Raw genomic sequence first — 112158 nt, 5'->3', positions numbered from 1 at the left:
CTCAATCTTGACTGCTAGCTTGGCTAGGCATAGATTTCTAGGTTCAAATTTGTTTTCCCACAGAACTTGGAAGGTGTGCTCCACTAATTCATTAAAGACTTTGAAACTGTGAAACAGAATACATATACAGAAAGGTGCCTAAACACAAATGTACATCTTGTTTGTTTGTTTGTTTTTTTATACTGCAGGTTCTTATTAGTCATCAATTTTACACACATCAGTGTATACTTGTCAATCTCAATCCCCCAATTCAGCACACCACCATCCCCACCCCACCGCGGTTTTCCCCCCTTGGTGTCCATACGTTTGTTCTCTACATCTGTGTCTCAACTTCTGCCCTGCAAACCGGTTCATCTGTACCATTTTTCTAGGTTCCACATATATGCGTTAATATACGATATTTGTTTTTCTCTTTCTGACTTACTTCACTCTGTATGACAGTCTTTAGATCCATCCACGTCTCAACAAATGACTCAATTTCGTTCCTTTTTATGGCTGAGTAATATTCCATTGTATATATGTACCACAACTTCTTTATCCATTCGTCTGTCGATGGGCATTTAGGTTGCTTCTATGACCTGGCTATTGTAAATAGTGCTGCAATGAACATTGGGGTGCATGTGTCTTTTTGAATTATGGTTTTCTCTGGGTATATGCCCAGTAGTGGGATTGCTGGATCATATGGTAATTCTATTTTTAGTTTTTTAAGGAACCTCCATACTGTTCTCCATAGTGGCTGTATCAATTTACATTCCCACCAACAGTGCAAGAGGGTTCCCTTTTCTCCACACTCTCTCCAGCATTTGTTGTTTGTAGATTTTCTGATGAAGCCCATTCTAACCAGTGTGAGGTGATACCTCATTGTAGTTTTGATTTGCATTTCTCTAATAATTAGTGATGTTGAGCATCTTTTCATGTGCTTCTTGGCCACCTGTATGTCTTCTTTGGAGAAATGTCTATTTAGGTCTTCTGCCCATTTTTGGATTGGGTTGTCTGTTTCTTTAATATTGAGCTGCATGAGCTGTTTATATATTTTGGAGATTAATCCTTTGCCCGTTGATTCGTTTGCAAATATTTTCTCCCATTCTGAGGGTTGTCTTTTCATCTTGTTTATGGTTTCCTTTGCTGTGCAAAAGCTTTGAAGTTTCATTAGATCTCATTTGTTTAGTTTTGTTTTTATTTCCATTACTCTAGGAGGTGGATCAAAAAAGATCTTGCTGTGATTTATGTCAAAGAGTGTTCTTCCTATGTTTTCCTCTAAGAGTTTTATAGTGTCCAGTCTTACATTTAGGTCTCTAATCCATTTTGAGTTTATTTTTGTGTATGGTGTTAGGGAGTATTCTAATTTCATTCTTTTATATGTAGCTGTCCAGTTTTCCCAGCACCACTTATTGAAGAGATAGTCTTCTCTCCATTGTATATCTTTGCCTCCTTTGTCATAGATTAGTTGACCATAGGTGTGTGGGTTTATCTCTGGGCTTTCTATCTTGTTCCATTGATCTATGTTTCTCTTTTTGTGCCAGTACCATATTGTCTTGATTACTGTAGCTTTGTAGTATAGTCTGAAGTCAGGGAGTCTGATTCCTCCAGCTCCGTTTTTTTCCTTCAGGACTGCTTTGGCTATTCGGGGTCTTTTGTGTCTCCATACAAATTTTAAGATGATTTGTTCTAGTTCTGTAAAAAATGCCATTGGTAATTTAATAGGGATTGCATTGAATCTGTAGATTGCTTTGGGTAGTATAGTCATTTTCACAATATTGATTCTTCCAATCCAAGAACATGGTATATCTCTCCATCTGTTGGTATCACTTTTAATTTCTTTCATCAGTGTCTTATAGTTTACTGCATACAGGTCTTTTGTCTCCCTAGGTAGGTTTATTCCTAGGTATTTTATTCTTTTTGTTGCAATGGTAAATGGGAGTGTTTCCTTAATTTCCCTTTCAGATTTTTCATCATTAGTCTATAGGAATGCAAGAGATCTCTGTGCATTAATTTTGTATCCTGCAACTTTACCAAATTCATTGATCAGCTCTAGTAGTTTTCTGGTGGCATCTTTAGGATTCTCTATGTATAGTATCATGTCATCTGCAAACAGTGACAGTTTCACTTCTTCTTTTCCAATTTGTATTCCTTTTATTTCCTTTTCTTCTCTGATTGCCGTGGCTAGGATTTCCAAAGCTATGTTGAATAATAGTGGTGAGAGTGGACACCTTTGTCTCATTCCTGATCTTAGAGGAAATGCTTTCAGCTTTTCACCATTGAGAATGATGTTTGCTGTGGGTTTGTCGTATATGGCCTTTATTATGTTGAGGTAGGTTCCCTCTATGCCCACTTTCTGGAGAGTTTTTATCATAAATGGGTGCTGAATTTTGTCAAAAGCTTTTTCTGCATCTATTGAGATGATCATATGGTGTTTATTCTTCAATTTGTTAATATGATGTATCAAATTGATTGATTTGCATATATTGAAGAATCCTTGCATGCCTGGGATACATCCCACTTGATCATGGTGTATGATCCTTTTAATGTGTTGTTGGATTCTGTTTGCTTGTATTTTGTTGAGGATTTTTGAATCTATATTCATCAGTGATATTGGTCTGTAATTTTCATTTTTTGTAGTATCTTTGTCTGGTTTTGGTATCAGGGTGATGGTGGCCTCATAGAATGAGTTTGGGAGTGTTCCTTCCTCTGCAATTTTTTGGAGGAGTTTGAGAAGGATGGGTGTTAGCTCTTCTCTAAATGTTTGATAGAATTCACCTGTGAAGCCATCTGGTCCTGGACTTTTGTTTGTTGGAAGATTTTTAATCACAGTTTCAATTTCATTACTTGTGATTGGTCTGTTCATATTTTCTGTTTCTTCCTGGTTCAGTCTTGGAAGGTTATACCTTTCTAAGAATTTGTCCATTTCTTCCAGGTTGTCCATTTTATTGGCATAGAGTTGCTTGTAGTAGTCTCTTAGGATGCTTTGTATTCCTGCGGTGTCTGTTGTAACTTCTCCTTTTTCATTTCTTATTTTATTGATTTGAGTCCTCTCCCTCTTTTTCTTGATGAGTCTGGCTAATGGTTTATCAATTTTGTTTATCTTCTCAAAGAACCAGCTTTTAGTTTTATTGATCTTTGCCATTGTTTTCTTTGTTTCTATTTCATTTATTTCTGATCTGATCTTTATGATTTCTTTCCTTCTGCTAACTTTGGGTTTTGTTTGTTCTTCTTTCTCTAGTTCCTTTAGGTGTAAGGTTAGATTATTTACTTGAGATTTTTCTTGTTTCTTGACATAGGCTGGTATAGCTATAAACTTCCCTCTTAGAACTGCTTTTGCTGCATCCCATAGGTTTTGGATCGTCACATTTTCATTGCCATTTGTCTCTAGGCATTTTTTGATTTCCTCTTTGATTTCTTCAGTGATCTCTTGGTTATTTAGTAACGTATTGTTTAGCCTCCATGTGTTTGTGTTTTTTACGTTTTTTCCCTGTAATTCATTTCTAATCTCATAGCGTTGTGGTCAGAAAAGATGCTTGATACAATTTCAATTTTCTTAAATTTACTGAGGCTTGATTTGTGACCCAAGATGTGATCTATCCTGGAGAATGTTCCGTGTGCACTTGAGAAGAAAGTGTAATCTGCTGTTTTTGGATGGAATGTCCTATAAATATCAATTAAATCTATCTGGTCTATTGTGTCATTTAAAGCTTCTGTTTCCTTATTTATTTTCATTTTGGATGATCTGTCCATTGGTGTAAGTGAGGTGTTAAAGTCCCCCACTATTGTTGTGTTACTGTCGATTTCCTCTTTTATAGCTATTAGCAGTTGCCTTATGTATTGAGGTGCTCCTATGTTGGGTGCATATATATTTATAATTGTTAGATCTTCTTCTTGGATTGATCCCTTGATCATTATATAGTGTCCTTCCTTGTCTCTTGTAACATTCTTTATTTTAAAGTCTATTTTATCTGATATGAGTATAGCTACTCCAGCTTTCTTTTGATTTCTATTTGCATGGAATATAGTTTTCCATCTCCTCACTTTCAGTCTGTATGTGTCCCTAGGTCTGAAGTGGGTCTCTTGTAGGCAGCATATATATGGGTCTTGTTTTTGTATCCATTCAGCAAGCCTGTGTCTTTTGGTTGGAGCATTTAATCCATTCACGTTTAAGGTAATTATCGATATGTATGTTCCTATGACCATTTTCTTAATTGTTTTGGGTTTGTTTTTGTAGGTCCTTTTCTTCTCTTGTATTTCCCACTTAGAGAAGTTCCTTTAGCATTTGTTGTAGAGCTGGTTTGGTGGTGCTGAATTCTCTTAGCTTTTGCTTGTCTGTAAAGCTTTTGATTTCTCCATCGAATCTGAATGAGATCCTTGCCAGGTAGAGTAATCTTGGTTGTAGGTTCTTCCCTTTCATCACTTTAAGTATATCATGCCACTCCCTTCTGGCTTGTAGAGTTTCTGCTGAGAAATCAGCTGTTAACCTTATGGGAGTTCCCTTGTATGTTATTTGTCATTTTTCCCTTGCTGCTTTCAATAATTTTTCTTTGTCTTTAATTTTTGCCAGTTTGATTACTATGTGTCTCGGCGTGTTTCTCCTTGGGTTTATCCTGTATGGGACTCTCTGCGCTTCCTGGACTTGGGTGGTTAGTTCCTTTCCCATGTTAGGGAAGTTTTTGACTATAATCTCTTCAAATATTTTCTCGGGTCCTTTCTCTCTCTCTTCTCCTTCTGGGACCCCTATAATGCGAATGTTGTTGTGTTTAATGTTCTTCCAGAGGTCTCTTAGGCTGTCTTCATTTCTTTTCATTCTTTTTTCTTTATTCTGTTCCACAGCAGTGAATTCCACCATTCTGTCTTCCAGGTCACTTATCCGTTCTTCTGCCTCAGTTATTCTGCTATTGATTCTTTCTAGTGTAGTTTTCATTTCAGTTATTTTATTGTTCATCTCTGTTTGTTTGTTCTTTAATTCTTCTAGGTCTTTGTTAAACATTTCTTGCATCTTCTCGATCTTTGCCTCCATTCTTTTTCCGAGGTCCTGGATCATCTTCACTATCATCATTCTGAATTCTTTTTCTGGAAGGTTGCCTATCTCCATTTAGTTGTTTTTCTGGGGTTTTATCTTGTTCCTTCATCTGGTACCTAGCCCTCTGCCTTTTCATCTTGTCTATCTTTCTGTGAATGTGTTTTTTTTTTTTTCCACAGGCTGCAGGATTGTAGTTCTTCTTGCTTCTGCTGTCTGCCCTCTGGTGGATGAGGCTATCTAAGTGGCTTGATGGGAGCGACTGGTGGTGGGTAGAGCTGACTGTTGCTCTGACAAATGAATATCTTAATGAATTTTTTTATACATTTATTTATTTTATTTTTGCCTGCATTGGGTCTTCATTGCTGCATGCAGGCTTTCTCTAGTTGCAGCGAGCGGGGGCTACTCTTCGTTGCAGTGTGCGGGCTTCTCATTGGGGTGGCTTCTCTTGTTGCGGAGCACAGGCTCTAGGTGTGCGGGCTTCAGTAGTTGTGGCACGTGGGCTCTAGAGCGCAGGCTCAGTAGTTGTGGCTCACGGGCTCAGTTGCTCTGTGGCATGTGGGATCTTCCTGGACCAGGGCTCAAATCCGTTTCCCCTGCATTGGCAGGAGGATTCTTAACCACTGCGCCACCATTAAGCCCCTATCTTAATGAATTGTTATGAAGTAAGTACCCATATAACCACCATCCAGGCCATAAAATAAAATTTTGCCAAAACCCTAGAAGTCTATACCAACGTTCTCACCTCCCAGCTTATACTCCCCTTCCTGATCACAATGCTGCCTTTCCCTCCTAGAGGGATCCATAATTCTGACTTCTGTGTACATGACTTGCTTTCTTTCAAAAAATAATGTTATCGGGAACTCCCTAGCAGTTCAGTGGTTAGGACCCAGTGCTTTCACTGCCTTGGGCCCAGGTTCAATTCCTGGTCGGGGAACGAAGAGCCTACAAGACGTGTGGCAAAAAAAAAAAAAAAAAAATTTATCATTTAAGTATGCATCCCAAAACGCAGTCTAGTTTTGCTTATTTTAAGCTTCATATAAATAGAAGAATATAGGGGCTTCCCTGGTGGCGCAGTGGTTGAGAATCTGCCTGCTAATGCAGGGGACACGGGTTCGAGCCCTGGTCTGGGAGGATCCCACATGCCGCGGAGCAACTAGGCCCGTGAGCCACAACTGCTGAGCCTGCGCATCTGGAGCCTGTGCTCCGCAACAAGAGAGGCCCGCGCACCGCGATGAAGAGTGGCCCCCGCTTGCCGCAACTAGAGAAAGCCCTCGCACAGAAACGAAGACCCAACACAGCCAAAAATAAATAAATAAATAGAAGAATATAGTATATATTATATCTGACCTCATTTGCTCAACATTATATTTTGAAATTCATGTTGTTGCATGAGGCTGCAGCTCATTCATTTTCATTGCTGTATTCCATCAGATGAATCTAATACAATGTATTTAGCCCTCTACTGCTGATGCATATTTACGTTATTTCCAGTTTTTGCTACTGTGTATAATGCTGCTATAAAATATCCTTGTCTTGGAGATTTGTAGAAGAATTTTTTATGGGTTACTAGTATAGCATTGTTAAAATCTCCCACCAGCATTGCAAATTTCTCTTTGAAGAAAAGGTCTGACAACTTTTGCTTTACACATATGGAGGTAGTTATTTGGTACATACACATTTAGAACTGTTCATTCTTCCTGATGACTTGAACCTTTTGTCAGCATGAAGTGGCTGTCTCTAATGCTTTTTGACCTAAATTCTGTTTTTCTGTTTTTTGTTTTGGCTGCGTTGGGTCTTCATTGCTGCACCCGGGCTTTCTCTAGTTGCGGCGAGCGGGGGCTACTCTTCATTGCGGCACGTGGGCTTCTCATTGCGGTGGCTTCTCTTGTTGTGGAGCACGGGTTCTAGGCACGCAGGCTCAGTAGTTGTGGCTCGCGGGCTATAGAGCTCAGGCTCAGTAGTTGTGGCGCATGGGCTTAGTTGCTCCGCTGCATGTGGGATCTTCCCGGACCAGCGCTCGAACTCATGTCCCCTGCATTGGCAGGCAGATTCTCAACCACTGCGCCACTAGGGAGGCCCCTAAATTCTGTTTTGTATGATGTTACTAAAGCGAGACCAGCTTTCTTTCTTTCTCCCTTTCTTTTTTCTTTCGGCCATGCCATGGGGCTTGTGGGATCCTACTTCTCCAACCAGGGATCAATCCCGGGCCCATTGCAGTGAAAGCACTGAGTCTCAACCACTGGACTGTCAGGGAATTCCCCTCTTTCATTTTTTTAATTGTGGTAAAATATACATAATGTAAAATTTGCACTTTAGCCATTTTAAAATGTACAACTCAGTGGCATAAAGTACATTCACAATCACCACTATCTCATTTCAGAACTTTTTCATCATTCCAAACAGAAACTCTATACCCATTAAACAACAACTGCCCCTCCCCCTTTCCCCTCAGTCTCTGGTAACCACTATTTTACCTTGTCTTTATGAATTTGTGTGTTCTAGGTACCTCACACAAGTGAAATCATACAACCTTTGTCCTTTGGTGCCTGGCTTATTTCACTTGTTTTTGGAGCTTTAAACAAACTTGCTATAAGTCATCACCTTCATATAAATGCACTAAGCAGAGATTTTTAAAAAAACAAAAAACACTCGCTGAGCATAAGGCCCTGTGGTAAAGCAGAGATAAATAAACCACTGTCCCTACAGCAGAGGGCATGGTGGATTGTGAGATGAGTGGCGTGTGGTCTTCCTTTTGCTTGACCTCAGCTGCTGTAAAGAGAAGTCTGTGTATGACGTTTAGATGCCACTGAAGTTGCATCCCTAAGCGTGCGGGGTCAGAGTGGTTTTCACTTGATGGAGGTAAATCCCGAGTCCACTACCCCGGTGTAGCTGCTTGCTCCGGCCTCACGGTGGCGCATTTCCAAAGCAGGAAGGGTGCTCCTACCAGGGGAGGAAACAAACCCCTTCCCAAGTGCGGTGGCCGTCATCAGGGTGCTGCAAGAGCTTTCTTCCTCTCATGATGCCACCTCCGTCGTCCCTACACAACCCTCACCCCACAGTCCCCCTTTAAGAGCCTTCCATTACAGTCACTGCCTTTCACCTGCGGTCTTAACAGCTCCCCCCGCCATCCTCACCATCACAGCCCACCAGGGCTGTCCTTTGAGCCTTCAGTTTCATTTCTGGATTGTTCTTCTTTTGCTCCTCCCTCTGCCCCATGAGAATCGGTTTCCACGTTGGAATGCAAATTTCTTGGCAAAATCCTGCTGAACTTTTTTTGTTTGCCCCACTCCTAAGCTCTTAAGATGAGACACTTATTGTCACAAATACCAACTTGGAAATACAGTCAGCAGCTTCGAGATGTGGGTCTCATTACTGACATGTATTGTTTACTCATTCATTCCACAAGCATTGTGTCAGCTAAGTGCCAGGGAGCTGGCAGCACAGAACCAACAAGATAAAATCCTAAGGTTCGAGGTATGTGCTCTCCAGGGGTAAATAACAAGTAAACTGTTATAAAACAATGTGGTAAGGGCTGTAAGAGAGAATAAGTGGCAGTGAGCAGGAAGTGCTGAAGACGGGGAGGTGGGGCTGGTGGATGGTCAGCTTAGGCTTCCATGGGAAGTGAGGATGGAGATGAGTCATCCAGAGACTTCTGGAGTTTACCAGATGGAAGAGGGCAGCAAGGTCATATCAGGCTGCAAAAATAGCCCCTGAAAACAACATTATTTCCTCATGCCTGTCTGGAGTTCAAGAGGTCAGGACAAACCACGTGTGGGGAGCTCCCTGCTTGCCTTGGCTTGCCAACTGGGTCTGGCAGGGGTGTTTAGTTTTATTAGTGATGATAAATGTGGCTGATCTATCTTGCCCGTATTGTTGCTCTCTCTCGGTATTTTTCATCTCTTGCGCACTACCAGTTGCCCCGCCGTCCACTCTAGCCTCCAGTTTACATTACTGAGAAATGGTCTGGTACAGAAAATCGCTGTGGTCCCTGTCGGAACAGCTTTCTCACCAGTTGGGCTCAGTGGGAACTGGCCAGTCGGCCATGGTTGCCATTGGGATAGGTGCCTGCCCACCCTTGTCCAAGTAGCTGTGTCCAGGGTTGGGATCTTGTGGTACAAACCATGGCCAGTTGTCCCAGAGGAAGCAGCCCCAACTGGTTTATTAGCAAGTTGCTGAGGGCAGGACAGTTGTCCCCTGCTTCTTCAAAGGCAAGGTTTCCCAGTCTCGGCACCATTGACATTTTGGGCTGTGTAATTCTTTGTCGTGGGGGACTGACCTGTGCATTGTAGGATGTTTAGCAACATCCCTTCCCCCTCTCACTGAGTTAGGATAAGCAAAAATGTCTCCTGGGAGAAAACTCATCCCTGGTTGAGAACCACTGTTCTAAGGGGATAGGAGGCTTCAGGATTGGTCCTTCCAGGTGGATGTAGTCAGTGGTCAGGACTGTGAGAATGAAGGCTACTGCGTATATACCTGCCTCTGCAGGGCTGGCTCAGAGGCTGAGAGGGGCAGCTCCTGCTGTGGGCAGGGGTTTGAATGGAGCATTGGTGGGTTCAGATGTGAACAGCTATGCTCAAAGTGGGGCAACCAAGACAGAGTATCGTGTGTGTGCGTGCATGTGTGTGTGTGTGTGTGTGTAGCTGCATGGATTTGAATGAGCATGTGCTTTGGTTTAGTCTTTGTGCACATATTTCTGAGAAGGTGCAGTTCTCAGTGTGGGTGTACGTATATGCATGAGGACATAGATATCTGTGTGTTTCAAGGTTGGACTGTACATAGTCCACACTGCCCCTCCTCCTGTGTTATCAAGATAAATTAGTGTCATATATGACACTTAATTGGTACTCTCAGAATGCTAAGATTCAGCTCTACTGAAGCTGAAATGACACTTGGTTCGGAGTGGTTTTTCCTATTGTGTAGACCTGTCTATCTCTAGACATATGTAATGTGTAATGAATGGGTGATAACCCCAACGGTCTCCAATGACATCATGCTTCAGCACCAGAATCCAGGGTGGACTGAACTCAGGGTCCAAGAAGCACAGCCAAGCCCATTCTGAGCTCATCTGTGTTCTCTAGTCTCAGCCCTTTGACCAACTGGTTGTACAACAAACCACTTAACCTTTCATTTCTTTAATTTCCCTTCTCGTAAAGTGGAGTTAATTAATATCCTTCTTAGGGGACTCTCTTGAGAACACCTTACACCATCATAAAGACTTAAAAAAATAGTGCTACATAAATGTTGAGTGAAAATAAATTGTTCTTCCTCATTATATAAGCTCTTACCTTAAAAAGTCAGCTGACATTTATTTATGTACTCTGTGTTCCTGCTACTTTATCTAAATATTTGTCTTTCTTACTTGGTTAGCTATGTGGATTGGGTCTGTATCTTCATTTGGTATAGTGGCCATTGTGGCCACTAGTGACTCAATTGTCATTCATGTTCATGATGTTTTTGACAGTGATGATTCTGGCCTGCCTAATTCCCCAGATCATCAATCAATTTGAAATGAGTTCTTGGACACTTTCAAGAGAGAAGAGCTTGTATTCTTTCAACCAACCAACCAATCAACCAACCACATGTGAAAAGCAGAAAGATACGTGGGTCAAGACTCTGGCCCTGAAAACACGATAGTAAGGGACAAGGCACAGACTTGGAGGAGAGAGACCCATGGATGCTCTTGCCAGGTGACTTTCCTGCTCTTTTAAATTAATATTATTTTTTTTCCCTCCAACTCTATTGAGGTACAATTGACAGATAAAATTGCTTATATTTAAAGTGTACAACATGATGATTTAATATATGCATACTTTGTGAAATGATTACCACAATGAACACATCCATCACCTTATGTAGCCACCGTGTGTGTGTGTGTGTGTGTGTGTGTGTGTGTGTGTGTGTGTGTGTGGTGAAAATGTTTAAGATCTATTCTGTTAGCAAATTTCAAGTAGTCATTGTGGGTTTTCTTTCTTTTCTTTTCTTTTGTTTTTTGGCCACACTGCATGGCTTACGGAATCTTAGTTCCCCAAACAGGGATTGAACCCGTGCCCTTGGCAGCAAAAGCTCAGAGTCCTAACCACTGGACCACCAGGGAATTTCCTCAAGTGTTCAATATAGTATAGTTAGTTATAGTCATCATGCTATACATTATATTGCCAGAACTTATTCATCTTACTGAGGCTTGTATCCCTTGACCAGCATCTCACCATTTCCCCCATCTCTAGCCCCTGGTAACCACCATTCTACTCTCTGTTTCTATGGGATTGGCTTTTTTTTCTTTTGATTCCACATATAACTAAGATCATACAGTATTTGTCTTTTTCTGTGAAGCTTATTTCACCTAGCATAATGTCCTCTAGGTTCATCCGTGTTTTTTGCAAATGGTAAGATTTCCTTCTTTCTCATGGCTGAATACTATTCCATTATACTCTATCCATGTATCTATCTATCTATCTATCTCATTTTCTATATCCATTCCCTTTCTTGGCTATTGTGAATAATGCTGCAATGAAAATGAGAGTACAAATATCTCTACAACGTACTGATTTCATTCCCTTTGGATAAATATCCAGAAGTGAAATTGCTGGATCATACAGTTCTCTTTTTAAGTTTTTTGAGGAAACTCCATACTGTTTTCCATGGTGGCTGCACCAGCTTACACTCCCACCAACATTGCACAAGGGTTCCCTTTTCTCCACATCCTTGCCAACACTGGTTATCTCTTGTCTTTCCGATGATAGCTATTCTAACAGGTGAGGGGTGATATCTTATTGTAACTTTGATTTGCATTTCCCTGATGATTATTGATGTTGAGCACCTTTTCACGTACCCATTGGTCATTTGTTCGTGGCTTTTTTCAATAGTAAGTACTACTGCACGATCTGCAGTTGGTTGAATATGTGGAGGCAGAACCTCGGATATGGAGGAACCTCAGATAAGGAGGAACCTCGGATATGAGGGCCAAGTATAAGTTATACGTGTATTTTCGACTATGCGGAGGGTCAGTGCCCCTAACACCTGCATTGTTCAGGGGTCAACTGTAGTTATTTATTTATTTATTTATTTATTTATTTATTTTGGCCGTGCTGCGCGGCATGCAGGATCTTAGTTCCCCAACCAGGGATCGGAACCTGCGCCCCCTGTAGTGGAAGTGTGGAGTCTTAACCACTGGACCACCAGGGAAGTCCCCTGTAGTTATTTTTAATACTTTTGTTCTTTAACCTTTATACTAGAATTAAATGATTAACACACCACTATGTTACAGTATTAAAGTATTCTGAATTTGATTATATACTTACTTTTATTTTATATTTTCATATTCCTAAGTAGCATCCTTTCATTTCAGCTTTAGGAATACCTTTCAGCATTTCTTGTAAGGCAGGTCTATTGGCAATGAATGCCTTTGGCTTTTGTGTGCCTGGCAAAGGCTTTATCTTTCCTTTGCTGCTAAAGGACAAACAGCTTTGCTGGGTAAAGTGTTCTTGGTTGGCAGTTTTTTCTTTCAGCACTTTTATGTATCATCCCACTCTCTCCTGGACTGCAAAATTTCTGCTGATAGCCTGTTGAGGGTTCCTTTGTATGTGAGAATTTGTTTTTTCTCTTGCTGCTTTAAAAATTCTCTCTTTGATTTTAGACAGTTATATTGCAATGTGTCTTGGAGAAGATCTCTTTGGGCTGAATCTGTTTGGGGACCTATGAGCTTCATAAACTTGGATGTCCAAATCTCTCCCTAGATTTGGGAAGTTCTCAGCCATTATTTATTTAAATAAGCTTTCTGCTCCTTTCTCCCTTTCTTCTCCTTTGAGGACTCCAGTAACACATTGTTTTGTCTGATGGTATCCTATAATTCACATAGACTTTCTTCATTTTCATTCCCTGTGATAGCTTCTTTGCTTTCTGGAACAACAAAGTATCCCAGGATCAACCTGTATATTTCTGCCCCCAACATGGAATTAATGATTTTCTTTAAAGAGTCCTGGCTCCTTGTATTGATAGAAAGGAATGTTGTTTAGGGATCACCTCCTGGGTGTCAGGGATGCATGTGGTTATTAAACCCAGCAATAATGCATCACATCAAGGATGAATAGAATGTACAGAGCCAGACAATAAACTGAAAGTTCATACTGATATTTCCAATTTAGTTTTCAGATTATAGAATTTTCCCTCACTTCTTTGATTTTATATTTGTATTTCTTTTCTCTTACACTGAAAATCTTGATTCTGAATGAATTTACTATAATTGATTATTTGCTTATTCTAACTTATACACATTACTGAGTAATAAAAATATTTCCAAGTAATATCTCTAAATACATGTTTTTAAGAATGTTTGTAAAACATACCAATATTACTTAGTAACAATAAGACTATGAAATTCAAGATTTCTCTGTTGATTCTTTCTTTCCCTTAGGGTATATCCCTTTGGTAAACAGAACTGTGTTTTAAAGTCACTTGAAATAATTTTTGTTTGGTTGTGCTACCCACTTGATATACAGTTAAGTTCATTTGTCTCAGTATGGTTTCAATTTTAGGAACTACTCTTCAGATATTAGATTTTACTTTTCAATTATATTAAAGGTTCCCATGGTTTCAAAGTCAAAACTATAAAACAAGGTGTATTTAAAGAAGCTTAGCTTCCCTATCTTTCCCCTCTACTCTGTTCCTCCTTATAAGTGACCACTTGTCTTAGTTTTGGGTTTTCCTTCCACTGTTTCAGAAAATATAAGCAAATGCATAAAAATATCCACCTCTTGTTATTACTCTAAAGGTAGCATACTATAAACACTTTTTCCCACTTAGTATTTTCTGCCCACTAGCCCATAGTGTTTTATCCTAGTGATCCTCCTCATGACTCAGTGCACAGTTCTCTATGGTGTGAATATATCATGGTTTATTCAATCATTCTCTATTAATGTACATCTGGTTCCCTCATTCTTAATCCTGAGCACATAACCATCTGAGGAAAATCCATAACAAGGAAAATAAAACAAAAAACAGAAACAGAAAAAGGAACCTGGAGAACAGAGCCTACGTAGAGAAAACAAAAACTACTATATCTGCAGGGAAATTAGAAAAGTTATGTAACCATGGAAAAGAGAACAGGGAACTCCAATGAAGGAATGCTTACAGAATAAGAAAGAGCTCTTGGAAAAATCAAAGTGTGGAGTCAGAAATTAAAAAAAAAAAACAAAACCAAAAACTTCATTAAGAAGGATCAGAAGATAAATTTGAGGAAAGCTCTCAGCAATTAGAGCAAAAAACCAAAAAACCAAAATCCCATAAAGATGGAAAATAGGAGAGAAGTGATTTGAAAATCAGGGGACTACATCATAGAGATCAGTCCTGGAAGTCCAATATTTGAATAATAGGATTTCCTAAAAGAGAGAATAGGGAAAATGGAGGAGAAGAAATAACAAGATTATTTAAGATAATTTCCAAGAACCAAAGAGATTGAGTTTCAAGACTGAAAGAACTCACTCAGTATACAGTGGATGGATGAATAGGCTTGCATTACAGAATATCATTGTACAACTTCAAAACATTGGGGAGAAAAAGAAGATTTTTTTAGGCTTCTTAAAATTAAAAAAAAAAGAGGTCACATAAGATGAGTAATTGAATATTTTCAGAATTTGCAACAGCAGAAGTGGAAGCTAGTGGTCATTGGAGTAATAGCTTTGAAGTCCTGAAGGAAAATGATATCCAACCTAGAATTTTATACCCAGCCAAACTATATTGAGGGTGAAGGTTTTCAGACAAGCACAATCTAAAAAAAAAATTACCCGATGATGCATAAAACTGGAAAAAAAAAAACCCCAATAACAAGAAGTAGAGTGTTATTTAGAGACACAAACACAGCCATCAAAACGATCAGCTAACAGAGGTAAAAGTGGTTGCCCCTGGGACTAGATCATGTGGGAGGGGGGGAATGCTCTTTTAACTGTGAGAATGAGTAATTTTGATAAAAATATAAAAATAGCAGATAAAAAATATGAGAGAGAGAAGAAACAATTTTTTTTTAAAAAGATGACTTTTGAGAACTGTTCTAAGTTGATGTGACTGTTTTGAAGACTATGATAAAAGATACAGAGGAAGAAGTATGACTCTGAGATGTTTATGGAAACTGGTTAAAGCATCAAAGTTTAGAGGCACCTTTTAAACCATCTGCACTCACCAATCTCCTGGCTTGCCCTCCTTGATGTAAGAACCTGACTAGGCCTTCTGGAAAAAGAGACTCCTTGCAGTTGGCAAAAAAAAAAAAAAGAGAGAGAGAGAGAGAGACATGCTGGAAAAGGTGGCATGGGCCTTTCCTAAATACAGAACTGGGAGATGTTGGGAAAAACATTGAAGAAAGGATATGTCAACTTTCTTAAAAGTGAAAGGACCAGTGATGCCAGGGAAATGCCAAGTAGCTACAATGATTTGGAGACTAACAGTGTTTCCCAAATTTATTTCATGTTATAATCACCAGGGGAGCCTTTAAAAATCCTGAGGCCCATATCATACCCCATACCAATTAAATCAGATTAAGATTAAGTAGGAGTAGGGGCCAGACCTAAGTATTTTTTTTCTTTTTTTTTGGCCATGCCGGGGGACTTGCAGGATCTTAGTTCCCCCACCTGGGCCCTCAGCAGTGAAAGCATGGAGTCCTAATCACTGGACCACCAGAGAATTCCCCGACATCAGTATTTTTTGAAAGACCCTCAGGTGATTCCTGTGTGCAGTCAAGTTTGGGAACCACTAGGGTAGAGTGTGTGTATGAGGAGGATAAGACTGGAAGGATAGGGTAAAATTGTGAAGGGTCTCAAATGCCCAGCTACTAGAGGGCAATGGAGGTGCCACTGAAAGCTTTTGAACTGGAAGTGATTCAGTGTGGTATATGGGGAGATTAATGCATAGAAGAAGTGGGAGGAGGTGAGTTCCAGAAGCACGGAGAACACTGGCTAGAGTGATAGTCTAGTTCTTAAGTCAGAGGAAGCAGCGCAGAGAAGTACGCAGGCTGTGTGCGTTTGGTGTGTCCACGGGTCACCGAGTGCTCCCTGCCTCATTGGAAACTACTGTTCCTCTCTCTCAAGCTCCACGGGGCCCGTCTGGTGTAGTGGTCCGCCAGATGGGTGGGAGAACCACTAGGAGGCAGTCTCGGCCACAGCCCCGCCCAAGAGAGGGCGGCGGGCTCCGCTCTCTGATTGGGCCAGATCCCCGGCGTGGAGGAAAGTGATCCCCGTCCCAGGGAAGTTGAGGACCAAGCAGGGGCGGTGGGTAGGAGGCTGTGCAGCTTTTTGCGCCAACAACCGAAGGGGCAATGACAACCTGAGGTCGTCCTAACTGCCCCCCAACTCCTTAGGTCGTCACTGCCCTTCCAGGAGGTTCCTTGCTATTCCCGTCTGCGGTGAGAGGTTCACTCCTCTGCCGGCGCTGTGAACAAGCCAGTGAGCGTCTAGAAGTCGGCGACCTCGCTGGGCTCTTCCCACCCGAATCCCCAGCACCCCTACAATGGAGAGCCGAGCGCACAGTAAGTACTCCATATGCAAGGAAAGACTCAACGGAGGCAAACAGGAAGTGGGAGCTGCTGGGCACGAGGGGCGTCGACCCCGGGCTTGTCCCCATAGCTTCTCTGTTGTCGGGGACGGGAGGCCAGGGGCAGAGGCGGGCCAAGGCCGTGGGCTGACCATTTCCTCAGTCCCCCCGACAATCGCGGCGATCTAGCTAGGGCGAGAAGTCACGGTGACCGAAACCTGTCGGAGGGGTGCTGTATGCTCGCCCGGTCCCTCGTGGTGACCGGCTCGAAGCACTCGTTTTCCAAAGGCGGCCGAGAGCCACCCTATTGGAGCGCTCGCCCGCAGTATGGGATACATCGAAACGCCTCTTTTGAACACACGGTGACAAAGACCCCCTCCCACCCAGCGGCGACGTGCACGTGACAGTTTTCGGGCCGTCGCAACTACGTGGGAACATGGAATAGGTCTGCGGCTGCACACAGCCGGGCGCCGGGGTCCCCGCACCCACACCCCGCTCGTCAGGGCCCGGGGGCCGAGCCACTGCGGGCAGGGGACCCCCACCCCCACCCCCGCCGCGCCTGTCCCCCGGGAAGCGGCTCCCGAGGCGGCGGCGGCGGCCATGTGGGACGCGCTGGCAACCAGGTGCGTAGCGGCGCGGGAAGTGCGGGGGTCGCCTCCGGCCTTCCGGGCCCCGCGCCTCTTCCCGGAAGGAGGCGGACCCGCGCTGGGGCTGGCTACCGCCGAGACGGCGGCCGTGCGGGCTGCCCTCGCGCTCATCCAGGTGCAGACTCCGGCCTGTTGCGCGGGGTTGGGCGCGGGGGGCGGCTACGGCCTTCCAGGCGAAGGGGGACCGGGCGCGCGCTGCGACAGGACTGCGGCGGCGTGCGGCCTGCCTCGTCCCCACCCGGGCACCGAAGCTGAGGCTCCAGGGCCCACCTCCCGCCTCCTTCCGGGGACCCCGGGGCCGCGAATGAAAAGACCAGGGAACGCGCCCCCGGGGCACGCCTCGGGCTGGCAGGCGCCTGGGCGCGGGGCAGGATTTGTGGGGAACTTGGGAGAGTGCTGGCCCCTTCCCGGCCGGAGGAGGTTGGCGATTCCAGCTCCAGGCAGGCCTCTCCCCCAGCCTGCTGGATCGTGAGCTGGGCTTGCCCGAAAGGGGCTTCACGGCCCACCGTCCTCGGCTAAACGAGTGGGGGGAGGGGATTGCAGTAGGGGCTCGGGGCTCAGAAGCAGAGTCCCCAGAAGCCCAAGCTTCTGCTTCTGAGCGTTTGCAAACGCGGGCTCCCGGAGCCTGAGAGGCGCAGTCCGCCCCCTTGCCGCGCGCCCACTAGGAGCCCCGAGCATTTGCAACCCGGACGAAATTGTGCCTTTCTGCAGCCCCGCTCCCAGCTGGGGGCGTTTCTGGGAGGCTGCAAGCTTTGGTGCTTCCTAGGGAAAATTTTTCGGGAGATGTGCAATTTGAAAAAAACCCAAAAGTTTAAAGAGGAGAGAGAATGGGGGGCTCTGAAGTCCCTAGTCCCCAGCCCAGTTGCCTGTGGTCCAATCAGTCCATACTCGGGAAGAAAGCAGGGAGCCAAGGGCCTTTCGTTCCCAGCACCCAAGGTTCTGCCCCTTGCCTGGTGCTGAGCCTCCAAGGTGGCAGACACCTTTCTGAAGAAAGGCTGTTACCCGGATGGCTTGGTCTTTTGTAGTTCACACTGTTTTGTGCTTTATAGGAAGTACTACCTTGTAGGAGAGTCAGAAGTTTGTTTCAACTGTTTTGTAGTCAACTCTGTTTTGTAGAATTGCAGGATGGATGCTTGAGTTCTAAGTACCCTGTGCCGGCCCTTGCATCCTCCACAGGGCATGGAGGTGGGATGGGTGTGTGTGGCATTCGTCCCTAGGGTCAGATCCCTCTGCTTCAGGCCTATGATCTTTTCAGTCTTTTCCTGATCAAGATCCACAATAGAGAAGCACACCCACCCACATACATCTATCAGTACAAAACTGCAAGAAGAGCTTCACAGGATATTTATTTTCTCTACAGGGAGAGGCACAGTGATATTTTCTATTCTATTTTCTGTTTTTTAAGAAAGCTAGTCATAATCCCTTAACTTGATTTGATGACTGACTAACCAATTCTAGGTGGCAAGCTTTCTTTGGGGTACCCCCAGAGGGTCTGAGGAGAGAGCATCAGCATTTCCCTGGGAACTAACTTTGGAAGGGATAAGCTGGTTGATGAGGAGACATGAAGGAGGCTGAGATTCAAACTTGAGTAAGGAAATTCCTACTTGAGTAAGGAGAGTACTATAGGTTGTGGCTGCAAAGGCGAGTTGAAGGGTACTTCTGGTTACTCTGGCTCCATGTGCCTGGCCCCGCCAAGCTGGCCGCCTGCCATAAACACAGTGAGAGAGTCTTGTGTGAGTGCTGGGAAGGTAGGGGAGTAATGGCTTCTTGCCATTATGTCTTTTTTCTTTTCTTTTTGAGGAAGAAGGAAGGTGAGTGCTGAAAGGCTGCCACAAGCTCTGGATTCATAAATTCGAAAGGGAACTCTGTTAAGTCTCTGCACAGAATTTCACAGCAGGGTCAGGAGCAGGACTGTGAATATTTTATAGATGAAGAGGCTAAGGCCCATCACCTGGTAGTCATTATAGCTAATTAGTAGTAGATCTGGGGTTAGACCAAAAAGAGACTTTGTCTTTGTGGAATTCTTAAACTTCTCTTTGCTGCCCAGTTCTGTTTTCCTGCACTTGCTACCGAAGTCCCATGGCTATGCTGTGTACCCTCTTATTATTTTATTTTTGCTTCTTGGGATGAAGATTCTGTTAGCAGCCAAAGTAGAGCCTGCAAACCCCATGTTTGGGTGGGGAAGGTAAGTGACCCTGAGGATGCTTTTAAAAACTGAAGTGGGGTTGGGTTGTGGGCCTCTGGTCATTGTCATGGTGTGGCATTGCTTTTATTGACCTCGAGGAACAAGCTCTCCTCTGCCTTTCCAGATGAAGAAGTGGAGCTGACAAATCAGTGCCCTGCCTCTGGGTTTCCAGTCAGTGACACAGCTGACCGTGGCTCCTTTTGTAGTAAGTTTCCTTGAAGTGTAGCCTGAGGTTCTTAAGGCCAAGAAATCTTTGTTATGAGAAATCTTTACAAGAAAGAAGACTTTGGGGGAAATGGACAGTCTCTTTAGCAAAGATGACACTTTACGTTACTGCTGAGATTGATGGTGTGGACAGTGGCAAGGGTGGGGAGAAAATTTGGGTTTAAACTTTATTTTTCTATTTTTTATTTTTGGCCGTGACGCATGGCTTGCGGGGTCCTAGTTCCCCAACCAGGGATTGAACCCGCACCCTCAGCAATGAAAGTGTGGCGTCCTAACCACTGGACTGGCAGGGAATTCCCTGTTTGTTTGTTTTTTAATATTTATTTATTTATTTGGTTGTGCCAGGTCTTAGTTGCAGCACGGAGCTCCTTAGTTGGGGCATGCAAACTCTTAGTTGTGGCATGCATGTGGGATCTAGTTCCCTGAGGGATCGAACCCGGGCCCCCTGCATTGGGAGCACGGAGTCTTAACCCCTGTACCACCAGGGGAGTCCCTCCCTGGATTTAAACTTTAAAAAAAAGGTATTGAACCAGGTAAACAGACATCTTGTGAACCCCAGAATCTCACAGTGCCCAAACCAAGAACAGTGTTCTTCCTTTGGTTAGTGAGGTCGTCCATTCTGCCTGATCAGACATTTTTTTTGTCTCAAATTTCCTAAGTAAGCATTGCCTTGTTTCCTTGATTTTGTGGAAAACCTGGAAGTGTGAATGAGCCTTACCTGTGACCCCCTGACCCAGCTTACCTGATCTACTCCATCTTCTGCCTGGGCGTTGAACGTCAGCATCAGTGCCCACCTGCACCCCCGTGGCACATTTGTCTGAGCTTCCATGAGCCTGGCGAGCTGGTGGGACCTCCTGTGTGTCTGTTGGAGACAAGCCACGTCTGGGTTTAGCTATGTCTGTGTTTGAAGTTCCGATGACATCTAGATTGAGATGTTTTTATCTTTTAAGCACTGAGTTCTCCCATCAATGGGGGCAGCACTTGGAAAGTGGGCAGGATTGCTAGCCTTAGAAAATGGTGATGACCTTTTGAAGGTGTAGGGGCAGAAAAATGTTCCCTTCTTCTCTTTTATGTTCTTTGGCTGGTTCTAATAATTAAATTGACATAAGAGATTAACAGGAAAAAAAAACAAATTTAATTTCCTGCATATGGGAGCCCCATAAAAATATGAGACTCAAAGAAGTGACCAATACAGGAAGCTTTTATACCTTTTAGGCAAAGAAACAATACATTTGTGAAGCATTGACAAGACAAAGGGCCTTGGGGTAATAAATTGGTGAAAAAGTAACAAGGTTTGTTTATACAGCCCTCTTGGCCCTAAATTCCCTGTCTCTGGTGACAAGGATGCCTTCTACCCTCCTGGTACAGGGAGGGTGCCTTTCACATGGGAAATTTATTTTCTGCTTCCAGGGGGACAAACACTGGCTGTTTGTCAAGTACCTTTAATTCAAAATAATCACTATGCCAGAGGGGCATATTATTGGGTGGCATATTCAGAAGAAACCATGCCATTTTGGGGGAAACTGCACAACAACAGAAAATATAGAGAATTATGTGCTCTACTGAGCAGGTGGATTTACTGTGGAAAATACTCGGATCACAGCCTTGAACTGGGATGACCTTCGTGTCCACCTGCGGCCCCTGGGGCTGCCTCCTTTGGTCACCCTCGGGCCAGCTCATCCTCCGCCATCAGAGTCCACTCCACCTGGAGGCTCCCAAATGGGTGACTTCCAAGGCTTATTGGCGTCTGGGGTCTGAACTTACTGTCCAGGTACTAAGGGTCCCCGTAATCTGGCCTCAGACTTTCTCTCTAATATACCCTTTCTTCTCCCGTCAGTATCTCACCTATTTTTGCTTTTCTGTTTTCCAAGGCAGTTTCTCTCCTCATACACCTGAGGGCCCGTACTGGCCGATGGAGGGTGTAAACACCCAAGACGTAGGCGCTGCTAACGGGGTCAGAACAGAGGCAGTGCCAGGCAGCCGTGTGAGAAGGGGTGAGTGGACCTGCAGACAAGCCCTCCAGGAGGGTTCCCAGATCCTGAATCCTTCCCAGGACGAAGTCTGGGAGGTCAGCTTTGAGCTGTGCCCGGACAGGTGGAGGGCACTTCCAGCAGGCAGACTGAGGGGCTCCAGGAGCGAGAGGGGACATTGCAGGTAAAAGGGGCAGCTTCTTATGAAGAATAATGGCGAGCACTGTTTCCTTACATACAGACTCGAGGTAATAAGACCTTGAGAGCGTGTTTGGAGGTTCTGACTGAGGAGCGCAGCCGCTTTTAAACCCTGACTGAAAAGTGGTCCTCCTCTATGGGGGAAGGGCGTCGTCTTCCCCGGGGCATGCGCAGGAGGCCGTGAGGGAGGAGCCGCGGCAGATGCCGTTTAAGGGTACAATCTTTTTTTTTTTTTTAAAGGATTTTTTTTTTTTTTTTCATAGCTACTTTATTTTTTTAGCTGCGTTGGGTCTTTGTTTTCGTGAGAGGGCTTTCTCTAGTTGCGGCAAGCGGGGGCCACTCTTCATCATGGTGCAGGGGCCACTCTTCATCGCGGTGCGCGGGCCTCTCCCTATCGCGGCCTCTCTTGTTGCGGAGCACAGGCTCCAGACGCGCAGGCTCAGCAGTTGTGGCTCACGGGCCCAATTGCTCCGTGGCATGTGGGATCTTCCCAGATCAGGGCTCGAACCCGTGTCCCCTGCATTAGCTGGCAGATTCTCAACCACTGCGCCACCAGGGAAGCCCTAAGGGTACAATCTTAAAACTACTGGTTTTGGAGACCTAATGCACAGCCTAATGATTATAGTCAACAGTATTGTATATAAATCTAAAAGTTGCCAAGAGACTGGATCTTAGTTGTTCTCACCACAAAAAAGAAATTATACTTGTGTGTCATAATAGAGGTATTAGCTAATGCTATGGTGGTAGTCATATTGAAATAGATAAATATCGGGAATTCCCTGGGGGTCCAGTGGTTAGGGCTCCATGCTTTCACTGCGGAGGGCGTGGGTTTGATCCCTGGTCCGGGAACTAAGGTCCCACAAGCTGTGAGGAGGGGCCAAAAAAAAAAAGATAAATATCAAATCACAGTGTACACCTTAAACTTACAAAAGGTTATATGTCAGTTACATCTAAATAAATTTTTTTTAAAAAAGAATAGTGGTGAGCAAAAGGCCTTATATGCACCAATATAATAATAATAATAATAATGATAATAATAGTAGTTGACTCTGTGCCAGGCTCTATATTAAGTGTATTTCATATATTATTTTATTTAATCCTCATAAAAATATTATAAGCAATCTCCATTGTACAGGTTTATCTGCACCAGAATGTAAGCTTTATGAGGGCAGCAGAGGTTTGGGTCAGTCCTGCTTATTGCCATGTCCCAGCATCCAGCAGAGTGCCTGGCACACAGGAGGTGCTCAATACTTGTTGCCTGGCGGAGGAAAGAGGGAGTCCAGTCATGTAGGTGATACTGTCCCTGTTTTGCACTGAGGAAACTGAGGCCCAGGGTTAAGGGAATTGGCTACGTGACACCAGGCCTGGGAGAGGCCCAGTGGAACTGGATCCCAGGTTTCTGGACTTTCTCTTCTGTGAGGAGGAGAGAGACACTCCTATCCTCCCCGTGGTGCTGGCCCCGGCCCTGTGACACGCTGTGCAAAGGCATGTGACAGGGAGAGAGCCAGATGAATTCGGGATAATGTGGTTACAATATGGAGAAGGCTGGAAAGGGAAGTTGAAAGGGGTGTGTGTGTGTGTGTGTGTGTGTGTGTGTAACAGCTTTGTATTTTATTTAGAAGGCTGGGAGAGTGGATGACCACATCTTTTCAGCCTGGCCCAAGTTCGTATTTTTTTCAAGGCCAAGTGCAAAGCCCTGTGTTTCAGGAAACTGTCAGCTGGTGTTAGAACTTGGGCTAGACCTCAGGTCCCCCCATCACTGCTAAGGGATCTCCCTTCGAGGGGGTGCCCTTCAGGGACACCTGTAGACTCTTATTTATGCGGAGCTCCTGGGCACCTCTAGATCCTTCCCATGCCCCAGTGGATGGTGTGTCAGGCTCTCCGCTGGGTTTGTCTTGCCTTTCAGACTGAGGGGAAAGCAGGTTGCTGTGGTCTTAGGGGTGGGAGGTGGGACAGAGGCCATTAATCTGCATCTAAAGTATTACAGAGGGGCTTGGGGAGGGATGCGGAGGTGAGCCTGACTGGGTTGCTGTTATCCAACTTGAGTTCTCCTCTGAATGAGAAAGCACCTTTGTTCATGGGCTGTCACGGGGGCGGGGTGGGGGTGGGGCTTATGCCCTTGTAGGGGCTGCTCCAACTTCACAACCTTCTGTAGCTCCCAGGTGCTCTGAGGGAGAGCGGGAAGCCTAAATGAAGGGATTGTGGCAGTAGTTGGGCAGCCTGGATTTAGCACAGATACTGAGTCAAGACTTACGAGCAGCCTGAGCTGCCCGATGTGTAACTTCCTCATTTATCTTGGGGCAGAGTGTGGAATGCCAGCTTTTCATGGTCGCTTTTTTGCAGGTTTGATTTTAATTTTCAAGGCCACCCTTCCTGTTTCCCCCAGTCCGCCTGACTGCTTGTTCACCTCATCTCTCTGGGGTATTGGGAACACAGATTTTGGTATCAGACTTGGCTTTGTGCCTTGTTTGGAGAAGTCCCTTTTTTTTTTTGTCCTTTTTAAAATAAATTTATTTATTTTATTTTTGGCTGCGTTGGGTCTTTGCTGCTGCGCTCGGGCTTTCTCTAGCTGCAGCAAGCGGGGGCTACTCTTCGTTGTGGTGCGCGGGCTTCTCCTTGCGGTGGCTTCTCTTGTTGCAGAGCATGGGCTCTAGGTGCGCGGGCTTCAGTAGTTATGGCTCACGGGCTCAGTAGTTGTGGTGCATGGGCCTAGTTGCTCTGTGGCATGTGGGATCATCCCGGACCAGGGCTCGAACCCGTGTCCCCTGCATTGGCAGGCAGATTCTTAACCCCTGTGCCACTAGGGAAGCCCCCCCACCCCTTTTCTTTGATTAAACCTGTTTTCTGATCTGTAAAATTGGGATCATAATTATACTTCCCTCACTGGCATTGTCAGAGACATTTGATGAGAAAATGTCTGAGAAGGGCTTAGCACAGGGCCTGGCACGTAGTAAGTGCTCCGTGAATGTTACCTGTTATCACACAGCTGCCTGGGACTACTCTCATGCGAACTGAGCAGTGCAAAAAGGCCAATCTGTGACACACATGGAGGAGAAATTGTGCCCACCCCTAGCCACCAGCTGGGAGGGGGGGCCTCCTTATGGCCTTCGTCTTTGGAGGTCAAGTGATTGAGACTCCACTTCAGAGCCAGGAGTTGAGATGCATCCATCTTGGCCCTTCAGCGATATTTCTTGAGCATCTTCCAGGGACCCGGTGGTTTTAGGTACTTGGAACATCTGCCTCTCAGGGTCCAAACCATCTGCACTCTATCCAAGACTAAAATGTGCTGGAAAGCTCTTAGCTCTTCCTTCCTTGAGAATGAATTTCTTTAGTCTGAGTTTACATTCTTCCTCCTATTTATTTATTTATTTATTGGAGTTAAAATACTCCTTCTCTTGTGAAATTATGGGGACAGCAGATGGTACACCTTTATTTATTTCTTTATAAAGATGGTACACTTAAAAAAATGTTCTGATTTGGCAAATTAAGGAGTTGGCAACCTTATTTAGATTCCCTTCGATTTCTTTTCTGTGTGTGCAAATGTTACTGTTTGTCAGTTCCAAAAGTCTACCAATGATCTACAGGGTTATTCTTTGCTTTTAGCATTTCTGAATCTCTGGGACTATCATTTCACAGGTGATACGTGGCCCTGTTTGCTGACTGTGAATTTTCAACAGGTGCTTATAAATTTGGGTAAACATCTTTCTCCTTTGTTTTCCCCAAATTGCCAACAGCTTTGGCAGTTTTATTTTGGTTGGAGTCATCCAGTTGTTTCTGGTTTGTACTTTGTGTGGTTGGCTTTTATTAAATTTGTGTCCTTCTCCGAGGGAACAATTGACGTTTCTTGGCTTTCCCAGAGATGGCCAGAAAGCCAAACCACCAGTGAAATCGGCTAGTTTAAATGAAACCCCCCAAACCTTTCTTCCGCTCCCATTTCTCCCGCTTAATCATCTGTTTCTGATAGGTAAAGAAAGCCAGAGAATCATTTATTCAGGCAACAACTCTGAGTCCTCGGTTGCAGAAATAATAAAACTTAGTAAAACTTAGTTTCTGCCTTAAGGGTTCAGGCTACTGGGGAAAGGCAGAAAAACAGTGTCCAGCATGGAGCTTTTGAGACCTAGCACAAGGCCTGCAATATCGAGGTTATGGGGGAAATACATGTTGAAAGAATGATTAGATCCTAACTCAGAGCGTTAAGTGGTTATAAAAGCTACACACAGGGCCTGACAGAGGCGTTCAGAGCAGCAGTGGTGACTTCAGCTGGGGTGAGCATAGCCCTTGACAGGTTTGCAGGGATGTAGAGTGTAGGGGAGAAGGTGTCTGGGGAGAAGGGCCACAGAGTCTGAAAGTCCTTTGGAACTTTCATGGAACTTGTGCTTGAGAGGAGGTGGAGGTGGAGGAGGCCTCATTCATGATCCTGGAGGCTTTTTTAACCTGGGCACAGCACATGATCTGATGGATCTGGGGACTGTCTTGCTGATGGCGACGAGGAGGCTGAGCAGGAACTGGGTGAGTGCGGAGCAGGGAGAGCTAATTACAAGGCCGGTATTGTAGCAATGCAGGCTGATGGGGACGATGTCTCTGGAGGGTGTGTCTGAACCCAGCTTGGGGACACCTGTTCCGGGGCCTGCATGCCTCTTTAGGGGAGACAAAGCTGAGGGTGAGGTGGGGAAAAAGTGACTCGCTGTAGGGCACTTTGGGTGTTCATGCTTGGAGGCACAAATTGATTTTGGCCCAAGTCTTTGTTATGCAAACTAGGAATGGCACACAGGATTCATCTGGGGCATGAAAGTGTGGCCACCTAGAATGAATGTTGCCAAAAGGATTCTGAGGCCTCCTCAGGCCCTGTGGGCATGAGTACTGTGACCAGAGGCATCAGGTGGGAGGGGCAGGACCCCGGATAGGGACCCTTGCCTAACGCGAAGTCGTAGAGAGGGGTGAAATAGGCAAGCCATTCTCACTTCCTTCCTTTCTAGTGAATGAAAGAAAAAACTCCAAGGACTTAGGCCAAAGGTGGAAAGTTCTGGAAGGCTGCTGCTGTCTTTGGCAACCAGGGAAGGTACAAGGCAGCTGCTGGGCCTCAGAGGCAGGGGAATGTGGACTTGTGGGGCCCCAGAAGGCCCTCCTTCTCCCTCTCCTCTCTCCAGGTATAGGAACTGTCATCTCTCTCCCAGAGTGGTTTCTTCTCTGGGTTGGGGGTAAGGCCACATACACCCCTCTGGAGCCTCCTACCCGAGCGGCCACCACCAGAGCAACTTTTCCCAAAGTTCCAGTCCAAAACCTCCCCAGAAGGGGGACTCTCTGGCCTGGAGGTCTGGCACCCAGAGCCCACTCGAGGCCCTGGGCCTGCCTCCACAAACTTGGGCCCATCCTTTCAAAGGAGCAGTCCCAGTAGAGAAAGATTTGGGGCCATTTTCAGATGTTAACACCGCTGATCCCTCCCACCCTTCATTCAAGGCCTTTCTCAGCTGCTTAACTGGTAATTTCAGGGAACCCTGTGAAAACCGGCAAATCCTAGGGCTATGGTTTTGCCCCCCCTCCCCTCAGGGCTATGTATATATGCTTGTGTGTGTGTGTTTATATATATATATATTTTTTTTTTAATTGGAGTATAATTGATTTACAATGTTGTGTTAGTTTCTGCTGTACAGCAAAGTGAATCAGTTATACATATATATATATATCCACTCCTTTTTAGATTCTTTTCCCATATAGGTTATTCCAGAGTGTTGGGTCGAGTTCCCTGTGCTATACAGTAGGTCCTTATTATCAATACTTACCTGTTTTAAGCCAGGACATGGAAGCAACCTAAGTGTCCATCGACAGATGAATGGATAAAGAAGATGTGGCACATATATACAATGGAATATTACTCAGCCCTAAAAAGAAACGAAATTGAGTTATTTGTAGTGAGGTGGATGGACCTAGAGACTGTCATACAGAGTGAAGTAAGTCAGAAAGAGAAAAACAAATAGCATGTGCTAACACATATATATGGAATCTAAAAAAAAAAAAAAATGGTTCTGAAGAACCTAGGGGCAGGACAGGAATAAAGACGCAGACGTAGAGAATGGAGTTGAGGACACGTGGAGGGGGAAGGGTAAGCTGGGACGAAGTGAGAGAGTGGCATGGACATATATACACTACCAAATGTAAAATAGATAGCTAGTGGGAAGCAGCTGCATAGCACAGGGAGATCAACTCGGTGCTTTGTGTCTACCTAGAGGGGTGGGATAGGGAGGGCGGGAGGGAGACGAAAGAGGAGATATGGGGATATATGTATATATATGTATAGCTGATTCACTTTGTTATACAGCAGAAACGAACACACCATTGTAAAGCAGTTATACTGCAATAAAGATGTTAAAAAAATAGTTTTCTATTTTATATTCAGTAGTGTGTATATGTCAATCTCAATCTTCCAATTTATCCCTTCCCCCCTTCCCCCCTGGTAACCACAAGATTGTTTTCTACATCTGTAGCTCTGTTTCTGTTTTGCAAATAAGTTCATTTGTACTGTTTTTTTAGATTCCACATATCAGCGCTATCATACGATATTTGTCCTCCTCTGTCTGACTTACTTCACTCTGTATGACCCCAGGGCTATGTTTTTAACAAAATATTTTCTTTTTGCTGGGTAAACAAAGCAAAGGTTCTGTAAATGCTTCAGGGATCACCATGGCCTGTACTGCTAACCTGAACCTTCCTGAACTGGGAGCAAGACCAGGTTCTGGTCCTGGCTTTCCTGCCCACCCACAGGCGGTGTGGCCCAGGGTGCTGGGTGGGGGCAGGAGTCAGCCCGGGTCTCACCCCTGGTGCTCACCCCAGTGTGACTGTGGTCAGGCCCCCGAATCTCTGAGCCTGGGATTCCTTGCTCTGGAAAGTTTAGTCCAATCATCTCACTTTCTGAAATCCTTTCTCTTTATATAATTCTGGGAGTATATTCAGAGAGGTGTTGTATTATGTTCCTAGGTCTGCAGGAAGAAATTGTGCAACCACAAACTGGGTGACTTGACAGAAAGGTATTCTCTCCTCGTTCAGGAGCATCTTCCCCATTTTTTTCAGATTTGCTCCTCAGAGATCACCACTCGTATTCATTTCTTAAGTGTCTTTCCAGAAATTCTCCCAATAGATCAAGTCAACATATACACGTCCACAAATCTATCCTCACTCTCTCCAAGTTGTTCTACAAATTGTTCTCCAGCTGGCTTTATTCACCTTCATTGCATATCTTGGCATCTCCTCCTCTTCCTTTAGATCAGCCTTATATTTTTAACAACTATAGTGTTCTCTACTGAGCTGTACATTCTTTATATAAACGTCTCCACTTGTTGGACTTTTGGATTTGTATCCTTTTTGCCTTGACAAAGAATGAGGCAATTAACATCCTCATGTACTTGAATGAAATAGGTCTGTAGAACAAGTTCCGAGCGGCTGTGTGAGAAGTTTGTGCATTTCTGAAGACAGATGCTGCACCACTTAATCTTGCCATTAGCTGTATGTGAGAGTAATTCTCCACCAATAATCTTGCTACTTAGGGTGTTATTAAACTATTTTCAGGGCTTTTTGATGTACAGAAATTTTAAATTTTTAATGAATTCATGGCTATCACTATATGGTTTCTGCTTTTGGTATCATTAGAATGGCCTTCTCAAATGTGAAGATTGCATACAATTTTTTCATTGCATTAAAACCTTTTCGAATTTATGTAATTCAAGAATCAAAAAATACAGAAAGGTTACAATGAAAAGGCAGGATTAGGTCTCCCCGCTCCTTCCTCCATCCCATACCCCAATAAAGGTAAATAATTTTATTTCTGGTGCATCCTTCCAGAATTTCTTTATGCATATATAAGCAATTGCAAATATATATTCTTTTTTTTTTTTAAATGTGTACTCACAATTTTTTTTAAAATTTATTAATTTATTTATTTATTTTTGGCTGTGTTGGGTCTTTGTTTCTGTACGAGGGCTTTCTCTAGTTGTGGCAAGCGGGGGCCACTCTTCATCGCGGTGCGCGGGCCTCTCACTATCGCAGCCTCGCTTGTTGCAGAGCACAGGCTCCAGACGCGCAGGCTCAGTAGTAGTGGCTCACGGGCCTAGTTGCTCCGCGGCATGTGGGATCTTCCCAGACCAGGGCTCGAACCCATGTCCCCTGCATTGGCAGGCGGATTCTCAACCACTGCACCACCAGGGAAGCCCCAAATATATATTCTTATTCAGCCCTCCCCTCTGTCTTTTAAAAATTTTGCAGAAAATGGAGCATAATGTACACACCATTCTGCATTTGCTTTGTGCAAATATATTTTGCAGATTATCCCAGATGAGTAAATACAAAGCATCTTCTTTCTTTTTTTAAAAAAACTTGTGTAATACTTCACTGTGGGGGGGGGGCTACGCTATAATTTATTAAACCAGTCCTCTGTTGATGGGCATTCAAGCTGGTCCCAGTCTTTTATTATTGTAAACAATTTGACAGTGAATAACGTTGTACATCTACCATTTCCTGTGTGTGCAATCGGTTTGTAACATTGATTCCCAGAAGTGGAACTGCTGGGTCAAAGGCCCTATGTATGTTGCACTTGATTAGATCTGACCAAGTTTCCTCCTGGAGCGGTTGAAGATAATCTAAAATTTGTAGCTGTGGTTTCTTTCTCTCAATGCTTTTTAAAAAAAAATGAGATATTTGCATCTAATAAAAGGCACAGATTTTAAGGGCACTGTTCAATGAGCTTTAAGCAATGTATATACCTGTGTGACCACCATCCCAATCACAGTAGAGAACATTCCCATCCCCCAGAAAGTGCACTCACACCCCCTTTCCAGTCAGTCGTCCTCCCTCCTTCCCTAGGCAACCACTCTTCTGCTTTCTTAGATATGCCAGTTCTAGAGCATCAGCCAAATGGAGTCACAGTATATAGTCTTCTGAGTCTGGCTTCTCTTGCTTAACATAATGTTTTTGAGGTTCTTTACGTGCTGCGTGTGCCAGCAGTTTCTTTTTATTGCTGTGGTGTCTTTCATTTTTTAACCTTTTTTTTTTAAACATTTTTAAAAATTTTATTTATTTTATTTATTTTTGGCTGCGTTGGGTGTTCGTTACCGCGCGAGCGCTTTCTCTAGTTGTGGCAAGCGGGGGCTACTCTTCGTTGCGGTACGTGGGCTTCTCATTGCGGTGGCTTCTCTTGTTGTGGAGCACAGGCTGTAGGTGCGCGGGCTTCAGTAGTTGTGGCACACGGGCTCAGTAGTTGTGGCTCATGGGCTCTAGAGTGCAGGCTCAGTAGTTGTGGTGCATGGGCTCAGTAGTTGTGGCTCGCCGGCTCTGGAGCGCAGGCTCAGTAGTTGTGGTACACGGGCTTAGTTGCTCCGCAGCATGTGGATCTTCCCGGACCAGGGCTCGAACCCGTGTCCCCTGCATTGGCAGGCAGACTCTCAACCACTGCACCACTAGGGAAGCCCCTGCCATGGTGTCTTTTTAACACTAGCATTTTTTTCATTGACTTAAACGAATTTTCGTATATGATGTATTAGTTTTCTACGGCTACCATATTAAATGTCCATGAACAGTGGCTGAAAATCATGCAGATTAATTACCTCACAGTCTGTAGGTGAGACATCTGGGTTTGTGCAGCAGGTTTTACAAAGCTGAAATCAAGGTATTGGCTGGCCGGGCTCTTACAGGGAGGGTCTGCCAAGAATCCTCTTCTTTTTTTTTTTTTAAATATTTATTTATTTATTTATTTGGTTGCACCGGGTCTTAGTTGTGGCAGGTGGGCTCCTTAGTGTCAGCACATGGGCTCCTTAGTTGCAGCTTGCTGGCTCCTTAGTTGCGGCAGGCAGGCTCCTTAGTTGCGGCTCACCGGCTCCTTAGTTGTAGCACATGGGCTCCTTAGTTGCCACAGGCGGACTCCTTAGTTACGGTTCCAGGGCTCCTTAGTTGTGGCATACATGTGGGATCTAGTTCCCTGACCAGGGATCGAACCCGGGCCCCCTGTGTTGGGAGCGCAGAGCCTTATCCACTGTACCACCAGGGAAGTCCCCAGGAATCCTCTTCTAAGCTCAGTCGTGTTGTCGGCAGCATCCAGTTCCTTGCAGCTGTAGGACCAAGGTTCCTGTTTCCTGTCACCCAGGAGCCTCTCTCTGTTTCCAAGGCCACCTGCATTCCTCCCCACGATGCCTCCCCTCCATCTTCGAGGCACGAAGTGATGGGGCTAGTCTTTCTCGGGTTTCACATCTGCTGCTGCATCTCTCTTGCCTTCCTCTTCCCCAGCATCTTTCTGACTCCAGCCAGAGAAGGTTTTCTGCTTTAGAGGATTCATGTAATTAGATTGGGCTCACCCAATCCAGGATAATAGCCTTGTTTTACAGTCTGTAATCTTGATTACACCTACAAAGGCCCTTTTGCCACACAATGCATTGACAGGTTTTGGAGATTGGGGCATTGACATCCTTGGGGAAGGGGGTGTGTGTGTGTGTGTGTCTATTATTCGGCCTATCAAATAGTATGAATTAGAAATTTAACTTCTTTTCCAGATATTTCACCAGTTGTGCCAACGGATTCATTCTTTCCCTATTTTAAAAGCTACCTTTTTCACACATGGAATTCTTTTATAGTGTATGTTTATTTCTGGATATTCTGTTTTGTTCCACTGATCTGCTTGCTTTCACGTTAGTATCAAACTTTAAAAATTAGTTGTTTTATGAATACATTTTAAAATGTTAGAGAAGGTTTTTCTCTCGATACTTTTCTTTTTGTTAAGAATATCTTGGCTATTCTGTCTTGTGTATTCTGAGATGAAATTGAGAATTCTTGCATTAATTTCTTTAAATATCCTGTTTTTTAATTGGAATTTTGTTGAAAATACATTAATTAATTTAGAGAGGATTTGATATTTTATAATAGTGAATTTCTCCAGACAGAATAATGAGTATTAAAAGTTAAAATTCAAGACTGTTTTTTTGAGTAAAGTTTTATTTGTTTTTTTCCATATCAGTTTTGCAATTTTAAGAGTGCTAGTGGCTATTTCATAAGGAGATTTTTTTTTTAAGTTTCTATGAGAATTTTATGTGTAATATATACTTACTTTTTTTAGTTAAAATTTTTCTTATTACTCTGTTTTTTCTTTGAAAATCTGTGTCTGTTGCCTCAGGCTGGACAGATACAAGGTTTTTGTTTCTGCTTATTTGGGTTTTTTTTTTTTTTTTTTTGTCCTGTGTTAATTTAAGCCTGCAAACATCAAATTGTAAAGCAGTGTAAATATAACTGACTTCCCAGGAGTCCTGCTTCTGCTTTTCTCCACATAGTGACATGTTCCATTTGTAATCGAGAATTTAACAAAAAACATGCTTTGAAGTACTGGTTAGTTGCAGGACAGGAGTGAGTCAATCTGAGGTGAATCGAGTCTTAATATGAATATCAGGGGAAACAGGACTTTCAATTGGCAGTATTAACAGGTCTGAACAGTAGGGATCAAACTTGAATAGTGGACTAAAACTATTCTGTCCCCCTCAGACAGAAACCAAGCTGCTTCATGAAATCACGTCAGAACCTTTCCTTCTTTACGCTTGCTTGGCAAGGTCAGTAACAGCTTAATTGACTTGTATCTTGCTTTTGCACGTCTTTGCTCTGTTTAAGGGAATAAGTAGGATGGAAACTTGAGGTTGTGTATGTATGGGGAAGCTATGGAACAGTGAGCTAGTTTCTAGTTGTACTACTGCGGTCACTAAACGGAGGATATATGGCAACCTGTGACCCCACGTTCTATGCCGAAATGTGGTGCAGAAGTAATTCCATGAGAACTTAGCTCCTGATGGCAGATATTATTCATCCCAATGTGTTAGATGTTGTGTGGGATAGAAAGACAGCACGGTGCTCAGAGGTGGGAATAAGATAGTGCAAGGAGCGTGGAAATTGCACCCCTTCCCCCAAGAGAAAAAGAAAGAAAAACAAAGAAAACAAATTGGAGTCCCTAGAATGAGTTCTGACTTTCGATATTTATCCTGGACTGTCTGTACCCGCCTTCCTGTGGGGAGCAGGAAGGAGTCGGTTTTAAGAATTGCTGTCTCTGGCCTCAGTCTGGAATTGTCTCTACACCCAGCTTTCCAGAGTTGATCTTGGATCATCCACTAATTTGGGGGTGTTTTGAAGGGATTTTAATTTTTAAAACAACCACCACCACCAAAAACCAAAAAAAGTAAACACATTTGCTGTTAGGATGTCAAGTCATACCCAGATAAGGGATAGGAGAAAAGTGTCTCTCTGCCACTTTCAGCTGCTCCGAGCCCACCCCAGTTTTCAGTTTTGCTCCTACAAGTCAGTTATAGAAAACTTCATGTGTGTATACACAATGGAACTATAATGGAAAAGAATTGAAAAAACAAGAAGAGATATATACATATATATGTGTAACCGAATCACTTTACTGTACACCTGAAACTAATACAACATTGTAAATCAACTATCCTTCGATAACCAAAACAAAATAAACACACACACACACACACACACACACCCCACACAAAACTACAACAACCTGCATCTGCTTTGTTTCAAGCTTGCTTGTTTCAGAACCTCCCCAGTGCATTTGCATTTTTCTTGCATCTACTTCCTCCGTTGTTGCCAGGCAGCCCTGGCCACCTCCCAACAACTGGACCTTGAATCCAGTTCCACGTAGTGAAACTGAGCAAAAGACAACTCTACCCCTGTGAAACTGCCTTTACGTTCTAATCTTTTAGCTTTAGCTCCGCTGACAAAACTGAAAGTATGGGGTATGATCGCTCCGTGCCAGCAAGTGTCCCACTCTGAGGGGTCTGACTGCCTGCTGACCATTTAGCCTCTGCCTTGGCTCTTCAGAGTGGAGTCGAGCTCCCAAAGTCAGCCCACCTACGTTTGGATTCCAGCTCTACCACTGTCCCTGGGACTATGGCAAGGCGCTTACCTCTCCTTGCCTCAGTTTCCCCATATTGTGTCAAATGGGGACACAGTCAAGCCTACCTCCTGGGGCTTCTTGTAAGAATGAAATGACGTGATGTTGTAAAGCATGTAGCAGGTGCTAACTACATATTCGTTCTCAAGGGTATTGGCATTATGGTAAATTATTACCACTTGTATTTAACGGTTTCATCCTATAAATAGACTGCTCACTTGTTAAAAAGAAGACTCAGTAGCTGAGCCCTAAGTATTCGAAGGCAGAGATATAAAGCATTCTCCCCTGCAATGAGGATGTAACTGTAAATAAATCCTACTGAGAAACAAAAAGCCTTCCCTGTGGTTGGCAATCTCCCTTTCCCCTGTCACGTGATTGCACCAAGAAAAAATAGAGATGTAAGTGGATGAATACATTTGATGTCTACTCACATAACGTTAAGAGCTCACTCTTGGTTTCTAGAGGAGTATGAAAAAAATTTCTGATGTGAATAGTTTTTATTGTATTTGTAAATACAGTGGAAAGGTTTTGTGTTTGAATTCTTCAATTAAGCCCTTAAAGAGTCTCATTTTAATAACATTTATGGTCTGATTATGAAGGTGGCACATTCTTGGGCAACTGGAAATTCAGAAAAGCACGAAGAGGAAGATTAAAACCCTGCCTAATCCCTATGGTGTGGCTGTTAACATTCTGGCGTGTTTTCAATACATTAGATGTGTTTAAAATTTAATTTGGGATTATACGCCTTTTTATGTAGCCCATATCTTTCATTTACTAACTTAGCCTATCATTAAGTGTTCTTTTACAACATGACTTTAAAAATAACTGTGTGGTGTTCTACCATGTGGATCTTGTACAACTAATTCAAATCCGTTATACATTATGGAATATTTAGGGTTATTTCTGGTTTTTCACTGTGGCGAACATCCATGAGGCTAAAAATATATCAGCAATGTAGTATATTTACCCTGTAAGCAGGATACGACCGCTCCCACCATTTGGGGTCATTCTTTTAAGTATTTCCCAGTGGTACCTTGTCATTTTAATTCTTCATTTCTTTGCTTACTAGTGACGGTGGACCTGGGTATCCACTCTCCATGTATTTAGCAATTACTTGTATTCCTTTGTGAATTTTCTGTTTAGGGCCTTACGCATTTTGGTCAGGGTTGTTGGTCCTTTCTTGCAGTGAAAAGGTATTTATAAAAGAGGGGTATCGGGAATTCCCTGGCAGTCCAGTGGTTAAGACTCAGCGCTTTCACTGCCGTGGGCCTGGGTTCAATCCCTGGTCAGGGAACTAAGATCCCACAAGCTGAGTGGTGTGGCCAAAAAAAAAGGGGTGGGGTATTAACCCTTTGTCAGTTGTTACAGCCATTTCCTTTTTCTAGCTGTCCAAAAATGGCCAGTTTAAAATTATTTATTGGACACACTGGCCTGCAATATTTGAAAGAGAAACATGTTTTTATTCTCTATTCAATCAATTCTTTAAATTTTTTTCATGTTCTACTCTGTCATCTCTGTATAAATGTGAGCCATAAAATTGAGAGATTATTTAATGCAAAGTCTAGGTGGAATTTCGTATTCTGACTTGTTTAGCGATCACATGCCTCATTCTGGTACAGCTCTGCCTGAGGAACACAGGAATGCAGTTCAGAAGCCCAATAAGCTCATATGGGTTTAAAATAAGCCCCCACTTCTATCTGCTTGAGTCTGCTTTCCCAGCCCCAAAACCCCTCAACAAGATTTGAAATAAGAACAATAAGAATTATTCTCTATCCAAGAATTGTGCTGGTCGAGAAGGCCTTTTTTAATTGTATGACCCCACAGGTGCAGGGCCTATGCAGCCACCTGAAGTGTCCTCATTTTTAAGACCCTCCCTACTGCCTTGCCTTTGCTGCTGCCGTCTTGGGAGGAGAAAATTCTAAGGGACATCTCTTCTGACCCCTACCTTTTTTTTGGCCACAGCGCGCGGCGTGCAGGATCTTAGTTCCTCCAATAGGGATCGAACCTGCGCCCCCTGCAGTGGAAGCACATAGTCTTAACCACTGGACTGTAAGAATGAAATGACGTGATGGAAGTCCCTGACCCCCACCTGTTCCCTGCCTCGTTGGCAGCTGCTTCTCAGGGCTCTCCAAGGCCTCTCCTCTCCACTACCTTGGTTCAACAAACACTTGCTGAGGCCCATCAGGTGGGCAGGGCTCCAGGCCCTTCTCTCCAACCACCCAGGCCACACCAGAGAGAATCAGTAACAGCCTGTCTGAGTCTGGCATTCAAATTCATTACACCACAAATATTTAAGTACCCGTTCTGTGTTAGGCCATAGCATTACAAAATAAATAAAACAAGAGTCATGAAAGAGGCAGGTGCTTCCTGGGGGACGCAGACAGGTAAGCAGGCAGTGGCAGTCTCAGAGACAAATACTCTGAGGCTTATTTTACTAGTGTTTTTAGGAAGAGAGGAGGGTGGGAGAGGCAGTGGTGGTGGCCCCGTGTCCTAGCCCCTTGAGGCCTTTAGGACTGTACCTCCCCTCCCCTTTCCCTCCTTCTAAGAGAGTGGAAGGACTGTCAACTCCTTGTATGAGTAGGTGATGCAGGACAGGGTCAAGGGCAGAAACTTGGAATTGGAGTCAGAATCAGGGAACGCCATTAGCAGATCCTTAGGCAAGTGACTTGAACCTCTTTGAGCCTCAGTTTCCTCATCTGAACAGTGAGGACAGAGCCTCCTTCTGGGCTGCTGTGATGGGTAAATCAGATAGTAATACTAGTGGCGGTTATGGGAAGAGCTGCCACTAGCTGCCAGCTTTATGTCGTCTTGTGCATGGAAGCAGCCTCCTTGCTCAGAGCCTAGCTGGTCATTAACACAGAATAAATGGAATCATTCTGGCTGCTGCTCCTGAGGTCAGAAGAGAACTGAGGAAGAAACCGTCTCATCAGAGCAGACACCCAGTCTGGTTCCCGGGTGGTGAGGGGTGTGGTCAGGGTGTAGCCTAGGCCGGTGGGAGGGGCCAGGATGAACAACCTGCCTCCCCAGACTCAGCGATGCAGATGTGGAGGGGAAGGAGGCCTGTTCAGGCGGGCAGCCAGCCTTTCCTCCGTCTCCTCACAGGATGGACCCCACAGCTTACGCTGAGCTGTTGAAAGAATCTGGCAACCAGGTTTTTAAGAATGGGAACTTCTCTTTGGCCATCAGAAAGTACGATGAAGCCATCCAGATTCTCCTGCACTTATACCGGTGGGGGTAAGTGTTTGGATTTTCTCCCTGCCTTTTGTTTGTTGTTGTTGTTTTTTTAAGTAAACAGGGACTCACGCTCTTACTCTTGTTTTTTTCTCATTTGTTATCACACCACCTAGTTTCTGTTTCCTTTCTCCTTCCACTTTCTATTTGTCTTCTTTGCAGTGTTAGCTCAGAGACTAGAGGAATTCAGGAAACAGAAAGTGAAACTCAGGGGACTGTTGATGAACATTACAAACTTCCGCTTCTGTCTGGTTCCAGGATCAGAGTTCCTGGGATGACTGAAGCCCCCAAGCCCCTCACTTGTCATCCATTTCATCTTGTTTATCCATGCCATCAACCCCCTGGCCACAGGGCACACCACCAGGAACTAAGCCTCACCTCTTCCCCTGCCCCTTCAACTTCTAGCAGTCCTGTTCCTGAACATTTCAGGATCACGACTGCTTACAGGCAGGACCCCAAAGAGCTTTTGTTGATGTAGTTTGTAACTATCAATAAAGCCCGTATTAGAACTCAAAACTGAGAAACATTTAAAATATGTATTTATTCATCGTTTTAAAAATAGCAGTAATAAACCCATGACATGTTAACATAAGCAACATTTTAATGAGAAATAACTATTTTTCAAAATGAAAAATTTGGTGAGAAGAGTTTTACATTTTATATTTTCGCAAGTCTCTTTAATGTCTGTCTCAATGGAAGATATCTGTCTTCTCACATCTGCTTCTGCATTTAGTCTGTTGTGATGCCACACGCCAGGTAGCCTCTGGAAGATTCCCTATCCACGTGTGAGAGAATGAGTGTGAAAAAGGCACACACTGTCTTGGTATTAATTGTATTAGTTTTCTGTTGCTGCTTTAACCAATGACCACCAATTTAGTGGCTTAAAACAATACACATTTATTATCTTACACTTCTGGAGGTCAGAGGTCCGAAAGGAGTCTTACGAGGCTAAAATTAAGGTGTCACCAGGGCTGGTTCCTTGTGGAGGAGACTCCATTTCCTTGCCTCTTTTACCCTCGAATGGCTGCCTGTATCCTTGGCTTGTGGTCCCTTCCTGCATCCTCAAAGCACATCATTCCAGTGTCTGCTTCTGTCGTCACATCACCTTCTCCTCTGCTGTGGCCGGCTCCCTCAGTCTCCCTCTTATAAGGACCTTTGTGATTGTATCATAATCCAGGATAATCTCCTCCTCTCAAGATCCTTAAATTAATCCCATTTCCAGAGTTCTTTTTGCCATAAAAGAAAACATTATTTGACATATATACACTAATATGTATTAAATGGATAATTAATAACCTGCTGTATAAAAAAATAAAATTCTAAAATTCAAAACAAAAAAAAACATCCTTTGGAAACCGTTATTCAACCAACTACAATTGTGAAGATATTTTGACCTTGGGAACTACTTGAAATGGTCTTGGGGACCCCCAGAGGTTTCCAGATCGTACTCTGGGGACAGCTGTAGTAGAGGAAGCAGAGGTTGGCATTTGTAGGGTGTATGCAGCCTAAACGTGTACCGAGAAGTGGCACTGAGTTGAATTCCCGACACGTGGCTCCCACCTCCTCCCTCCTTGGTGTCTACACTCCAGCTGGACTTGAATTGACTGTAATTGGCCTGAGCCTGTGTAGTTCTGTCATTCTGCCCCCTCTTGGTTCAGGTCAGAGCTTTGTCAGAGCTGGGCCTAGAGCTCCTCATTCGGGGGAAAACATTGACCTTTCTTGAAAAGGTAATGTTGTGTCGTGGTTGTGGCCAAAGACTGACCACACTGTGAGTACTCAGATCTCAGCGCCACCACTTACCAGCTGTGTGACCACTAACGGGACACCTGCCTGCACCCTCACATGCTGCCTGTCATGGGACCTTCCTGACACAGTTCCCCGTGCCCATCACTGCCTTCCTGCTGCTGCCAGCTGACATAGGGGTTTAGGGACTTGTGGTTAACTGAGCAGGTGCTCTCAGGAGAAGGGGACTGAGGGAAGCAGGATAGGGCAGGGATGGTGTCTCCGCTGGAGTCAGCTGCAGCCTGATCCCCTGGGGAGCTCTGGAGCCGGAGTTGTACTGCAGAGCTTCCCACTTTGGGACAAGGAGGCTGACCTTTTAATTCCCACGTCAGTCAGTCACCGGTCGTAGGCTGTCTGGCCCCAGGAGTTGTCCTAGGGAGTGGGGCTGGATTAGTCAGCTCAGGCTGCAGTACCAAACTACCACTGACAGGGTGGAATAACAACAGAAATTTATTCCTCACAGTTATGGAGGCTGGGAAGTCCAAGGTCCAGGTGCCGGCCAGTTCAGTTCCTGGTAAGTGCCCCCTTCCTGGTTTGCAGCCAGCCACATTCTCACTGCATCCTCGCATGGTGGAAAGAGAGAACGGAAACCCTCTGCTGTCTCTTATAAGGGCACTAATCCTATCGTGAGGGACCCACTCTCCTGACTTCATCCAAACCTAATCACCTCCCCAAAGGCACTCTCTCCAAATACCATCACTATGGGGGCTGGGGCCTCAACGTATGAATTTGTGGGGGGAGGGACACAGTCCCTAACGGGGGTGTAACTTTCTGGGGAGAGGGCAGCTCCCATTAGGCTGAGGATAAATCTCTGGAGAACGGGGCGTCAGGAGACCCTAGCTGTAGCCAACACTCATTCCTGCTGGGGTTGGCTGCACTGGCCAGGGTGTCTGGGCTGGACACATGGCGTCTACTACACTGTGGCCACGGCTCCATTGTCAGTTACCCTCTGACAGCCCCACTGCTTCTTCTGTGCTTCTGGGTCCTCATCCTTCACTGAGAGGGAGTGATGGGCAGTGAGAGGAGCCGGATACACCAAGCACTGCGGGTAGGGACATAGTAGAGGAGATTTTTGCTTTGCTTTATTTTCATGGGTATCTGTATTACCTAACTTTTCTATTTGTATTATTTTTACAGTTAAAGTATTCAATAAAAAAAAAAAGAAGCATAAGCCTTGCTTTCCCACCTCGTGTGTCTTGAATTCAACAGCACTTGGGCTTCTGTTGACCTATTATGGTATATTTTGTGTTTTGCTTCTTGCAGCCTGGTTTCAGCACTAACCTTGCATCTGTGTGACCCCCTAGACCCAGGCAGGAGGGGCCCTGCCCTGCCAGGCTTTACAGGCCTGCTTTGGCCGTCCTCCAGCTGTACCCTCCCCACAGGTGGGAGTCTGGGGCCAGGGGCTTTACCCAGCCAGAGCCCTTGCCTCCTCTTTCGTCCACACTGTGGGTACCAGGCCCCTGGAATTCCTGTCCATGGACCCTGCTCCTAGGGCCTACACAGGCCTCTTACCCGCAGTCCATTCTTTGGAGCGCTGTCCAAGGTCAGGAGTGTGGACAGAGCTTGGGATTGTGTCTTCTGCAGTGCAGGATGAAGGCTGAGATGGAAAGAGAAGAGGGAGTGGGCAGGGGTGCCAGCTTAGCCCACCCTGCCCTGACAGTGCCTGTGTTCTAAATTTGAAGCTTGCCTTTCAGTTATTATAAAGTAGAAGGCTAAAAGATATTTTATTGAACATCTGTAAGCTTGAGGTATGGCCTTCAAATACTTAGACTAGCACTGTCCAATAGGACTTTCTGTGATGATGCAAATGTTCTATAGTAGAGAATTTGGCTATTGAGTACTTAACAGGTGGCTAATACAACTAAGGTACTGAATTTTAAATTTTATTTAATTTTAATTAATTTTAATTTAAATGGCTACACATGGCCTGTGGCTACTGTATCGGACAGGGGTTAGCCACATGGTGTGAGGGCCTCCTTTTGCACTCTGGCCCCGGGTCCTGCACGCATTTGGGTGGCCCTGCCTAGGTAGTAGAACAGTGTTCATCCTGCATCTTTCGCAGGGCCCGTGGGGACAGTGTGGTCATGTGTTCTGATGAGCTCTGCCTCCGTGCATGTGGGGTGGCTCCCACGGAGTCTATTCTCTGCGAGGGCTCGGTGGGAACGCCCATCCTCTGCGTCCTTTCGTAGCATCTTCTCCAATGGTCTCTAAAGGATAAAAAGACCTGTGGAGATCAGTAGGAGGTAGACCCAAGGTGTTGAGAACATTTGTCACGAAAAGATAGGAACAGGATTTGGGAGTGAGGAAGGGAGACTGGGGCATAGCAAACATCCCAGGCTTTCCAGGCTATGAGGGTCAGGTGTCATAGGCATCATTGGGACACTTCCTGCTGAAACCCTATCACGATGGCAGCAACCAACACCAGAATGGTGGCCTTCAAGGTTCTGTATTTGCAGGATGAAAGAACTATTTACCGACCACCAGTTGGTCCTTTCTCACAGGGTTTCCTCCAGGGACTTGGCTGTGCTGCTGTGCAACAAATCCAATGCGTTTTACAGCCTCGGGAAATGGAACGAGGCCTACGTGGCCGCCAAGGAGTGTCTCCAGTGGGATCCAACCTACGTGAAGGTATGGTGACCGCCAGACACTGCGGCTGCTGCCTCTTCCTCTTAATCTGCCTCCTTCCCTTCCTTCTTTTTAAAATGGAAATGCTAGGAGTGCTTCTCATTCAACTCTCTTTGCACTTAAGACAGATGTGCACAGAGCATGCGTGCTGTATCTGGAGAAGAGCAAGAAGGATGGTGGCCAAGTGTTGAAAGGCATTTGCAGGGGAGAGCGGAGCCGGGCCTTTTGGCAGATGGAGTCCAGTGGAGATCCTGGTGGAGCTCATTTTGTTCTGATGTAGTTGCACCAATATTCGTAGTCTGTTCATGTTCTTTGCAGTTTGCAAGTTTCACTATCTTCTTTGTGGCCATAAGAATTCTCCGGGAGAGGGGATTTATAGCAATCTTTATTTCTTGGAGTTTCTGCTTCTAATCAGAGAAGGGAGGCTCCAGGAAGGCTCCTTTCTTTCTTTCTTTCTTTCTTTCTTTCTTTCTTTCTTTCTTTCTTTCTTTCTTATTTATTTATTTGGTTGTGCTGGGTCTTTAGTTGCAGCAGGCGGGCTCCTTAGTTGCGGCACGTGGGCTCCTTAGTTGTGGCAGGTGGGCTCCTTAGTTGTGGCACGTGAACTCTTAGTTGTGGCATGCGAACTCTTAGTTGTGGCATGCATGTGGGATCTAGTTACCTAACCAGGGATCGAACCCCAGCCCCCTGCATTGGGAGTGTGTAGTCTTAACCACTGTGCCACCAGGGAAGTCCCAGGAAGGCTTCTTTCTGCATCTGTTGAATCTCAGATGCCTTCAGCTCAAAAGAATCCTTATGCCAAAGTGTCACATTTTGGGGTGATGTATTCTGATCCCCTTCCCCTCCCTCCAAAATAAAAGGTGAAACTTAGAACTGAGGAAGGCAAAGAAATGGGAAATTCTGTACCAGCTTGCTTGGTTGGGGGGGGGAAAAAAAAAACACCTTTTTTTCTTTCCTTTTTCTGATTGTTATCTACTGTTTTAGACTTTTAAATGACGGTGGAAACAAATCAGTAAATAATCAGAGATTTGGTATTAAGTGGAATTTCAGGTGCTTGCTTTTTTATGAACCCAGTTGGTGAACACCTTGTGTTATCTTAGACAGAAAATTGCTTTGGTAGCTCTTGATACTGATTCATTTTGATGGTTAAAGTGGGGAAAGCAGTACTAATCATTTTGTTCCTTCTCAAGAGTTTGACAGTTTGTATACAGGCAAAACTGACCATTTTCTTGTATTAATCATTGTAATTTTCCTCTCTCTCCAGAAACCAAAAAAATTTTTTGGCCTCTGGTGTATGTTGCCTATAATGTGGGGCTGGGTAAACCTCAGTGCTTGCCATTACCATTGGAAATTGTGTTTACTTTGATTGAAAGGAGCAGGGAACAACTCCTGTGCTGACATGACATCTCATTCTTTTCCAGAACACTGTATTCGTAGGATTGGTTTCATTCCTCCCTTCTTGGCCAGGCTGCGATTTAAGGCATGAATACATAAACCGCACATGTCATTGGAACCAGGCCCGCTCCCTCTCTCTGGGTCCTATGTTAGATGCTGTACATGTCACGGACTCGAAAGGGATTATTTTCTTGCCAGTTAAAAAATGGCAGGAGCAATGTGGAAATCCTGTATCCAGAGCTTGTTAGAAATCTGTATGTACCTAGAAGTCAGACTCCTGCAGTCTGTTTCCTCACAGCCTCAATCTTGCCTTCAGCAGCAGGTCAGAAGAGATGCGGGTGTGTTACGGTTTTGCTTTTCTTCATTGCAGGGATACTACCGAGCTGGTTATTCCTTGCTGCAGTTGCTCAAGCCTTATGAAGCTGCTCACATGTTTTTCAAGGGTCTGCGACTCGTGCAAGTCAACCAGGACCAGACCCAGTTTGCTGATTTCTTGGTGGGGGTCTTCACCACGATGGGCAGTAAGTCAGGACTGGGGGAGGCCCGCCCTCTTTCTTTCTTTTAAAGTGCTTGTGATTTCTTTGAAAGCCTCCTGGGGACTCAGATTTCTGGGGAGATAATTACAGGGTGTTTTTCTTTTTTTTTTTTTTTTTTTGGGTGTTTTTCTTTGTGGCTTATTTATGTAGCTTGAATGAAACTGGTTTTTACACTAGAAAGCACATGGGAAGCTTTGTTGACTGGGGCCTTTGTGAAAACAACTGGGTCTTTTTGCACAAATCACTTAAAGCTGTCCCAATTTTCCAGTTTTGTTTCAGACTTATTAAGTTTTCTGTGTTGCTAGCCATAGGGATTTCCCTACTTATACTACGTGTTTTACGTGATTTTTGCATGTATCTCTCCAGTGTGTCAAGAAAATGTTCCTGTTTGCTATGAAAACAATCTGAAAAGGCTGAGGGAGGGGCCTGTGGAAGCTGACAGTCTACGAGGGACACACCGGGTTGGGCGGAGGGTGGCGGTTTGCATCACTTATTGGGTTATTAGTCTGAAGACCTGACCCGTGAGACGGCTTTGTCAGTGGCCTGGAATTGGCAAAAATAGACAGTTATGAAACACAATGTAATATGCTCCCTGCCAGGGACCAAGGAGCTCTTTCCCTGGTTATCACAGCGCAGTCTAAAGTTCTGCCAGTGGTCAGGCTGTTGTTTCCAAATACTGTGTTTGGTCAAATTTAAGATTGCACTAATTCAAGATGCGCCACTAATTTATGTTCTGCCGGTGAGACAGCGTTGATAGCAGCACACGCCCCGATTCTAGAGATGGTAGAATGTGAACAACGGCACATGTTAGAATTGCTGGAGAATGCTCTCAGCTTCAAAATGGGGAAATTACTGCTGATGATACACTCAACTGATATAGATCCAGCTCTTCCCATTGCAATTGTGGGGAAGCAACTTTTGTGGTCTGTGGATGGGATCCTACAGATTTTTGGCAAGTTCGGCACAGAGAAGGGGAGAGAGCAGTGTCAGGCAGTGGGTGGGAAGTGGTTAGAGGTGGGCTCAGCTGTGTCTCCCGGCAGAGAAATAAGTGTCCAGACAGGTGCTAATGGGTCGCAGCTTTCCCGTCAGCCTTTTGCTGACAGTGACTAAAGCCTGCTTCCCTTTCCTCTGAACCTGATGGCTTGACCCATTCCCTACACTTCTTCATTGTCCTCTGTGTCTTTTAAAAGCCACTGTTCTGTCAGAAGCCAGGCTAGAGTTATGGGAATTCCAGACAACTGTCTCTTGGTGACTGCCCCTCTAAGAAATCTGGATCCTGAGGGGGGCAGTTAACAGGATTTCTTAGGGTAGTGCATCCCAGACTTTTCTACTAGAGTATACCTGTTTGGAGGATGAATGTTATGCCCATGGCCCAATTTCTAAATTTTGAAAAATGTATTTATGAAAATTGTGTATCCTTTTTATACAATATATGTTTGTTTTGCTATTTATTCAGTTTTGGAAATTGATAATCCTAAAAGAGGTGCCATGTTATTCTGGCCCCTGACCTGTCGCCTTGGATGTTCTCATCCACGAGTTTGCAGGGTCATGAAATGCAAAAGGCCACTAGCTTGAAAGAGTGCAAATTGACTCAAAGAGCTGCTCGACCTGGGTTCCCGTCTTGGTTTTGTCACGAACTAGCTGCACGATAAGCCACGAAGCTTGATCTCATTTCTCATAGTTTCTCACTGTTGGATGAAAATGATATTTGTCACCTTTCTTAAAGGAAGTGAGTTTTATAACTTCCCTTAAGCACCCATTTCCTCCTCCATATATGGAGGTAATAGGCACTGCCTTATTGGTTTGTTTGAGGGATTAGTATAACACCCATCACTGGGCTTGGCAAATAGAGAAGCTAAGTGAGTGTTAGGTCACATTATGCTGCCTTAGGGGACTGACTTTCACTCAAACTTAAAATGATTACCACTTCAATTATATAGGATTTTATATACTTTGAAAAGGCCCTTCTTTTTTTATTTAAAGTTTTAAAAATTTTTATACAGTTTTTAAAGGTTACTTTCCATTTACAGTTATTACAAAATATTGGCTATATTCCCTATGTTGTACAATACTTCCTTGAGTCTATCTTATACCCAGTAGTTTGTACCTCCCACTCCCCCACCCGTATATGGCCCCTCCTTTTTTTTTTTTTTTTTTTTTTTTTTTTGGCTGTGCCACGCAGCTTGCAGGACCTTAGTTCCCTGACCAGGGACCGAACCCTTGCCCCGTGCAGTGAAAGCATGGAGTCCTAACCCCTGGACCACCAGGGAATTCCCAGTTCTCTTTTCTTTTTGATATCTTAAATTTATCATTTGTCTATGTGTGGTCTTAATTGGACTACCTTTTCCTAGATGTTCTAGACTTTCCCCAAGTTAAAATTTCTAAATTCTGGAACTTTCTTTCAGGTGACCCTGTTGTTTTGCAAAGCTTCTTGCCCTGCTTTGATTATATTTTCACTACTGGATTCTCAACTGAAGTGTGGCAATCTGTAATAGAAAAGTTGGCAAAGAAAGGATTATTGCATGTAAGTGAAAGGAGATGGCTCTCTTGTGGGGAAAGTACATTCTTGCTTAAATGATTTCTTTCTGCTGGCACTGGGGGATTATAATTTAGTACTTGCTTATCTTGATGCCAAAGTAACTTTTAAACTTTAACCTCATTAAAGATGGAAAGTCACTGAGATATATTAGTTCGCCAGTTTCCATTTTTTAAGCTAGGAAAAGTTTGTGGCAGCCTCACTCTTTGCTGTGTCTCCACTGTCATCAAAGAAGTGTAAAGTCCAGATACTAATGGTGATGTGGAATGAGGGAAATAAACAATTGCCTATTCGTCTTCATAATCCTCTTTATACGGCATTTGCTAGCCAGGGCCTGATAACGTGCCTGTGCTTCTCAGAGGGTTGCTGTATGACTTCAAGGGACTGTTACCCTCAGGTAGCAGCAAGGCTGTAGGACCTGAATCCAGAGCCAGGAATCCATAGGATGGAGGAGCCCAGTGGACTGTGGAAACTGGGCTTCAGTGCCACACAGGTGCCTCCGTGAACCCAAATCCTCCCCAGTCTAGTCTGGGCTAATTCCTTCCTCTCTGAGCCTCATTTCCTCATTTGGAAGTTGCAGGATATAAACCTATTCCCTCCCGGTTGAGGTGAGGATTAGAAATAGTGGACCAAAAGCACCTGATAATAATGTTCATTGAGGGTTTACAGTGTGCCAGACACTGAGCCAAAGGGGTTTTATAACACCTGGCACCTGTATGCTCAGTGCCCAATGAGTAGTAGCTGTCATTGACGGCAGCTTATAAGCGCTCTTGAGAATGGGCTGGCCCAGGCTGGGAGTTTGGTTAGAAAGGGCCTGCAGGCTTTTTAAAGCCAGGCAGTCCAGAAAAGTCACCAAAAGCCAGGGCAGCCTGTAAGGACTCTGGACCCAGGAAGGCTGGATGACTGTAGGATACAGGATTCTTCGGTTTTTGAGAAGGTCACGGGTGCTATTGGGAATCTAATGAAATCGATGAGACTCTCTTTGCACACACACATACACACAATTACGAGTGTAGCTTCAGGGAGTTCATGGGAACCCCCTAAAGTCTGGCCACAGGCTCCCAGAAGCACATCCCCATATTACAGTCTCGAGAACGTGGCAGTGAGGGGGCGGAAAGCAGGCTGCACTCTTGGGGAACCAGGAATCAGAAATCCGGGGCCCTGTTAACAAGAAATCTGGGATCTTCTCTTTTCCGATAAGATGAGTAAACTAAGAGATCTTTCTAGCTTTATTTTAAAAAGTGCTAAAATTCTGTGATTCCAAGTGTTAGGGTAGATCTGTTAGTGGGAGGCCCTAGGCCTCATTAACAGGAAAATAGTTCCATTTACAGCCCCCAGGAAAGAACCTTTTACGTCCCCTCTTCCCCACGTGGGATGAGCGTGACTAGAGCTCCGTAGTCTATGTGCAGAGGGAGGGAGTGGGAGCCCAGTAGCTCCTGACGGGCTATCACCCAGCCACGGAGGCCCAGCAGCCACGGAGGCCCAGGAATCCAGCCCAAGCGGTGGTCTCGTATCCTACCAGCAGTGGAGCCTAGGCCATTTTCAAACACTGCAGACGGAGGCACCTTATAAAAGCCAGGTCAGCCATCAGGATTGTCAGAGCCCTGAACCTGTCATCTGGGAGAGTCTGGGCAGTGGGGTCTGTTTAGGGTGAGCAGTTAAGAGTGGGCATCAAACTGAAAGAAGCTGGAAGCAAGATGTAGCCATAGACTGAGTTCCTGTGGTGCCACGCCCACCGGCAAGAGCATACGTCAGGGACGTGGATTCTGAGACTGGGTCTCCAGTCATGGCCATGCCAAGCCTAGAACTCCTGGACCAGCTGGCGTACCTGGATGATCCCAGTAGGGGCCTCTCAGGATTTGCTCTCTGTGTGACCTAGGGAAAGTTGCTTAACTTCTCTGGGATTCAGTTTAGGGTCAGTGGTTTAACAACGGACTTTCTGAGAAAAAAAAAAAAAAGTCCTGATCTGCGGCATTTGCCACTTCCTGTAGCGTAAATTCTCTCGATTTCAATGGCCAACTTCAAGCTGCTAAGTCGACTGGAGGACTCAGATTTGGGAAGAGATGTGCACAGTGAGCTCTCACTTATAGGAGCTGCCCCAGCACACCACTCGATAGGGTCTCATGGACCCCAAATAGCAGTAATGTGCTAAAGAATTAATTGGGATGGGCTATTTCAAAAGGATTTGATTCTTCTACTTGCTAAGCTTTAAGAACTTTGCAGGAAATTACTTGTTTACCTCCCTGTCCCTGTACTGTCCCAATGCTGCCTGCCATCGGCTGCTCCTGTCCTCAGCAGGCTTTGAGGAAAGGTGGAGAGAGCTTAGCTCTCAGCACCAACAGGAAGTTTGCCAGACAGAGACACTTGGGTTATCATGGCTCAGGCTGAAGAGCTTGGCAGGTGACTTAAAAAAAGAGACAGGGCTAGAGGGTGTCTTGTTCTGTGTTTTTGTTTCTGCGTTTTAAAGCTCAAGATTACTTTTGTTCTAATAACCCATGTGGAGACCATTATTGTTCCAGCTTTTTCTGTTTCTCCCCTTTCATCAGTCATTTCTACTTCTGTCAGCGAGAAAAGACCGGCTACCGAGAAATCTCCGTGTCCCAAATTTATCACTGAAAAGTCTCTTTGAGGTAAGGTGGCTTCTTGACACATACGGTTTCAAGTCAGGCCACTTCCAGCCTGTGGTGTTTGGGACCTTCCCCTTCAGCTACCTCACTGCAAATTTGTTATTTATGGTAATCTGAGGCTGGGGCCACAGCTAATCAGGGGTTTACTGATTCTAAACTTTATGGGTGGGGGGGTGGGAGAAGGGGAAATTGGATGAGGGCGGTCAAAAGGTAACGACTTCCAGTTATATGATAAATAAGTCCCAGGGATGTCATGTACAACATGATGAATATAAGGAACACGGCTGTATGTTCTGTATGAAAGTTGTTGAGAGAGCAAATCCTGAGCCCTCTCATCACAAAAAGAATTTTTCTTCTTTTAATTTAATGTTGTATCTATGTGAGATGGTGGATGTTAACTAAACTTGTGGTCATCATTTCACGATGTAGGTAAGCCAAATCCTTCTGCTGTACACCTTAAATATATACAGTGCTGTATGTCAAATTATATCTCAATAAAACTGGAAGAAAAAGAACCCCAAACTTGATGGGAAAGGAGTTTGAAGTTTCATATTGATATGGCAACTGCCGTAATTCTGCCTGTGTTTTTTTTTTTTTTCCAGAAATACGTCTTCATTGGACTTTATGAGAAAATGGAACAGGTGCCCAGGCTAGTCCAGTGGCTCATCTCCATGGGTGCAAGCGTCGAGACCATAGGACCGTACCCGCTGCACGCCCTCATGCGCCTCTGCATCCAGGCCCGTGAGTTCTCTCCTGGTGGTACGCCCACCACACTGCCCTCCAGCTCGGACTTCAGGGACTGCACTTAGCTCAAGTGAAACCAGAGTGTGGACTATTCAGATGATTTGAATAGTTCACGATTTGATCATTCAGATGAATGAAGGCAGCAGGGAAACAGCATCATTTTTCTTTCTCCCAGGACCTCATAGCTAGAGGCCCACACTGAAAGGATTCTGTGTTCTCAGACAGATCCTGGCAGCAGAGTGGAGCCCTGGGATTCAAGGACGGGACTTGGGACAGACAGCCTTTGCTGGACAGAGCTCTCAGGGGAGCTGTGGAGGGAGTCTCCTCCCGGTGGCAAAGGCAGCCATGGTCTTTTTCCAAGTTCATTTCCTCTCGACTAGAGGACCAGCTACTGTGGGGAGTGGGAGGGGGGAAACCCCAAGGGAAACACTGGCTATTGCTGATACAGTTTGCTTGTGGTTCTTTTAAAGGAATCCTATTTTCATATATGTATATATAATTTTTCTTTTTTTAGTCTTCACCACCTGGCTATAGGATTTGAATTTTAAAATATTTTTATCGTTAAAACACACACACATATAATATCCACATTTACACTTTAGATAGAAGTCTGTTTTTCTTTTCTAAGCATATGTAGCTTCACTGTTGGACACTGACCCACACTATCTTAGAGCCAGAAGGAGCCAAGAGAACTTGTCTACACTGTCTTCCTCTTCTAGGCTGTAGCATCTCCTCAGGATGGGAGGGGGGGTGGCCAGTGGCTTGAAGACCTGAGCCCCCATCTCTGCTTCAGCCAGATTTGCCCTGTTGTTATACATTTCATCTGTTGGAGAATCCATAAAAGGTTTCACTCTTATACAGTGGATAAAACATGTAAAAGTATGAAGTCTGATTAAAAGCACTCTGATCCAATCCTCCCAGTTTCAAATTAGGTGTGCCTCTGGGTATGAAAGTCACAATTCCTCTCTGTGTCTACTTTTTAAGTTTGCTCCTGCGGTTAGAGGCAGGTGTGGATGAGATCAAGTCTTCAAGTTTATCCCCGATTCGTCTCTCAGAGGAAAACTGACATGGTGACAAATGGTGTCGACAGAGTTGGCAGAATTATGTGGCTTTCCAGGACCTACAAGGAAGGAGTCTGGGGAAAGAATTTGAAATCTTCGTCCTATTGATAGTAATGTAGTGGGGTAATGATTGTTGCCCTGCCCAGGTCCTCTTTACGACCAGTGCCCCCAGCCCCACCTGCTGCACCACAGCTGCCTCCTTTGCCAGGGAGCTGCTCTTTGCCAATAGGCACCATCTCCCTCTCTGGAGGCGGTTCTGTAGCTCTGGATTGATTGACACCGGGGTACAAAAGGTGAGCCCCTGCCTCAAGGTGGGTCAGCACTGTAGTGTAGTTCCTGCTCCACAGCTCCCCGTGGGATCAGGCTGAAGCCGACTCAGCTGAGGCCACATCTCTGCTTGCCTTCATCCCCTGCCCTGCCCTGCTTCCCTCCCCGTCTTTCTCCCTCTGTCAATAAATCACACGTACAAGAATCCCTGTCTCAGGCTCTGCTTCTAGGGAATCTGACTTAAGTTTCCTATGAATAACTTTATATGACTCATCCTTCCAGTGCACAAACTCTGTGTCCCCACACCTGTTTGTGGCAAGTGACAATGTGTGTTGGATGCCCCTTGGGTTCCCTCAGTGTGGTGCACAGTGATTTGCTTTGCAGCTTTTCTGTGTGTTGAAAATGACATCAGTAACTCATTCCTTTAGGGGAAAACCATCTGTTCAGGTGGTTAATGGACCACAAGCCCGAGTGGAGGGGTCGCATCAACCAGAAGGACAACGATGGCTGTACCGTCCTGCACGTGGTTGCCGCCCACTCCCCAGGGTACCTCACCAAGCGTAAGTGGCAGCTCCGTTCGGAGCTGTGCTGTGGGTGGCGTGACTTCGGGCGCTAGGGAACCCACACAACTGACCGCTTTACCCGTGCCATCCCGGGACAGGCTTTAATAGTCAAAAATATCAAATTATGCATTCCTTTTTTTTTTGGATCATATGTTCAGTTTGCTTTTCAGAAAGAAGTTTACTCTAATATATTTTATCCTTGAAAGTCTTATCCAGTGATACTCTTCTTGAGCAAAAGTACTTATGTAGCTTTAAATTTTAAAAAACTTTCTGTGATTTAAGACTCTAAGCATTAATTTTTTTCTGGATTTAATTATTACAAAATTATTATTACTACAGAGATCACCAAAGCAACATAAATATATTAAATTTTCTATAAGTAATTGTTAAAAAAAATAATTTTGGAGGGAGGTGAGAGAAGGATGTGTCATGGTGCCTTTTAAAAGGGGCTTGGCAGCTACTTAATTTTCCCTTAGGTTGATACTCTGGAGGTCAGGAGCTTTCACCTCCTTTGGGGCAATACTTTGGTAAATGCATGGGGTCTCTATACTATGTAACAAATCACCGTAAACTTAGTGGCTTAAAATGACACTCTAACTCTGTAGGTTAGTAGTCTGACGTGATCTGACTGAGTTTTCTGCTCAGTGTCTCTTGAGACTGTAATCAAGGTATTGGCTGAGGCTGCATTCTCATCTGGAGTTCCAGGCCTTCCTTCAAGCTCACATGATTGTGGCAGAATCCGGTTCCTTGTAGGTGTAGGACAGAGGTCCCGTTTTCTTGCTGGCTGTCAGCTTCTACAGATCGCACACATTCTTTGTCCTGTGGCCTCCTCTGTCTTCAAAGCCAGCAGGGGAAGACTTATTGCGCATCAGATTCCTCATACTTTGAATCTCTGCCCTCTCCTGTCTCTGACCTCTAAACCTTTGACCTTTAGGGCTCATGTGATCAGGCCAGGATAATCTCCCTATCTTAAGGTCCACTGCTTTGGGACCTTAAATACATTTGCAAAGTCTCATCATAGCAGAGTTTAGATTAGTATTAAATGGATAACTGGGAGAAGGTGTGTGTACACCAGGGGTTGGGAATCTCAGGGCCTGTCTAAGAATTCTGCCTATCACAGTGAGGTACTTGATGGGTAAGAAGTATGACTTTTTAATTTTGTCTTATTTTTGTAAAATGGGAGAAGAGCAGTTGTGACTGGGGAGATGGGGAAGGAGAACATCACCAGCAGGACGATACCTGGAGTAGAGGTGCTTTGTTAAGGTGGTGAATTTTAGGAAAGCACGGGTACGGAAGCTGGGAATTGGGCATTGATTCCTTTAACCCTCTGTGCTCACATAAGTCTTGGTACCTCCAGGGATACACCTGTTACATTCTGAAATCTGTTGCACCTGTGATCACAGAGACACCTTGATGCTTGGCAAATAGATATGTCAAAGCAGCAAATGGAGCTGGCAGCCAGAGGTGGGGCTGCAAGGGTTGAAACAGTGACAAGAAGACCCTGATGCAAAAGCAATTGCCACTTCTTCTCTTGTCTCCAGACAGGCTTTTTTTCTGGAAGTATATTCTGTTTCCTCTCTAGGGAATAAAGAAATCTGAAGTCACAGCTTGCTGTCATCCTTACAGCTGTAACTGTTGCCTAGTAACCAGATTCCCCCTCTCCTTGCTTGTTGCCAAGGAGAGGGGAGAAAGGTAGAGGGGAGTGCACTTCTGAACCTCTTAAAAGCTATTGTCCTTCACACTCCACACAGGTCTCCTTGCTCTGGGGACTTGGCTGAATTGCCCAAGGCCAGCAGTTCAGTTTCTATAAGCAGAGGGACACTGGTCCCCTTGCCCCGGGCTGTTCAGGCCGGGAACTGGGAGGAAGTGCACTCATGGGGATGTCTCCTTACAGAAGCAACCATGACAAACCGCCCCCCCCCGCTTCTCACTTTGGCCTGCTCTAGGACAAACAGACGATGTGCAGATGCTCCTGAGCTTTGGGGCAGACCCCACTCTGCTGGATGGACAGTCCCAGTCCGCCGTGGATGTCCTGAAGAGGAGCAAGAAGTTCAAAGCCATTGAGAAAATCAACAGTCACTTGGAAAAGCTGGCAGCATGTTCTAAGGACCTCTCAGGTACAGTTTCCAGGGAATTAACTCTTTAGAGGGGGCAAAACTGGTACAAATCAGTTTATCTTTTCTTGGTACATGAAGATGGAAGTGAGCACCCCCACACACACAATCTTTGGAAAACTTGTTTGCTGTTTTTGAAAGATAGAATGAGACAACTCTTACTGTGAGAGTGTCTACCACTTTCTGGAAACTTGGCAAGTCTACCTTTGGGCAGTAAGGGTGATTTTTTTTTTCCATGCGTGCACACAGTAAGAAAGAAAAAATTCAGACAGACCATGAGATAACAAAAATCAAGCCCACTTTTCAGAAACAACCATAGCTAACAATTAAAACTACACTTATAGCTCTATTTTTTGAGCTGTCAGTTTGGGACAGCATATATGGACTAACTGCTGTATAAGGTAAAGTGCAACAAGTCAGCCCTCATTGTTGAATTTTGTCTAGTAAAGTTATTTGTGTCATTTACATCCTATTCCTTAACTCTGGGTTTTCTGTGCTTCATCTATAGATTGATTCTGAACATTGAAAACCATTAAATCACATTTACATGGTAGTATGATTTCTACAAATAGTAGCATAGTTGGACCCATAAAAAAGAATCACCAAATGCCCTGAAAACTTTGCTGTTTAAATGTGATACTCTTTAAGCATCCTGGCTTGATGAAACATATACATACACATTATTGTATATGTGTGTGTATATATGTATGTACACACATATATTTTTAGACTTTATTTAGACTTTAGTTTAGACTGTAGCCCCAGCACATATATATTATGCTTCTTTTAGTTCTTGTGCTCATATGTGGCTCTTGTGGCTCACGCTGTCTGTCTAGATTTTTCTCTTACTCTGCTAAGTACCAACCCCAGTAAGTTTTTCACGGAGGAGATATGCATAGTAGACTCGTGGTGTTTTTGAAAATGTCTTTATCCTTAGATTGAGAATTGGTCTGCATATAGGCATTGTATTTTATCGATCCTCAGTTGCACTTTCCCCCCACATTTTGCCATCTTTGAAACTGGAATGTGTTTCACAATCAGTGACGTGTCACAGTTTAATGGCAGCGTTTTCTGGTGTGTCTGACAATCTGGGATCTCTTAGATTTATGAAATACTCTGTAAAACCTCGTTCCTTACAACTTTGTATTCTAGCCTCCGTTACTGATTAGAAGTGATGTCAGTTTCATTTATTTTCCCTTTTAGAATTTTCTGTCCTTAGAGTTGTGGAATTTCCCTGGGATGTGTCTAGATGTGGGTCCTTAGGCATTCTTCTTGCCTGGCACCTGCTGGCCTCTTTCAATCTAACTTTTTTTAGCTCAGAGAAATTATTTTCTATCATTTTGTTCCCTTCCAGCATCTCTTTGCCACCACTTTTACGTGGATGAGCTTCCTGAATTTATAACATGTCTCTCTACTTTCCCTAATGTTTTCTAGCTCCTTGTTTTCTTTCGAGATCTTTAACTAGAACTTTAGCGTTTCCTTTTATAATTCAGCTTGCCTATTGCATTTTTTAATTTGGAAACTCAGTTTTCATTTCTAAGAACTCTTCCTGGTTCTCTGATTGTTTCTTATCTGTGACAACTTGTGCTTGATTGACATTTGCCACTTCTTCTTGAATGGCCTCTAAGAATGGTGAGAATTTTTTTAAAGACCGTTGTCCTCTCTTCTGTGAGTTATTTATGTTTTTTGGGGGCTTAGTTGATCCCTCTTCTTGCTTCTCTTTTGTGCTGTTGCTTTTCCTATTTTATCTTCTGATCTTTGGATGGTTTGTATTTATGAATGAACAACTAGACTTATTAATACTTAATAGATGGTTAGTGCGCATTTATTGAAGTTATTTGGATGTGTTTCTCCAGAAACACTCCCCCGCTGGAATGGGTGAGTAGGCAGCAGGTTGTAGGCAGCACGTGGGGTGTGTGTGTGGTGGGGAGAGTGGGAGGCACCCTGCCAGGCTGGGGATCGTGGCAATTTTCAGGGTCAGGAAAGTTTTATGTGAGGGAGATTGGAGCTGCTTTTCCTTTAACACTGCCCCCTGTTTCCCCATCTATGTTTTAATTTTTATTCATTTATTTAAAATATCTCCTGTTGTTTCTGTGAGAACATGGGAATAAATGTATTTGCAGAGTCCTGTTTTTCTGGGATGTTCTTTTAAAGCTGTGATATGTCATGTTTAGTTTTTAAATGACTTCTCTTTTAAGGAATTGTAATTGTAATTCTGTGAGGTGGTGTAATTAATAAATTATTGTGAGAGGCCTCCTGAGAGCTTATACCTGTAACCTCAGTTTCAGGATGGTTTTCTACTGTTTGAGAAATTGAAACTAACCAAACAGATTTCTCTGCCAATGAATTTCAAGGTTTTAAAATAAACTTTTAGAGAAGGACCACCAGTGAATGGTAGAAAATGGCTGATGTGCTTGCAAATTTATTGTTCATTAATTCTAATCTTAATTCTTAGAATGCTGTAGACTTTAGCATGTCATGCACTTTTGTTTTTGTTTTTAAAGTGTTGATTTTTTTCAGTTTCCTGGTATAATAGAATCTTAAATAGCTGCTGATTCTGCCTTTCTCACTAGCTGCTGGGGGAAGCCAGAGCCCACGGGGAGTGGGCAGGATGGGGGTGTGAACCTGAGTGGTCCTGGTTACCTGTCTTTCCCGGCCTCTCACAGCCACCACTAGATGGCAGCATGTCCACCTTCTCCAGCAGCTGATGCCCGACTGTCCTCAGGACCAACGAGATTGGAGTCTTTGTTTTTCTCGCAGTTGTTTGTGATTTTCTCTGATTCACTAGTGCGTGGCCTTTCAGAGTGAGAACGAATCCAGGCCTCTGAAGCCTTTCTCTCTGGTCCTCCTCTGGGCGCCAGCTGCTTTCTGCTCTGTGAAGGCGCCTCTAGCTCTTCACTAAGAGGACGCGGACCTTCTCTGTGTGTCTGTTTCCCGCATAAACGCAGCCTGTGACTCAGAGGCCATGGTGTGTCATCCTCAAATCCCTCAGCATCACACAATGCCCTGTTTTCAGTAAATGCAGATGTGCGGTATTGATGATACTTTTTCCTCATTATAAAGCAATAGATTCTTTTTTAAAAAAGAAAATTTACAAAATATAGGAATGGAAGACAAGAAAATATTAATTCTGTATAAGCCCACCTGCCTGAAAAGATTAGTATAGTTGTGATTTAGTCATTTACTCTTATTCCATGCATTTATAGTTACACATTTTTATTTTCTTTTATAAAAATGAGATGGTTACATAAATTTCAATTGATAAAACATATGTAATAAAACTTAGCAGTTTCACCTTTTTTAGCTCAAAAGGAAGATTTCATGCAAAAACAAAATCTCTTTGAAATGATTTATTTCTATTTTCTAACACTTCTGAGTGCTTGTAGCTTCGGAAGATCTCTTGTAGTTTTAATTTTTAACTTCAAATCTGCTTGTATATATCTACTAAATATGATCATTGTAGAAAATTTGTAAAAATTTCATTTTATATAAAAACAAAAATTTATTGTAATTACACCTGGGCATATTTTTATCCAGTCTTTTGGTTGCTGTTCAGTACTTACGTAATCTTTTTTAAAAACCTTGATTATCATGTATAAGCAACTTTATATCCTGATGTTTCTTTTCTCTCTTATTAAGCTTATAGAAAATTCAGAAAAAAAAAAAAAAAGACAAGTTCAGAGTAATAAACAAATCACCCATACCTACCCAGAGATGCTGACCTAGGGCTACCATTGTCAGTGTTTCAGCACCTTTCCTTTTATGCTTTTTTATGTTGTTGATATGCCACTCTGGTTTCTTTTCTGATTTCAGGACCCTTCTCTGATCTGACCGCCTTCTTAATTATTCTGAACCACACAACCATGCGTTTATTATACAACTGCATCTAATTGTCTCTTTTGTCAAGCTTGGTATATTTCTGTTCAGTTTCAAGTGACTTTTGTACTAAACTAACTGCCCTGGTGGAGGAATGATGCCCTGAGGCATGAGGCAGGGGGACAAGTGGCAGCTTTCCATCTGCCTGGTGGTAAAGGAAGTTCCTCCTTTACCAAGCGTCTATTTTCCTGATTCGTGAGTTTTCACTGTTTTCTGTGTCTTCATAGGCATTCTTGGATGAAGGTGGGATGCCAAACCCAGGGGTGCTAGTCGATCATTGGTACACCACACAGTTCATGTCCTTTGCCTCAGAATAGGCAGCTCACTGAGGTGATATAGTCTTCCTTTGCCAAGGTTTTCCATTTTCTTTTCTCTGGAGGTTAGTGCTAGGGTTAATGTTAGTTCTTGCTTCCATCTGGCACCGGAAGGTCTCTTGATTAGAGGGCAGTGGGCGTTTGCCCCAGAAGTTGGGGTGTGTGTGTGTGTGTGTGTGTGTGTGTGTGTGTGTGTGTGTGTGTGTGTGTGTGTGTTTCTGGTGCTCTGATCTGTTGAAAGGTGATCCAGGTGTGTATCAGAAGGCAAGCAGCTGACATCGGAACTCTGCTTGGGTCCCCTGGGTCCTTTCCCATTGTTGTGTGCTCCCTGGTGTGCCTTCACTTTGCAAAGCCAGCACCTAAGGCTCGTTCTCAAGGAGAACCGCCTATGGGTTTATGGAGCCTGTTTTGCTCAGGCTCCTTCAAACCAGAAGTGCCTGGGAATTTACATCCTCCCAAGGCAGGCTGTAGCCGGTGGCAGAAAGAGGTGAGAATCTGAAAGCCCGGTTCCCTTGCCTTGGATGGCACAGCTCTGAGGTGTGACTCACTCCAGATCCCCCCAGGTGTCAGGCAGTGCACCCCCCCACCCCCACCCCGTGGGACTCAGCCTGAGCTCACACCCTGCTTGGTTCCTCCCCGACCCTGACCCGATCCCCCCACCCTCACTGGTCTCTTCCTTCATAAACTACTTGCACACAAATCCTTGCCTCAGGGTCTGCTGTGGGAGACGTGGCTGATAATGGGATGCTTTTATTTTTTCCATCTCCTTTAAAGTGTTCCTGTTCTGTTAGAACATGACATTGAACATGCATTCACCTGTTCACCACATGATAGCACTTATGCTGTGGGCCAGGCCCATCTCATTGGGTGTGAAAACAGATGTCCAGTTATCTGTTCAGTAGGATTCCATTTTAACCAAGAGAGCTTTCTGAGTGTATAATCTGATACCAAATAAAACATTTGCCCTTTTTCAACCTTTCTTCAGTGGTTGATTTCTACTCATGACTACTTTCTCAGTAAATTGAACCAAGGGGATAATGTTTTCCCTCTTATGGCCAGAGAGGTGGCTCCTTACTCTTGGCTTTTTCCACTTGCCAGTTAGATGCATGGGTGGCTGGCATGTAGTTGGATGTTGCTGCTGCAGTAAGCCACCCTCCTGCCATCACTTCCCTGAACTGTTGTATCAGTTATCCATTGCTGCATAACAAACAGCCCTCAAACTTAGTGGCTTAGAGCAACAAGCACTTATTTAGCTCATGATCCTGCAGCTCAGCCATTGAGGCTGGGCAGTTCTCATAGCCTTAACAGAGCTCCTTCAAGTGTCTGCTTCTTGCTGATCTTAGCTGGGCTCTTTCACATCTATGGGGCTCAGTTTGGACAACTGAACTGATTCCTCTTTGTTTTATGATGTTTCTTATCTAGCCTGGACCTGAATAGAACTAAACAAGGCCTCTTGAGGCCCAGGCTCAGAACTGGCGCAAAAATCAAACCTGCTGCATTCTCCTGGTCACAGCAGGTCATGAAGCCAGGCCAGAGTCAGGATCCGGGAGGGGAACAGGCACTTCAGTCTCCTGGCTCCACAGAGGAGTGGAAAGGTGTGGTCATCCTTGCAATCTATGAGGCTGTGATCTCTGCAGTCACAAGCAGCACCCGGGGGTATTTTGCAGGACTGAGCAATGGCGAGGGACCAGCTAGCGAGGGCGACATTTTCCGGAAGGCCTCTGAGCAGCTAGTGACGTACATGAATTCCGGAAGCCGCTTGTTGCAGAAAAACTTTCTGAAGCAAGAAGTGGTTCAGCGGTTCTTGCGCCTCCTTTCTTCTCTGCAAGGTAAGGTTTCTCACAACCTTCCATAGTGTTCAAAGATGCTCTACGCACCTTAAAACTCTTTTCTACTATCTGTTTAAACATTGATTAAAAAATAAATGTCATGATCTACATGTAAAACATTCAAACAACACAGAACATTCTTCAGTGAAAAGTCGATCATCCACCCCTGAACTTCAGTCTCTAAATCTCATCCGCAGAGGCAACCTCTGTTATTAGTTTTTCATGCAGCCTCCTGGAATTTGCATATACTATCCTTACTTAAAATACCACAGATGTTTCTCTTTTCTATTGGCTAGAACTCTACACTCCTTGGGTATTTCCAACCTTCCCAAGATGCTCACACGCCAGTGCTGACACTGAGGTTCACATGTGGTTGAGTAGCATGACCCAAATAACTAAGTACTTGTTTATGGTTTCCCCACATCTTAAAAATACTGATCTGTAACTTGGGGTGATGATGTCCCTCTGTGTTGGGTTTTGGCTGGGGACAGAAATAACATGAACCTTTTTCTGGAGTGTGGTGTGTTCTTGTTTTTGAAAGAAATCCCTCCCGACCTGGTCTATGACATTGACCGTGACTGTGCCAACGCCTTCATCCAGTTTTTACTGGAAAAACAGAAATGGCCTGAAATGCTTCTGCTGCTGACCCGCAAAGTGAGCGGGGAGCCACCGTTCGGGGACTGTCTCATCAAAGGCTGTGACCTCTCGAACCTCGACCTCTGTGCCATCCTCCCCCACCTCAGCGCCTGGGACCAGCGGAGGACCCTGCTTCTGGGCCACCTGATAGACCACGGAGGTGAGTCCCAGATGCTGAGTCAGCACCGGGGGGGACATCCCAGGGGAGTCTAGGTGCCGCAGTTCATGGGGCTTTTTGCTTGATTTCAGAGATTCCTTTAAATTCTGCCTCATTCTCTTCCTCCTCCCTATCTTCTCATTGGAAACAGTGATGGGTTCGATGCGCTTTTGTGAATTCTTCCCTTTCTCTCTTGTGTAAGAAACCTCAGGCCTGTGGAGGGGGCCTGGGCCCTGGTGTAGCCACAGCGGTCATTTCCTTCCAGCCTCCAATTGGACTTTTCCCTGCACTCAGTATGCCACCTGGGTCCTTGTCAAACTCTGTGACATTCTTTTCTGATCCATGGATTGGGATTTGTGATGCTTGTTTTTTAAAGAAACAGCCAAATAATGGGTGGGTGGAAACATCTGCTGTTTTAATCAGCACGATCAGACTTGGCTGGATGTATGTCTGGAGTGTGCAGACGTCTTGCTGGATCAGGTTTTATTTTAAAATGAATTTGGAAGCACTAACCTCCTCCTTACGCTCCCCACTACCCCCCACTAAGGCCACTACTAACTGGCCTTGGGCATGCTATTTATGCCTCCGTGTCCTCATTTATAAAATGGGAATGAAACTAGTCCCCCTTTCTTGGAGCTGTTTTGAATATTCAATGAGTTCATGGATGCAGAGTCTTGGCGGAGCGCCTTGGCTGTGTGGTTTTCCGCCTGCCTTGCCGTTTAAGGGGAAATGACCTTCAGAAGGAGTGATGCCACATTGGTCCCAACTCTCAAAGTGACTTACAACGCCTTCAGGCGTTGGCTCTACCCACGGGTTTCAGGAGATAGATGGAAGGTCGCCTGTGGTTTATGTCTTCAAACCCATTCCTTGCGTGGAGTGTTACTACCTTTGCCCAGAAACGATGGCGGTTATGGAATTCCTGTTTTGTTCCTGATGAAGCAAGCACTTATTGAGGGCCTCCCTGGGGTCGGGTGCCAGGGCCCCAGGATGGACAGTGAACATATGGCTGCTGGTGGGTGGCAATGCAGGAGGGCTGCAGTCCTCGGGGTGGAGGTCAGGGAGCTGGCAGCGCAGAGGGGAGGTGTGGACTGAGCTAAAAAGAAGGTGATGTGGCAGTAGGGATGTGTCAGGGAACATGGCAAATGAGGGCCGATGGGCATTCTCGGGAAGAAGCTTCCTAGAAGCAGAGGATGTGGGAAGCACGCTCACGTCCTGGTCACCGAGTGTATGTCCAGGACTGTGTTGGGCAAACACTGGGAGTTCCGTTGTTCACGCCATCCCTACTCCAGTGCTGATGGTGGTCCTGTGGCGGGGTGGGAGGGGGAGCTGGAGAGACAGAGGAGGTGAGGCCCAGGGACAGGACATCTGAAGGGGGCAGGCTTTCCCTCCGAGGGCACTGGGAAACCCTTGCCTCCCAGAAAGGGGGCGTGGCAGGAGGGCCTCAGAAGTCAGGTCAGCACCCCCTCTTGATTTGGGATAAAGGGCAGAATCGCCCTGGTCCGGGAAGGGAAGATCCCACATGCCACGGAGCAACTAAGCCCGTGCGCCACAACTGCTGAGCCTGCGCTCTAGAGCCCGTGCTCCGCAACAAGAGAAGCCACTGCAGTGAGAAGCCCGTGAACTGCAATGAAGACCCAATGCAGCCAAAAATAAAATAAATAAATTTAAAAAAAAAAAAAAAAGGGCAGAATCGGTCCCGCCCCCCTCAGGTGGGCCCTGCTGACCTTGGCTCAGGGATGCTGCTCACCGGGCCCTTCTCTCTGCCTCCCCCAGCCTCGCCCGAGGGTCTCCAGGGCAGCCAGGAGCAGCCGCTTGCCGTGTGTCTGAAGCATGGGGACTTCGAGCTGGCCTTCCTCCTCTTGACCAAGGGTGCGGACCCCCGTAGCATTTCTCTCACGGAAGGCGACACTCCTTTGCATGCCGCACTCCACATCTTTCTAGATATCAAAGGTAGGCCTTTATTTTGTAAGCAGTCTTTTTCTTGAGGAGGAAGCTGGGTGTTAGAATGGATGCTGTGCTCCTTGGTCTTTCCTACTGGGAAAAGTAACCATCTGGAAAAGGCCCATTTCTTGGCCAGGCCTGTATCTCCTGGCCCCTCACCCATAGCTTGATGGGAAGAAGTGACCATCATGGTGAACGGTCAGGGTGGGTTGATGAAGGAGGATTCTTAAGTTCCAAAGTCGGCTGTCCATAGCTGCAGATACTTTCCATTTATTTACACCATTTCAAGGGTCCTGACATAAAGGCTCTTACTGGAATATTTACGGTGATTTCTGGGTTTCTCCACCTTAGCACTATTGACAGTTGGGCAGGATAAATCCTTTGCTGGGGGCGCTGTCTTGTGTATTGTAGGATATTTACCAGCATCCCTGGCCTCCACCCACTAGATGCCAGTAGCACCTCCTAAATTGTGACCATCAAAACTGTTTCCAGACACGGCCACCTGTCCATTGGGGAGCAATCGCCCCCAGTTGAGAACCACTGGGTTATCAAATCCTTGGGGAAGTTCTGTGTTCTGAGGACCCCTGGCTGGCGTCTCTGCTCCCCAGAAAAGCCGTTCAGCACTCACAGGATTTTTGTGTCTTTCAGCTGACATCGGTTTTAACTTCCTCAGCCACCTGCTGGATCTGTTCTGGTCCAAGCCCACCGAGTTCTACTATCTCAACCCCAATATCCAGGACAACAGCGGTAACACGCTGATGCACATCCTCTTCCAGAAGGGCATGCAGAAGCGTGTGGGGAAGCTGATAGGTCTGCTGGTGAAATTTGACATCAACCTCAACCTGAAGAACAAGGAAGGCAGAGACGCCCGGCACCGGGTGAAGAAGAAGGACGCAATGCTCTTGGCCTGGAACAAAGCCCTGCTGGAGAGCAGGCGCCGGGGCCGACAGGACGCTGCCGCCCACCCCGGGAAGCCCCCGCGCTGCACAGCCCCGGCTCACACAGCTCAGCTCAAGGGCTCCTCCAAGTCACTGCCCTGCAGCGGCACTGCAAGAGCCCCACCCAGAGGAGCCAGGGTCCCTGAAAGCTGGGAGAGCCTGCCGGATGCCCAGACTATGAGGCCAGAGCCTGGGGCTGCCAGGCCCTGTTCACGGAGAGACCGCCTTGTGCAGGACATCATGGCTTTGATTCAGCAGGTGGAATTGGATCCGTCCCTCCAGGAGGACTGTCCACAGGACTCCGAGCCTCTGGAGACAGGAGCTGGCACCGTAGGAGAGAAACAGGAGCTACAGGGCGCCCCGGGGGGCTCTGACTGCAGCGGGAACAGCCCCGCTGTCCTTGAGGCCGCGGAGGGACATGAGCAGGCAGGCCTCGGGACCGTGCAGCTCGTGCCTGCTGGTCGCAGGGGGACAGAGGGCAGCGACGACCAGGACGACCAGAACGTGCCGGAGATGGAGGCCTGCCTCCTGGACTTCGAGAACATGACGTGGGAGATCGAGTGCACTTCGGAGATGCTGAAGAAGCTGTCCAGCAAGGTCATGACCAAGGTCATGAAGAAGAAACTTATCCTCGCCATCCAGAAGCTCGGCAATGGTGAATGGACCAGGGGCCTGCGGAAGCGGCTGAAGAACTTGAAAGGAAGCATCCAGCTCTTCGAGGCCAAGCTGGACAAAGGGGCCCGGATGCTGTGGGAGCTCACCATTGACTTCTCCCCGCGGTGCAGCGAGAACCCCGAGAAGATCATGGCTGCGGAGCGCAGCGCACACCCCACCGAGAAGGCGAGGCAGGTCTACACGGAAATCATCCGGATCTGGGACATCATCGTAGATCACAGCAAACTGTCAGACTCCATCAGGGCCATCTGCAGTGCCTACAACCGGGGCCTGTCCTGCATCCTGCGTAAGAAGCTGAAGGGTATCAACAAGGACCAGGTGTCCACCAGTAAGAAAATCCAAAAGCGGATACCCCGCTGCTACGTGGAGGACACGGAGGCCGAGAAGGGCGGGGCGCACGTGGATCCTGAGTACTTCCCCCCTGCCAGCGCAGTGGAGACGGAGTATAACATTATGAAGTTCCACAGCTTCAGCACCAGCATGGCCTACAACATCCTCAACGACACGATGGCCACGGTGGAGTACCCCTTCCGGGTGGGAGAGCTTGAGTACACGGTGATCGACGTCAACCCCAGGCCAGCGGAACCCATCATCCTCATCGGGCGGAGCGGCACCGGCAAGACGACTTGCTGCTTGTACAGGCTGTGGAAGAAATTCCACGGTTACTGGGAGAAAGCCGAGCAGGCGGGAAGCCCGCTGCTGGCCAGGCAGATCTGGCTGAAGCGAAGGTTGGAACTGGAACCCGGAAAGGAGGGTCCAGGTGGGGAGGAGGAGGAGGAGGAGGAGGAGGAGGAGGAAGAGGAGGAGGAAGGATCCACTGAGGTGGAGACAGTGGACAGCCTAGAAGAGGAGCAGGAGAGTGAAGCCTGTGCAGGGGGAGCCAGTGGGGAGCCAGGGGACCCCGAACAAGGGGTGGAAGGACCCGCCCCAGAACAGCCCCACCAGCTGGAGCATTTACATCAGATCTTCGTGACCAAGAACCACGTCCTGTGCCAGGAGGTGCAGAGGAATTTCATTGAGCTTTCCAAGTCTACCAAGGCCACCAGTCACTACAAACCACTGGAACCCAGTGTCCACAAACTCCAGGACCTACGGGATGAGAACTTTCCTCTGTTTGTCACTTCCAAGCAGCTGCTCCTCCTGCTTGATGCTTCTCTGCCCAAACCATTTTTTCTGAGAAATGAAGATGGCAGCTTGAAAAGATCCATCATAGGATGGTCCGTGCAGGAAGAGTTGACCATCACCAACTGGCAGGAAGATGAGGAGGAGGCTGAGGCAGACGACTACAGTGAGGAGGAAAAAACTGTGGAGACACGCCCATGTGACAGTGACCCCCGGGTGTACGTGACATTTGAGGTGTTTGCCAATGAAATATGGCCCAAAATGATCAAAGGGAAGACTTCCTACAACCCTGCCCTGATTTGGAAAGAAATAAAGTCTTTTCTGAAGGGGTCTTTTGAGGCCCTCAGCTGCCCCCAGGGGAGACTCACAGAAGAAGCATATAAGCAATTAGGGCGGAAGCGGTGCCCCAATTTCAAGGAAGACCGGAGTGAGATCTATGGCCTCTTCTGCCTGTATCAGCAGATCAGGTCTCAGAAAGGGTACTTTGATGAAGAGGATGTGCTATACAACCTGTCCCGGAGGCTGTCGAAGCTCAAGGTGCTCCCATGGTCCATCCACGAGCTCTATGGCGATGAGATCCAGGACTTCACCCAAGCGGAGCTGGCGCTGCTGATGAAATGTATCAATGACCCCAACGCCATGTTCCTCACCGGGGACACGGCTCAGAGCATCATGAAGGGCGTGGCCTTCCGCTTCAGTGATCTGCGCTCTCTGTTCCACTACGCCAGCAAGAACACCATGGACAAGCAGTATGCAGTGCGCAAGCCCAAGAAGATCTACCAGCTGTACCAGAACTACAGGTCCCACTCGGGTACGTCCAGGCCTTGGGCTCTCCCTACAGGGGAGGTGCTTGGGCACTGACCTTGGGCTGCTTTTGAAGCTGTGGCCTAGCTTTTGTTGGGTTCTTGTAGCTAAGGATAATATTTTGGAGTTTGTTAGTAACTACCCACATGAACAAGAGATCTTATGAGTTTTGCCACTAATTCTTTTCTCTCTCTCTCTCTCTTTTTTTTTTGGCCACTCGGCTTGTGGGATCTTAGTTCCCTGACCAGGGACTGAACCCGAGCCGTCCGCAGTGAGAGCGCGGAGTCCTAACCACTGGACCACCAGGAAATTCCCCTTTTTTCTCTTTTTTTTAATTGAAGTATAGTTGATTTACAATGTTGTGTTAGTTTCAGGTGTACAGCAAAGTAATTCAGTTATATATATATATTCTTTGTCAGATTCTTTTCCCTTATGGATTATTACAAGATGTTGAGTCTAGTTCCCTATGCTATACAGTAGGTCCTTGTTGGTCATCTCTTTTATATATAGTAGTGTGTATATGTTAATCCCAAACTCCTAGTTTATCCCCTCCTTCTTCCCCCTTTGGTAACCATTAAGTTCAGTAGTCATCACTACTCATTCTTAGGTTGATGATTTAAGCTGTGGTTGAATGGAAATGAACCTCTAAGTAATTACAGCTTAAGGTGTTGGCCATGACATGAAAACATTTCAAGGGAACATTTAAACTGCTTGAGAACTTTTGTTAAAGCACTTTGGAAGCACCTGCTTCTAAAATGTAAAGTAATAACGTCAATTACAAGTCATTAATCCTGAAAGAAAGCAGCTTTTCTCCCGAAGAGAAGCAAGAAAATATGGGGGGTGGGGTGGGCAGGAGGTGGTGGGAGATAATGCACTCTCAGGTGCTTTTAATTTGTGCCTCACGTGTGCCCCTTCCCTGTGCCAGGCAAGATGCCAGGCAGTTGACATAGGTACCTGCTTTTTTTTTCTTTTTTTTTTTTTTTGACCATGCTGTGCAGCTTGTGGAATCTTAGTTCCCCAATCAGGGATTGAACCTGGGCCATGCAGGTGAAAGCCCGGAATCCTAACCACTAGGCCACTAGGGAACCCCCATGGGTACCTGTTTATAATCCTCCCAACAACCCTACAAGGTAGACATCATTCCCATTTTACAAAGGAAGAAACTGAGGCACAGAGAATACTTCCTTTGTGGTTTATAGAATGCTCACCAATTCACCTCCTATGTCCTGCATGTGTCCATGAACAACATAGAGTATTATTTTACACATTTAAAAACTTTGTTTAATGGACTCATACCAGACGTACCTTTCTGCAACTTCGTAATTTTGCTTATAATAATGTTTTGGGATTTCTGCATGTTGATACCATGGAGCTGCAGTCCGTGCATTTCTCAGTGCTGTTAGTAGTCTAGTTCATGCCTGCACCACGCTTTGTTATCCACTTTCCAGACAAAATTATTCTTCCTTTATCCCTCAACAAAAATATTTTCGTTTTTTATACTTCTCTTGCTGACAACGCATATCCTACTTGCTTTACACACTGAAATGCTTCCCTTATCATTTTTACATATTACAGTTTTTAACTTAAAAGACCTTAACAAAACCAAGAAACAAGTAATTGAGCTATTTGTTTATATCAGCATTTTCTGATTGGCAAGTGTAAGAACATAACATATTCCATAACCTCTAAAAACATATATTTTTCTCATAGCACAATTTCTTTTTAATGCGGTACAAGATGCTGTTTAAGGAACCCAAACATCTTTTGTAGTTCTGCTAATTAACCCAAGGCTGAAGTCTCAGGCAAAGTGGGCTGTGTTTGTATTTCAAGGACATGATAAGAGTTAACTTCAAGCTTTCTCCTAGGCATATTTTTGTTCTCTCAGGGTCAGAATTCTGAAAACAGTATTTTATCAAGCTAGCTTTCTCTAACTGCATATGCAGAAAAGAACCAGTTTAGAGTGTCAAAAGAGTTTCATCTTAACCAATTTTCTCTGGAGTCTGAAGAATACTGTTGACCCACAGTGTTAAAAAGAAAATCATCTTTTTCTTAGTCATAGGTTCATAGCCAAAATTTTTCTTAATGAATTGAACCTAAATTTCCCATTTTACAAAAAGCAACAAGAATACCAATCCCACAAATGGAATACACACTCACACACCAGAAGACAGAACTGTCACAAATGCTCTGAGAGGATGACGGATACGGAGTCCCAGACAAACACTTTCCAACACAAATGGTCCTCAACGTCAGACACACATCAGAACCAACTGGCAAAATGCCCAGATAGCACCTCATGCTCAAAAGAAAAGTTTGCCATGTGCGCACTGGTGCCCTTACTCAGTCTTGGAGCTCGTCAGCTCGTCCAGATGCGTGTTTCCATTGCACCAAGGAAAAGCATATGTTGGCAGCCAGTGCCGAGCAGGGAAGAAACAGGGAGGATCTCCGAAACAAATGGTTAGGGCAGCTGCTAGGAACGTCCCCGCAAATCCCCCTCCCGAATCCAGTGAGCCACGAGCAGTGGGCTCCTCACAGCCTTCCCAGCGCTGCGTCATGGCGGCAGCTCTTCTCAGGAAAACCCTGGAAGCCAGATATCGCGAGAGCGCAGCCTCTCGTTGGGTGTCAAAAACTTACCGCAAGTGGATCCAGCTGCTCGCTGCTCAAAAGCCAATAAAGAGGCAAGGCTGGGGGAAAGGAAAGTTTGCTTTATTTCAGAGGCCAGCAACCCGGGGCTGGGGTGTCAGATTCACGTCCCAAGGCCAACTCCCCTTCCCCCCACCCTGCCAATCAGTGGGCAAGAGCTTTTACAGAGGGAGGGAGGAGGCTACGTGCAGAAACAGCACAGTCAGCTCTGACCGTCGTCTTGAAACTGGTCGTCTGTGGTCTGATGATGGTCTTACTTAAATCCTTCTGACCTGGGGTTAAGGTAACCTCCTATATAGTCTTTTAATGGTTTTAAATTGTGCTCCTTATATTTAGGTAGGTGTCAAAATTTAGGTAAATTTAATTAATTCAATTTAAAATGTGTGTGTGGTGTGACATTGTCTTTATTGAAATAACGCTTCTGTGATCTAATTTTCCTTTTTTCCATAGGGATAAACAGTTGTGCTGATGCCATTTACCTCATGGTCCATCATTTCCCCTCATTTGCAATTCTTCCTTTTCAAATATCTGTGAGTCTGTTTCTGGGCTCACTATTTTATTTGATTTGTCTAATTTGTCTATTCTTGTACTATTATCACACTGTCTTATTTACTGTATTATCAGATTTCTCCAGTGACTCTTTGTAATTTTGATTGGAATTGAATTTCTCACTCTTTGGGAAGAATTCACGTCTTTACATTGTAGGGATTTCTGAACCATGACCTTGGCATATTTCTCTGTTCAGATTTTTTTTTACTGCCTTCAATAATATTTTATAATTTTCCCCAGACATTTTACACAGCTGTTTGATTTGTCCCAGAAACCTTATACTTTTTTGTTACTATCATGGCTGCACCTTTTTTCTCTTTTTAAATTTTCTAGCCATGTCTTGCTGGTATAGAGGGATGCTGTTGGTTCTTGTGTATTGACCTGGTATCTCACAATCTTGCTGAACACTCTTACTACATTTACCATTTAGATTTTGACATTTTTATGCAGGTAAGGGCAGGTTTGATCTTCTCTTCTATACTTGTCATTTCTTTTTTGTATCATATTTTATTGGTTAGGACCTTAAACAGAAACAGTAACAGGCATCCGTGTGATATTCCTGAAGTTAATGTGAATATTTTTTTAACATTTCACCATTTAAGTCTGGTGCTTATTGTAGGGTTTTGATAGATTCTCTTTTTCTGGATGCATTTCAGGTAGGCTATGGTTTGATGAAAAGAGAAAACACACACAGACCACGCACATGTACATGCACATACACACACACATTGGTACTCTTAACACCCTTACAATGTAAAAGTAGATTAACATTCTGATTTGTTTAGCCAAGGATTCAGAAAACAATTAGAAGTCAGGTGGCCTCCCAGAGAGTAGCATACACCACACAGCTCAACCCAGCTTTCCAGGGCTCTCACAGTCTTCCTGGTGTTGCCCGTCAATTACAGGGTCTGCCTGGGTCTGAGCCGCTCAGCTTCTTGCTCTTCCATGACTTTCTACTTGTGCTGTGCAGGAAAAACTGGCACAAAGAAGTTTATGCTCTTAACAGGAAATATGAGACTTCATCCATTCAGGAAACATATATTGAGCTCCTCCCCTACCTGGCACTGTGTGGGGGCTTGGTGACCAAGACGTTCACATTTCTCTGTCCCCAGGGGGTAGCTCCAGATGGCACCCCCTTTTTTTGTTGTCGGACTCTGTAGAGGGGACCTGGCATGAGTAGTTGAATGAGCCCCTTATTCTGATGTGTACGTGGGTTCAGCACCACTGGTCTGGGGCAGCAGCCTTTATGATCAAGATAAGAGTATGGCAAAGGGAATTGTCCTGTGAGCAGTTTTTTTTGTTTTTTTGGTTTTTTTTATGTAGTAAGCAACCCATCCAGATGATCACTACATAAACTCCATTTTCCACCTCCTGTCAGGATAGAGGGAAGACTGTGTGTAAATGTTTCTGTGTATAGAACCAGAAAAAGCCCCAATAATATGTATTAGATTTGAGAGACTTTAGAAAACACATAAAACATTAAAAAAAAAATTCAAGCCCCCTGTAAGGCTACTCACTACTCACATTTTGTTTCATTTCCTTCTGATCTCTTTTCTGGCCATATACAAATATGCATTTATCACACACATTTATTGATTGATTATGTATATTTACATAATCAATGTTATGATTGATTAACATTGTTTAATCAATCATAATTTAGTGAATATTTAGTGAATATTTCCCCCATCTTTTATTCTTTTTTAAATTGAGATTCACATAGCATAACATTCACCTGTTTAAAATGTGCAGTTTAGTGTTTTTTTAATATATTCATAAGGTTGTGCAACCATTACCACTATCTAATTCCAGAACATTTTTATCACCCCCAAAAGAAACCCCATAACCGTTAGCAGTCACCCTTATCCCCTCCTCACCCCTGTGAACTACCAATCTACTTTCTGTCTCTGTGGATTTGCCTATTCTGGACATTTCATATAAATGGAATCACACAATATGTGACCTTTTATGTCTGCCTTCTTTCATTTAGCACAATGTTTTCAAGGTTCTTCCATATTGTAGCATGTATCAGTACTTCGTTGCTTTTAATAGCTGAACCATCTTTTATTCTTTGAGCATGTTTGTATAAAAAATTTTATCTAGTTCCCTAGAAGGGCATTTAAGTGGATTCCAGTTTTTCACTGAAATGAACACTTCCATGCTTTTTTCTGATTCTCTTATTAATGTACATCTCTGAACCACAGCTGCAGCTGATCTGCTTAAATTCAACAGTTTCCACTTGTATTCTTGATTTCTTTATATTGCATAGTGTTAATAATAATAGCATTGGATAGTAAAATTTCCCTTTACTATTTGGTAATAGCAATGGGTACACATATGCCCATTTCATAGAATTCTAGCTGGTGTTGGGCAAAGGGCACATGGCCCCTAAGAATAGTGGGAAACCCAGGATGATCTGTATTCAGTCCAGCTTCTTTTGGAGGTGTTTACTAACTTCTCAGACCTTGGAGTCCCTGTTTGTAAAAGTGGGGTTGTCTGGTCTGTCTCACCGGGCTGTTGTGAGAATTAAACAGGTTAATCTTTATGAAGGTGCCTCTTGTTTAGTCGACATCACTGTCAGTGTTACTTCAGTGCTTAGACAAAAATGGGACCCAAGGAGAAAGCTCGTTGGAAAATCCTTTTAACAGCTCTGACAATTATTCTTAGTATACTCCTCTCTCCGCTGGGTATAAACCTGGTGGAAAAGGGCAATGGAAGCCGAGGTTATTGCCCCACCTAACATCCAGCTCTTACCATGTAACGTCTCCAGTGCTCTAAGTACCAACGACAGGGGACAGGATAGTTCTTATTTTTTAACTGTGTATATTAGCCCCTGTATTAACATTCTAACAGCTCTAGGTGTTTAGTTACATTTCTGCCTTGACTCTTCTTCATGAGGTCATTTTCTCTCACATGAATATAGTCCAGGAATGAGATTTACAAAACCTTCTTAGGACAGCAAACACATCTCTGCCTTTGTCCGCGGTACCCGGAGTAATACAGCTCGGAGCCAAAGTGATAATCTAACAGGATCTGGAAATTGGCTGCAATTGTATGTACTCTCAGGACCAATACTGCTTCTCAGGAGAAAAGCAAAACCAAAATAAGAAAACAAAATGTACGGGAGTTCCCTGGCGGCCTAGTTGGTTAGGATTCCGGGCTTTCATTGCCGTGGCCTGGGTTCAGTCCCTGGTCAGGGATCTGAGATCCCGCGAGCTGTGCGGCGTGGCCAAAAACAAAACAAAACAAACAAATCAAAAAACCCAGCTATGTTGGCGTGATGTACAGTGTCTGACTTGTTTTATCCCAGGAATCCTCAATCTGGCATCTGGAGTGGTAGATTTACTTCAGTTCTATTTCCCGGAATCTTTTGATCGCCTTCCAAGGGATTCTGGCCTCTTTGATGGTCCCAGACCAATTGTCCTGGAGTCCTGTAGTGTAAGTGACTTGGCAATATTGCTTCGAGGCAACAAAAGAAAAACCCAGCCCATTGAATTTGGAGCCCACCAGGTGAGTTTCTTGAGATTGTATGTTTTAAAATAAAAGGCAGTTTGCAGCTGAAAAAAGGTTTGAGAAGCTGAGTTCTTCCACAAGGTAGAATTCGGTAGCCCCTGTCCCAGAACGAGGAAGTTTCAGAGATGGGTGAGTGACTAAGTGTTATTAATACTCCCACCACGACGGCCGCTCCTCTTCAAAGACATTAATTGCCTCCCTCAGAAATAGACTCAGCTTTACTAGATTTCTCTTTGTACAATGTGAAGTTTTTTCTCTTCTGTCCCCCTTTGTTTCCTAGGTAATCCTTGTAGCCAATGAAATGGCAAAGGAGAAAATTCCAGAAGAGCTGGGATTAGCGCTTGTGCTAACAATTTACGAAGCCAAAGGCCTAGAATTTGATGACGTCCTCCTTTACAACTTTTTCACTGATTCTGAGGTATGTCATACTGAATTCTTTTTCTCACAGCGCATGTGTGTGTATGAGCTCCGCTTCCACTCCAGGAAAGAGAATTTTGGAGCTGAGTAGATGAGAGTTTGTCACAGGTGACCGTTTCTCTTTTGGAGCACCATCCATTTGGTGTGGGGTTTTGTGTGTTTGGATGCGGCTTTTGACAATGTCTGTGGGTTGTTTCATAGTGTGTTGTGGGATGGCTCTCCCCGTGCCTTGCCCTTCCCTGTTTTCTTTTTTTTTTTTTTCACACACACACACTGTATCCCTGTTTTCTTGTATTCATCTTTTCTGAATGCCTGGTACCCAAGCGCCAGCTCCCGGTTTTCACTAGCTACTGTTATCCTTGACTCCCAAGGATCCTCAAGTTGGAGCAAGGTCTAAGGAGAGCCTTACAAATGAAGGCAAGGATAGCAGTGTCCACCCTATGAGGACAGAACCAGGCAAGGTCATTCATAGGGAGACAACTGCGGGAAGACACATGAGCCTTGGTTCCTGCCCACAGGATCAGGTAATGCAGGGGACGAGAACAGCCATCCTGCCTGAGCTCCCTCCGGGCATGGCTTTGCCACCACTGCTTGCCACCCTTGCCCACAATGGCAGCAAAACAGTCCCCAGACTGACCCCCAGTGACCTCTGTGCCAGCCCATTGTTTTGACTTGGCTCCTGAGTTCTTGTGATGGTTTTTCTTCCCGACCTCAGTACATTATAGGTAGAGCCGCCAGCTCAAGGCCATTGTCCTCAGTTTCATAGCCACTGCCGTCTCTTCACCACCGTCTTCGGTGGAGGCTCAGGTTGGCTGCTGACCATGCTGTGGGGTCTCCTTTGGGGACTTAGCTGGCTGTACCCTGGTCCCCGTTGCAGACTTCCCGCTGCACGCAGTGGATGCTTGAAGGGGCTGTTTTCATACCCAAGTCAGGAGCACCATTAGCTTTGACTCCTTAAAATCTGCCCCAGAACTGACCCTTTAAATGGAGTCCTTTGTTTTTTGTTTTTTTTTTCTGGTCTTTTTTTAAATGTCACATTTGCCTCGATAATACCTATGACTAATATTGCTATGGATGTTTTACAGTTTATAAAGTGCTTTTTGAATGCATTGTCTCAATTTATCCTCCACCAACCCTCTGACGATGTGTGTATTTTTATTACCCTCATTCTACACATAAGACTGAGGGTCATGGAAGTTACATAAGTTGCCTGTAGTCGTAATGTAGGTGGCAGAGCTCGGAGATGAACTCAGATGCTTTGAGTTCCAAATCTCAAGATCTTTCCACTGTACTCCCTTCCTTTTAATACCCTGCATGCAAATCAGCTTCCAGAACCTTCCACAATGAATATATCATTACCATACCTTGAGTGCACTCCTTTTCTATTGACTTTTCTGATAAAATCAGATGCACTCTCATTAATCCTGGAACCATTTTTAATCTCCGAAGACTAACTTTTTTTTTCTCATAATACATCCTTTGGTCATGGTTGGACTGAGGCTCTCCTAAAAGAGGAAGGGGTAAGACTTTGTTGTTCGTGTCCTTTATTAAGTGCCAGTTGTATGCTTGTGCTAGTAAGAAGCTCCAGGAGCTCTGGACTTAATGGATCGGTAACTTGTGGTCAACTCTGTTTGTGAAAGAAAAATCTACTTAATTCTCTCTCACCTTGACCCTGGAATGGCACAATCCTGGATCCCTTGACCCTAAGCTCCCACCAATGGATCAGTGAGTTGCATGAAATTAAAACAATCACAAATTAAGTCTTGTGGTAACATCCACTTCATCCTATACACAGAATGAGAATTCTAAAAAGACTTCTGATGTGATGCTTCCCAATTACCAGGGAATGGAATCGTGCATTCCCCAGCACAAAGCACACCCTCAGTTTATCATTTACAACCACAGGACCAAAAGGCACCAGTCAGCAAATGAGAGGAGATGCTACAATCAAAGGAGAGGAAAAACAGAGGTCACATAAGTCCCCATGCACCTGTTGTCTGGCTGCTCACGTGGGGTTTCTTTTGGGGTGATGGGTGAAGGCTGCTGAACAGTACTTGCTGTTTGACACGGGAGACTGTGGAGGACTCCTCTCTCCATCCCTGGCCTCCTCTTCCACCCCCGTTTATGTGTCTGGCAGGTGCTGTATGTGTGTGTGTGTGTGTATGTGTGTGTAGGGGGCTTCTTGTTGCCCTGGCTTGTGATTTTTCTCTTCAGAGGATTCACTGTTACCTGTTCGACCACATGGACACCAGGGTCATCTTCCGAGATGAGGAAGGAACCAAGGAGTGGTTATGTCAAGGCCTTCTCTTGTAGGATTTTGCCTCATTTGGGGGAGGGGCAGTCATTCTCTGGTCACCCCCAAACTCTCCTCCTGTGGGGACTTGGAGGGGTGCTTGCCATTGACACTCTGCCCCAGTGGGGAGTCCCTTCCTTCACACTCATGTGTGACCAGGACAGGAGAGACTTTCAAAACCACTACTTTTAAGGGTTGCTGAACTAACCTAGAGAACAGGCCCCACAAAAGAAGCCTTGCTGGTAGAGTCTAAGCCCTTTTCCTTCATAATTATTAATCCCCAGAGAAGAAGCTGGAAGACTTCTAGATGCTTCTTCCTTTTATTGCCGGGAGTGCTGCAGGCCTGTATTCTTGCCAGAAACACACGTGCTCGCTCCTGGGAGGCTCTGTCTTGAGAGGGAAATGTGTTTTATTCATGGAGACAGGTTAGTCGTGTGCCATACAAGCAGCTTCTGCGCCTCCTCTGAGCAGTTTTAAGATACAGGTGCTTCAGTGGCCCTTCCAAGTTCAGGCAGCCTGCACCTCTTGCTGTCTGCCAGACCTCCTCAGTTGTTAGCATGTGTGTCTCTTGCCTGCTTTCTTTGGCAAACAATTAAGTTGGGTAAACAGCTTTACAAAGATGAAAAGATAGTCAGAGATGTGTCCTGAAGATTTTTTTTTTTTTTTAACTTCCAACTACTAAAATTGATTACATGACTCACATCTCTTCTCAGAACCTGGTGATTAATTCCCTAATTGGTTAGTAGCATAACCACTCTTATTTAATAGATAATGTTTAAAGCATTTAACCTAATGTTTTTTTTAATTAATTTATTTTATTTTATTATTTATTTTTGGCTGCGTTTGGGTCTTAGTTGCTGCACGCGGGCTTTCTGTAGTTGCGGAGAGCGGTTGCTACTCTTCGTTGTGGTGCGCGGGCTTCTCATTGCAGTGGCTTGTCTTTGTTGCGGAGCACGGGCTCTAGGCCTGCGGGCTTCAGTAGTTGTGGCACGTGGGCTCAGTAGTTGCGACTTACCAGCTCTAGAGCGCAGGCTCAGTAGTTGTGGTGCACGGGCTTAGTTGCTCTGCAGCATGTGGGATCTTCCCAGACCAGGGCTCGAACCTGTGTCCCCTGCATTGGCAGGCGGATTCTTAACCACTGAGCCACCAGGGAAGTCCCTAACCTAATGTTTATAGAGTTTACATCATAGAGGAACTGAAGGGAGGTAATGAACTGTATCCACTCCACCTTTCCATCATCCTTGAAAAGATACATAGGTGGCAAGTAGCGCCATTTTATAAAAAGCTGAAGGATAGGAGAATTGGCTACCTACTCCCCCAAGACACACAATAAAGTATGAAATCTGAAATTTCATGGGAATTCTTCACTCTAAATACTGTGTATAATCTGGTCACATTTGCCTCCCCAGGGTCTGCAAACCATGGCCCGGGGGCCAAACCCAGCTCACTGCCTGTGAGCTAAGAATGGTTTTTACATTTTTAAATGGTTAAAAAAATCAAAAGGAAAATCATATCCTGTGGCATGCGAAAATTGTATTAAATTCAATTTTAGTGTCAAACGATAACGTTTCATTGCATCACACTTGCCCATTCATTTACTGTTGACTAGAGCTGCTTTTGCTCTACAATAGTGGAGTAGAGTAGTTGCAATAGAGACCATATAGCCCACAAAGCCAAAATTATTTATCATCTGACCCTTTAGCAAAAAAATTTACAGACCCTGGTCTACAAGTCACCGTGGTTTTGTGGCTTGATTTGGGTAAAGGGTAAAATGGCTAAAATGTCAACTCTTTATCAGGCATTGCAGAGACACTTGACATTGATTGTCTCCTTTTATTTTTCCAACAAATGTGGTTAGTTCTGTCATCCACATTTTACAGAACAGGAAAATGAGACCTAGAAGAGGCATTTGTTCAAGGTCACATAATAAGTGGACAAATTGGGATTTAATTTGTTCCGTCTGACCTCAGAGTCCACCTTGCACAGTGTACCCCACGGCTCCTGAATTTCACTCCATCCTTTTTTTTGAGGGGGGGGGCGCCTTGTGGCTTGCGGGATCTTAGTTCCTCAACCAGGGATTGAACCTGGGCCCTCTGCAGTGAAGTGCAGAGTCCTAACCACTGGACTGCCAAGGAATTCCTGAGCTCCATCCTTGATTGGATCACTTGGTTAGGAAATTTTGTCACGTGTCTTTTTTTTTAAATCATAAGAAAATAATTTTTTTTTTTTTTTTTTAATAAATTTATTTATTTATTTATTCATTTTTGGCTGTGTTGGGTCTTCGTTTCTGTGCGAGGGCTTTCTCTAGTTGCGGCGAGCGGGGGCCACTCTTCATCGCGGTGCGCGGGCCTCTCGCTGTCGCGGCCTCTCTTGTTGCAGAGCACAGGCTCCAGACGCGCAGGCTCAGTAATTGTGGCTCACGGGCCTAGTTGCTCCGTGGCATGTGGGATCTTCCCAGACCAGGGCTCGAACCCGTGTCCCCTGCACTGGCAGGCAGATTCTCAACCACTGCGCCACCAGGGAAGCCCCAAGAAAATAATTTTAATTTTTTATTCTTACATTTCCTAACATTCATATTTTCAGTGAAAATGTTTCAAATTATTTACAGTTTGAATGCAATTACATCTCTTAATCCTGGGCATTTAATATAACACAAATTATGTGAAAATTCAGTTATAACACAACTAGTAATTTTGCTGACATAAGGGCAAGACTATATTTTGTAGAATAGATGTAAAAATAATTTATGAATTATTACATCTTTATTTTATTACTCATCTAAACATGGCTAAATTATCCACATGTAACAGCAGTAATTATATTTTTATTATCTTTGTTATTTGTGACTCTTAGTCATATGAAACCCAAAGCTTAACACAAATTATTTTGTATTTATATTTTTTAGACTTATTTTTTATTGAGGCAACACTGGTTTATAACATTATATAAGTCGCTCGTGTACAAGATTGTATTTCTACTTCTATATAGCCTACAGCATGCTTACCACCAAAAATTTAGTTTCTGGGACTTAGGGAACTAAGATCCCACATGCTGCGCGGCGTGGCTAAAAAATTGAAGGAAGGAAGGAAGGAAGGAAAAATAAAATGAACCTTAAAAAAAAAATTTAGTTTCCACTTGTCACCATCGCGTTGATATTTTGCCATTTGTGACAACATGGACGGGCACCGTGGGTACCACCCTAAGCGTCACATGTGTCTTAATGACTGACCCTAAGTGGCATTTTTTAAACACATTGTGAAAAGAGGTGAGGGCACTGGTTTTCTCTCTCCATTCTGCTTGTGGACATTCTTTCAACAACAGGAACCTCCAGGCCCTAAACACTCGTGCTAGAAGTGAGCACATGTGCCTGCTTCTTGGCCGTCTTAGCTGAGTGTCTGGGGGTCTTCCCGGTAGCTGCCCTGATCCCTGCCTGCACCACCTGGGCCCCAACCCCCACTCTGAGGCCATAGGATGGCCACCTCCTCACGGCTGGTGCTGAAGCCCTGGCCGCCGTGCCAGGCAAAGGGGGCTCAGTTCTCTGTGAGGCCCAGGGAGGCTGGGTGTGCACTGCAGAAACAAATTCTGCTGGTCTTTCATTTGTCTTTGTTGTTCAGGCTTACAAGGAATGGAAGATCATTTCCTCATTTACCCCTTCATCCTCTGAGTCCAGAGAGGAAAGCCGGTGGCTGATTGAGGTGCCCCTAGAGAAACGCAGCTCCTCCCAGGGCAGGGCTCTCATGGTGAATCCGGAAATGTACAAGGTGAGTATCAGTCACGGGTCCATGAGCTTGCTTGACAGGGAGCCAGTAAGCAGGGTTTGGCCGATAAGATGGGGTTAAAGATGGAGCCTGTGGTGCGGGTCTTCCTGCCCGTCAGCACTAGGGGGTGGAGGTTGGGAAAGGGAATGTGGGCGGCTCAGCGCTGGCGACCCCCTCTTCTCAGCAGAGAGCCAGGCTTGATGGGGGGGGGGGCCGAAGGGGGAGGGTGGCACCTTCTGTTCGCCTCCGGAGCTCTGTTCAGAAACTCTGACATTGCTGACGGGGAACTCAGAAGTGAAGTCCGTGACTGTAGTCAGTGGAGACCATTGTCTTCCAGCCTTGTCTGTGAAGGGACCCTGTCTCCCTTCCCCTGGGCGTCCCACTACATCACCGAGAAGTAGGCCAAAGCCGAAAAGCTCTGTGGAGTTCTAGACCGATGGAGGCTGACAGAGGCCTCAAGAGTGAGGGCAATACCACAGAAAACCGAACCAGAAAAAACCAAAAGCTTTGGGAGAAACTACTGTCCTAGTTTTATGTCTCCTACATAGTAGAAAACAAATAAACAGAAGAGCAGTTATCCGGTTATTTCTGTAACTACCTGCAAGGCTCTGCACATAGATGTTAAATCATCACCAAGCTGTGCAGACCTCTGGGTAGCCACAAATCTGTTGTTGTTTTGAAATGTGCATGATTTAATCAAGGAGGTCCTCCCTGAGTCTAAGACATAGTCCCCTTACACCCAGAGTCCTCAGTCATGGGGTAGGTCAGGAGTAATATAGTGCTAATAATAGTCACAATAGCAGCGTGGGACTGCTCCAATTTTTTTCAATTTTGGCCGTACTGTGCAGCTTGTGGGATCTTAGTTCCCCGACCAGGGATCGAACCCTGGCCCTTGCCAGTGAAAGTGTGGAGTCCTCACCCCTGGACTGCCAGGGAATTCCCACTGCTCCAATTTTTAAAAATAAGTTAACAGTAATTGGGTAGGATCTGACTCTTGGGGTAAACTGAGTGAAAGGTACATGGGACCTCTCTGCAGTATCTTTGTAACCTCCTAGGAATCTATAATTATTTCAAAGTGGACAAGTACAGCAGATTCAAGGGTGGGCCTGTACTGACGCTGCCCCCCTCGCTAGAGTTCACTTCCCTGTGCTGCAGCCATAGTGGGCTCCCCACGTCCTGCTCAGGCCTGGGCTGTACTTCATAAAACGTACTTTTTGAATATTTCTCCAAAATCAGAATAAGCCCGTTGAAGTGAGACATGTTGTACTGTAGCCTGAAGGCTCATGCCTTTGTCCTGATCTCGTCTTTAGCTCCTGAACGGGGAGCTGAAGCAGCTGTACACGGCCATCACCCGGGCTCGGGTCAACCTCTGGATCTTTGATGAAAACCCAGAGAAGCGGGCTCCTGCTTTCAAATATTTCATGAAAAGGAATTTTGTCAAGGTCGTGAAAATGGATGAAAATAAAGGTAAGCACTCATTAAAATATTCTGGCTGTTGGACAGAAAGCATGTTACTCTCAACTGCTCTATGGCCAGGGGTAAAGGGTATAGTTTTTGGAAAGCACTTTCTTTCCACATTCTTCTGAGAAATGAGTGTTCCTATTTATTGCTAAAGTGTGTGGGAGACTGAAGTTGTAATGAGATTGGGAGGGTTAACTCCTTCAGGGAAGAACTTTTATTTGTCCTTTAAAAGTAAGGATCATGGGCAAAGAATAGACAAAATAGGCTTTATTGGGAGAATACAAATTAACTGTGGGCTTTTGGACAGCTGTTTGGCAATATCTATCAAAATAAAAAATGCACAGACCTTTTGACCCAGTAATTCCACTTCTAAGGATCTATCCAGAGATACTCTTTTATAAAATCTCCAAGATAACATGCACGAGAGTATTCGTTACAGCTCCGTTTGTAATGATAAGAAACTAAGAACGACTTAAGTGTCCATAAAGGTGAAAGTGTCTGCAGTGGCTCCTCTGGTGCTGGGACCGGTGGGTGTGAGGTTGTTAACTAGATGTGGACCTCTTTAACTTTTCACCATTTCTGTGCTGTTTGCAGTGTTTAAAAAAGAAAACCAACATCATTATGTATTATTTTTCATAATTTACAAAGGCTAGCTAATTAAAAAATGGAATGAAGGTCTCCTGCTGGGATAACTGGGAGATAAATAATCAGCCCTCATGAAGGAGAAAAGTGTTCTGTTTCTTGGGGGTTAGCTGTTGAGTTGGCCGCTCCAGGCCATGGTGAATTTCTCCAAAGATGGGGGAAAGCCCATGGCTCTGTGGCTGCAGAGAGGTTTGTTGGTTTCCTGAGCATTTTCCAGCCAGTTTTGTGGAGTGTTTCTGGTTACAGCCAATGGCTCAGTCGGGGACCAGGATTAGATGCTCTTTTCCTGGGACCTTACTGTGGTACCATAATGTGCAAAGTCGAAGGCTTGGGGTTAACCTGGCTTCTCATTAGAACTTTCCACCTGTGCAGCCATGGGACTTAATTCAGCTACCACTTTCTCCCCCTGGGCCTCCACTTCCTCTACTAAAAGGAAAACGAGTGCGTTGGCCTACCGTGGTGGTTCTTATTCCTCCCATCATCTCAGAGTCCTTTTATTCTCACAATATGTTCTGGCAACCCATTATAAGAGATCAAGATTGGCGATTTTTTTTTAATTTAAAAATTCAAAATGAAAAAGGATTACAATTAATATTATCTCTTGTTTGCATTAAGAATGCAAGAAAAAGTCCCGTCTTAATTGTGAGTTATGAGTTGCACGTGGTAAAGTCTTTGAGGACATCTGTTCTCACTGTTCTGGGGAGCTGGGGACGAGTGTGGTGACTTTGCATTTGGGGGGTCTCTTCAACGCGGCACCAGTAGAGGTCACCGGCCAGATGCAGAGATACTGTGTGGGGCTTTGCTGTGGGAATAAGATGTCACCTGGACACTCACAGTGCACACAGCACCAGAACAAGATGCTGCAAAGTCAGCTTTGCACACAGTGCGTGTGGGGGGCTGCAAGGATTGGCGTGTGTTTTTGGACCACCTAAACAAAGCTGGCCTGTCTGCCTGGCCCCTCTAGTTGACATCTGTTGGCTGAGGGGACTCTGACCTTGCGGCTCAGATTTGGCTTCCACGTCGTCCTGATATCCAGCCTTCTGTGTGTTTCATGAAGCTGTGGCTCGGAACCCCCAGGGAGTGTCACCTCTGCCCCCACCCCCAGCACCGCTGGCAGTGCTCAGGGGTCCTCAGCAAGGGGGGCCAGCGCAGTCACCGCTAACTGCTGAGGCTGACAGACGGGACCAATAGCAGGTGGTGGCAGTGGTCAACGTCCAGCAACCAGAATGTGTCAGATTGCTTGCTGTGATGAGGGCAAAGTCTGCACATTTGGAAATACTGTCACATCCTATCACCTTGTCCCTTGCTAAGGCCCCCGGCATGGGAGTTTGCCAAGAGCTACATGGCTTTGGGTTTTCAAGGAGGAACTGGAAATTGCTGTCTGTCTTCTAATTTGTATCTCTAGGAAAGGAAGGCAGACCAAAGTTCAAAAATCAAACAGCATCTTTTCTCACCTCCACCTCCTTCTCCCAAAACCCACCACAACCTGGCTTGGTAAGCTACACTCTACCTTACATGAACGCTAGACAGGCAACATAGGTGTGTTCGTTTGCTCAGGCCGCTATAACAAATACCACAGACTGGGTGGCTTACACAACAGAAATTATTGTCTCAGTTCTGGAGCCTAGAAGTCTAAGATCAATAAAGCTGTCAGTGGTTTGATTTCTTCTGAGGCCTCTCTCCTTGGCTGTAGATGGCCTTTTCTCTGTGTCAGCCCCCTGTGTCTCTTTGTATGTGTTAATCTCCTCTTCTTATAAGGATGCCAGTCAGATTGGATCAGGGCCCACCCATATGACCTCATTTTACCTTAGTCACCTCTTTAAAGACCCTTGTCTCCAAATACAGTCACATTCCGAGCGACTGGGGGTTAGGACTTCAACACTTGAAATTTTGGGCGTAGGGGAACAAAATCGAGCCCATAACAACAGGTTTCAGTGAAGGAATCCCCAGAGAAGCAAACCCACGTTTCTCTTTCATTTTAGACCTCGATGATAGCATGTTTGTTAAAACCTCAACCCCTGCGGAGTGGATCGCCCAAGGAGATTACTATGCTAAACACCAGTGCTGGAAGGTAAGGAGAGAGAGGTCTGCGTGACCTGTGGCCTCGTCAAGCCTCACCAGCAGGTTTCTCATCACTGCATTTGTCACCAGGACGGGGCGGGGGTCGGGGTCATGGTACTTGTGCTGCTGCCCCTTCTGCGACATCAGGTCACCCGCCATGCAGAGATCTCCCTGTCCCGCTCCCCACCACCCCCGTGCAGTCATGACAAGCCTGCCTTTTGGCCAAGTGCCAGCGTGTGATCATAGGAAGAGGAAGGGTCCTGGCCTCTGCCCGCTGAGGAATCCTTCTATCTGGAGGGATGGGGAACAGGCTGCATTCCCAATGGGGGAAGCTGCAGAGTTGCTCCATAAGGGGGCTAGGATGGATACAGAGAGGGGTGAAGACCTGTGGTCACCCCTGCAATCAGGTGTAAGGGAGGAGAAAACAGTTTGCCCTGTTGTGTGTTTGGTCGTGTCGGGATAGTGTTTCCATAAATATGCAGCTGCAGAAGTTGACTGAGCCCTGCACTGTATTCACTGCCCATCCTTGTTGTAATTGGCAAGGAATACTAAACACCTGGCTGTTGTTATAAAACCAAGATTTTTTTTTTTTCAGAGAGGGGGTAGAGCGGGACAATGTGGGCAGCAGGTGTGGGTATGAAATTAGAAACCTATAAAGTCTTTCCCTTTCTCGCTTCAGAACACAGCTGGTGTTACACGCATTGCCCGTGGATTTCCAATTCTTTATCCCTTGAAAGATACCTTTGGAATGTTTGAATCTAAAATCTTTTGAGGGGAGTAGCACAGATGAGAATGTTATAAAAAGCCTCCTCCTCACCTGACTTTATTTTGACTCCACTAAAGGGCTTTGGGACTCAGGAAGTTTATTGTTTTTGGCTGCATGTCAGTAAGTGTCTCAGAACCACCGTACAAGTGGAAACCCTTGAGGTCCATTCATTCAGCATATCCTCTGGAGCTGTGGGCCCAGCATTGTGTTTAGGTCATGGGGATGTGACAGTGGGCAGGATAGGTGTACAGAAGAGGGCACAGTGCCAGCAGTTCCCGATGTCACATGTGAATGACAAGCTGCCTCCAGAACTGCCTGTCCTGGATGGTGTGGCCAGGGAAGGCTACTTTGAGTGGAAGCCTTGAGCTGGGACCTGTAGGGTAAATGAAGTTAACCAGGCAGAGGAGGGATGGAAGAGCATTTCACTCAGAGGGAAGAGTGTGTGCAAAGGCCCTGTGGCAGAAAGGAGCATTTCGTGTGTCACAGGAATGAAAGGAGACCCACGGGGCTGGGGAGGCTGGCACAGAGAGCCCGGGGGGAGAGATGCCATCCTGCCCGTGTTATCAGAAAGTGCCACTTAATCCTTCTCTTGCCCACACTGAGGCCTAATCTCTACGTGCTGGGCAGAACATGAACTTTCTGCCCTGTAGTCCATACTTGGAGACATGTCAGCAACTTTCTGCTGGTGGGGAGCAGGGAGCAGGCTGACTCCCGTGGGACACTTGTCTGCCCATCTTATATTTGCTACATACAGGTCTGCATGTGCCAAGGATCTGGTCAGTTATCTTCTGGGATGTGTTGGGACACCATCTCTGTCCCCGTTTCTACCATAATAGGTGCACTGCTCCTGCTCCACCAACACTGCCCACTAGCCTTGGTCGTTACCAACTAGAGGGGACCTATGTTGAGCCCAGAAAAGCCACTGGGCAACCTTGGGCCAGTTGCTCCATGTCCTTGACCTGAGGTTGCTACCAAATACAGTGGGAAGGATGAAACATCTCACATGCGGCTATTGAAGATCAGATGAGGGTGTTATTATGGTGACCTGTAAATATATGTCTGATGTGCCTTTTCCATGGCTCCTCGATGTTTCCAAAGGGAAGCTTTGAGTCCAAAGTGTTAGCTGGTAACACAATTAGGCTTTATCCTCTGGGGCCGTTTTCTCTTTCCTTTTTTAAAAATTTTTATTGGAGTATAATTGATATACAATGTTGTGTTAGTTTCAGGCACACAGCATAGTAAGTTATCCATATACATATATCCACTCTTTTTTAGATTCTTTTCCCACATAGGTCATTACAGAGTATTGAGTAGAGCTCCCTGTGCTGTATAGTAGGTCCTTATTAGTTATCTATTTTATATGTAGCAATGTGTATATGTCAGTCCCAATTGAGGCTGTTTTCTTTAGTGTTTCAGCACCTTCCTGCCCCTCCCTCTCGGATTTGGCTGGGGTGAGGCCCAATGCTTTGTCTGTGCAGACATGGAATGCGTGCTTTAACTCTTGTTTCTGTGTCACCTCTGTGACCTTGCTGGAAACAGAAACCTTTGGTCTGTTCCAGGTTGCAGCCAAGTGTTTCCAAAAGGGAGGTGCGTTGGAGAAGGAGAAGCTGGCTCTGGCCCACAACGCCGCCCTGAACATGAAATCCAAGAAAGTCAGCCCCAAGTAAGAGCCTCGGGGGTCATTTCTGGTTTGCTCTGATGAGAGAGAGCTGCAGGTTCAATCTACTGGTACCATATTTCATGGAAACCCTGTTCTATTTCCCCCTCCCAGGGAAAAGCAGGTGGAATATTTGGAACTGGCTAAGACGTATCTGCAGTGCAAGGAGCCAAAGCTGTCCCTTAAGTGTCTGAGCTACGCCAAGGAGTTCCAGCTGTGTGCCCAGCTGTGCGAGAGGCTGGGAAAGGTACGTTTGGCCCACGGCTGCTCCTAGGAGAACTGGGCTCCGTGGGGCAGATGGAAGGGTGGCCCCCAGCCTCTGCCTGTGTCAGGAAGGGCTTCCATCCTCCCAAGTGGAAGAGGTTGGCCCTTTCGATTCTGTGGGTGGCCCTTCTTTCTCCATCTGCTCAAGCATTTAGATGGTTTCAATGACTGTGTATGTGTGTGTGTGTATGTGTGTGTGTGTGTGTGTGTGTGTGTGTGTGTGTGTGTCTGTGTCCATGTCTGTGAATGTTTGCGACCCGTTATTAACCACAGGGAGGCCAAATGTTCACATCAAAGGGAAGACGGGTTTTAGAATATTCCTGCCTTTTCTTTCTCCATGTTCAGTCTGGAGTGAGCCTGGGTGGACGGTCTGGTAGTTACATGGTGGTTTCTCTGTGTCCCAGCAATTACTCTAGATCTGCAGTGACCAATCTGGCAGCCACTAGCCACATGTGGCTACTTAATTAAACATTTAGGTTAACTAAAATGTAATAAAGTCAAAAATTCACTTCCGCAGTCTCACTAGCCATGTCTCAAGTGCACGTTGTGATAGAACATTTCCATTGTTCTAGAAGCGTTAGTGGACAGAGTTGCTGGTCCAGAGCACAGGGCTCACAGTGTGGTCTGCAGGCTGGCACAGGCCACAGACTCTTATTATCTGCAACAAGATTAACTCCAAAGAGGAAAGTAGATGGAGATTTTTATGGCAATTTGGCATTGCTGTGACATCGAGAGGTGATGATTTTCTTAGTGATTCATTTTTCTTCTTTATATTGAGATATAATTGATGTATAATATCAAATTGGTTTTAGTTGTACAGCATAATGATTCAATATATACATAAATTGCAAAATGATCACCGCAGTAAGTTTAGTTAATGTCCGTCACCACACATAGTGATGATCTTTTTTCTTGTGATGAGAACATTTAAGATCGTTTTCATTTACATGTGGAACCTAAAAAATAAAACAAATGAACAAAGATAACAAAACAGGAGCAGACTCACTGATACAGAGAACAAACCAGTGGTTACCAGAGAGGAGTGGAGGTAGGGGCGAAATAAGTGAAGAGGATTAAGAGGTACAAACTACCAGAGGTAAAATAAATAAGTACAGGATGTAATGTACAGCACAGGGAATATAGCCAGTATTTTATAATAACTTTGTATAGCGTGTAATCGATAAAAATATCAAATAACTGTGTTGTATACCTAAAGCTAATATAATATTGTAAGTGAACTATTACTTCAATAAAAAATAATAAAACAAAAATAAATAAAAATTTTAAAAGATCTACTTTCTTAGCAACTTTCAAATACACAATACACTATTATTAACTACAGTCACAATGCTGTACAAAAGCAGTTCATTTTTTAAATTTTAATTAAAAAATTTTTAAATTGAAGTATAGCTGATGTACAGTAATATGTAAGTTACAGGTGTACAATATAGTGATTCACAATTTCTAAAGGTTATACTCCATTTATAGTTATTATAAAATATTGGCCATATTCCCCATGTTGTACAATATATCCTTGTAGCTTTTTTTTAATATATATACATACTTTTAAAAATTTATTTATTTAATTTATTTATTTTTGGCTGCATTGGGTCTTTGTTGCTGCGTGCAGGCTTTCTCTAGTTGCAGCGAGTGGGGGCTACTCTTCATTGCAGTGTGCAGTCTTCTCATTGTGGTCGCTTCTCTTGTTGCAGAGCACAGGCTCTGGGCGCCTGGCCTTCAGTAGTTGTGGCACGAGGGCTCTAGAGCACAGGCTCAGTAGTTGTGGCGCACAGGCTTACTTGCTCCACGGCACGTGGGATCCTCCCGGACCACGGCTCAATCCCGTGTCCCCTGCATTGGCAGGCGGACTCTTAACCACTGCGCCACCAGGAAAGCCCCTATCCTTGAAGCTTATTTTTTACCTAATACTTAATCCTCTACTTCTGTCTTGCCCCTCCCCCCGACTGATAACCACTAGTTTGTTCTCTAAATCTGTGAGTCTCCTCCTTTTATGTTTTGTTCACTAGTTTGTTGTATTTTTTAGATCCACATACAAGTGATATCATACTGTATTTGTCTTTCTCTGTCTGACTTTTTTCACTTAGCACAGTACTCTCCATTCATGTTACTGCAAATGGCTGAGTAGTGTTCTTTTTTATGGCTGAGTAGTATTCCATTGTATATATGTACCACATCTTCTTTATCCATTCCTCTGCCGATGGACACTTAGGTTGCTTCCATATCTTGGCTATCGTAAATAATACGAAGCAGTTCATTTTTACCGTATCCGTTGTAGTGGGTTGGACGTGAAACCATCCGGTCCTCACCACAGGTGCTGCTGTAGGGTTTCCGGCTGCAGCTGCTGCATTTCCTCCTGCGTCAGGTGTTATGACCGTCCAGTAGGGAGGGGGTTGTTCATGTCTGTATGTGAACTGGAGGAACTCCTGGACCCTCAGAGCACCCTGGGCATTGGGCTGGGTTGGGATGGGACCTCCTGGGAAGTTTGAAGTGTGGCCCCAAGTCAGTGTCAGAGAAGATAAGACCGTCCCAAGGCTGCCCTCCCTGCCCCATGTTTAGTATGGGACGTGACTAGTTAGCATGTGGGAGAAGGGGGTGGAATGGGGATTTCAGCGTGGGAAGGAAGTTTGGGTCATAAGATTCCAGGAACTAAAATGGTTTCTGAACTCTCCATGTTCCTTTGTCCCCTGGCCTCCATCTCCAAGGCACCCCCTTGGGCCCTAAGCAGTGACAGTGACAGGGGACAGGCCTGAACCTGTTGCTTTCCCCTGTTTGCCTGACAGCGCCCATCCCGGCTGAGCCAGAGCCCCCTTCCTTGTCTGCTCACCTTGCCTCCCCAAGGCCTGCGGAGCTCCACCTCTGAAAGCGGGGTGGGGCCCAGGAGGCCAGATGTCCGGCCCGTGTCCCCTTCTCCAGGACCTCAGTGCCTTCAGGATGTGGAGGCCGCCCTGGTCCTGGAGACACAGGCTGCCGGCCTTCCTCATGTCCCCAGGGTTGACCACCGGTGCCAGCTCCTTCTGCCTTCTCTCGCCAGCACATTCCAGTAGCTCTGAGCCCTAGCCAGGGAAGAGTCTGGTCCCTTTCTTTGCTCAGGCCCCTCCCTGGCAGGATATTCAACCCACAGACAGCATCAGACCTCTTGCGGTCATCCCACCAAACTAGCCAGCATGATTCAAGTTGACCACCTTTTGCAAAATCCTTAGGCCGCACCGCCTCCCTGTTTACGGTCCCCAGACGTGTGCTGACCCTGGGAGAAGGGTTTGTGAGGCGGCTGTGGGAGCACAAGGTTTCCTTTCAGGGATTCCTCTGCCTTGCCTGCTTCCTGCCTCTCCAGAGGTCAACACTGGTTTCCCTGGAAACCTCTCAGGGCCCTTGCTCTGGGCGGCAGGAGCCCAGAGACCCAGGCAGGGGGCCTGCTTAGAGCCAGCCCTCCTCTCTCTCGACCCACTTGGGTGCACGCTTGCACCTAAGGGGGCCTGCGTTCACCCTGGGGGTTTTCTTCTGAGTAGTCAGCCTTGTCAAGGAGAGGAAAAGGTGGCTAGGGGTTATGGTTATGGGGTTTGATTGATGTGGCAAAATGGGTCTAGTAGCTCCCTGGTCTGTGAGGTCTCTGGACATAGAAGAACCTCACACCTGGATCTTGTTCGTATTTTGGTATCTCGTGTAGCTTGTCTTGTTAAATAAAACCCAGCTGAGATTTATTAGAGAGTCTGGCATATGCATTTTGTTTTGTTCCATTTTGATTCTGTTTTCTCTTTGGATGTCAGGTGCAAGCAGTTGAGTTAGGAAATGAAATATTCAACAAATAGGTAGCCCCCCGCTGCCCCCCGCCCAGTGTGTACCAGGCACTGTGGGCGCTTGGCAACCAACAGGCAGCAGAGCAGGGGCCTCTGCCTTTTGTAGTTTTCCTTTCTAGTGTGGGAGAGAGGTGACAGAGCCAATAGTACAGAAGATGTCAGCGGGGATGAGGGCTGGGGGAGGGGAGAGAGGGTGTCAAGCGTTGCCGTTTTAGGTGCAGGCGGGCTCAGGGAGCTGACTTCTGCAAGGAGACCACGAGAACAGCTGCCTCCGGAGGACATTGCAGATAAAAGCCCCCAAGGCGGGAGTGTATGGGCAAGTTTGAAAAACAGCAAGGAAGCCAGTTTGGCCAAAGCAGAGTGAGTGGGGTCAAACTGGTAAAATGAGCCAGAGAGTGTGGCAGGAACAAATCAGGTAAGACCTTGTGGTCCATGGTAGGGACTGGATTTGTTCCGGGGTGAGGGGGAGCCAGTGGAAGGTTTTGATTGGAGGGGTGACATGAAACGAATTATTGGGATGCTCTGTGGAGAGCTCTGTAGGCAGCAAAAGTAGAAGCAGAAAGGCCAGTTAGGAGGGGTGAACAGTGGCTTAGGCTGAGATGCTGCGGCTTGGATGGTGGTGGAGGGGCTAGGAAGGGGTCCTGTCTGGGAAATGTTGGGAGAGCCAAGCCAACGGGATTAACTGATAAGCTGGGCAGGAAACGTGAGAGGAAGAGGAGTGGAATATACTCTTCTGTTCACGCAAACCCACCATCGTTTTATATTCTTCATCCTCTTCCTCCTCATGGCCATTTCCATTCTCTTCTCATTGGCTGCCATTCCAATGCGGTTAATATATGTCCCCATCCACATGCATAACCAAAGAATAAATAGTATTCTCTGTACATATTTATTTTAAGCGTAACTTTTTCCACCCTCTGCTATGGTGTTAAGGTCCGGCCAGGTTTCTGACCACTGTTCGTATTCCAGAATGGGCATCCACTGCGTTCGACTTACCCATTTCCCTAGTGGTGAACATCCGAGTCGCCACCAACTCCCAGCTGCCACACACAAGCACTGTGACACAACGCATCCCCTTCCAGTGCTATGAACTGCTAGGAGTGGGCTTGCTGACCCCAGGGGGTGCATGTGTTTAATTTCACCAGGTGAAAGTTGAAAGCCACTTTGCTTTCCAGAGCAGCTGTACCACTCCGTGCATGAGGGGTCCTTGTGCCCCATATCCATGACCACGTTCAGAGGGTTCTGATTTTCTAATTTTTGCAGACCTCATGGATGTGTCTCACTGTGGCTTTAATTTACATTTCTCTGGTTATTAGCAAGGTTGAGCATCTTCATTTATTTGTTAGTCATTTAAGTTCCCCCCACTGCAAACTGCCAGTTCATACCCTTTGCCTAGTTTTCTGGAAAGTCTTTTTCTTGTGTTTGCGGGAATCCATTTTATGTTCTGGACCTGCCCACTCTAGTACAGTAGCCAGTGGCCACATGTGGCAATTTATATTAACATTGATTAAATGAAATCAAAAATACAGTTCCTCAATTACACTATCCACACATTTCCTGTGCTCAGTGTTCACACATGGCTAGTGGCTACCATATTGGATAGATAGATACAGAACATGTCCATCTTCACAAAAGGTTCTGTCTGACAGTGCTGGGCTAGATGTTAATGTTTGTCTTCTCTCTGTTAGCTTTATTTGATGTGCTCTTTGTAGAACAGTTATGATGTACAGTTGACCCTTGAACAGTGCGGGTGTTGGGGCACTGACCCTTGGCGCAGCTGAAAATCCACATATAGCTTATAGTTGTCCCTCCACATCCAAGGTTCCTCTGTATCCTTGGTTTCATATCAGGAATTCAACCAACTGCAGATCATGTCACACTGTAGTATTTATTATCGAAAAAATATCCTTGCGTAAGTGGACCTGTGCAGGTCAAACCTGTGTTGTTCAAGGGTCAACTGTAATCAAATCCATCAGTTTCTCCCCCAAAGTTTGTGTGTTTTGAGTTTTGTTGAAGACTTTCTTTACCTCAAGGTCACAAAGATATTCTCATACATTCTCCTCCATTAGCTTTCTCATTTAGACCTTTAACCCATCTGGAGCTTCCATTTGTGTATGGTGTGAGGTTGGGATTTCACTTTATTTTTCTCCCTATAAAGCAGTAGTTTTCCTAAATTACCTATGTTTTAGTGTTTTTCACTAGATTCTAATAAATCACAGACAAAGGAACATCCTCTTTATTATTCATGGTGTTGGTTTACTTTTAAAATGAAAAGCTCTATTTACAATAGCCAGGACATGGAAGCAACCTAAGTGTCCATCAACAGATGAATGGATAAAGAAGATGTAGCACATATATACAATGGAATATTACTCAGCCATAAAAAGAAACAAAGTTGAGTTATTTGTAGTGAGGTGGATGGACCTAGAGTCTGTCATACAGAGTGAAGTAAGTCAGAAGGAGAAAAACAAATACCGTATGCTAACACATATATATGGACTCTAAGAGAAAAAAAAAAAGGTCATGAAGAACCTAGGGGTAAGACGGGAATAAAGACACAGACCTACTAGAGAATGGACTTGAGGATATGGGGAGGGGGAAGGGTAAGCTGTGGCAAAGTGAGAGAGTGGCGTGGACATATATACACTACCAAACGTAAAATAGATAGTGGGAAGCAGCCGCCTAGCACAGGGAGATCAGCTCTGTGCTTTGTGACCACCTAGAGGGGTGGGATAGGGAGGGTGGGAGGGAGGGAGATGCAAGAGGGAAGAGATATGGGAACATATGTATATGTATAACTGATTCACTTTGTTATAAAGCAGAAACTAACACACCATTGTAAAGCAATTATACTCCAATAAAGATGTTTAAAAAAAAAAGATGAAAAGTTATATTGTAAATACTCTGAGTAAAATTTTACTCTGTCCTAGATAAGAGATGCCGCCTCTTTCTATAAGCGAAGCCAGTGCTACAAAGATGCTTCCAGATGCTTTGAGCAGATTCAGGAATTTGATCTAGCCCTCAAAATGTACTGCCAAGGGGAACTTTTTGAAGAAGCTGCTGTGGCAGTGGAAAAGTAAGTGGTTTTATTCTCTTCCTTTCTCCCCAACATGCCCCCAAGCCCTGCCCTCCTGTTGCTCCTTGAGGAGGTGTTGTCTTGCTCTTCTGAAGTGGCTTGACCATGTCACCCTCCTACCACTTGGGTGGTGGCCTCCGTGCTGAGTCAAGAACTCCTTGAATACAGCGTCATGAGGAGAAGGAGCAGAAGAAGATGAAGGGTGCGTTACGAGTGTCTATAACATGCCCAGCAATTTCGTGCTTAGTGATAGTTCTGTCCTCTCCACCTTTACCTGCTGAGTTGACAATTTCACTGATGTGTGGATGGATAGAGGTCAGAGCACTAGTGGGCGGTCAGGATTCTGCTTCATCGTGATTTACTGACAGATGCCCAGCCAGGCCCTGATACATATGTGTATGATATGTATATACACATGCCCTCAGTTGTAGGACACACAAGTTTCATACATGGCCCAGTGGAGCCTCCTTGAGCCTTCAGCCTAACTGATGTTGCAAAGGTGAAGTGCAGACGGGTGGGGTTAATGGATGACAAGTAATCTAGAAACAGCATGTGGTTGATGCCTGTCAGAGGTCTTCCTGGTGGAGTGTGACAGCTAGAATTGTAGAGTCTGCTGTTCTGTATTTCTGCTCAACAGCTCCTGGAAAAGTAGGCTGTGGCTTAGTTCTGTATTTTCTTTGCCTTCTACCAAATTATACATGTGACAAAATGAACATGATTGACCAGGTGTTCAAACTTTATATTAAAGTTAGCATTTATTAAAGTATATCATATATTTTTAAAAAGCACATAATTTTCACAAAGTAAATACACTTGTATAACCAACACCTAGATAAAGAAATTGAGTTTTATTTTTGGAAATGGAAAAGAAGGTGTCTAGTGCCAAGGTTGGTAATTGAGCATATTCCTTTATCCAGGTCTTTGGTTCCATTATGTGTAAGATATACACAGTGTGTATGTATTAGTCAGCTCAGGCTGCCATAATGAAATGCCATAGATCGGGTGGCTTAAACAACAGAAATTTATTTTCTCACAGTTTTGGAGGTTAGAAGTCCACCATCAAGGCTCCAGTCAATTGGATTACTGGTGGGAGCTCTCTTCCTGGCTTTCAGACAGCTGCCTTCTTGCTATGTCCTCACGTGGACTTCCCCTGGTGTTTAAGCATGGAGGGAGAGGGAGACTGTGGGCGACAGAGAGCTCCCTGTCGGGTGTCTCTTCTTTTTTTTTTTTTTTTTCTTTTCTTTTCTTTTTTCTTGTTTGGCCGCACTGCACGGCTTGTGAGATCTTAAGATCTTAGTTCCCCGACCAGGGATTGAACCCGGGCCTCGGCAGTGAAAGCACAGAGTCCTAACCACTGGACCACCAGGGAATTCCCTGGTGTCTCTTCTTATAAAGACACTAATCCTACTGGATCAAGGCTCCACCTTTATGACCTCATTTAACCTTAATTACTCCCTTAGAGGCCTCATCTCCAAATACAACCACACTAAGGGTTAGGGCTTCAACATATGAATTTTAGGGGACACAAACTGTCATCCGTAACAGGGTGCCCCCTGTGACATTGATTGGGTGTTGTGTATCCTGAGTAACCAACCAGGCCAATGCCCTTGTGAGGCCATATGACAAAACCACCTGAGAGGGTTTTTTTGTACTTTCAATTATTTAGTTAATCTGTTCTCACTTTTCCAGGAGAGCATTGAATAATCATAGATTTTCCCCAGAAACATTTTTTGGGGGTCTCTCATTACTTTGTTTATCTTTATCAGCTTTCCTGAGGTATTCAACTGACTCTTTTTAATAATATGTTGAGTTGAGATCTAGTGTCGTCAGTATTAATTGGAGCCTCGCACTTGATTTTTCTGAGTGTCTTTTGAATGCTCTACATACTGGATGTAGAATTCAATTGCTAACTGGCCTGACTCAAAATGTAATGAGGACATTTTAGATTTGAAAAGAAAATACCTAAGAAAATTTTCTTAGTTTAAGAATTTTTTTTTCCTTTGGCCACGCCGCGTGATGTGAGGAATCTTAGTTCTCTGACCAGGGGTCAAACCCAGGCCCCCTGCAGTGGAAGCATGGAGTCTTAACCACTGGACCACCAGGGAGGTCCCGAAAAATTTTTAAACTTGCTGTAAATACCCCCTACTCCATCAGCCAAAGCTCACGAGAGAGGCTCATCCTCAGTTACACCCCTTCACAGAGGGCCTGTTATACGAAGGGATCTGATATTTGTGGGATGACCCTGGGACAGCAGGAGGTCCCTGGGCACCTCTCTGGTTGTGAGGATATGTGTTTTGTCTCCTGTGAGAGTTCAGAAGTAAGCGTGTTTCATTGGATTGGCCCAATGCCTTGAAAATTCGTATGTGGGATATACTCACTTTGATCAGCAGAGTCAAGAGGAGCTTGACTTCAGGGCTTCATTCGTCTACACTAACTCAACTGCATACATTCCTGGCAAAAGAGAAAAGTCACAGCTTGGTTAATAAGAGGAAGATTGATGTAATGGCTGGTGTGTCTGCAGCCCCCATCTCCACTCTTTCTCATTAATCAGGTATCAGACTCAACAGGGTTGTGTACCCAAAGTGATTAGCAAGCTTTGATGCAAGTTTAAGGGCTTTTTTTCAAGTATGATTTTGGCTATGCATAATTTCTGCCTTACAGATTTAATTTCCAGCGTAACTGTCACTTGCCTAGGTTGCAGCTCCACTATATTTCTTTTTTTTCTTTTTTGTTTATTTTTTCTTTTTTTGTTTTTGTTTTTTATTTTTATTCTTTTTTTGGCTTTTGGGAGGAGTTCTTTTGTGTGTGTGTTTCTTTTTTGGTTTTTTTTCAGTATTTTTTCTTTTTCTGCAACTCCACTATATTTCATTAATTAAGCATACTATTGCTTGGTTCTTTCAAGGAATAAAGAATTAATTTTATCAGTGTAAAACGAAGACTTGATAAAGATGCTGGATAACTTTAGGTCCTATTCTGCAGGTCCTATCTACAAGTGGTCATTTTATGGTAAGTTGTTCTGTGCTGCATTTTGTAAATTTTCTATTGGGTGATACTGAGTTGACATTGGTGTTGTCTGTCTGTCATTGCAGGTATGAAGAAATGCTAAGGGCCAAGACCCATCCCATTTCCAAGCTCTCCTATTCAGCCAGCCAGTTTTACTTGGAAGCTGCAGCCAAGTACCTGAGCGCGAATAAGATGAAGGAGATGATGGCTGTGCTCTCGAAGCTCGACACGGAAGACCAGCTGGTGTTCCTGAAGTCTCGGAAGCGGCTTGCAGAGGCTGCTGACCTGCTCAACAGGGAAGGTCGGAGGGAAGAGGCTGCCCTGCTGATGAAGCAACACGGCTGCCTCTTAGAGGCTGCCAGGCTCACCGCCGACAAGGACTTCCAGGCCTCGTGTCTCCTGGCGGCCGCCCGCCTCAACGTGGCCAGGGATTCCGATGTCGACCATACCAAGGCCATTCTCAGAGAAGCCCTGGACCTCTGCCATCAGACCAATCAGGCGTCCGGCATCGCCGAGGCCCACTTCCTGCAGGGAGTGATCCTGAGAGACTTTCCAAAGCTCAAGGACGCCTTCCTGAGGTTTGGCACCCTCAACCACTCGGCAGGGGCAGTGGAGGCGCTCTGCGAAGCCGCCAGCCGCTGTGAGGCCCAGCCCGAGGATGTCCTGGCCCTGGCTCCGGCGGGCCTGGAGGTCCTTCTCAATCTGGTCAGGGCCCTCAAAAGAGTGACCAACAACGCGGAGAAGGAGATGGTCAAGTCTTGCTTTGAGTTTTTTGGGATTTCGCAGGTGGATGCCAAGTACTGCCAGATAGCTCAAAACAACCCCGGACCCATATCAAGAATCATTTTTGACCTGGATTTGAACTTGAGAGAGAAGAAAACGAAAGAGCATTTCTTGATAATGACGGACCAGGTGAAATTAGCCTTAAACAAACACCTTCTGAGCAGGCTGTGTCAGATCACACGGAGCCTGCTTGGGAAGACCTACCTGGGCGTCTGCACGAGGTTTATCGTGGGCTTAAAATGCGAGGATGGACACTGTGAAGATTTCCACAGGCCTTTGCGGCGTCATGAGGCCAGGCGTTTGGTTCAGACAAAAATACACCTGGTGGCGATCAGCGGATTACTTTTGGAAGCCAAGAAAGTATTCCCTAAAGTCTTAGCTAAAGAACTTGAAGAAATCGATCATATTTTGTCTCCGGATAAATATGGCCTTTGCAAATCCCTGCTGAATGTCCTCTTCCCTAAGCATTTCCATCAGAGAGTATTGTCAGAAAACCCCATGGCATGCAAAGAAGTCCTGAAACCACATTACAAATCCTTCCGGTCCTACAGGTCTGCTCTGAAAGAGTACATCCATGTCCTATTTCAAAACGAAGGGGCTCGAAGCCGTCGGGAGTCCACGGACCTGTGGCTGAGTGCCATGCAGGCTTTCCTTCTCTCTTCTAGCTACCCTGATGAGCTTGAAAAGCTGCTCCACCAGGAGGAGGACCGCTATAACCAGGAACTCAAAGCCTTACAGGCTGAAAAAGAGGAAAGGGGCAGGGGGAGAGGCAGCAGGATGAAAGGAATAGAAGGGAAATTTGGCATGCTGACGCCCAACAAGGATGATGAGAGCGTGGAGAAGACCCACCTGTGCTTCATCCGGCTGCTGGAGGATTCCATCCACCAGTTCTACGTGTGCAGGAACCCAGAAGACTACAAGAGGCGCTTTTTCCGTTTCATGAACGTCCTTGTCAAGAGGTGCAAAGAGCCACTCATCCCCAGCATTGGGAACACGGTGGCCCTGCTGGAGTTCCAGTTCGTCCACTGCGGGGCGGTCCTGGCCCGCCTCTGGAAGAACGCCGTCCTGTGCCTCCCCAAGAGCTACATCGCACTGTTGCACTACTGGGAGTTCCTGTTCAGCAAGAAGGACCGGGAGCCTGGGGATGTGTTCGCCATCATTCAGGAATACAGACCCAAGGATGTGACCAGAGCCATTCAGGATTTCCGGTTCCACCTGTCCTACCTCGTCAAGGTGCTCTGCGGCCGCGAGAATGAGAACTTCAATGTCCTGCTCGATGCCTTCAGTGAAATTGACTACGTGGTGTCCGGGGAGGCAGAGCGGACCCTGGTGCTGTGCTTGGTGATGCTCGTGAACACTGAGGGGGTGCTGCAGCCATCATGCAAGCCTCTTCTGTCAAGCCACTTCCAGGAGATCGAGGTCAGGCTGCAGCGGATGAGCAAGGACTTCCCGAGCCAGGTCCCCGAGAGGCTCCTCAGAGTGGTGAAGCAGGTGCAGCTGCCAGTCAACGTGAAGTCTGTGGCGGAGGCGCTGCAGGACCTGCTCTTTGAGCGGGATGAAGAGTACCTGATGGACTGCCGCTGGCAGTGGGACAGCGGGCACGCCAAAGGGACCACGGTCCGAGGCCTCTACCACGAGGAGGTCAGACTGAACCACCTGTTCTCCGTGGACCCCGTGGGCTACTTTGTCGAACCCGAGTGCGAGGTTGGTCAGGACGAGATGGAGGAGCTGGCCTTGGAAGACCGGGACCACCTTCTTGCCACCATCCTGTCGCAGAAGCAGCGGAAGGCTTCTATCCAGCGGAAGCTGCGGAGGGCCTACCTGGTGGTGTCCCTGTGCGTCAGCTGGAGGAGGAGGGTGGGGGCCCAGGCCGAGCACTTCAGGGAGGAGGGCAGGGAACCCAGGGCTGGGAGCTTCAAAAAGGCCGACGTGGATAGGACCCAGTGCGACCTGTGTGGGGTGAAGTTCACCCGCGGGCCCGAGAACTATTTCGGCCCTGATCAGGCATTTGAGGGAGCAGCTCCTGAGGCTGTGGCCCTTTCCGGGGCCGAGCTGGAAGACGAGCAAGGTCGGGAGAGGAGCAGTGAGTCTTACGAGCAGCACATCCGCCTGCAAAGCCACCAGAGGCAGCAAGTGGCCTACCAGAAGTACTCAGACTTTTTCCACAAGAAGGTGGACCCGGCTATTGATGAAGGCAAGCTGGTGGTGCAGGACATGGAGCAGAACATGTGGGTCCGCAGCCACCTGGGCTCCAAAGAGCACAGCCACGTGTTGCAGAGGAAGGTCCAGGAGAACATCAAGAAGGTCTTGGACATGGTGGAGGACCTCTACAGGCGGAAGGCCTGGGCTGGTGGTAAGGGCCCTCAGAAGTGGGGCACAGATGGTGTCAGAACCCGGGCTTTGAGAACACATGTCCGACTCCAGTCCTTTGTAGTGATGTCTGACCTGGGGATGATGGAATCTTGGCATTAGCAGAAATACAAGTGAGGACCATGCGTTCTCCAATTACAGAAAAGCCCCATTGTTTACACCACCCCTCCCACAGTTAACAATGTGTCATCATCTTGGGTCAGGATGGTTTCCCCTGGCACAACAGACAAGAAAAGTGTTTGCTAACCAATTCTATGTAGAGGATAGAGGGGGAATGTTTCAAGTCTTGAGGAAACTCTTTAAACGTCCCCTGATTCATTAATTCAGTGATCGTTTCTTGAGCACCTACTATGTGCTGAACCCTTGACTAAGATCTAGAGGTGTGTAGCTGGTCTCTTCCGTTTAGGAGGGTCCTCACACCATACCCAGTGTGAGCCTTTAATAAGAATTCTTATGTGGTCTGTGAATCAGATTTCCTCTGACATCCTTATTAGCTACGACTTAGCAATGCTAAATGGAAGTTATGTATAAAATCAGTGAAATTGCATATTTTTAAATCGTTCTAGAATTCACACACTCTGGTTTAAGATAATAACAGTTTGAACAAAAGCTTCCTCGAAAGGCTTGCTACTGGCAGTGTCTCCAGACAGGCAGGACTGGTATCAGGCTGGCATCTACCTGTGGTTTCTGCTCCTGGTGGCAGACAGTGGCCTTATGCTGCCCTTCTCCACAGGGGAAGCAGAGACGAGCTCCCAGGAGCTGGGGGCTTTGGCTCTAGTACTGAGTGTCCTGGTCCCTACAGCCGTCCTTTCACTCAGAGCTCTCGTTCTTTGGTTCCCTAGCGGAGGAGGTCATGACTCGGCTGGTGAACGTCCTGATCCCGTCCGTCAGGGATGCGTGGGAGTGGCTGAGGAAAACAGAGCTGCACTTGAAGGAAGAAGGTGAGGAGTCCTTCACCCCAGGGTGATGCTCTGGGTCTTGTGGTCCTTGGTTCTGCTGGCTCCCAGGTCAGTCTGAAGTAGGGCCGCCTGTGATGTGAGCAGTGGCTGCTCACCATCTAGAAGCACTGCCCCCAGTGACTCAGGTCAATAGTGATAGAGTGGCTGGGTTCCCCCATCTGACTGTGAGGGCTGTTACTCAGGGCTTCTGCCAGTTGCTTTTCCAAAAACGTTTGCTACTCATGAGCTGTTATCAATGATGCTCTGTCACTACTCCCATGGTGGGCAAAGTGTTGCAAAGCCATCCCTAGATAAATGTTTGCCTGTGCAAACCATTCATGTAAGTCCATGAATATGTATTGAGTGTCTAGAATGTATCAGTACTGTTCTGGGCTTGGGGATATAAAACAAATTTGTGAACAAAACACATAAAATCATTGGGGAAACTTGCATACATCTTCCTTCAGCGGGTTTAAGGCTGGTGTATAGGGAGTTGAGTTTCTTTCCTGACAGTCAGACTTATGTTGCCGAGTTCTATTTGATGTGGAAAGTCTCCCCCTCTTGGGGAGACCTTATTTCTTCTTCCTCCCAGTATCTCACCTGCCCCAGATTGCCCTTCTGTGAGTCCTCACAATCCAGATGCTGCTGGAAAATCCAGATCCCCGAGCTGGGGAAAACTGGAAAGGACTTGACACAAATGTCTGTGCCAATAAAAAATCTTTAGATTGTAGTCCCTGCTGGCACTATGATTTTTGTGATTGTTTCAAACAGGAGAACATAACTGGGATACCAACTCAAGGCTGTGGTTGATTTTAGGCTTTGTTTGACTAATTTTTCATTTAAAGGGCTTCTAAAATAAGGCCAGAGGAACTAGCCTGTAAAAGAACATTCTGGAGAAGGGTGTTTACTTTGGCTCTGGCTTTTTTTTTTTTTTTCTTTAATTTAAAACGATTATAGAGACATCAGGTTTTACTAGGATGTTATATGTTGCGGTAGAGTGAAAAAGATCACCACTCTGCACTTCATTTCTGTTGTTTTGCTTTTTAAACAGGTGTCGTTCAAGAAGATGATTACGAAAATGAAGTGGAAGACTTTGGTGAGCTCCGTCCCAGAAGGCGTTTTCGGAAATGTGCAAAGCAGAGAAGGTGGTAACGTCCACGCGGCTGCTGCTTCCTAAACCTTCAGGACGTTCCATCCTGACTTAGTGCTGGGGCAGATGAGGAGAAGAATATACATTAGCATAAGAAGTGGCGGGAGGGGTCTAACAATGCCTTTGCTTTTCATTCTTGTTATTTCTCTCTCTGTGGTGGCTCAGGGTCTGACTGCTCCCTCAGAGCAGGGGCCTCTTAAGTGTTTTTCAAGTTCAAGTCCAGCAGTACTAGGTCCCCCTAAAAGAGGCTCAGGCGAGAGGAGTCATGGCTGGAGGGAACCTTGGGATCCTCCCCCCGAGGCCCCCGGGTTCTCTGGCTTGTCATCACCATGACACCGGTCATTAAGTAGCAGGGACATCCCTCACCTCAGAGTTGCCACGGCCCTGGCCCTGGCCCGGGAACAGTGCCCCCAGATCCTCTCATCTCTCTTCATGCTGCTGGCCACCCCCGACCCCAGGCCACACTGGTCACCTCTGAGCCCACCTGTGGCTTAATTCCTTCTGTTATATATGTTAGCCTTTTCTCTCGGTGACAACGGTTCTGCCTGCCTTCCCCCCCTTTTTTGAGACCATCCTCAGCTGCCCATGCAAGTCGCGATTAGACTACCTCAGAATGTAGTCAAGAATTCCCCATTGTCTTCTGGGCAGCCAGCCTCAGGACCAGCCCCCTAGAATGAGAGGCTGGGGGATGTGGCCAGGGGTTCCCAACCTGTCTCTCCAAGGTTGTCCCAACTCTACCTTGGCTCTGGTGCAGACATTCCAAACAGTGTTTTGTATGTAGCCCTCTACGTCTAGTTTCCTTGGGTCTCCCTGGCAAGTTAGCTGTCCTAGCTTAGCTTGACATTCCGATGAGTTTTCCCCCACTGAGCTCTCCACGGGAGCACCAGGACCTGCAGAGCTGGAGGTTGGAGACAGCTAGAAACAGAAGAAGCCAGCCTTGTGGTGCCCATCCATAAGCATTTGGCCATGAATCACTGCCCCGTGGCCAGCAGGTCTGGGAAGAAGAAGGGGCCGTGGGCCTGTGTGCAGGAGGCCGTTGCTGCCCACTGAGCCATCGGTCTGTCCCTTTCTGGAAGCTCTTCCGCCTCTCTCATGGTCACTTCCCTCCCTGTCCCCCACCCTTCAGCCCGGCCTGGTGCCAAAGGTCAGGCTCACATTGGTCCGTCGCTGTTTCATCATCACCACAGAACCAGCCTTCTCCCCATGCTGCTGCTGCTTTGGCTGATCTTTGTTTTTTTCTTCATTGTCTTTCTAAATGACTCTGTTTTCCTTGAAATGTATGGTTTCTAATTTTTATTAGTTTATGGTTCTAATTTTTATTCCAGGTGTTTTTATTAACTTCACTTGCCAAGAAAAAAAAAACAATCAAATCTTGCTGTATGATCACATTTTTATAAAGTTAAATCATTTCTCTTACCTTTCTCTCCACTTGTTTATTTCTCATCTCTACTTAGAGAGTAAAGGGGTAAATCGTGGAGCAGGTTCTTTCTGGTCAGCTGGTGGACAGAAGCTTGCCGTGTCTTCTGAAACTGAGAAATCCAGGGGCCCACAGCTGCAGCTGACTGCACCATCTCTTGAGGGCCTGCCTGTGTAAATTCTTTCCCTTTGGGTGTTTCCAAGCAGGCAGGGTGTGGACTGGGAGGGGTTTTGTCCGTGCCCCACAACAGGAACATTTCCCTGGGAGACGGGAGACCTGGAATTGAATCCTGGTCCTGCCCCAAGGAGCTGTATAGCCTGGGACAAGTCAGACCCGGCCCACACTCCCTGAGGGCTAGAATGCGGCACCACCCCCGAGGGACTGGGGATCTGGTGTGGCAGGTTTGGGGCACAATATTTAATAACAACACAGCATTGTGCCACTTGTGCTGGTCATTTCTCTTCACGCATCTGTCTCCTTCAGGGTTTTTGCAAGATGGGAATCTGGCATTCATGGATTCTCCAGCCATGACACCATCTTAATCTCAATGCCTAACCTCTCTCTCTCTCTCACACACACACACACACACACACACACACACACACTCACTCACTCACTCACTCACTCCTCCCTGGCCGTCTCCAGCAGGCTGACTCAGGGTCTGAGTTGCCTGCAGCGTGTTCCCAGATACCATGTAGTTGCCAGAAATCCACCCCTGGGTCGTCCTTAAGTTCCTGATCCAGAGGATGGGTAAATCAACACAGCAGGTAACATTGCTCTCCCTCTGCCACAAGTATCTTTCCTCAGCCCTGAGACTGTCTTTGTCTGATCCTGTCCCTCTAAACATGCTTCGGAGATTCTGCCTGTAGAGTGCAAGGCAGGTGGGGACACCAGGAGCCATCTCCCCACCCAGGAGCCCCCGTAGCAGCCGAGAGGTCGAACGTCCATGGGGGGTCTCCCTGTTGAACTTGACAGACCCACCCACCTTACCACAGCAGAGACAGCAGGCCTGCCAACAGCAGTATAGAGCTGAGTCTCACTCCCACCCGCCGCCCAGAAAAACGTGTCTCCTCGCCTGCTAAGGGGGAGGGAAAGCCATCAGCCAGGTACTGGGTGTTCTTTAGGTGGGTTGTTGTTGACAGACCTGCCTCCCGGTTCTGCAGAATCCTAACTGTACTCAGAATCCTATGTTCTCTGCTTAAGACACAGCATCTCACCCTCCTCAGTGGTGATGTGACCTGAGCATCTGATAGGACCTTGCAGGCGGATGGGCTGCACTAAAAGGAGAACTGTCATCACGGGATCTTGGAAGTGAGCCATTAAGATTGAAATTTGGCTTCTTTTACTGGCCATGGGCATTCAGACATGTTATTTAAAATCTCTGAGCCCATTCAGGCATTTATAAAATGGAAATAATGACACAAGCTTGGAGCTTGCGTGTAATTACATTACCTTCCCTCCTCCCCTGCCTCCCTTCCCTAGTGGGACCAAGAACGCAAAAAGATTCCAGGCATCTATTTCCAGGGCAGGGAGGGGTGGTCACGAAGGATGATGAGCTCTGGGGACAGAGCTGGGTCAGCTTTGTGATGCCTGGACGGAGGTGGGGACATTTCTGAGAGGGCTTTGTTCCCAGGGGCCTAACCTTTTTAGAGACTGAGACTATTTTTAGCCCAAGTTTTTGTGATTCTGCAGGACAGCTGTTTCAGGCAAGTATGTAGGCCACCCTGTGGTATTTGGAGTCATTTTAAGGTTAAGGAGTGGGATGGGGGAAGAGAATGAGAATAACTCCCAAGATGTTTCCTTTGTGGCTACTCTAGAGCATCTGGAGGGGCCGAGCAGGTGAACATCCTTTTTTTTTTTTTGGCCGCGCCACGCGGCATGCAGGAATCTTAGTTCCCCAACCAGGGATAGAACCCATGTCCACTGCATTGGAAGCACAGAGTCTTAACCACTGGACCTCCAGGGAAGTCCCCAGATGAACATCCCTTTTTACACTTCAAGTTGAGAGTCAATGTCTGCCCTCTTTCCATTTTTCTGCCATTCCGTTTGCCAAAACCAAATCATGATGGAGAAAAGATGGACGACACCCGCCCTGATGAGGCTGTAGGAGGTGGGCTTACCCATGGCAGCAGGAACGAAACCAGGACAGCCTTCCTGGAGGCCATGCGACAGTATCTGTTAAATTTAAAAACGGATTCAACTTTGGACCCAGCATTCCTACGTTTTCTTTTTTAATTGCTATCATTTTTAATTGTGGTAAAATACACACAACACGCAATTTTACCGTCTTCATCATTTTTCAGTGTTAAATACATTCACCCTGTTGTGCCCACCATCACCATCCATCTCCAGAACTTTATTACTTTGCAAAACTGAAACTCTGCACCCACTGCACAACAACTGCCCACTTCCCCTCCGCCCAGCCTCTGGCACCTTCCATTCCACTGTCTGTGTCTATGATTTTGACTGCTCTAGGGACCTCAGGGAAGTGGAATCATACAGTATTTGTCCTTTTGTGACTGGCTTATTTCACTCAATGTCTTCAAGGTCCATCCATGTTGTAGCATATTGCAGAATTTCCTTCCCTTTTAAGGCTGTATAATATTCCATTGTATGTATATTATCAGCATTTTTACTTTTAGGGATTTTTTTTTTTTTTTGGACTGCCAGGGAATTCCCTAGGGATTTCTATTAGCAAACCATTCCTATAAGTGCCCAAATAAACGTCCACTTCTGGAGCCTCCAGGAGAGCACAAAATTGCAGACAACTCAAGTATTCAGCTGGGGTGTGGCTGAACATTGTGAACATGGGTCAGGTTTTAGAAAGATGGAAATGTGCTGGCATGGAAATGTGGCGAAGGTCAATTGCTCCCTGAAAACTCAAGCTAAAGAGGAGGCTCTGTGGTTCAATCCACTTTTGTAAAACAAAAATTTAATTCCAAATTGTTGTTGATGGTGATCTTGAATACTGTGTAAGACGTGGGATTTTAAAAATAGTTTGGAGTCTACGTGTGGTCATAAAAAATAAAGATATTTCTGGAGATCAAAACGGAGAGGTGCAGGAGGGCAAATATTTGTTGCTCAAAGAGGCAGTCAGAGAAGAACGTGCCCCCCATTGACTCAGGTGCTTACAAAGCGATATTAAGAGGTGATGATAATCCAGTAAGAAAGGATGCTCTTCAAGACACCCCTTGAGGCCTCACAGATCTAACTCTGTCCTATGCTTCTCATCCAACTGATCCCCATCCAACTGGTGTGCATCTGCAACCAGCAGTAAATAAGAGGGCACTTCAGCTTCTAAGGTTGTCCATCAATTACACCTTGAACTTTTATCACCTGACCCTGCTACGTCCTATTCTTAGTAATCTTGATTCAAGGATACTCCCCGAGAGCATCCTTGCTCTTGAGTCTCCCAAATGATGGCATCTTCCTGCTGCCTTCCCTGGCTTCTTTCCTAAGCTCTAAGGACACACTCACCTAGCTATGGGGCTTGAGACAGAGCAAACAACAACAAGAACAGCTGTCGTTTAGTAAGTGAGTACTTTAGTGGTGGCTTATACAGGTACCAGCCTAGTGAGTACTCATAGCAACCCCATGAGGGAGATGTCATGATCACACCCATCACACAGATGAGAACTGAGGCTCTAAGAGCTCCATCTAGCCCCGTCCCTCAGGACTCTCCTCTCCAGCACTAGCCCGTGGGGATCACAGGTAAGTTTGTTTGAACTGTACACAGATAAAAAGGGTAGAAGTGTTCTTGGAATAAAAACAGTTTTCTTCCGTCTTCTATTCCACCAATTTCCTCCTCCCTTCAGTTTTCCTTCATGCAGATGTCATCGTGTTTCCAATTTTCTGGGGTCCTTTGACCATTCTGACTGCTGAACTTTCAGGTGCTAATTTGGCAGCTGTGGGGGGAGCATCTGTTTTTTGTCACTGCTCACAAAGTCCCTTTCCCTGGGTGAGAGCTTCAGGGCTTCTTTCCCACCATGTCTTTGGTCTCATCGGCCCAGGAGTGGGACCGCGGGGCCAATACAGGGCTCGGCCATATCCAAGGGAGGGAAAGAGCCTCTCACGTAGAATGTTCCAGACTCTACAGAGGAGGAAACACAACAGACCAGGTTGGTGACTTTTTCCGTTTTACTCAAAGCTTCCGGGTCAGAGCGAGGGGGAAACACTTTATCCCTCCCTCTGGGGCTGTGAGATGTCTGAACAGCTGGCCGAAAGGGAGAAGATGCATTGTGCCTTCCTCAAGTTTGTGTGCCTGATGCCAAACATCGGAATCCTTGGAATCAACCACGGGATGGTTGACCTTGATCATCAATTCTCTCAGCTCATCAAAACTCAGCTCTTAAGGACCCAAGTCAGGTTAGAATTTTTAGGGACACCTGAGTTTGTAATTGAGGCATTTTCTGGAAGAACTCTAATCTTCCTCCTATCAAGGGCTTTCAAATAAAATTTTGAAAGAAGAAGAAATCCTATTAGAATAAAAGTAGACTCTGGAGATGTTAGTCTGTCAGGCTGTCTGTGCCGCAGGAGGGGGAATGTGGCCTGGCCCCGAGTCTCATCCCTTCTGTTCCTTCTTTGTATTTAACTCAAAGGAAAAAAAAATGCACAGGCTGCCCGGGGGTGTCCAGGTGGAATGAAGCCACCGCACTTTAGTCCAAGTGAATGTCAATCCGCAAATATATCTGAGAAAGAGTCTTTGCCAAGGGACGAACACTGTCTACCCTTTTCACAGGAGATATTTTAAAAAATCAAGTGAGAGCCGGCAATCTGAAGGGTCTACACGCCCTTTTTTCACCCTGCACTGATAGGAGTAGGTGTGTGGGGTAGGGTCGTCAGAGAGGGGCAGGGGGAGTTCTGTGCAGTGTGGAGGCGGCTGCCTTTTCTACATATGGAGAGAACTAGAGCCCTTCTTGGCTAGGGCTGTCACCCCACTAATGATAACCAGGTACATTAGTCTATTTATATTGGGCTGCCGTAAGAAAGTACCACGGATTGGAGGGCTTAAACAATGGAAATTATATTCTCACTTCTGGAGGCTCGAAGTCTGGGATCAAGGTGTTGGCAGTTTGGTCTTTCCTGAGGCCTCTCTCCGTGGCTTGTAGATGGCCGTCTTCTCCCTGTGTCCACACATGGTCCTCCCTCCGTGCATGTCTGTGTCCAAGTTTCCTCTTCTTATGAGGACACCAATCCTACTGGATTAGGGCCCACCCTAATGACCTCATTTAACTTAATCACCTCTTTAAAGACCCTCTCTCTAAACACAGTCACATTCTGAGGTACTGGGGGTTAGGATTTTAACATACAAATCTGGGGGAGGGGGACACAACTTAGCCCATAGACCAGGTTACGGCATCAGCTTTTCTGAGCCACTCGAGGAAGAAGGAGTTTGGTTGAACCATTAGCCTCAGTTGTCAAGTCACAGAGAGCAGAGCCTGGGATGAAAGTTCTGGCTGAGCGAAGGGGACCAAAGACTTTAGTCATCTGGTCAACTAGGATGCTGCAGGTGCTGGAGGAGCTTGGACAACTGGCTGGCGGGGGTGCAGGAGTGGTAATAAATACTGTCCTTTGAGCTCTGCCTTCTGTCTTTTCTGATCTTACTCCCAAACGTCTCCATCACTCCTGGGGCCTCAGTTTCCTTGCTGTGCTCATCACTTCTCGATCAAGTCTTCCTGTCCCAACACCTCTTCCAAAGACCTGCTGATACCTTCTTAAAGTTCAAGGTGTAGGAGGTGCCATCTTTCTGGGAACCAAGTCTTCTGTCACAGATTATGTGTCATTTGCTTTCATTTTTTAGAGAAAGCCTTCTTTCAACCATATCTTGACTTTTTCATTACCAGTAATTTCCATTTGTACTCTTCAACTTTTGTTTTCCTAAAGACTAAGATAGTGTCTGTTCCTGCAAGGCATTTGATTGATGTTAACCTTGTTTTGCACTAGAGATCTCTAGAGGTCTGAGGCACCAAGTTCTGTAGACGCGAAGGAATACAATGAATCCCACCCGTCCCTTTAAACAAAAGTTATCTTGCTGCCAAGTGCTGTGGAATTATATAATTATCAGTTTCGCTTTGTTAGATAATTGTGATTTTTAAATGCTTTCCTGAAAATAGCTTTAAAAAACTCTACATTTTTCTACCTTCTCTGAAACTTAGGGATCATTTAAGGTTGTTTTTTTTCCCTCCAATTTTCTTGTTGCTAAAATGCTGCAAGAAATGACATTATTAAAAATGAACCAGAACAAAGTTAGGACATTTTTTTTTTTTCCATATTCTCTTCTCTGACACAGAAGAGGCTCTTTCATTTCCCTGGGTCTCCTGTTCTCCACCTACTCTCAGTGTAAGTGGGATGGTCTAAAGATTCATGGAACACTTGCAAAATTCTTGAAATTTCAGACTGGGAAAGTTCTATGCAAGTGTGAAAAACAAAGAACAGGACTACACACAGAACAATGGCTATCCAGACGCAGCCATGGCTGCCCTGCTTTCATAATGCAAAAATAGCTGTGCTGCAGTCGCTTTTTGTTTGTTTTTAATATGCTTATTTGAGAATTTATTCTGTTTTTAAATTTAGACAACTCATGGGAATTTGGATCACACCATTTACCAATTTTAGGTTCAAAAAAATCATCACAACTTTCAAATATTACAAAGCATGACATTAAAAACTCAAGATTAATAATAATAGTTTCAGATCACCTAAGAGAAGAGTATTTTTTTTCCCCCACTAAGGTATCTATATCTGCCAGCTTGAATAGTAGGCCATGCTAACTCTCCAGCTGTTTCCTTTTCTAACTCTTTGCTTCTACTAAATCCTAATTTTAGGCACACAGGACACCAGCAGGTGTTTGATAGCTCTGTTAATTGGTTTGGATATTGGAACAACTTCTTACTGAAGGCTGTACTCCAAGCCTGCTAGGTCGACAGTTACACTGCATTGGGATCCCAGGAGGGTGAATGTTTGAGCCTGGAAGGGAACACTGCCTGCAGTCCTGTTCTGCCCTCGATTGACTTGGCCCAGGAAAGAATTTCTTCATGGTCTGGTACAGTGTTTGAATGTGACTTTTTAACAGGTTCAGTAATATATTGACTTCTTTCTCGGATGAATGAAGAAAATAAATGTTGAGGAAAATATCCTACTCAGTGATAGAGTCTTTTGTACCACAGTTCAACCTCCTTGTGAAATTCTGACACCTCTTTTTTTTTTTTTTTTTTGGCCATACCGTACAGCACGTGGGATCTTAGTTCCCCAACCAGGGATCAAACCCGAGCCCCCGGCAGTGGAAGCACAGAGTCCTAACCACTGGACTGCCAGGGAATTCCCCTGCTATCTTATTTTCAATATTTACAATTGTGAGGTTTGAGGTTAGAAGCTCAACCATCTCTAAGCATGTCACTGACACTTGCCACTTGGAATCACAGAAGAAGTCTTTCTTTACATTATCAGCGACATGAACAAACCATTATTATAACCTCATCCTCCTCTCCATAATTTAATGGAAGCACATCTCTTCTTGACTGCTATCATACTTGAGTATGTTTCATATAAATCATGCAAAACAGATTCTTGTTGCCCATTTCTTCTCACAGCACGCCGAGAGGGCAGAGGCTAACTCGCTGTGATTTGATCATGCTCGTGATTTTCAGTGGCTCCCTTGACATGATACCCCGACCAGATGGCATGTTGATGACCACTGCCTGACCTCTGTCAGTAAAGCTGTGAATGGACTGGCCTGCAACAGCAGGCCCTGAACTGTACAGAAATACTCTTTTTTGCCTCAGGTGTGGCTGATGCTCCATTAACCCCCACCCAACACTTGTTTTCTAGTTTACAACACAGCTGCCCAAACAATCTCTCCTCCTGCTGCATGAAAGTCACTGAGCGCTTCTCCCTTGCGTATGTGCCACGCTTGTGTCAGCAGTTAGATTACATTTTGCAGTGTTTTGTCCCAATCTGAGTTGAAGAAACTTCTATCATGCACACACACACGATACAGATTGCTCCTTCCTCTTGTATGTCCCACCGATTTAACGGGACTTCCTATGCTGTCATTTGGTAAGGATTTTTGCCAATAACCATCTCTGCTTTGTTTCTAGGCATAATTTTGTCCTGACTACTGTGGTTGATTTTACAAGATACTTACTCCTGTTTTTGCTATAAGGAGTTCAAAGTGGAGTGATGCACAAGAGCCTTAGTCTTTTTTTCAGCCATTAATTAATAATTGGTCAGTTTCACACTGGAATATGTGACTTATTCTGGGGTGAGTGGGGAAGATTTGGTTTACCTGTAACTGTGGTTCTGTCACTGTGCTCAGTTTGAGAATAACAAATGTATAGATAACTTCCTGCCAACTGTTTGACAGTTTCAAGATAGACAGTTCTTGAGCATTAGGGGTCAGTAGATTGCCGATGCAGTGATGATCAGATTTCACATATTCACTGTTGAGCCTCCTACTTGCTTACTTATTTATTTATTTAAATTTTATTTTATTTTTTGGCTGCACTACCTGGCTTGCAGGGTCTTAGGTCCCCAACCAGGGATTGAACCCCGGCCCTCAGCAGTGAAAGCGCCAAGTCCTAACCACTGGACTGCCAGGGAATTCCCATCCTACTTGCTTTTTTAAAACAAACAACCTTTCTGACTGTGTGAAACCACATACCAGTCACTTGTTCCAGCACAGATCCACATTTGCTGTTTCTACTGGAATCTTCACTATTTACATATAAAACACTATTTAGAGTTGCAATGTGTATAATACTTTTTTTTATTTTACCACTTTGAGGATTCTCTGAAAGGCTTCATACAGCTATGAAGATTCAGTGGAAAGAAATAATATAATCATCCCTTAAGTAACCAGAGCTGCTGTTGGAAATTAAAGATGCTCTGTCAAGATTGCAAAATGAACTTCCAATATCTTCAGCATTAGACAAAAAAAAATTGCCCAAGACTACGCTGAAGAAATAATGACACCCACGTTAGAGACTAGGGAATAGTGACTATGTACGTCATCACTGTCTGGTGGGTACCATGCCAACAGGACACCAGAATTAAGTCTGGTATGGTGGTTAATAGAAATTCAAAGGTAATCTAGATTTTTAAAAACTAAATTGGTTTGAGAAATTGCTTTAATTCATGAGCCA

General features: G+C 45.4%; 1 protein-coding gene across 10 annotated transcripts; it reads left to right on the top strand.

Annotated features, from left to right (window-relative positions):
* The first annotated feature begins 16926 nt into the window (after window positions 1–16926).
* On the top strand, window positions 16927–105078 carry TRANK1 (tetratricopeptide repeat and ankyrin repeat containing 1). Of its 10 annotated transcripts, none has more exons than XM_082348277.1 (26): window positions 16927–17145; window positions 19479–19559; window positions 37772–37903; window positions 40146–40196; window positions 42184–42310; window positions 44073–44223; window positions 46644–46762; window positions 49321–49404; window positions 50004–50142; window positions 51902–52033; window positions 53983–54153; window positions 60008–60169; window positions 60711–60965; window positions 62736–62912; window positions 63552–66449; window positions 72945–73144; window positions 73428–73565; window positions 79472–79618; window positions 80926–81082; window positions 83701–83789; window positions 86105–86208; window positions 86317–86449; window positions 93212–93357; window positions 96447–99496; window positions 100356–100454; window positions 101503–105078. In XM_082348277.1, exons 3-26 carry the CDS (start codon window positions 37773–37775, stop codon window positions 101601–101603), a joined length of 8961 nt encoding a protein of 2986 aa, XP_082204403.1. In that variant the 5' UTR covers window positions 16927–17145; window positions 19479–19559; window position 37772; the 3' UTR covers window positions 101604–105078. The 10 variants fall into 10 exon arrangements, with proteins under 10 accessions (XP_082204403.1, XP_082204396.1, XP_082204405.1 ...); XM_082348276.1 differs by lacking the exons at window positions 16927–17145; window positions 19479–19559 and adding exons at window positions 17721–19354; window positions 33256–33320; XM_082348273.1 differs by lacking the exon at window positions 16927–17145 and adding an exon at window positions 33256–33320 and having other exon boundaries at window positions 17721–19559.
* Window positions 105079–112158: the final 7080 nt, after the last annotated feature.

This window comes from Balaenoptera borealis (genome assembly GCF_965194805.1).
Source record: "Balaenoptera borealis genome assembly, chromosome: 12".
Classification (NCBI taxonomy): Eukaryota; Metazoa; Chordata; class Mammalia; order Artiodactyla; family Balaenopteridae; genus Balaenoptera; species Balaenoptera borealis.
This window is presented reverse-complemented; position numbering and strand designations above follow the sequence as displayed.

Excerpts from the sequence above, each read along its gene's own strand:
- TRANK1 (XM_082348270.1), top strand. The coding sequence starts at position 17,123 with ATGTGGGACGCGCTGGCAACCAG. Across the intron at positions 40,197-42,183 it reads GCCGGCCAGTTCAGTTCCTG|GGTTTCCTCCAGGGACTTGG; the intron begins GTAAGTGCCCCC and ends CCTTTCTCACAG. Across the intron at positions 50,143-51,901 it reads GCGCCTCTGCATCCAGGCCC|GGGAAAACCATCTGTTCAGG; the intron begins GTGAGTTCTCTC and ends TCATTCCTTTAG.